This window comes from Xiphophorus maculatus, chromosome 6 (assembly GCF_002775205.1).
Source record: "Xiphophorus maculatus strain JP 163 A chromosome 6, X_maculatus-5.0-male, whole genome shotgun sequence".
NCBI lineage: Eukaryota > Metazoa > Chordata > Actinopteri > Cyprinodontiformes > Poeciliidae > Xiphophorus > Xiphophorus maculatus.
Genome location: NC_036448.1, coordinates 15,879,277 through 16,023,455, shown reverse-complemented (window position 1 = coordinate 16,023,455; position 144,179 = coordinate 15,879,277). Strand labels below are relative to the sequence as shown.

The 144,179-nt window shown below is 37.3% G+C and overlaps 1 protein-coding gene across 1 annotated transcript; it reads left to right on the top strand.

The window, feature by feature from the left end:
- Nucleotides 1-55,048: 55,048 nt before the first annotated feature.
- cdh2 (cadherin 2) lies at nt 55,049-132,506 on the top strand. The gene is made up of 16 exons (XM_005796028.3): nt 55,049-55,351; nt 57,575-57,683; nt 100,236-100,444; nt 105,687-105,854; nt 108,516-108,671; nt 109,863-110,007; nt 110,299-110,471; nt 111,478-111,615; nt 112,060-112,245; nt 113,547-113,800; nt 115,743-115,885; nt 116,868-117,101; nt 118,011-118,244; nt 118,483-118,622; nt 126,690-126,854; nt 130,967-132,506. Exons 1-16 carry the CDS (start codon nt 55,292-55,294, stop codon nt 131,171-131,173), a joined length of 2,721 nt encoding a protein of 906 aa, XP_005796085.1. The 5' UTR covers nt 55,049-55,291; the 3' UTR covers nt 131,174-132,506.
- Nucleotides 132,507-144,179: the final 11,673 nt, after the last annotated feature.

Below are 144,179 nucleotides of genomic sequence, written 5' to 3'. Positions count from 1 at the left end.
TCCCAAGAAAAGTTTCTTTATTATTATTATAATTCTTTATTTTTCTTCCGTAACCGTTAATGCGGCTCGTACCGCTGGGTGCACACCTACAAATGAGGTATCAAAACGTGCAGAAAATTCACGCCATTGGAGCTATTATTTTTGGTGGGATTTGGGCTTAACGTGGCGACATAATTCGCAAAAAACTGCGAAAAAAACCCCATTATAACTCAATGGGAAAAATCCTAGAAATACCCTATTTTTGAGGATTTGCTGTGTCGTCACAAATTCACCTAGAAATGCCATTCAAATTTCATTTTGTAGATACGTCTGTGATCTCTTCGAAAGTGAAGACGGCTCGTCGATACCAGTTACGGTTTGTCCACAATTTGCCTCTAAGCGACCCAAAGTTTCTCATTTTTGCTCAAGTTAGAGTGCGTTTCTGGCTGCTTAGAGTGAGAGATGAAGACAACTTTTTCAACCCAAATCATTTTTGAAATCGCCATCACGCCCACAAATATCGCACGATTAGTATCAAAATCGGTCCTGACATTGATACGCCTGTCTGCTCCGGTAAAATGTTTTCGAAATTTATCTAGACCGTACGGTTTTCTGTCACGGTGCTTCAGAGCAAAGTCATGCGACAGGATTTTCTGAGGCTGTCTGAGGCTCTCTCCCATGTATTTGAATAGAATTTCAGATCTGGGCACAACATTTCTTTCTCTCATCGCTGTAAATGTTCTGAGTGAGGTACAGATATGAATCTCGGGACTATCGCAGAAGACACATTGAACTGTCATACGCTGCAAACGCTTTTCGAATATGTATTACGGTTCCCGAACAAGAAGGATTTGTTTCCAATGCTTTTTTGTCAGTAAAATGTGTTTGCTCAAACACACAATTGTGTGTTTGAGAGCTCAGCGCTCAGAGCTCACACCTGCTGAGACCATTATTTACCATAGCAACGGAACTCAAGAGGCTATTGGCTGCTGATTTGGACTACAGATACGCATCGCTGTAGTTCTATCTATCCTCAGTTGAAACAGATCAGGACTGAGAACTGGCCTTTAGAACTACCTGCTGCTATGGGCTGTATATAACTGATTGAACTCAGTAACTGTTACACATGGGATTAGTTTGGAACTTTAAAATTAAGCATACTGAAAATTTCAAAATAAAAGCCTTGAATATTTTACATGACGTAATTGCTCTTTTTGGCCGTATATGACTTTTTCATCCAAAGCAATGTTACACATGGGATTAGTTTGGAACTTTAAAATGGAGCATAATAATAATTTCAAAATAAAAGCCTTGAATATTTTACATGACGTAATTGCTCTTATTGGCCGTATATGACTTTTTCATCCAAAGCAATGTTACACATGGGATTAGTTCGGAACTTTAAAATGGAGCATAATAATAATTTCAAAATAAAAGCCTTGAATATTTTTACATCAGGTAATTGCGCTTTTTGGCTTTATGTGACTTTTTTATCCAAAGCACTGTTACACAATGGAATAGTTTGGCCCTCTGAAATGAAGCATACTGAAAATTTCAAAATAAAAGCCTTGAATATTTTTACGTCATGTAATTGCTCTTTTTGGCCGTATATGACTTTTTCATCCAAAGCACTGTTACACATGGGATTTGTTCGGAACTTTAAAATGGAGCATAATAATAATTTCAAAATAAAAGCCTTGAATATTTTTACATCAGGTAATTGCGCTTTTTGGCTTTATGTGACTTTTTCATCCAAAGCACTGTTACACATGGGATTAGTTCGGAACTTTAAAATGGAGCATAATAATAATTTCAAAATAAAAGCCTTGCATATTTTTACATCAGGTAATTGCGCTTTTTGGCTTTATGTGACTTTTTTATCCAAAGCACTGTTACACATGGGATTCGTTCAGAACTTTAAAATGGAGCATACTGAAAATTTCAAAATAAAAGCCTTGAATATTTTTACATCATGCAATTGCTGTTTTTGGCTTTGTATGACTTTTTCATCCAAAGCACTGTTACACATGGGATTAGTTCGGAACTTTAAAATGAAGTTTAACAAAACTTCCAAAATAAAAGCCTTGACAAAAATTTTAAATCGTACTGAATGGTGCACGTCCGCCTCGCTTAACGTTCTTGCGGTTCTCCGCGTGCCATTGATTACGTCGCGGCGTTCTTTAGCGTCGATGCCGATTTGTGGCGTGACGACGCCGGGCCCGAACCCCACGGGCGCGCCTTGGCAGGCCCCGGCTAAATTTCTTCCGAAATTTTCTAGTTATTCTTTATTTTTCATCCGTAACCGTTAATGCGGCTCATACCGCTGCGTGCACACCTACAAAAGAGGTATCAAAACGTGCAGAAAATTCACGCCATTCCAGCTATTACTTTTGGTGGGATTCGGGATTAACATGGCGACATAATTCGCAAAAAACTACGAAAAAAACCCCATTATAACTCAATGGGAAAAATCCTAGAAATACCCTATTTTTGAGGATTTGCTGTGTCGTCACAAATTCACCTAGAAATGCCATTCAAATTTCATTTTGTAGATACGTCTGTGATCTCTTCGAAAGTGAAGACGGCTCGTCGATACCAGTTATGGTTTGTCCACAATTTGCCTCTAAGCGACCCAAAGTTTCTCATTTTTGCTCATATTAGAGTGACAGCCGACCTCGGTTCATATCTGGGCACAACATTTCTTTCTCTCATCGCTGTAAATGCTCTGAGTGAGGTACAGATATGAATCTCGGGACTATCGCAGAAGACACATTGAACTGTCATACGCTTAAAACGCTTTTCGAATATGTATTACGGTTCCCGAACAAGAAGGATTTGTTTCCAATGCTTTTTTTCAGTAAAGTGTGTTTGCTCAAACACACTTGTGTGTTTGAGAGCTCACAGCTCAGAGCTCACACCTGCTGAGACCATTATTTGCCATAGCAACGGAACTCAAGAGGCTATTGGCTGCTGGTTAGGACTACGAATACGCATCGTTGTAGTTCTATCTATCCTCAGTTGAAACAGATCAGGACTGAGAACTGGCCTTTACAACTACTTGCTGCTTTGGGCTGTATATAACTGATTTAACTCAGTAACTGTTACACATGGGATTAGTTTTACACTTTAAAATTAAGCATATTGAAAATTTCACAATAAAAGCCCTGAATATTTTTACATGACGTAATTGCTCTTTTTTGGCTTTATTTGACTTTTTCATCCAAAGCACTGTTACACATGGTATTAGTTTGGCCCTTTAAAATGAAGCTTAACAAAAATTTCAAAATAAAAGCCTTGAATATTTTTACATCAGCTACTTGTGTTTTGAGCATTATATAACTATTTTAACCGAAGGACTATTACGCATGGGATTAGTTTGGCCCTTTGAAATGAAGCATCCTGCAAATTTCAAAATAAAAGCCTTGAATATTTTTACATGACGTAATTGCTCTTTTTGGCTTTATTTGACTTTTTCATCCAAAGCACTGTTACACATGGTATTAGTTTGGCCCTTTGAAATGAATATTAACAAAAATTTCAAAATTAAAGCCTTGAATATTTTTACATCATGTAATTGCTCTTTTTGGCTTTATTTGACTTTTTCATCCAAAGCACTGTTACACGTGGTATTAGTTTGGCCCTTTGAAATGAAGCTTAACAAAAGTTTCAAAATAAAAGCCTTGAATATTTTTACATGACGTAATTGCTCTTTTTGGCTTTATTTGACTTTTTCATCCAAAGCACTCTTACACGTGGTATTAGTTCAGAACTTTAAAATGAAGCATACTGAAAATTTCAAAATAAAAGCCTTGAATATTTTACATGAAGTAATTGCTCTTTTTGGCCGTATATGACTTTTTCATCCAAAGCAATGTTACACATGGGATTAGTTCGGAACTTTAAAATGGAGCATAATAATAATTTCAAAATAAAAGCCTTGAATATTTTTACATCAGGTAATTGCTGTTTTTGGCTTTATTTGACGTTTTCATCCAAAGCACTGTTACACATGGGATTACTTTGGAACTTTGAAATGAAGCATACTGAAAATTTCAAAATAAAAGCCTTGAATATTTTTACATCAGGTAATTGCTGTTTTTGGCTTTATATGACTTTTTCATCCAAAGCACTGTTACACATGGGATTAGTTTGGAACTTTAAAATGGAGCATAATAATAATTTCAAAATAAAAGCCTTGAATATTTTTACATCAGGTAATTGCTCTTTTTGGCTTTATTTGACTTTTTCATCCAAAGCACTGTTACACGTGGTATTAGTTTGGCCCTTTGAAATGAAACATTCTGAAAATTTCAAAATAAAAGCCTTGAATAATTTTACATGACGTAATTGCTCTTTTTGGCTTTATTTGACTTTTTCATCCAAAGCACTGTTACACGTGGTATTAGTTTGGCCCTTTGAAATGAAGCATACTGAAAATTTCAAAATAAAAGCCTTGAATATTTTTACATCAGCTACTTGTGTTTTGAGCATTATATAACTATTTTAACCCAAGGACTATTACGCATGGGATTAGTTTGGCCCTTTGAAATGAAGGTTAACAAAACTTCCAAAATAAAAGCCTTGACAACATTTTAAATCGTACCGAACGGTGCACGTCCGCCTCGCTTAACGTTCTTGCGGTTCTCCGCGTGCCACTGATCACGTCGCGGCGTCCTTTGGCGTCGACGCCGATTTGTGGCGCGACGACGCCGGGCCCATGCCCGACGGGCGCGCCTTGGCAGGCCCCGGCTAAATTTCTTCCGAAATTTTCTAGTTATTATTATTCTTTATTTTTCATCCGTAACCGTTAATGCGGCTCATACCGCTGCGTGCACACCTACAAAAGAGGTATCAAAACGTGCAGAAAATTCACGCCATTCCAGCTATTACTTTTGGTGGGATTCGGGATTAACATGGCGACATAATTCGCAAAAAACTACGAAAAAAACCCCATTATAACTCAATGGGAAAAATCCTAGAAATACCCTATTTTTGAGGATTTGCTGTGTCGTCACAAATTCACCTAGAAATGCCATTCAAATTTCATTTTGTAGATACGTCTGTGATCTCTTCGAAAGTGAAGACGGCTCGTCGATACCAGTTATGGTTTGTCCACAATTTGCCTCTAAGCGACCCAAAGTTTCTCATTTTTGCTCATATTAGAGTGACAGCCGACCTCGGTTCATATCTGGGCACAACATTTCTTTCTCTCATCGCTGTAAATGCTCTGAGTGAGGTACAGATATGAATCTCGGGACTATCGCAGAAGACACATTGAACTGTCATACGCTTAAAACGCTTTTCGAATATGTATTACGGTTCCCGAACAAGAAGGATTTGTTTCCAATGCTTTTTTTCAGTAAAGTGTGTTTGCTCAAACACACTTGTGTGTTTGAGAGCTCACAGCTCAGAGCTCACACCTGCTGAGACCATTATTTGCCATAGCAACGGAACTCAAGAGGCTATTGGCTGCTGGTTAGGACTACGAATACGCATCGTTGTAGTTCTATCTATCCTCAGTTGAAACAGATCAGGACTGAGAACTGGCCTTTACAACTACTTGCTGCTTTGGGCTGTATATAACTGATTTAACTCAGTAACTGTTACACATGGGATTAGTTTTACACTTTAAAATTAAGCATATTGAAAATTTCACAATAAAAGCCCTGAATATTTTTACATGACGTAATTGCTCTTTTTTGGCTTTATTTGACTTTTTCATCCAAAGCACTGTTACACATGGTATTAGTTTGGCCCTTTAAAATGAAGCTTAACAAAAATTTCAAAATAAAAGCCTTGAATATTTTTACATCAGCTACTTGTGTTTTGAGCATTATATAACTATTTTAACCGAAGGACTATTACGCATGGGATTAGTTTGGCCCTTTGAAATGAAGCATCCTGCAAATTTCAAAATAAAAGCCTTGAATATTTTTACATGACGTAATTGCTCTTTTTGGCTTTATTTGACTTTTTCATCCAAAGCACTGTTACACATGGTATTAGTTTGGCCCTTTGAAATGAATATTAACAAAAATTTCAAAATTAAAGCCTTGAATATTTTTACATCATGTAATTGCTCTTTTTGGCTTTATTTGACTTTTTCATCCAAAGCACTGTTACACGTGGTATTAGTTTGGCCCTTTGAAATGAAGCTTAACAAAAGTTTCAAAATAAAAGCCTTGAATATTTTTACATGACGTAATTGCTCTTTTTGGCTTTATTTGACTTTTTCATCCAAAGCACTCTTACACGTGGTATTAGTTCAGAACTTTAAAATGAAGCATACTGAAAATTTCAAAATAAAAGCCTTGAATATTTTACATGAAGTAATTGCTCTTTTTGGCCGTATATGACTTTTTCATCCAAAGCAATGTTACACATGGGATTAGTTCGGAACTTTAAAATGGAGCATAATAATAATTTCAAAATAAAAGCCTTGAATATTTTTACATCAGGTAATTGCTGTTTTTGGCTTTATTTGACGTTTTCATCCAAAGCACTGTTACACATGGGATTACTTTGGAACTTTGAAATGAAGCATACTGAAAATTTCAAAATAAAAGCCTTGAATATTTTTACATCAGGTAATTGCTGTTTTTGGCTTTATATGACTTTTTCATCCAAAGCACTGTTACACATGGGATTAGTTTGGAACTTTAAAATGGAGCATAATAATAATTTCAAAATAAAAGCCTTGAATATTTTTACATCAGGTAATTGCTCTTTTTGGCTTTATTTGACTTTTTCATCCAAAGCACTGTTACACGTGGTATTAGTTTGGCCCTTTGAAATGAAGCATTCTGAAAATTTCAAAATAAAAGCCTTGAATAATTTTACATGACGTAATTGCTCTTTTTGGCTTTATTTGACTTTTTCATCCAAAGCACTGTTACACGTGGTATTAGTTTGGCCCTTTGAAATGAAGCATACTGAAAATTTCAAAATAAAAGCCTTGAATATTTTTACATCAGCTACTTGTGTTTTGAGCATTATATAACTATTTTAACCCAAGGACTATTACGCATGGGATTAGTTTGGCCCTTTGAAATGAAGGTTAACAAAACTTCCAAAATAAAAGCCTTGACAACATTTTAAATCGTACCGAACGGTGCACGTCCGCCTCGCTTAACGTTCTTGCGGTTCTCCGCGTGCCACTGATCACGTCGCGGCGTCCTTTGGCGTCGACGCCGATTTGTGGCGCGACGACGCCGGGCCCATGCCCGACGGGCGCGCCTTGGCAGGCCCCGGCTAAATTTCTTCCGAAATTTTCTAGTTGGGGCCTGCCATGCAAAGCAATGGCAGGAACCTATTACTATTGTCGGAGAGAAGCGTCTCTTTAATATTATTATTATTATTGGGGCCTGCCATGCAAAGCAATGGCAGGAACCTATTACTATTGTCGGAGAGAAGCGTCTCTTTAATCTTTATTTTTCTTCCGTAACCGTTAATGCGGCTCGTACCGCTGGGTGCACACCTACAAATGAGGTATCAAAACGTGCAGAAAATTCACGCCATTGGAGCTATTACTTCTGGTGGGATTTGGGCTTAACGTGGCGACATAATTCGCAAAAAACTACGAAAAAAACCCCATTATAACTCAATGGGAAAAATCCTAGAAATACCCTATTTTTGAGGATTTGCTGTGTCGTCACAAATTCACCTAGAAATGCCATTCAAATTTCATTTTGTAGATACGTCTGTGATCTCTTCGAAAGTGAAGACGGCTCGTCGATACCAGTTACGGTTTGTCCACAATTTGCCTCTAAGCGACCCAAACTTTCTCATTTTTGCTCAAATTAGAGTGACAGCCGATGTAGGTTCAGATATGGGCACAACATTTCTTTCTCTCATCGCTGTAAATGTTCTGAGTGAGGTACAGATATGAATCTCGGGACTATCGCAGAAGACACATTGAACTGTCATACGCTGCAAACGCTTTTCGAATATGTATTACGGTTCCCGAACAAGAAGGATTTGTTTCCAATGCTTTTTTGTCAGTAAAACGTGTTTGCTCAAACACACAATTGTGTGTTTGAGAGCTCAGAGTTCAGAGCTCACACCTGCTGAGACCATTATTTGCCATAGCAACGGATCTCAAGAGGCTATTGGCTGCTGATTTGGACTACAAATACGCATCGCTGTAGTTCTATATATAGTGGAATACTCAGTTGAAACAGAGGTTGACTGAACTGGCCTTTAGAACTAATTGCTGCTATGGGCTGTATATAACTGATTTAACTCAGTAACTGTTACACATGGGATTAGTTTTGAACTTTAAAATTAAGCATATTGAAAATTTCACAATAAAAGCCCTGAATATTTTTACATGACGTAATTGCTCTTTTTTGGCTTTATTTGACTTTTTCATCCAAAGCACTGTTACACATGGTATTAGTTTGGCCCTTTAAAATGAAGCTTAACAAAAATTTCAAAATAAAAGCCTTGAATATTTTACATGAAGTAATTGCTCTTTTTGGCCGTATATGACTTTTTCATCCAAAGCCATGTTACACATGGGATTAGTTCGGAACTTTAAAATGGAGCATAATAATAATTTCAAAATAAAAGCCTTGAATATTTTTACATCAGGTAATTGCTGTTTTTGGCTTTATGTGACTTTTTCATCCAAAGCACTGTTACACGTGGTATTAGTTTGGCCCTCTGAAATGAAGCATACTGAAAATTTCAAAATAAAAGCCTTGAATATTTTTACATCAGGTAATTGCTCTTTTTGGCTTTATTTGACTTTTTCATCCAAAGCACTGTTACACGTGGTATTAGTTTGGCCCTCTGAAATGAAGCATACTGAAAATTTCAAAATAAAAGCCTTGAATATTTTTACATCATGTAATTGCTTTTTTTTGGCCATATATGACTTTTTCATCCACAGCACTGTTACACATGGGATTAGTTTGGAACTTTAAAATGGAGCATAATAATAATTTCAAAATAAAAGCCTTGAATATTTTTACATGACGTAATTGCTCTTTTTGGCTTTATTTGACTTTTTCATCCAAAGCACTGTTACACATGGTATTAGTTTGGCCCTTTTGAAATGAAGCATACTGAAAATTCCAAAATAAAAGCCTTGAATATTTTTACATCAGCTACTTGTGTTTTGAGCATTATACAACTATTTTAACCCAAGGACTATTACGCATGGGATTAGTTTGGCCCTTTGAAATGAAGCATACTGAAACTTCCAAAATAAAAGCCTTGACAACATTTTAAATCGTACCGAATGGTGCACGTCCGCCTCGCTTAACGTTCTTGCGGTTCTCCGCGTGCCACTGGTCACGTCGCGGCGTTCTTTGGCGTCGACGCCGATTTGTGGCGCGACGACGCCGGGCCCGAACCCCACGGGCGCGCCTTGGCAGGCCCCGGCTAAATTTCTTCCGAAATTTTCTAGTTATAGAACTTTATTTTTCTTCCGTAACCGTTAATGCGGCTCATACCGCTGGGTGCACACCTACAAATGAGGTATCAAAACGTGCAGAAAATTCACGCCATTGGAGCTATTACTTCTGGTGGGATTTGGGCTTAACGTGGCGACATAATTCGCAAAAAACTACGAAAAAAACCCCATTATAACTCAATGGGAAAAATCCTAGAAATACCCTATTTTTGAGGATTTGCTGTGTCGTCACAAATTCACCTAGAAATGCCATTCAAATTTCATTTTGTAGATACGTCTGTGATCTCTTCGAAAGTGAAGACGGCTCGTCGATACCAGTTACGGTTTGTCCACAATTTGCCTCTAAGCGACCCAAAGTTTCTCATTTTTCTTCAAATTAGAGTGACAGCCCATCTCGGTTCATATCTGGGCACAACATTTCTTTCTCTCATCACTGTAAATGCTCTGAGTGAGGTACAGATATGAATCTCGGGACTATCGCAGAAGACACATTGAACTGTCATACGCTTAAAACGCTTTTCGAATATGTATTACGGTTCCCGAACAAGAAGGATTTGTTTCCAATGCTTTTTTTCAGTAAAGTGTGTTTGCTCAAACACACTTGTGTGTTTGACAGCTCAGAGCTCAGAGCTCACACCTGCTGAGACCATTATTTGCCATAGCAACGGAACTCAAGAGGCTATTGGCTGCTGGTTAGGACTACGAATACGCATCACTGTAGTTCTATCTATCCTCAGTTGAAACAGATCAGGACTGAGAACTGGCCTTTAGAACTACCTGCTGCTTTGGGCTGTATATAACTGATTTAACTCAGTAACTGTTACACATGGGATTAGTTTGGAACTTTAAAATTAAGCATAACGAAAATTTCAAAATAAAAGCCTTGAATATTTTACATGACGTAATTGCTCTTTTTGGCCGTATATGACTTTTTCATCCAAAGCAATGTTACACATGGGATTAGTTCGGAACTTTAAAATGGAGCATAATAATAATTTCAAAATAAAAGCCTTGAATATTTTTACATCAGGTAATTGCTGTTTTTGGCTTTATGTGACTTTTTCATCCAAAGCAATGTTACACATGGGATTAGTTTGGAACTTTAAAATTAAGCATACTGAAAATTTCAAAATAAAAGCCTTGAATATTTTACATGACGTAATTGCTCTTTTTGGCCGTATATGACTTTTTCATCCAAAGCACTGTTACACGTGGTATTAGTTTGGCCCTCTGAAATGAAGCATACTGAAAATTTCAAAATAAAAGCCTTGAATATTTTTACATCATGTAATTGCTTTTTTTGGCCGTATATGACTTTTTCATCCAAAGCACTGTTACACATGGTATTAGTTTGGCCCTTTAAAATGAAGCTTAACAAAAATTTCAAAATAAAAGCCTTGAATATTTTTACATGACATAATTGCTCTTTTTGGCTTTATTTGACTTTTTCATCCAAAGCACTGTTACACATGGTATTAGTTCGGAACTTTAAAATGAAGCTTAACAAATATTTCAAAATAAAAGCCTTGAATATTTTTACATGACATAATTGCTCATTTTGGCTTTATTTGACTTTTTCATCCAAAGCACTGTTACACATGGTATTAGTTTGGCCCTTTGAAATGAAGCTTAACAAAAGTTTCAAAATAAAAGCCTTGAATATTTTTACATGACGTAATTGCTCTTTTTGGCTTTATTTGACTTTTTCATCCAAAGCACTCTTACACGTGGTATTAGTTCGGAACGTTAAAATGAAGCATACTGAAAATTTCAAAATAAAAGCCTTGAATATTTTTACATCAGGTAATTGCTGTTTTTGGCCGTATATGACTTTTTCATCCAAAGCACTGTTACACATGGGATTAGTTTGGAACTTTAAAATGGAGCATAATAATAATTTCAAAATAAAAGCCCTGAATATTTTTACATCACGTAATTGCTCTTTTTGGCTTTATCTGACTTTTCCATCCAAAGCACTGTTACACATGGGATTAGTTTGGAACTTTAAAATTAAGCATACTGAAAATTTCAAAATAAAAGCCTTGAATATTTTACATGACGTAATTGCTCTTTTTGGCCGTATATGACTTTTTCATCCAAAGCACTGTTACACATGGTATTAGTTTGGCCCTTTAAAATGAAGCTTAACAAAAATTTCAAAATAAAAGCCTTGAATATTTTTACATGACATAATTGCTCTTTTTGGCTTTATTTGACTTTTTCATCCAAAGCACTGTTACACATGGTATTAGTTTGGCCCTTTGAAATGAAGCTTAACAAAAGTTTCAAAATAAAAGCCTTGAATATTTTTACATGACGTAATTGCTCTTTTTGGCTTTATTTGACTTTTTCATCCAAAGCACTCTTACACGTGGTATTAGTTCAGAACTTTAAAATGAAGCTTAACAAATATTTCAAAATAAAAGCCTTGAATATTTTTACATGACATAATTGCTCTTTTTGGCTTTATTTGACTTTTTCATCCAAAGCACTGTTACACATGGTATTAGTTTGGCCCTTTGAAATGAAGCTTAACAAAAGTTTCAAAATAAAAGCCTTGAATATTTTTACATGACGTAATTGCTCTTTTTGGCTTTATTTGACTTTTTCATCCAAAGCACTCTTACACGTGGTATTAGTTCGGAACGTTAAAATGAAGCATACTGAAAATTTCAAAGTAAAAGCCTTGAATATTTTTACATCAGCTACTTGTGTTTTGAGCATTATATAACTATTTTAACCCAAGGACTATTACGCTTGGGATTAGTTTGGCCCTTTGAAATGAAGTTTAACAAAACTTCCAAAATAAAAGCCTCGACAACATTTTAAATCGTACCGAACGGTGCACGTCCGCCTCACTTAACGTTCTTGCGGTTCTCCGCGTGCCACTGATTACGTCGCGGCGTTCTTTAGCGTCGACGACGATTTGTGGCGTGACGACGCCGGGCCCGAACCCCACGGCCGCGCCTTGGCAGGCCCCGGCTAAATTTCTTCCGAAATTTTCTAGTTTTTAAGGTAAGATACCTATATTGTAAAGCCAAGATGACAATAATTTGTTCGAAAGTTGTTGGGTTTTTTGTCTTTTTTTTTTTTATTATTGTCGGTTTTTCATTTGTCTGTGGGCATTTCAGTCCTTAATGAACTCTTTGTAACCAATTTTCTAAAGAGAAGCAAAGGTAAAATAGATGTCATGAGCAATGTCAGATGATAATCAAGTAACCTTTATAATTAACTAGAATGGAAAATGTATTCTTTATATATGAAGTAAACTTTGGCCAGTTGTATATGCTTTAATAAGCCACTGCATAGCATGAGAGGGTGCAGCACAGCAGCTTAAGGTTCCAGACTGGTCAATTGCGTGCTTTTGGACTGTAAGTGATAAGAAAAAAAATGAACTCAATTGCTAAAATCTTTTACACTGTTTTAAAATTTCAACTTTCATCGTTGTCATTATTTTTCATTCTTAGACTTAGATTTATCTAGGTCAGTTCAGTTGTAGAAGTCCTAAATAAATCAAAGTCTGTTTAAAAAGGAACTGTGTTTGGAAATGATTCTACTTCCAATCAAAGAAATGGAATCAATGGAAGAAAATGCTTGCTTTTTTTTTTTTTTTTTCTTTTGGCTTGTTTTACTCAATTATATTGCTATGCACGTACAAGTAATAGCTAAGACCTCCCTAGCACAGATTCAGGGGTAATTGCTCAGTATACATAGTATTTGCCACCTGTGGTTTAATATAAAATCATCATGAATGAATAATGAGCTTTCCTCAGCTGCAATAGAAATACAGACTTTGCCCACTATTTTTTTTTTTTTAATTAACCCTACTGGAGAGCTTTCTCAGATGTCATCATGATTAACTCTGGGTAATAGAATGAAAAGACTTCACATGGGCTGATTTTGAAATCATTTTAGAAAGTGAATGTCTTTGGCCAGATGAGAGCAGTTTGTAAGACTTATCAAGTGATTAAGGCAGTCTCTTTATTCTATTCCAGTTTCCATGGAGACGTGACTCGACTTGGTAAGCACAATGTGTATATGCAAGTGTGTACATGAGAGGCTGGGTTTCGTGAATGTAGTGTAAGTCTGGAGAATTGAGTTACAGTTGAATGCAAACCCTTAATTTTGTGGGGGTAAAAATTTAATTCTTTATAAAAAGTATTATACTTGATTGAAACTATGTTTGGATCAACTTGCACTGTGTAACTGGACTAGATCAGCACTTAAAAAGAGAGGTTATAAAGAATAGAGATTTTTTTTTTCCTATTGTACATACAAACAAACATTTCTTGGAAAACTGGAGGGTGCAGGATTTTGCCATAGGCATGTCTTGACTGATGAATAATGCAACAAAGTATAAAAAAAAAATGACAGAAATCTTTACAGCACACACATCTGCATATATATTTCTTATGCACGGAATAAATATGCACAAGCTTTCAGAGAGCAAAATGTTTACGGACATTTTCCAGACATAGGAAAACAAAACATCAAAAAAGTATCAGTTCAACACAGAATGCCCTGCAGAGTGAGAGGGGAGAGAGATGAGGCAATATTATTGCATGTTGAGGCAAACTTGAGTGTTTCGGTGCGATTAGCTCGTCATCAGAGGTCCCGCAGTTTAAATTAGTTATTTATTACTTTTCTTCAGTCAAAAACTAAATAACTAAATTTAAAAATGTTATGCAACACCAAAGCAGTTGTAAATCATGAATGATCCAAACTTTTTGAATGATTACCTCTCTGCTATGATGCAGTGGAAGAAACTATTTTGGTTTTGCTTTGAGCAAGAAACTTTTAGTATTTTATGAATCAGTCTTAGGGTTAAGAAGAGTTACTTTTCTCACAAGCTAATGTCTTATTAAAATTTTTTACATTTAAGATAGAAAGAATCCTGTCTATATACAGTGAACCCTCGTTTTTCGCGGGGGTTACGTTCCAAAAAGAACCCGCAATAGGCGAAATCCGCGAAGTAGAAACCTTTATTTTTTTACAATTATTATACAATAAAATACTCCATAATACATTGAAACCAAACAACAAAACCGTTTTACAGGCCCAAACATTTGTTTAACAAATAAAAAGTACTGTATAAACTTTTTTTTTTTTACAAATAACTACTGTACTGTAAAATAATGATTTTAATACGAACTGAAGGCAGATTCCCGTGCCCGAATTGCGGAGATCATTGGATTAGAACGGGAGAAAATGAAAAATGATTCTGAAAAAAAACAAAAAACAAAGTACACTAGGACAAATAGTGACTCACATGTATTTCACTGCTCTTCTGACTGAGCCGCTGCATCCTGACTCCGCTCTATAGCGTTTTGTTCTTCTAAAGCCCGCGGTGCAGGTGTGTTTTTTCGAGAGAAGAACATAGTTATCGGTAGCTGTTGTCGCTCTTTTTTCTTCTGGGCAAAAAGATTCTTATAAACCGACATGCCACCATCGATTATGTTAAATTTGGCAAGCTGTTTTACGGCCGTGTACATATTATCGGCAAAGTTATTGACACACAGGTAGAGAAGAAGCGCCGAGACTGTTTAGCCAATCAGAATGTAGAACGCAATGCACGGTGAAAATCCGTGAAGCAGCGAGACCGCGAAAGGTGAACCGCGAAATAGCGAGGGTTCACTGTATAGGAGAGTGCAAAACTAGTTAACATTTCTAAATTTTGCCAACCACAAATGTCAATATGTTTTCTTATCCTTGACTAACACAAAGTAGATAAAAATAGGGGATGGGTCTTGAATTTTTCTTTAGAATCAAAAATCTGAAAAGTGACATTTATATTTACCCTCCTGTGTTGATACCATGCTGTAATTAGCTACAAATCTGTTGTATGTCATATTTCTCTACCAAGTATGCACATTTAGAGATGGAAATTTTTGCCCATTCTTCTTCTTATTTGATTTTCAACTACGAGATCTATTAGCATACTAGCTAGTATGGTAGCTAGTATGCTAGTAGCATGCTTGCTAGAAAACTACATACCTAGTATGGTATATATTTGGTCTTTGTTTAGCTCCATCTAGTTTCCCATCAACTTTCATCATTTTCCCAGCTACAAAAATCATTCCCACTGCATGATGCTGCCAGTACCATGCTTTACCATTTGGATGCTGCCTTCAGGGTAATACAGAATGTTGATGTTCTGATCTAACCAATTTATATAAAGATCAAAAGTCAAATTTTACATAGCAAGGTTAGGTACGCCACATTTTATTTTGGGGACATCAGAGTAAAGGGACCAAGTACAAATGCATAGTTTTTGTTTGATTTTTTAATATTTTTTTTTCAAAATGATGGTTCATTTTCCTACCACTGTACAATTATCCACTGTGTGTTGGTGTATCACATAAAATTCCAAATAAAGTCATTCAGATGTGTATTTAAGGGGAATGAATACACTTGGCAGGCATTGAATGTTTTGTAATAAAGTAAGCTCTTTCTTTTAGTACCGCACTAAGACACCCCCCACACACCCTCTTACATTTATCTTAAATGACCTAAAATACCTAATCCTCATCCTCATACTCATCCCAACATCAAAGTCCTAACCCCTAAATAGACATTCAGATTTACATGTTTTAGTTCTCAAAAAATTGTTACACACTATTTAAATGTATTACAATCTGGCCTGTGACTGAAGTACAAAATCTGCTTGCCTAAAGCACAGCCAGATAAGGAGAGTTTGTGAACTGCCTGAGGAGAAACTGAACTCCCTTGATTCTAACTGCACTGTCCTGCTGGGGGAAAAATGTACATCAATACAGCCATTAGTTATAATCATAGCCGATTAAGGCCAGCACGTGTGGGAACATGTGCCAGCTTGTATCAACCACAAAAGACTTGTACACTTGGAGTTGTAGCGATTCAGCTGATGCACAGAGCAGCAGCTGGTCATCCACTTTGGCTGCTTTGATTTTGCGTGCTTCCTTCTCGTTTTTGATCCAGTGTGGCATTTCACTGTGAGGTTTGCAGGATTGTTTAATAAGACAGAGTGATTGATGACCAAAGACAAGTACTACATGGCTGCCGTGTGTCACAGGTTAATGACCACATGTGATGGATGGCAGCAAAGCTAAGTCAAATTTCCAGATCTCAGAAATCTTTTGAGGAACAACGCATAGTGGTGTTGAAATAACTCCAATAAATTCATCTTTGAAGTATGCAAAGTAAAAAAAATAATAATAATAAAATAAAAAATTGTTTTGGTCTGGCATTGTCTTCAAGAATCTCATACCAGCTTAGGTTGCATCAAGAGAGGGCAAGCTAATCCTCTGAGAACGTCCTGTGTGGCATAACAGCAATGCTCTTTCTCGGGGCGTGAGCGACTCATCCGAGGCCATGTGCAGTTCACTCTGCAATTAACTCCACACAGTTAATTGCAGATTTCAAGAGGTCACATTGTTCTGAAAAAAAGGCACTTTGAAATTTTGAAGGCCATGCTTTGATTGGCTTTCATGGAGACTTAGCTTGACACGGCTGTTTTAAAATGGCTAACACTGTGAATTAGGCTTCCATTACGTTCCCTCCTCTTTGTATATATGGAACCAGTACGCATTTTGTAGAAATATATTATAAAATAGGCCTCGTGTATTTAAATTACTGAGGCCTATAGGGCTCTTATTGTGTTCTCTCCATGCTGTCCATTAGTTATGCTTGAATTTCATACAAATTAATTTAGCATTCAGTGCCTAGAGGAAGATTTGGTTATTCACCGTGCATTTCCTTCTGGATTATAAATGTGAGGTTTGTGTAGGTGCAGGTCAATTAAAGACTGCAGCGGTTGAACTTCAGAAGCCCTCGAGGTAGTAAGGTTTGATCTTAGGAGACACAAGGAAGGCAGAGAAAGGTAGAAACTGTTTGGGGTCATGATCCAAACAAAAGAATTCAGACTTTATGTCCATTTGGAGGGAAGAGAGACGCAAACAGAGTCACTCTTCTATTAGAATCAGCTAAAAGTCACATATTTTTGGTCTCTTCCTTTTGAAAAATGACAGAAAAGGAGGCACTGTTGATTAATTAAAAAAGAGAGAGAGAAGGTTTCCGGTCTATACACCATTGTAAAAGTGACATGAAAAAAACTATTCTCTGAAAAGCCAGCAAGCTCAAAGATGAGAAAATGGAGATGACAGCGTAATTAGTTTGAATGCAGCCTGGTTCTGGAAGAGAATGTACTGATGCTGTGCAGTGAACCAGGGTGTAATGATGAGAGAGCTGGAGTGTGATTGCCAGTGTGCCCCTGAGACCCAGAAGTTTGCAGAAGGCGTGGGAGGAGAGACAGCTAAGTTCTCCCCCCATGACGTGACAGTGTTTCTTTCACTTTCTGATATTTGACATAATGAGCAAAAAAATATGTCCGCGAATATATGTGTGTATGTGTGTAAAGTGTTCATTTGTACTTGTGTGTGGTGGGGCTACAGTTAAGTGCAGATTGGGGTGGTGGTAATAAATGGGGGGAAAGAAACAGAGCGCACCATCTGGCGCTTGGCACTAACACATCTACTGTCAACAATCCCTAATCACTGCAGACAGGCCCTATTAAAGGACACAGACTGAGATGTCCGGCCCTCACCGGAGCACCCTCTGAGTGCGAATCATTACTCTCCGTGTATATCTGTCTCTTGTCAGCCCAGGTCATTAGTCAGTGTAAATATGTAATGCCCTGACATTGAGGGTAGGGGAGAGGACAAGGTGTACAAGCAAACTTAGATTTACCTAATTAGAAAAATCAGAAATACTAAAAACATTAAAGAACAAGATCAAAGAAACTCATTACTTCCTGTTCAATAGGCAGAAAGGAACCAAACCTAATTTAGAAGTGACCTTTAACAGTAACAAAATTGTGCTAAGGAGCCCCTTTGTGTAATTAGATTCACATATTGTCAAATAGAATTTGTGGTGTGTAATTTCTCTCCATAATGGAACTGTGGTCATTTCTTACGACATACTGCACATTCTTTTTGTTATTTCTCACATCTTTCTGTATAGTTTAATCATTAAAGCTGATGGTTCACTTGGAAAGGGATGTTTGTGTGCGGCCCCTGGTAAATTAGTGTGGAGCTTGCTCATGTTCCTTACAACACACACACCCTCTCTATATAATGAAAGGTTGCAATGTAAAAAAAGAGATTTAAATGAAAATGTCTAAAATTTTTCCAAACATAATGTGGCACTTATCCTGTACAATTCAAGTGAAATCCCTCGTCCTTAAATGAAAAGACACAATAACCTGGTTGCATGAATTTCCACACTCAAACTACTACTCTGTTAATTCAGAGCAGTAGTTTAAGATTTGGTTTTAGTATTCATTCATTTATATCTGATAACCCTAAAATTACATCCTACTGATCTACTGATCTAGTAACATTTTTCTAAGATTTTCTTATTTGCATCATTTATCTAAAGCTAGAGTTTGCTAAGGCATTATAATTATTAAAATTATGTATTAGTCAAAAACTGGGGTACACATACTCTGATTCACTTCTCAGAGAATGCATACAAACCTTGGAAGGGTCATCTGCAGTCCGAGGCTCAATGGTTAGGGAAACTGTCCCGATCAGGTCAGGCAAAGGAGACAGAACAGATCCAGAATCTGTGAGGCAATAATCAAAGTGCAGGTAGATAAAGCAAGGTTTAGGGCAATAATCAGAGTCCTTTACTATACAGACGAGGACCAGGCAGAGGCGAAGGTCGGGAGGCAGAAAAAAGGTCAGAGACATGATCATAAACAAGGACCTATTAGAGGACCCCTCAAAGGCTGTGACCAGGAGGATGACAGACAATCTCACACTGAGTTGGTACAGAGGAGCAGAGCAGCAATGGCAGAGACAAGGAAACTTTAACAGCATTCTGATTAAACTAAACTTAAAGTTTTGGGAAAGAGTTCCATAAGATATATTTGGCACAAAAACAACACATTACCTGACGAAAAGAATTCCATAGTCACCATGAAAGATGGTGCAAGCATTCAGTCAAAAAATGATAGATTCATGTTAGGAGCAATAAAGTTATTAAATGTGTCTAGAGCATAATCTGACAGGAGATCTATGGGGTTACCTCAAGAGGTATGTGACAAGAGATGTACCCAGAATTTGATAGGTTTAGAGAACTTCTCAAAGGTACATTGAGTCAAGATGTGGGATGCTGATAGACTAATACTACTAAAGAAGTGCTGAAATTCAATTAAAAGAGTATTTTTCAGATAAAGCTGCTACTTTTTTTCCACGTTTTGAACCATGCGGAATGTAGCCCGCTGTGGCTTTTCAGTGGATTTTTCTTCAACCACCAGGGGGCTCTTTAGCAGGAAGTGAATCATTGGAAGTCAAAATTGGAAATCAATGAAGAAAGTGCTGATTTTCGTTTAGAACAAGCACATGCTAGCAGCAGGTACGACAGAGAAATGTTTTCAAACTCATACCCCCTCATCATGGAAACAACACGAAGAAGTTCATATGATGCCGCTTTTAAGTTTAGGTCTATCGATCTGGCAGTACAGATCGATAGCCGCTCCACGTAAGCTCGGCGTGAACAAATCCATGGTTCAGCATTAGAGATGCATTGCTGCGTCCTTAATAGCAGAGGGCTGCGTCCTTGTGGAAAACCAAGAGCGGCGGAGATATCAGCAACTAATAGCCAGGTGCGGCTTATATACTGTATGTACATTTCCAGTTTTAAAAAAAAAACTTTGTAGGTGCGGCTTATAGTGAGGTGCGCTCTATAGTCCGGAAAGTACGGTAGTTTATCGGTGTGTGTACCAATGCAACCAAGTTATGTAAAAAAAAACAAAAAAAAGTAATTCATTTTCTTATACTATATGAATTACTGTAAGGCCTCGTACATTGGGTTAGATAAATAATCTCTACATCCCCTACAAACCATCCAAGATGCAGCAACTTTTTGATGAATACTGTACTGAGAAATGTGAACATACTGTACATCTCCAGTTTTAGATTTTCTTCTTGATTGTTTTAGGATTGATCTCAAGATTTTATTGCTTACTTTAAAAATTTTGAAAGGCTTAGACCCATCATTTCTCAGTGATCTTCTTAACCATGTTACATAAAAACCCAGCAAAGCACATTGAGATTTGTGGCTGTTGCATGTAAAATATTGAAAAGTTCAGTGGCTGTGAATACACTTAAGGACACTGTTGCTATGACCATGTTTAAAGTGCACTTAATACTGGAATGGGTTAAGAACTGAGAAATCAGATATTCAGACTTACTAATGCATGTCTTTTATTATGTTAAGGCAATTTTGAAAATGTCATTCAGCACTTCAAGAAGAAATGTTAAAAGCAAGGTGGTTTATTTATCAACCAATTATACAGAGTTCACTCCCTGCTGGCAATGCCACAGCAGGATCAGAAATTCAGTATGTTTTATGTAAAGGTAAATATAATTCATGGTAGAAGATTAACTCTGTGTTGTTGGTTTTTTGTAGATTGTTATATTTCTGTGTGCATGTATTTTGTTTTCAGAGTCAAAGGAGAGTCACTCTCATACTGTACTTCAGAAACAGATTATAAGCTGTATGAAATTTACCTATATTACATATGACATGCTATAAGCTCTGATACATTCAGAGAGAGAAAAACTGTGATCAGACAATATCTACTCTGCTCTCAGAACTGTCAGTTGACAGATATGTTTAACTTTCTCTATTCCCTTTACTTCGGATCATGCCAGGCCTCTGTTTTGTTATCCTGTTATGCATTACTTAGTATGAAAATTTTGGTCTCATTTCTACAAATGTGTACCATGTAACGTTATACACAGTGCTAACTAGTTAATTTTCAGTTATGACTAAGTAGCTTACCAATTGTTTGTTTGTATGAATGGGAAAATGGCCATCGCAAAATTTCCATCTGGATCAATAAAATAACTATCTGTCTGTGTGTGGCGTGTGGGGGTGTGTGGAGTCTATGATATTATTTCAACAAAAAACGAATGATCTCCTGCAAATGTTTTTGATGTAAGGTCGTGTAAGGTTATGATGCATAAGTGTTCCCTTGTTGATGGCAGAAAGTAGTTAAACCCTTCCGGTGTTAGCGGATTGTCTGCAACTTAGAATAATTGAAACATTTGTTATGCAATAGTAAAATATATTTCCCTTCTACATTTTTTCAACTGACCATTGTCAAGTTTGTTGCTGTTTTTAGATATTTTGGTATGATCTTAAAACAGACTGTTTATGGTCCAAAACCTCCACTGAGGCCGAATTAAAACAATTCTATAAAGTAGAGTTGGTCAGAATTTATCTGCGCAGATGCCAGTTGTTGCTGGCATGGATACCACAACCAATTATTTTGATTTATGGGGACAGTTACTTTTTCACATAGGAATAGTTTGTTTTATATGGCTGTCTTCCTTTGATAATAAAAATCTTTATTTGAAAACATTTGTATTCACTCAGACTGTCTTTGTATGGTCTGTTATTAAAATGTGACAAAAAAGCTAAATCAGAAGAGATCTGTCACTGAAATTTGTCATTGAACACAATATGACCTCTATAATTTGAATTTACAGAATTGTAAATAATAATTTATGTGTCTGATATGGAAGATATTTCTGTTAATTAAAGTCAAAACCTAAACACTGTTAAGTGGTCTCTGGTCTTTAAAATCAAACACCAATACAAAAAATGAAATATTTATATATTTGAGTCAGTATACTCAGTTAAAAAAAACAACTGCATTTTCAGAGGATCAAGATGGATTTGTGTTTGTCAATACCTCATAGAGTCAGTTTTCTCCTTTCTCAGCTAAGCCTTCTAATCTAAAGGACTTTTACTTCAGGTTAATATCTGTTGTTGAATGTGAGGGCTTACAGAGGTCTGTTTAAGTAGCTTTACCTGAGATGATGACCAAAGCTCAGCTCCACAGACCTGTAGGACGACTTCTTTAAAACATGAGAATGCCAGCTCTGACCACCTGTCAACTAAACCCATTAAAACAAACAGCACAGCGAGAGATGGAGGAGGAATATTGACTGGTGCTTTACCCAGGAGAAGGCAGAGCTGGAGGAAATAAAGAAATGTCAAAGAAGCCTAAACAGTGAAGGAAGGGTATGTTTTTCTACCTTCTTTGGGCTAGGCTTTTGAGGAGAAAAAATGTGATGATGATCTTTTTTTTATTATTTATTTCTGAGAAAAGTGCCAGTAAAAAGGAGGGTTTCTTCTTATTGCAGCTTATGGAAACAAAGGCTTTCATGAATTACATTGTAGCTCAGGGGGTAAAGTCTACTTCACAGCTGAAACTCAGTCACGTCACACATGATATTTGATCTAGTCACCCACTCCATCCATCTTATCATTCCAGTTGGCTCTGCAGCATAAAAAGTTTTCAAGGTCAAAAAGGGGCAGTGTGTTTTAAATTTATAAAGTCCAAAAATGTCCAATTAGGGTATGCAAGAAAACAACCAAAATTTCAACTAAGGATTGTAAAACAATAAGAGGGTAATCATTACAACCATAAAACTAATTATCAGTGTCTGACAGAAGATAGTTTGAGGGTGGGAAGGTATTTTCTCATCAGAAGATAAAAATGTTTTCCATAAAGAAAAGTCGATTCCAAGCGGAGCCTTATTTGTCAATATCCCGGTCCAGTGACTTTATCAAAGCAGGAATTAGTTTGGAGAGAAATAAAAGGGAAATGAATGACAGTTTTTTATTGGACTGAATTAAAAAGTGATGTGCAGTAGCTTCAGATAAGAAAGCTTAGTCCTATTATTTTGATAAGAGAGGCACGGAGCTGACGGGACTCCCCCCACAAACTTCAGATTGTCAGGGAACATTTATAATCATTTAAGATGCTCTGAAACTGCCAGCAATGAGGGTTCAGGAGGAGGCAAAGAGTTCAAAAAGGTCATCTTATCTGTTGTTTAAAAAAGGACGTAATCAGGCTGAGCTGCATAACAAACATCCTGGGAGTGTTTTAGAGCTGACATAAAACAGTCTCATGTTTAAGTACAGTGTGTCAAACCGCTGGACCCCGTCCTAGAGATGCATGTGGCCCCTCTTTAATGGAGAAACATGTCAGTGTATGTCAGACTAACAGAACACTTAAAACCAATTTTAAAAAGCTTGTGTTGCATGCAACTCTGCTATTCAGACTTTATCCATCTGTCTTCTTTTTTTTTATTTTTAACACAGCCATGTGTAGCCTGTCGGGGGTACTACTTATTGAATCTCAGGAGTTATCTCTCAGGCTCATTTAAAAGGCTCAACCTGGAACATGTTGAGGACACCACTTTATATTTTTGAAAGCATCATGGCTGTATTCCAAAAGCGGCAGAATAAATGCAATTAACAATTACAGTCTGCCCCGTTTGACATCTCATTATTTGCGTTTTTGTGATGTCCTTGCCTTCTGTACTCATCTTTCCTTCTATGGCTGTCTCTCAGTCACGGAAGTGTTTTAGCCACTCAAAAAAGCAGTGACAGCTCTGGCGTGGGGGGTAGGGGAGGTGACGGGAGTCTAAGGGAATGCTTGTGTTTAAGTACATTTTTGGCTTTGGCTTCAAAACCCAGGCTTGAAAGAAGTTCCAGGAAACAACTGGATTAGGAAATCCATTTGCGAACCCTGACACTGTGCTGCTTGCTGATATTCTGACATAAAAAAAGAGTAGGTGGGCATGTGGTATGTGCACATCAAACACACAGGCAAACATGACTTGTCTGCAGTGAGCCATTAGACACAGGTGAAGTGGCTGATGGATGCTATCTCTGTCTGCCTTGAAGAGTGTGACCGGATGAGGTCTTGTAAAACCTCTCAAAGTCATATGGGGTGCTGGCTGTCTCAACTGCCTGTGCATGGGGGACAGCAGAGAACCTTTTCTCTGCCTGGTGCTGAACATGTTTCAGGTTTCTGCCCGACATAATAATAAGATATTTCATGAGGAATGGGAAAAGTATGTATTTAACACGTCACAACTTTCCTCTGTAAATTTATTTCTAACGAGGATCTTGACATAAAATTTACAACAGAGGTTTGTGAAAAAATAGCTAATTGAGAAGTGTAAATAAGTTAAGACTAAAAGTCAATTTACTGACTTAGATATAAAAATACAGAAAGTCGCAGGGAATGAGCACTGATCACATGAAAAAAAGGAACTTCAAAAAGGCAACCCTGCCCTGCTTCAGTACAAATTAATATACTTTGTTCTTTTCCTAATTGATAACTTCTAGAAAGGTCATTACCAAATTATTACACAAGCAACCCAAATCACTGCCCAAGAAGCAGATTCAAAAGATCCAATAGATCTTTTGAATCTTATTGTAACAAAGCATACTCATGACAATGGTTACAAACCCATTTCCAAACTTCTAAAAAAATAAACAAGTGAAAAGAATATTATTTCAAAAATAAACCTGCCACTCCGGGCCGCCTATCATCTTTCTATCAAGATTTCTGACAGAAGAGTCAAAAGAATAACATATTTGTATAGCAACTCAAATACAAAAGGGCCACTTAGTTTTGTTTTTGAGTCAAAGGTCAATTGTCGGTCTAACCAAATGCCGTAATACAACTATTAAGTAACTTGCATATCTCAGAAATGAAGAAAAAACAACATATGACCTAAAATAATAAAATGTGACTTTCAGTTTAGCATAAAGAATCAGCCTTTCCAAAGAATTATCTTATGAATATAGATATCAAGATCTAAGTATTGAAAGAGCAATCTAAATATATTTTACAATCTATTGTTTTTTGTTGTGTCATAGATGTAACAAAAATCCTGCTTGCAGTTTAAAAAGATGATTTTAGCACATTTAGTTTTGGTGTTTTTATCTTAAAATATTTGTGAAATGTCATATCAACATGCCAATGCTTGTTCTCATAAAGTTGTTTCAAATTGGAAACCTCTCATAGCTGTAGTCTCTTAGCAAATTAAGCACATCAATCTTGCGATGTCCAGAGGAACAGCGAATGCAAATTGTTCTGTGAATCCATCTTTAAATTGTTGATTTTCACTGTCTACTTTTCCTTTTGCTGCAAATTCATAGCACACCTTTTTCACAAACTAAGTTCCTATTGCTGAGGAACATTATTTGTAAACCAGCTCCAAAAAAAAAAAAAAAGTAAAAACATGCCATTTGCGTTGCAGTAGTCTGAGTGACACTGTTTTAGTCTGATGTCACTCATGGTTGGCTTGGAGATCACAGTCCACGGTCTATGATGTAGCTAACATATGGGAATCTGGCAATCTTCCCATTATTGTGGAAACATAGCGTATAGAATACCGTGCCGCTCCAGTATGGGAACATGGATATCTACAGCATTACAATTCATGGCAACAGATATGCAGCTTGCTTATTAAGGGCCACTGACCTATTTGAATTCACTGTTAATTATTATTTTTCAAGAAAAGTAATCATTAAAGCACTTAACTCGAATGGCCGAAAAACTCACTCTTTAATTTAATTTTATTTTTCTTTTTTTGAGGGGAAGACATGCATGGGCTTTACAGAGCATTTAATGGAAGTAGAAATTGCTCTCCACTTACAACTCGTGATGGTTTGAGATGAGTTGGTTAAAAAAAACTGCCACAAGCCATGTGCCAGATTTAGATCAATTAAATCTGGCACATCTACACAATGAGCCATGCCTATAAATGTGAATTGTCTCCTCTTCAATAGACATAAATACTCGTGGCATTCCTTTGTATACTTAGATTTGATAAACAGGGGTTTAATCAGGGTTTTAACTGTCAGTAAATTTTACCCAAACCTACATGGCACCAACACAATGGCTTGCTGCATGCAGAGAATTTTCTGGACAAAGATTTGTTTTCCAATGTTATTAGCTAAAATGAACATGTTTGTGGGATTAGTGCTGACACATTAATACTTACATATTTGTGCCAGGTGCTCAACAAAAATATAAAATATTAAAAGGCGTTCCACTTTTTCACAGGGGCTGTAAATTGACCTTTGTATTTAATCTGATTTCAGATTCACCAGCGTCCCTACAACCATTATTTTGTGAAATTAACAAAATTATGGTTTCAGGGAATTTTGTGCACACTTGATTGGAAGACTCTGGGGCGGGGGAGGCAGGGTGATAATGACACAGATTAGGAGGAATATTAAACAGCTGTGAAAATGGCCTGGATTCAGAATTTTCAGTTCACCCAGTTTATGAAAGGAAACTGGGTGAGGAGGCTTAGAAACAGTCAGTTGATGACTTATTGTGTTTCAAGGGACACAAAAGGTTACAGCAAAGGTCTTGGATGCCTCTACACTAAAACATGATTTGTTTTGGAGGGACTTCACCTTATATTCAGCAATGACCAGTGCACAAGGATGTTGAAGAACAGCACTAAAACAGGACAAAATAGAGGAAGACTGTCACAAATTCTATAAGAACACTGACATAGTGAAGGTAATATAAGTCCATCAAATGAAGACCAATCAGAAAATTAAACAGCTTGATCCTTTTAGACAGCAAGGCTGCAAAATATCAGAATGAACAAAGAAAAGACTCATCAGAACACACCAAACAATATAAAACCTTTTTGTACATACAAAAAGGTTTGTGTGTACAAAAAGGTATTGTAAACTTGATACCACATGTAAACCTCATCTGTGATCTGCGACTAGGCCAGCTGGTTACACAGATCATCAACAAGTGTTAGTGGGGGTGTGCAAGTGGTGGGTGTGTATGTGCGGTTGTCCCAGAGTGAGTAGGTTAACTTTTACCTCCCCATCCCGTTAAGGCCCATTTAAAAAAAAATAATTCATGGATTTAAGTGTTTATCAACAAGAAAAGGTCTGACTTTCCAATGTGTTGATTTGTAAATGTTAATGATTAGTTTGTATGTAAATAATATAATGATAGTTATGTCTTTGTATTTTGAGTATAATAACACACAAACAAAAAAGAATGTTAAATTGATCTACTGTTTTTACTTTTTTTTAAATATTCCATACTGGACAAAGTGTGAGCAGCTCATGTTGATCCTAACGTAAGTAAACTCTTGGCACTGATTTGCACACAGTATGAATGTGTCTCCAGATCCTCATCACTGCTGTGGAGATGTTGTTTTTATGCCCTCAGGTTAGTATTCTCCCTACGCATTCAATGTTCTGCAGATATTCACTATATCATTTCGGTACAACTCCACCAACTTGAAACTTTGGCAGTGTGCAAACTTGAAGTTTCTGTTCTATCTAAACAAGGCCAGCAATTGGTCAGGAAATTTCATCTGCAACTCGCCTATAGACTGTAGGGAGAACTATGGACTGGAAATAACTTCTCAAATCTAAGTAGTCAAAACTAAGCTGGGCTTACATACAGTATCACTTTATGATCAAGCATTTTCATACTTTCCTTATGCATCTGGTACCCATTTGTACCAGAAGATGCATAAGGTCTTCTGGTACAATGGGTACCAGAACAGATGTTCTTTTTGATCAACAGTTTTTTAAACTTTATTTAACCAGAAGAAAAAAACAATCTTTGAAATAAAGTGTCCAGGTGAAGACTGACATTAGGTCAAGTGAAGGACAAATCTCAACAATCAGAGCACTTGCTTGTTTTTTATTTGAACTGTACATTATATGTGGAAAAATGTTGAAATTGTTTATCAAGGTCTTATTTCTTAACTAAAATCTCTTGTACATTTGAGGATCTCGTCTTGTGCATTTGTGAATCTTGATCTGTGCATTTGTGAATTATGAGACTATTTCAGCTCCATGTATGTGACACTTCATTGACATTGCTTGACGTCCATATGTGTAATTTTAACCTGATAATTGCAACAGTAGCTGCAAGTGTTGAAAAGACTAAAGGCCATTCTATGCATTTCTCTCAGGTTATCTTAGTTTGACAATGTGCAAAATTGCATTTCTGTTCATAGATTCACCTTTTGAAGTGATTTATCAAGCAAAACTATAAATTTTTTCTAATGAAACATTTTATAATGTATATTTTGTCTGTTTTGGCAGCAATAAAAAGATCAACATTGTTTTCCATTTGCATTCCAATTGCATCAATAGTACTTAAATTACAGTCTGCATTTTAAACAATGAGCTATTTTGTAATAACTGGTGCTTTCTAATATTTTTTACAGTTTCAAACTAAAATGTTACCACAATTTATTTGCAAATGTTGATGTCATTTCACTGTGACTTAAATTTACTTGCAGATCATTGACATTTTGTCACTCTGCAGCACCACAGCAGTACGTTTGTGGCTTTTCTGGATTTAAAGCGGTGTGGTGAGAGTACTGTGGATAATAAAGAGAAGAGTATTTTCTCACACTGCCACAGAAAACCCGGCTAAGAGAGAAAAAGAAGCAACACTTAGGAAAGATCAATACAGGCTCTGACCAAAGTAAAATGGATGGCACGTCTGACCTGCTGAACTTGTTGGAACAAAAAGTCATCAGGCCATTATCAGTGCATCCGTGCAAGACTCCTACAACAGCACAGTGAACAAGGGCGGCTTGTTCCAGGCACAGTGTTTGAACCCAGTGAAGGACATAAAGCTTTTCTCATCAACAGCAGCAATCGTCATGCAAGTCATTGAATTAGAAGGCAGTTGTATTGAAAAAGTGATGATAATAACATTGACAATCGAGGTGAATTATGCAAATCTGCAAAACTCTGGAGAGAATATCTGCAGTCATATGTTATTATGTCCTAATTGATTTGACTGGGGCTCTTCGTGTAGCTTTTATTAAACATCCACATTGTATTGATCAGATGAAAATATGCAATTGCCCTAGAGTGCTCAGTGGAAACTATGCCATAATTAAGAACCTGCCAAAAACCATTAAACTTCTAAGGAGCTCAGGCCTCTTTGGTTCGGCGTGCAAAGCCTCCACTACTCCATTACTTTGATCTACAGGTCAGGGTGGAAAAAAACTCAATACTGAGATGCTGTTATGAGTAACCTCTAGTTCACTCCAGTTTTAGTTGAAATCCATGGCTTTTTCCCTACAGTTCATCAGCTGTAATTTCCCAATGTTTTGGGGAAAGGAGATAAAGATAGCTTAATACTGTCACAGAGCATTACTTCAGTAAAAAAGCCGAGCAGCTGGGTGGTGACAAAAAGAAAAAAAAAACAAAAAAACAAATGAATTGAAAGCCCTAACTCTAAAAAGCCCTATTTATATCCTCATGAAAAGATAACTGCATTTCACCACATTTGAATTTCTCCAAGCTATCTGCTGATGGCTTAGCAAGCTTCAAACATTTAACGCCGGTCCTTGAAAACATTGGTGTTAAAGCAGAGCTCTCCTCGCAGCATAAAAATTTCATCACAGGCTTTGATTGTACAGTAAACATTTCAGCATTCACTGCTGAGCACAGATCTGATTTCAGGTTTTAAGTGAATAAAATATGAACAAATAGCTACAATGGTGATGTCACATATTCTAATCAAAAACCAAGCAACAGAAAGTTTGGGGAACACTTTCTGCTGCTCTGTTTTTTTTTATCTACAGGTCAGGGAGGAACAAGGCAGTACACATGTTGATGAATTCCACGTCACATCTACATTTCAAGTTTGTCAAAGTCAAGCAAGAATAATTGAAATGCTTCGTTCTCCCTTGCTATTATTTTTCTTCTTAATTAAAACTTTTCCTGACCGTGTTATCTAGTTGTCGTAGTGTTGACAATTAGCAGAAAACCACTGCATCCCTTTTTATTTCATATATCAGACGTACATTTAAGATTTAGTGCATTATATTGACAATTTAATAGCTAAAACCAATAGTTGTCATTGCTGGAGAGCAGCTTTTTGTTCTCCAGCAGGGAGATGAGGGTGGGATCTTGAACAAGTGACGTTACATTGCAAGGGGTCCATAATCAAAGCTAAAGGTGGTCTTACAAACCAGGAGTGCTGAATACATATGCACATGATACTTTTCTGATATTTGTAAAGCATGTTGAAAAGCAGGCACCCTTTTGTCTTTTGCTTCACAGTTTTAAGTTGATCTATCATATAAAATCTTGATAAAGTACTGCAAAAGTCAAGGTTGTTATGTGACCAAATTTGAAAAGTACAAGGAATAATAATTATTTTGCAAGGTATCTTATCCTCATTTTTAGAGTACATTAGAACTTTCTTTTCACATTCTGTGAAGACAAAAATGCTGAGCTGCCATATTTTTGTGTAAATTTTGTATAAATCCTCCAAAGAAGAGAAAAAGTCAAAGCTCTGTAACCTAATTTTTACCTTGCAGCTTGCTAATATTATGTCTGTAGTGCCTTGCTTTGTAAGCACTTTTACTAATGTGTTGAACCTGCACCATGCAACAAAACTGACATATACGTTTGCCAAGCATTGCAACTTTCCTGTCTGCTAAATTTGTTTGTCAGTAAAATTTATATCCCTGTGGTAACATATCTGAGATACAGCCATAATTGACTTTTGGTAAATATGTGCTATGAGAGTCCACATCCGCTTAACATAGACTGAAATCCATAACTGGGAAATTGAGGGCAGAGAACTTTCTCCAAAATTGTGTCAGAATTACTTTAGCATCAAATGCCAACAGAGACAGCGATAGAAACATATGGCTCTGTGCCATGTCCCCTTTTTTCAATTCGCTGCTTCAATACTCTCAGTTCTGTTGTTGGCTGTTAGTGAATTCAGCCACAAGGCTTTGGACTTGACTGACAGAGCGAGGAGTCAGGTTGAGCAGAAGCTCTGCAGTCTTGGGAACTCAACTTGGCTGTAAATGGGTCACAAACTTTTATAAATGTGATTGCTCCGTTTGGTTCAGCCCTTCGCACTCTAACTGCAGAGTTTAACAGCAAAAAAGTCAGGAAAAGTAAAGATGAATTAGACACCACAAGATGAGAAAACTGCCACAGGACAACTGTGAAAAACTATATGCATGTATTTTTTAAAATTCTGAACAGCAAAACATTTCACATCATAGAGTTTGCCACCATGTTAGGAGCCTGCTACTGTGCTAACACCGCATTAGTGTCCCATAGAATATTGTTTGCTTAAAAAGCCATTTTAAAAACAACCCTTTCAGTGCACTCTATGCCATTCAGTCGCTTTAGACTTGCCTATTTTTGAATGTGTGTGAAACAAAGAGAACTGATATAGTAAAACAAAGTGTTGCCACATGGGGTTACCTACTTCAGGCCCAGCAAATTAGATAATTACACCATAAACGCTGACTTTAAATGTCATCCTAAGCTGCATAACGTACATAAACTCATTGTTTTTTTATGTTAAGAAATCAGTTGTAAAGAACAAATACTAATATGCATTGAAGTGTGTACTTAAAGACATGTTGAATGTTTATTGTTTCCTATTTATGGTCTTAGATGTCGATCAACGTGTTTTCTACATCTGACTTGTCAGGGTCACACAAAGGCTGAATATTATCATATTTGTCAGCCTGCAAAAGATGGGGTGAAGCCAGTTTCTCACCCGGTCAGTGCAGACACACACAACTATTCCCAGTCAGCAAACGTTTTTCCTTGTATGACCTCACAATTTGCTGCTGACCCACATGAATTACTCATTTGTGAAACAAGCAAATAATTCTATTCTTTTCTATTCTTGAATAGATTGAAATATAATTTTCCTACTGAACTGTAGATATCCTATTTTAATGTTGTTTATACTTGTGTTTTATAAGGCTATTTGTGAAACACTTTGCTATTCTGAATATATATAAATATATATACATATTATTTAGATTTTTTTATCTGGAACTGAAGTCCTTTTGTTGAGTTTGAATAATTATCTTGCTTTCTTTTATTTTATTCATTGTTCATTATGCAACCATTGTTTTTTTTTTTTCCTGACAAGTTTTAAACTATAAAGACTTTCCAAAACAAAACTTACAACTGTTTAGTATTATGTTTATTTCTAAGAAAATTTTACCAAAGCATGCTGGCTGTGTTGTGTTTCATGGTTTATTGATCAGTTCCTCATGTCTTTTTGCTGTTTGTCATTATTTTTTTGCTTTTAAACTAATGCAAAAAAATTAGGTTTTTTTTTTTTTTTTTGCATTATTTGCTGAACGAAGACCTGAGCTGATGAGCTAAAGGGTTGAAGGTGTGAGAGGAGAAAGCAAAAGGCAGGCTGAGGAGTGAGGAAAAAAAATAAAATAAAAAAGCATAACTAGAATCACTAAGACGGAACTGATGTAAAAATAAAAACAAGGCAGAACTAATGGAAAGTAGCAAGGAACACAAATAATGACAAAAACCAAAACATACTCAAACAACTCAAGATCTTGACAAAAATATTTTTATCAAATAATTCCATGTAGCTCTACTTCAGTTTGTTTTTTTTCTTAACATTTCTTAACCAAATGCTGCTTCATGAAGGAACATTTGTAATGACATTAAAAACAGAAAGAAAGAAAAAATATATATTTTGGATGTAATGTTTTTTCAGAGAACCCAACTTTTAACAAACAGTGGCATCTGATGTGATCAAGTAAACATTTGAAAGTATACTCAAAACATTACAACATTCAACAACAATGACTGAAAGGGATTCAGAAATTGGGAACATGCTCAAAGTTGCACATTCGTGAAAAAGAAAAATTTAATAATTGAACATTCCAAGCACGTCATTGAGTGTGCGTTGTTTCCAGATGTACAGGAATTAAAATCAAAGAACTTACACTTAAAACAGTCTGTCCTTGGTGAATGATATGGGAAAAGATTTAGAAGAAAATACAGACTGAATTCATAGACTTTGTAAATCTATAACCCTACCAGGTGACAAATGGTAAGTACTCTGTGATACAGTTTGTACAAATGCTCTTTCAATTGTTTGAGAGGAATGTGGTATCGATGCAGGATACCAAGAATCTTTTGTGCAGACAGCTCCTGGTTCATGCTGACCTGCTTTGTGATTACAGTTGATTTTAGTGTTTTCACAGGAAATTTACCATGAACGGTGTAATCAAGCAACTAGCGCTAAACCCAACATTGTCTGCATTTTTGCATGCCAATGAGAATGATGTAATGTTCTACTAAGCTCTGAGCACTTCCTTTCTGTCGATAAACGTGTTGACTGTCAAAGCTGTGCTTTGAACTTCAGCTTGAGAAAGATGTCCATGCTAATAAAGCTGTAGTGAAAAAAGACTACAAAATTAAATCTGATAGAAATCTACTGACATTTAGATATCATCATGCAACATGTATATTTCACCTTCTCTTATATGTTTAGAATTTAGTTAATCTTGTTTCCTACATTTTGAATGAGTTCAAAGGGCTTGGATTGTAATTACCACTCTAGTTCTGTACATCCATCTGAACAAGACTCTTTGATTTTCTTCAAAGCTGGGCCATTATGCCATCTGGTTTCACATCTCTTGACACAGGTTCAGTAGGTGGAACATGATTTAGATTTAGCTTTCCATTCCAAGAGGAAAGCCTTCAGTAAAGCTTTGAGCTTTGCTAAAACAAAAAGCCAAGTGAGATAATAATGTTATAGTTTAGCTTGCATAGATCAAATCCATCAGCACAAGGCAATAATTTGTAATTGATGCTTTTGTTTTCTGTTCTATTAAAAAAAAACTATATCTGTCATTCTTTTAGTATGATTTCATTTTATGTGCAGAGTAATGCTAATTTATCTGTCTAAATGTTAAGTATCTTGAAAATGCAACCTTTTTTACAAGCTGTAACTCTGTTTGTTCTCTTGTAGAGGTGGGGAACTTTTATTTTCAGAATATGCATCATCTGATTGCATGTACCTTGGAAAAACTGGTAAGTACATTCTCTATGTGAGGTGAGAAACAATATTGTTTTATTTTGTTACTTTCATCTGAATCACACTGTCAGTTGTGTGTCAGCATCTGCATTTTAATTTAGAAATATTTCCTTAGAACTTAATCATGTTGTTCGGTGACAGTTTGACACCAAAAGAAGCTTTGTTTCTCTTATCAAAAAGTAATTTTCTACAGTCGGCCTGTTGTTTTTGTTTCCATTACTAGAACAGCTTTGATGATAATCTAGCTCTAAATTTAGGCTTCAGAATGGTTTACCATGCTTTTGAAAAGGACCACATAGAGTATACTACACAAAACAAAGACAGTGTATCACATCGTTTATACACACAGAGAATGCTAAGCTGGTCATTGTGCATATAACTGTGTGCTGTTGTTCTATTGAATTGAGAGGGTTGTTTTTAGTAAGAAATATTAAACTTAATCTTTACTCTGAGAAATTATAGATCTCGATATCCATCACAACATAACAATTCCCAGTGAGGATCAGATGAGTAACCAGTTTAACATGTTGTTATGGTCAAATTATTTTCAATCTTTTCTAGAGGTGTCATCATTTTTGTCCAGGCCTGTGTAAGGCTACATCAATCAGAACTTATTGAGGGACTTCAAATGAAGTAAATCAGGCCTTTAGTATGAGCAACCTTAGTATGACCATTCCTTGCTGGTGCATGGCATAGATGGTCTGTGTTGCTGTTACCAAGCTCCTCAATGTGACACCCAGGACACAAATGGTCTACCACCATGATTATGAACCACTATCATCAAAGCAATGATAGAACCTTTGCAGTACATCATCTGACAATAGAGCCCGTGCTCTATATGGATTCCAAAAAACCTTGCAAAGATCCTGCAAAGATTTGTAATCCTCTGGCTATTTGTTTAATGCTGACGTGTAGTCTTAGACTGGCATGAGGAGGGCAATTATTTTAGGTTATAGTATTGGGCACTTGACTAAACAAGTTAGGTTTAAAACCCCATACTGTAAATAGTCAAGAGTTGAACAGTTGATCTAATTTTGGCTTGCTTTTTTTCTAAACCCATCAGGTTAGCGTAAGTAATAGTAAAACAAAAGCTGACAATATGTAAAAAGTACATGGTCTTTGACTTAAATCTTTTCCCCCTAAAACTTTTAATATTATTTACTGAGATTGAATGCTTCACTAACTAAGAGTGAAGTGGCACTACTGCAATTCAGTGTGACAATGCTGAAAATACTCAGCATTATAGTCTATAGTGTGCTAGAGCAAAGTAGACTGCATTTTCTCTCAAATGACAGTGAGTAAGAGCCTTTTATGAGATGTGGAGGTTTAATGATGTGATGCCTAGCCCTATTAGGATGACATACAGAACCAATGCTGTTCAAGTATTGTCTATGCTGCTCCCATGCACAAGCTAGCACATTTTGTTAGTGCACAAATAGCAAAGTTAACAGGTTTGCCTCAGAGTAACATGATGATTTCCTGGCACATTATATATTTAAGTTAAAGCTACTGATGATGGGAAAACAGTGAATGCATTACAAGCTAGTACGTCTGGTCATGACAAATTTGCTGTATCATTAAGATTATAGTTAAGGGCAACTTGATTTACATTTAGACAAGTTACTTTCATAACCATAACAAGTGCCTTGCCTAGAACTACTACTGTATCTCCTAGTTTTGTCTCATTTTAAGCAAATTTATGAAAGAACACTAATGAATGTTACAGTGGGAGAAAATAGTTTATATAACAACTCAATGTAGAGGCACTGTTACAGATTACTTAAAGTTGCAGAATTTAACTTTTTATTATTTTGTTGTTTTTTTTATATTTTTTTTACCAATTTTGTTAAAACTGTCACGGTGACCTCCTCCACCTTTTCCCTGTGCTACTATTGCTGCCTGAAGAAATGCACTGCTCCCAGTCAAAAACAGCCAATCAGACTTGTATGTGGACTGCTCAATGTCCTAATGGCTGAAACACAACTTAGCAAGAAAACTGATTGTTCTCAGTGACTATGCTAACTAGCCTGAGCATTCCTGGCAGACTCTGCTATTATTAAGAAGCTATAGCGACACAGAGAGCGAGGGAAAAGGGGTGATGGGTGCTGCGTACTCAAGCATGATTGGCGGTGCTACTACCTTCCTCCTGGCTCTGATTGGTTGTCATGCCGTACTGTCACAACATAGTGACAGTTTCAACAAATGTGTAAAAATATATATATATTTTTTTTATAAAAGTTACATACTGCAGCTGTAAAGTGCATGCAGATATTGAAATAAAAATTGTTTCCAATACAAATAATGATACTGTATATTCAAGTATATTCTTCAGTTTAGTAAAAGCATCAGCAAAGTTCAATAAGAGAAATCCTGTAATCATGAGCAGTACACCAGTCACTAATGATGTGTGGCAAGAAAACCACACTTTTTTACATAGGCACTCCATAGCCTATGAATTCAAATGTTTACTTTTTGAATGACAGCTATCAGAGTCACCTCCCAGTGTTCATTAAATCTCTTAGGGCCATGACCCACCACGCTATCGCTGCAGCAACAAACAAGTATGCAGATGTTTCAGAATACTTTGTGCAGCAAGTAAAAACACCTCCACATCATTGCTATTAGTTAGACTTGCTACTCATCTAAAGTCTGGTCAGACCTTTTAGGTACACTACAAAATCATTGTATGCATGGTAATGTGTCCTACTTGACACATTCCCATAAGAAATGTACACTGAGAGGAATTAAATATTTATACCATGACTTCACTACTCCTCAGTATGGAAATAGTATTTTTAGAAATTTATAATTATAATTATAAAAGTCAACTGAACAGGAACCTTGGGCCTTGTTTACTTGTAGCTGGCTATACAATGGCTGAGTCATTAAAACACATGTACATATAATAAAATCTTAAAATCAAATTCTTGTTCTAGCAAAGGAGTACTAGACATATAACAGGTATTATACAGAAAATATGCACATCCAAATGTGACCTAAACCAATGTAAAAAGAACGTTCATCTTGCAGTAGCTCCGTTTCCATTACAAATGTGTGCAAATCTTGGTTAATACTATGCTACATGATAAAAAAAAAGAAGGCTTGTTCATTTAATTTTGTAAAATTCTCATTGTAAAAATCTTGTTTTATGTATACACATTTCTTTAAATACATTTCAACAGCAGTGTCCCATAAGCCTGATATTCTGGAGCTGAGTTTTAACATAAGAAAATGTGCATTTCTATGTTTCTTGAAAAGAAAGCTGTAACTGGCAGCATGTTGTGTGTGTGTGTGCGGGTGAGGGGGTGCGTGTACGTGTGTGTGTGTTTGGTTTTTTTTTCTTCTTCTCTGTTGCTCTTATTGTCAGTTATGTCCAAACGTATACACGTTCAAATTAGGTCTGAAAAAATGACAGCATTGCACTGCTGTATCTTTTTGTACAGTTCTCCTGCATGAAAAGACCTGGAGCGGGCAGCAATTTACACAGTTAGTTTTCTTTGTTTCTGTTGTTGTCAGAAGAAACGAAGAATCACCTCTCTCCAAGAAACAACAGTGTGTCACACAAACTTCACAAACAGCACAACAAAGACAGTGTTCGTTAACAAGGTGGAGGCGTGTGGAGCACTGGCAGGCCTGCATCCTTCCAAAATAACTGCCATTTTAAGCTAAAATTAAAGCCTCAACATTACATCAAATATTAACCAAAAGTCCCAATTACTTTGGAGGATTTGTTTTGCACTTTGAGTGACTACTTTTTGCCAGATTTTAGACCTATATAAGGCATAAATTTCTGTAGACTTTATAGTTTAAGGTATTTTTATATTTTGTCTTTTTTTGTGATTGTAATGTTTTACAATTGTTTTATTGACCGTTTATAATACTTACAATTCTAGATTTAAAATACAATATTCAAATATTCATATGCATGAATGTCATACCAATTTGGGCTGTTAATGGATTATTTGATAGGTTGCTTAAGGGTGAAATGATGACCCAAGCTACTATTTTAATGACACAGAAAACCAGTTTACAAAGGGTCAAAATAATACATTCAAGCTCAAGAGAAATGCTGCATTCCTCTTGGACAATCATTCTGCAGCCATTCGGGGTTGCCTAAACGCAGCTATTCCCGATTAATGACAGCAGCAATTAGCAAACACCTGGTGGAACTGCACATCTGTAGAGCTTATTAAATTAAATATTTCTCAGTCCAGTGCTCCAAAGAACATTTGTAAATGCTTTAGCTGAAAAATGTTGTCGTGATAACGGAATATCAGACAGAGAAGGAGTTTTTTAAAGAAGATTTCAGTAAAGGCCTGTAAGAGATACTCATGAGTGAAACTGAAGGATTTACACATAACTTGTCTGTACTACCTGCATCTGAAAAGGTGCAATACTTCTAGGAAACACATAACTAAAACTAGCATCATATCAGCTCTTGATAGTTGTTGAAACTAGAAGATAAAAAATATACTACGCAAACCAACCTGGCTCTGTGAAACCTGTGTGGAAAATGTACTTTCTCCCCTGGTCAAATCCTGAATACACTGTGTTTAACCCAATTTTTAGGTTGAATTTCCCTTGGCACACCTAGCCCAGATTAATTATACATTATATTTGCTGTAGAATTAGCAAATCAATTAATTTGAACCTGTCTGATAATTTGAAGTAAGCATTACATTGTGAGTCAATCTAAAGAAATTTAATTAAGGTGTAAAATAAAATCATTAACATCTATGAGTCTGGCAAAGAGTTAGAAAGCTTTTTCCAAAGTTTTGGGACTACTATGAAATGCATTATCCACAAAAAAACAAAAAAAAAAAACAAAGCAGTGGTGAACCTTCCCAGGGATGGCTTGTCAGTCAAAATAACAGCAAGAGCAAATCCAGTAGGTCATGAAAAAAAAAACAATATCTAAAGCTCTGCAGTATTCACTTGGACCATTTCAGGCCAGTGTTAATTTTACTACAGGAAATAAATTGGACACAAATAGCATACATAGGAGAGTCCTATGACTAAAATGATAGCTGTCCTAAAAAAAACATAAAGACCTGCCTTGCATTTTCCCAAAAAGCATTTTGATGACTACCAAGTATTTGGAAAAATATTCTGTGTACTGAAAAAAACAAAAGGGTAACATTTTGGAAAGTATGCTGAAAGTTGTTTTTTTTTTTTTTCATTAATTTCATTTGAAATTAATGAAAAAAAATCATTTGAAAATCATTTGAAAATCACTTTTTCTATTGATTCTAGTTTTGGTCAGCTCTTGACATTTATTTGAAGATCAAAAACATTTAAGTGTAAAAAATAATAATAAAAAATAGAAGAAATCTATAAGGGGGCAAATACTTTTTCAGTGCATTTTGTGATAAAAGGAAATGTGCTTACAGTTTCTGTTTCTAAATTCCCCTACTCCTACTCCTTTGCAATGCCAATAATCATTGATGTTTTCCATTTAAAAAAAGTAATAGTGAATGCAGGAACACACTCTATTGATTCAGTGTTGAAATCTTTGATTTAATCGGCCTGTAGTCTGACTCTAGCAGTTATTATTCTAAAGCTCTGAAATAATAACCTGGAGGGTAGCTGTGCAGTTAATAGCAGTGCTTTATCTTGGGGCAGTCATATGGGCTAAAACAAGACCAGCATTAGCCTTTTTCTTTCTCTTTCAGATATATTCTACTGAGAGTTTCCAGAAACTCCCCAGCATGCCCAGCTTCACCCCACTGAGATCAAACACATTTGAAGAACTATAGAAGTATGTTCTATACTGAACCTGTCTGATAACTAAAACCAGCAACATAGTTAATCATAGTTTATCATAACTATGATTAACTCAAAGCTACCAAATTGTCATAGCATATATAGAGGTGTGAAAAAAGTATATCTCCCCTTAAAATGGATCCATGATTAAACGTGATTAATAGGACATGTTGAGCACATTAATATGTTTCAATTTTCCTATTAACTAAAAATGTTCTTTGTGATATGTAAGAATTCATAATTACTTCAAAAATCTTACATCTTTCATTATAGTTTTCACCCATGGAGGTCACATTTTTTTACCTGCTCAATTAATGCTGTGTTGATGACACGGTAAGGTCCATTCTGTACTGGAATCTACAGAGTAAACACAGGAAGGCCAACTTTATCCAAGTTGTTGTTTATTGCATTTGACTGGTAGACACAAGAAAAAAAAAACAGAAGAGTACAGTGGGAAGGAGCTGACCAAACCCATGGCCAACCAGGATCTCATTATCAACAAACAAAATTAATGTCTAAAATAAGCTTTGTTGTCATTTTAGGGGTATATGGAACTTACAACTTTGATGAGTCCCTCGTTTCCATAGAGAGAAAGAACTGACTCCTTAATCGTAAGTATTTCAGAAAATCCATTGATACTGGTGGAGGTTGCTGAAGCACTCATCTATAAGGGTTCCGCAAACTGACTTTCCCCACTGATGTGGGTACAGTTCTGGAAAAAAAAATGAACCACACTTCGGAAGCTCTTATGCCAGAGGATTATGAAAGAAACCCTGTGGTTTAATACACCTTAGCACTGAACATTTTGACTTGTCTGCTTGAAACTTCAGCATAACAGAACTTGGACTACAAAATCACTGCAAGAAACAAAAATGGCGGATTCACAAAACGTATTAGTCGGAAATGCATTACCTTGTATAACAGTTCCACAGCAAATGCAGTGATGTAATGGACAAAAAATGTAGTAGGGAATAGATTAAAATTAGCAGACTGAAAATTCTTACCCAAAAAGAATTTAAAGATATCTATAAAGCACCAGGAGAGAATGATTTTTTTTTCCAATCCTCAAAGAACACCAAATATATATATTCAAGGACTAAAAAAGTGGATTTAGCATGAAATGTCCCCTATATGGCCCACTGACGTAAAAAAGCATGTATACAAAACATTACTCGAATAAATTACAAACCACCAAATGGTCAAATTGATGAAGTCATTAATAGGGTCAGCATGATGTTGATCACATTCCAGCTAGATTTCTGCTAACAAGGACACATTGATTTCTTTGTAAGAGTGTGGAAGCCCAGTTATTCTAGCTGTATCTTGCTTCAGAACATTCCAGTTGTAAATTAAGAGGAAATGCATTCCAGAGTTGAGCATGGGTCGATGATTTCAAAGTTGTTGACAAATCAATACTGCTGACAACTAATTTTTCAACTTCTCATCATGCACTTCCTATCATCTTGTGGCCAATGTGCCACTGCCGAAGTTATGGGTTTATTGTTTTGGTGACATGTTTGTTACTTTACAACAATAATACAGTATTTATTTCTGTATTTGTTCTTCGTCCTTAATAAAGAAAGTTGTTTAATTACTGGTAAAGAAGAAAACAAGGTAGGACAGCCTACTCTGTAATACTTAGTGTTACTCTCTTTATTTGTTCTTAAAGAAAGACTTCTCTAATAAAGTCATATTCTATTTTAAAATAATAAAATACAATTTATTTCAAAAATCCTTGTTAGAGTGTCTGACATTTGATCATGTACAAAATATGTTCTTTAATAATCTTGTCAATTTAGGAGGCAAGATTTTTTTCCTTGCTCAAAGTGAAGTTAGCATCAAAAGGTTAACACAGCAAATTATTTTTCTGTGAAAGTTGATCTATTACAATACACAAACAACAAGTTGTTTCCACTCTGCTAGCAGGATTAATGGTAATCATAAACATTAGTTTGTCCCATGAAGGACACTGGTAGAGGAAGCCTGTTTAAGATGTCAGTGTTCGCATAAGAAATCTAATTAGCGCATATAAGATAACACATTTTTTCCCCTACTTGGCATTCAAGGAGATGCCTCATTGTCCTTTCAAACTGTAAATTGTGAATACAAATTAAATTATCATGATAATATTGCAAGGGCAATTTTCAGCATTCCATTCATAGCATTCATTACCAGCAGCATCAGCAGCAAGGATGAGCAGATCTCAGTCGTCTTTTGTGTCTGCGAAACAGGAAATAGAGATGCTGAGGCGTGACTTGGCACAGAGACAGTTTATACAACAGATTTAGCAAATCTGAAGTTACCGTTTTGTCATTTTTTTTCCCCCTTTGCAGGAAACGCTGTATTAAAGTGTTTGGGTTTTTAACACATGGTTTTCATAAGAAGTCAGATAAAAAGAAATGAGAGGTGTGAGAGGATTAGACCAACACGACGAGGACCCGACGAGGAACAAAGAACACAGGTGGGGTTAAATACACAGAGGGTAGTCAAGGAGACAAGAAACACCTGGGAACAATCAAGGGGAGACAGGACAACATGGAGACTCAGAGACACAGAAACTCAAAACAAACACAGAGAAGGAACAGGTCCTGACAGAAACCTTCTTCACTCATGCAACATACTTTAATATTCAAATATGACAATGCACAGAAGAGATGTTATACTTGTTCAGACTTTTTGACTTTGAATAGGAGGTTTGATAAATACAAGAACTTTTAAATTTCACCTCACTGTCACTCCATGACATATTTCGTATTTCTCTTTCTGTTTTTTTTCCCGAAACCATATACCTTTTTCTGTGTTTTCGTCTCCACAACTAAAAGAGATCGAACTAAAAATGGCACTGTTGAATCTTGTAGTTCAGAGTCAGAAGCGAAACAGGCAAAAACTTAAGAAAAAAAACCTCGGCTCCACAGGCTCTTCCAGAGCGTGAGCAGCGTAAGCTTGTCAGGAGTGAAGCGACTCATCTGCTGACTGCCTCTCTCCACCTCACTGCCACCTTGTTTAGCCTGATCCGCCAATCTTCAGCAAACTAATGCAAGATGACACTTTGTCACCAGAATCCTAAACTCTACCCACAATACAATTTGTCATCACATTCAGGGGTCCATGACATTCATGAGAGCCTCCCTGTCAGTATCAATTTCAGTCTTACTTTAAGGGGTCTGAGACCTGGCATTCTCACTAACAGATGCTTAAATAGTATCCCTAAGGTTCATTGTCAATGTAAGCCAAAACTCCATATTGCTCTGTCTTAGAGATTATTTACATAACGTCTACATTGTACTGCAATTTTTGTTTTCACTAGTAAAATGAAAAGTATAATCATAAGCAAAATAAAAATTAAATATTGATGCAATTTATAACTGAACTATACAACTAAAATTTTAAACAGAAACTACCACTTAATGGGATGCCTGGTTCTGTTTGGCCCTAAAGGCACAAGTGAAAAAACAGGCATAATGACGTGTATCTGGGAAATAATTTCTGACCCTTAAGAAGATGGTGTAAATTGAATACAATGACATACCCAGTTCAGATTTTGACCTTGTAGCTATGGTGCAAACATTTACACACCTTGCTCACTGTATAATTAAAAAAAAAAATCAAGAGAGTTTAAGCTGAAGGTTGATGTAACCTTTTCATGTGCAAGAATTGGCAATCAGTCTTAATCTATGGGGGTGTAATGCTAAGTTAACCTACTCAGATTGCATCACATTTAATACTGCTATATCTACTGTTTGCAATCTAGCTGCACTTCAAGGCAAAGTAATGAAATGAACATGAACCTTAATTTAAAGTTGACTGGGACTCTGCATGTCGAAAGGCCAGCAGTCTGTATGAGTGTACTTTGGGCCTTGCTAAATTAACCTTGTCAACTTGGATTAGGGTAATTATATCTGGGACAAATATGGGGACACCAACTCATTGAAATCAATATTACTTAAAAGGTGAAGCCCAAAAAATCCCCTTGTGTAAGTTACCGCTTTTCACTGCAAGACAAAATGCAATACTTTTATTTTTAGAAAGTTTCTCAACTTATTTATATTCTCGTTTTTTTTATAACAGTCAGAAAGCAGCTCTGCCAAAAGAAATACTTTGTCAGCAACCTGATTGCAGTTATATGCAAGAGTGACACCAAAGCTGGAGCAAATTAGTGAGCTCAGCCATGAGCTATCCTGAAATAATAAGCACTCTATAAAAAACACCATGTGGAAAATGAACGCTTCAGGAATGACAGATTTTCTACACATTTATTAAAATTTCTTTGCTTGCATATTTCATTCAGTGTCTCTCAGATGGCCTCTCCTTTGATTCGTTCATTTGTTCACAATTGTATTTTAAAAGAAAGAAACGCTGAGAAAAAAGCCAAACCATTACAATTATATCTGAATAGAGCAGCTGATGGTCATTATTGTCATATTTGACTTCAAGGGACATTTCACAGTTTCATATATATCACTTCCAAAAATATAAATAAACTAAATCAAAATGAAACTGTTCAGAGTATCTCAGAAGAGCTTGTTAATTTCAGTCAAATGACCAGCCATCCAATTATAACTTGGTCATCAAAGCAGTTAGGCTTTAAAAGAACCTGTCCTTGCTTGAAGATTTAAAAGTGTTTATATTTGTTAAGTCTCTGATGTTTTCAGTGAAGGGGTTCTTCAGCTGTAGATTTCCTCCACTGGCAGTTCTGGAAAAAAAAAATCTCAAGGTGACTTCACTGCACATAGTTTATAGCTGGGCCATTTTGTAGCAATAATACATCACCAGGCAACAGACCTAGAAAAGCATTGTACAGTCTGAAGCCAGGGATGGTTGGGCTATGTGGAAAAAAGTTCTTTATTTAATTGAAAATAAGTAATATGCTGCAACCACCACCCCTACACCCTCTCTCCCTCTGCACATCTCCAAAAAATGGTTCCTTCAAGCATAATTGCAACCATTGTTGCTAAAAGCAACCTGATTTGTATTACTTTGCTTATTGTCATGGGTTGCATATAGACCACTCCAGTGCTGGAGTTTACCACAAAAGACTAGTTTATTGGTGGAAATGAGTGTGCTGTGTTTTGTTTGTAACAGAAATGTTAAGGCTACCACAAAATAGGACACAAATATGAACTCTAAAAACTAAAAGAAAATGGTTAGGACATTCTAGGCCTGACTGCTCTCATTGCAAATGGCCACCCAACAAACTGGTTCACAGTTTGTGATTCAGACTCTGCCCCAGCAATGTATAATAAAACCTTTCATTTTATCCTTTGTTCATTTACAGTTGTTTCCCCAAACATACAGTGTCTCGGCTACATATAGAGGAGCTGAATATGAGAATTCAAATATCTCTATCGCTGCACACAACATGATGAGATTTTTAATGCTTCAGTTCCCTAGTGTTCTGTCTGTGCAGTGTTGGAGTTAAGTCCATCTATAACTATAGTCAGCAAACGCCCAGATAATGTGTAGTAGGCGGTCTCCAGTAACACTTCCAAAATGAAACCAATCCAAGCTCAAACCAAGGCTATGAGATTTTTCGAAAACAAGTAAATAATACAAGCTCAGTTTAAATTGTGAGTTTGGATCAAAGCATCGTGGATGCAAGTTGTATACGACTGATTCATGTAATATCCCCTATCTCTGGTTCCAGAATCCCGCTGACACAGCAGCTGTGAGCAATACGTTGTTCTTGGGTGTTTGTGTGTGTTTGTGCGTCTGTGCAGGTGGTAAGAGAGAGGGGGATAGGAATGCCTGTGAGCTGAATAACAAATCTAGCATACTGCACACCTGAGGAGCTGTCATGGTCATAATCAACCGTTTATAATGCATGGCAAAAAGAGGACAGGACTTCAAGGGAGGAAATGAGGACATAGTTGGTTTCAAAGCTCTGTCTGTATTATATCCTTTTCTTCCTAAGCTTTCCATTGCCGCATACAGAATTGGGAAGGCAAATTCTATTTAATATTTCCTCTCTTTTTAAATTCTCTTTATTATTGCTTTGCTTTTTCAAACCCAGATGTCGCATGCAGAAAACTGGATGCTGAGTTTCTGCCTCTAAACCTTCAGCCTGTCTCCTTTTTCGCACTCCGTCTGGCCCAGCAGGTTTGTGTCCGGACACCTCCTCTAGAGTGCCCAAGGTGACACATGGCTACTCAAACTCAGAAGATTTCCTGCATCCCTGGACCTGTGTCAACTGGAAGTGAATCCCATTTTTTTTTTTTCAGATCTCACTTGAGCCCCTGTGTAATGGGTACAAACACTCTCTTGTACCTCCTTCACAGCCTGTACGTTGTTTCAGTGTGGCGCTAATCTACAGTTCTGCTGTGAGGGCCACAGCAGCAGCAGATTGACTGACTCCCAGCTCACTGACATAATCATTCATTGCTTGTATTGGGAGTTCTGTGTGTGTGTGTGTGTGGGTGTGTGTGTGTGTGTGCGTGCACGCAGGGGTGTTTGTCTGTGTGGGGGTGCGTGCGTATGGGTGTATAGCCGGAACAGTGGCTGTTAGTCAGCCTGGCTGATATTTTTCTGCAGGATCAGCAGAGACATGGCCAAGCTAGCATCATTGGGGAATAAATCAATGAAGCCCAATTAGACACCATGGAATGTGGGCGAGGAACTGTGCTGCTGAAAAATAATACACATTATACAAAATATTACTATTTTTATATTTTTCTATGTAAATACTTAAAGGGCATGCATGATAACATTAACTGCTTTTCGTTTTCTGTGTTGTGCAGGTTTGTAGCTCACAATAGCTATAATTACTTTCATGAATAAAATGAAAATATACAATAAAGTATAACAGAAAAAAGTTGAGAAAGCCAAAACTGAAAACAAAAAATAGATATGACAAAGCTACAAATTAAATATAAGTTCATGATGTGAGTATTTAAGGTAATGTATCCAGTGAGGTGAAATCCCATCAACTGTTTGAGGTGCATAATCACCATTCAGTGATTATGCAAGTCTCCATCTTCTCCACATAAGTAGTCAGTGTTTTATTCAAGTGTGCTTATGTCACTGTCACAATGTTATTTTGAGGACTTAGTCTTTTGTGCTGCTCAAAAAAAAAAAAAACTCCAGACAAAAGCAAATGGCTTCTAATGACATAGGACATATAAAGTTCACCTGACAGACTTTTTGCTCACAAACAGTGGTTGCAGTTCCATTGTTAGTCTGGATGTTCTTTGTTTTTTCCACAAGTGGCAACATTCAATGTACTCCCACAAAAAAGATATTTTTAATGGAAAAAAAATATCTGCCCTATTAATTGTCCATTCTCTTTGTGAGTCCATGCGACATGTCATTATCCAAGCTACTCATGACTTGTTATATTACTTATCTGCTAAATTTAATTAAATATAAGTTGATCGTAAGGCTCTACAATATGACTTAAATTGCTTTTTAAGGGTGCACCGTGTATCTTTGCTTATTAGATATGCAGTCATATTCAATAAATAAGACTATTATCAAGAATTTCATTTAATTCAGAAACTCAATTCCACTAGGTCAAACACATTAAAAAATACATTTCAGAATTATGTTTTCAAGCATTTATTTCTATTAATTATGATGGTTTTCTAATCAGCTAAGGAAAACAATGTTTTTGATTAGAATAATACATCAGAACAATAAAGACAACTTGTTTTAAAAGCAGAAACGTGGAGTTAATGAAAAGTATTTTGGATACGTATTTAAAGGTTGCTATTTTAAAAAGGTACTTTTAATCTGACAAATGAGCCTCATTGGAATAAATATGCTGATTTATATATGAGTGTCCAAAAACATGCTATATGCTTAATATAACCCAAATTTAGCTTAAAAGAAGCATAGAAAAAAAAATCTTTAACTGAGTCACACTAATCAATCATTCCTCTCCTCTGACTGAGAAAACCGTTTTGGCAGTACATTTTCCATGAAGTAGCACTGTCTGTGAATGCCTCAGCATCAAACTCACCCTTGTCCATTCCCTATGATGGTGAGGAGAGCAGTCACATGTCTGTATTGAGGGCAGGAATAAAGGCAATATGTCTCATGATCACCTCCTGAGTGAGCCAAATGAAGCTCTCTTTGCTCTGAGCAACCTGCCACTAACATCTGCTGCTTTGGCCACAAATGCCACATTTTATACATCACCATTTTCTTGCTGCTTTGAACTCTTGCACTTTAGTCTATGAAAACTAAAGAGCAATGAATGTTATTTTCAAATAATCTTTTTTTGTTTTTAATTATTTCAATCATTTGTACTCAAAAGGTATGATCTTAGTTTATGGCACATAAAAGCAACAGCAGAGGCCACAGTGCTGGCAGACAGGAGCAACAGCAATGAATGGTGTCTGTATAATTGGTAGTCATGAGTTTCCATTTTTCATCTTTTTTCAGACTCGTGTGAAAACAATAGTAATTTTTTTCTAAGTTAATAAAAGAGAAAAAAAAACATAATGATTTGTGTAGGTAGCTGAGCATACCAGGTAATAATCTCTTTCCACTAGGATGTAATATGAAAGTCATACTGTACTGATAAGAGTGTGGGAGAAAGTATTATTAATTTCCAGAATTTACAATTGTCTATTTTACGTCTCATTAAAAGGCTGCATTGCATGTCTAATCAATAATACTATCAATTCATAATAAAATGAATTATGAACGTAAAATTCATAATGACCTTCATTTAGCTTATGTCACAGCTAAAATCTGCATTCTTACTATCAGCATTTTTTAGATTTCTTGCATATGAGAGACACACATTATAAAGGATCCTAATCTTCCATGTGTCATTTGCTCCTAGATCACTGTACAGTCATGGCTTTCTTACCATGCTTTTCATCATGAGCTTAATCATTTTTATGAACAGACTGTGCCTCTTTAAACAGCGTGGCATACTTGGAGACCTTGTGAGCCTTTTGCCACCCTCCTAAGCCCACAGCAATTACTGACACATTCTCGTAATCAGGCTACTTCGCTAATGGCATTAAAACAATGTGGCAAATGTGAAAACTAAATTTTCTCAACTAAAGACAATAAGATGAGAAAAAAAACTAATATGCTGAGGTAACCTCCAATCTCCTCACTCTTGTCATTACAAACTATGCTGCATTCCCTGACTGCTTGCAAAATTAAACCTTTTATACAAATGCCTGATGTTATTAAAAAAATGACCTTAAGTTTTACCAGCAGCAAAATCAGTCCACATATAGACGCTTCCAAGCTCTCAGCTACAGGAAGCTGTTTGGTCTTTCAGATCTAAAATCCAACAAGCTGTTCTATCAAAAATCATAGTTCTTCTCTTTTCACCTGTAAATTGCTAATGAGAAAGTGAAAATGTTGATGACTCAAATTGAGCTTAATCAAATTTCAAAGAGCCTCAAATACTGTACTGTAGGGATGGATCACACTACAATCTGGGGTGTTTGGGGTGATCTGTGCTGTAAAATATTTGTCTAAATTTACACCAGTCAAATGCAATATAAACAACTCAAGTAAAGTTAATCTTCCTGCATTTACTCTGTATATTCCAGTGAAGAACAGACCCAACTGCATCATCAACCCAGCATCTATTGTGCAGGTGAAAAAATGGCAACATTCATTGATGAAAAAAGTAACAAAAGATTTAGAATTTTGAAGTAATTATGGGTTTTTACATATAACATTTTTTATTTTTAGTGAACAGGAAAATTACAACATATTTAGGCCAACATTTTCAACTAATTGTGGATCCCTTTAAAACCAAGCCCTCTAATTTTACATTGTAGCCTCAGATAGCTAAAAACATGAAAAACATGTGACAAGAAACCGCCCATAAAATATAAATGGACACATTGAACAGCATAAGAGAAACACACTATAAATGTTGTCAAGTCATATTCTAAAGGTGTCAAACTGTATCTATGGTAAGCATAGTTTTACAGGAAATTTTACAGAAAGTACGTTGTTAGCTTTAAATGAAGGGCGTTATTGTGAAAGTATAAGATTAACATTATCCTGCATTGCAAATCTACCATAGGTAACAGGGGTTGTGATCTCTTGTATTTCTTACGTCAGCAACTTTGCATAGCCAGTTAGTTTTGAGTTTCTTGTCTGACGACCTGTGAACTCCCCCGAGAGAAAGTTAACCAGACACTGAAACTGGACTTTAGCAGCTTTCTGGCAAAGTTAAGACACAGCTGAGCGCGTCTCTCTGCTAGAGTGCACAATCCAAGAGTGCAGAGAGCCTCTGGGCACTCTGAGCAGCTCTGGCCAAGTATGATTTTATAAGCCTCTGACTGCGGTGCTTTCCAACCTTTTAGCCTAGTCTGCTCATGAAGAACTTGTGCCAGATGGAGAAAGCATTCTCCAGTCATGGGACGCATGTGGACTGTGAGGATGAAGACCGTTTCCTCATCCTCACAGTGCTAAAATTTGTTCTCAAATCTGCATCCAAACAAATAATGTATGGTCTACATTTTATTGACAGAACAATAATTATTCGGTTTGTTATACAATTTGAACACAAAAATAGTTATTTCCATCTAGATTAGTTTCATTTTTGGTGGTATAAAGAGGTTTAATCCATGTATGAACTGGTGGAGAGTGCATGGTAGAACCCTTGAAGTTCTAACCAGAATTATCACAGCTGGAACATATTAACAAGACTTTCCATTCAAGGACTCACCATTAATCATTGCAATGAAGATCATGGGACTTAGTACATTTTCATCTGCTAATTCACATGCAAAGTATTTCCAGTCAGAGAAAGGTTCCCGGTAGAAATCTAAATTGGAAATACTTCCTGGTGGGCAAAATAACATGGCTCCGTGCAGCCTTCTGATTGTCCAGGCCATTAGCATGGTCCCTACTTAAATATTAGTTACATCTAAAACATTTAACTCAACAGCTACTTTTTTTTCTGAAAAGCATTGTTTCTTTTTTTTTTCCTTTAACTTTCTGACAAATCGATTCAGACTGAACATGTACGGTTTTAGGTCAGTTAAGATTACCAAAGGAAAAATAAATAGCCGTGAAAGAGAACACTACTCGCTGAAAGAATTTTCAGCGAGTAGTGCTACCAACAAGGGATTAGAATAGAATAGTGGAGACAACTGTCTGTTTTCACACAAGCATCTCTGCAAATCAATAACCACACTTTTATTGGGGCAATAATTAAATATATTTTCTTCTCTTCTTGAGTTGCTTGGGAGTTCAACACAATTTCCTTTAATCAGGCAATCAATCACTATTAGATCTGTGAGCCACACCAGTGCACAGCAGGCAGATGTGGCCCCCAGCAAAAGCTACAGTCTACAAATTGGGGCAGACACACACATGTTAAAGCCCCGTGACTCAGTAGACATTGCCAGAGCTGCTTGCAAAGCAGTATTTTGCCTTCATTTGTCGACAAAGGGGCGGCACCAAGCTGTTTTACTGACATGTCTTTTCAGAAGAAATTATAGAGAAACACTCAGCAGAAATATTTTCTCTTTTCAGTTTTTTATTTTACTTTTTTTGCATTCTCCGACATTGTTTGGCACATCATTTTTAGAACAATACAATCAGAAATTCCCTGAAATTTCCAGCAAGAATGCCATCACCCCCCACCCCCTACATGGCTTGGACTGTATTCGGTGAGTGTAAGACGGCACGAAGTAACCTTTTAAATTCTTATGAAAGATGAAAGGTAATAAGGAAATAAACCATGGATTTACAAATACCTGCTCCCTCATACACATCGCAATTCTGTTTGGCCTCATTGTTTAGATGGCACAGAAGGCAGAATGAGCCGATTTGGCTTGAGAGGAGAATAATCAGAGCAACACAGTGGTCCTCTGAGATCTTTTATTGAATGCATAACAATGAAGCTTGATTGAAATTGATAAAGGCTTTGAAGACTGGGTTGCTCCTTTCCACGCACTAATTTGTTCCAAAGCGACCTTTGACTTGGATGGGATTGTCTATGACAAGGTAATTAGCCAGCTTTCGAAGAGGGTTAAAATTTGTGTAGTTATATAAAAAGAAAAACACAGTCTTCCTTTTTTTTTGAGAGAGATTTCAAAATACTGCATCTAGGTCTCAATAGACTCAAAAAAAGAAGGCACATGCAGGAATTTCACTGCATATTGTCTAGCTTTGAAAAGAAATGACTGAGCACTACTTTGGAGAAGTGTGTGGGAGCCAAGGGTGTTCTGTGTCATATTCCTGTATCAACACAAAGTCAGCAGATGTGAAAGTGCTGCTGACCTCGTCCATTTTTCTTCCAGTGCCATCAAGGCCACCGTGCCGCAGCGCTTCACACCACATCCAATTGTGCAGACTAAAAGGTTTGCAATCGAGGGCTCCCGTGCAGGCCACAAGCTTTCGGACACCTGTGCTTATGGGAGTCAAGTGCAGTGTCAGCATGCCAACCAGCATGCATCATGCAGTGGCCTCACACATGCCTGCAGAACAACATTATCTGTCTGTGCACAGACAGCCCAGAGAATATATTATCCTCAGTCTGCATAGCGACCTTGATGGTAAATACTCCCTCTCCCCTCCCCCCCCCCGATTGCACAATGCCAAATTAAGGTACATGCTGCATGCAAGGTTGTACAGGGGTCTCTGATTGGTATTATGAATCATGCAGCATGATATTGTTTGACTGAATGCACCCATTCCAAATTGGATTCCCACATACGCCTCCACCCCACCCTGCCTAGACAAGTACTGATGAAAGATAACCGCCTCTGCATTAATCAAAGAGATGGAGCATTTTGATCTCACTCTCAATTAGATTAGATTATATTAATTTAACAATTTGTACAAAATGCTATATCAATTATCATCAGGTCAGTCATCTTGATCTCTTGCCCAAATCTGTGTCAGCAAACAAAAGAGGTGTACACTGGATATGACTGCCTTGGGATAGAGAAAAAATAAATAAATTAAAAAAAACAGGATTTTGTCAAGTTTCAATATGCAATGGAATCAACATCAATCTGAGAACTGTCTTGATTTAAGTAAATTGTTTTTTCTTTCTTTTTGTATTTGCATTCATTTCCATATAAAAGTTCGGTTACACTAAAACATGAAATGAGGGAAATGTTTCTACTTGAATGGGAAATTAGTCACTCCTTTGCATATATGCAGTGGCAGCCTGAGCCTTAAGCAAACTTTGTATATCTTGGGTAGTAGACCTAATTTCAACACTACATGCAGACCCAGTTTAGACATTAGTCAATCTCAGGCCTATAGAAGTCACTTGATTTTAGACCACATGTAGACACAGCAGTTTGACCATTATAAATTAGATCAATGTCAATCTAAACAATTAATTCCATAAAGAAGACAAAACAAAATTTGTAAATAATTGTGACGAAGGAGCCGTCACTTAGCTATGAGTCCGTCTCAGCATACGAGCACGCCCGCTCACCCCTACACATATACACAATCGCTAACTTACTTTTTGTTGCAGCTTAAACTGACGTGACGGTTCATCGTGGGGCAAACTGTTCCTGCTTCAGTTAACATATTCCTCCTAACCTGTTATTTTCAGCTTTAAACATTTTCCCGGTTCTATTTTCAAGCAGGGTTGTTTCCGGATTGTGGCGCGCTGGGAGGGAGTCACATGATGACGTAGTGATGTCTTCAGAACGTACTGAGTGTTTTCTATTAAATTGATTGAGTATTGTATTTTTGATTACAATTTTATTTATTTATTTATTTATTTATTTATTTATTTATTTATTTTTTAATCTTGGGCTGGCTCAGTGAGTACACATGTGGATAGTTGCTGCAAATTTAAGAGGGATGCCTTACAGTGTGCTTGGTGTTAGAAGAGGGATTCAGGGGTGGAAAGTTTGATTTGTTGCAGGAGTGGGGCAGCACTGCTCTCATCACATTTGCTTGCACCTCAAAACGCCAAGAATTGAAAACAATGGATTTACCCAGGAGGCGAGGCGAACATGAGCTTTTGGTTATGTGTTTGTCTATTTGCCTAAAATAATTATTTTTGTGTCACAGATGCAATTTATTCCATAGAGTCATCTCATAATGGGTAGGTGTCAGAAGTACAGGCCTGGTAATTTAACCTTCGTTAAGCTGCATCACATTACAAGACAATATTAGGGAAGTATTCATTAAATATTTTTAGCTAAACATGACAAAGGAGGTTTTACTTACAAATTCTGAGCTTAAGTAAACAGAAATCAATACAATGCAAATTTCAAAACTCCAGTGATTGATTTGTTTCTTAAACAGACAGCTTGCTAGGCAGAACACTGTGCCTGTAGCAGGACACAGACAAAAAAAGAAGGGTTAGCACACGATAGGATAAGCTGCAAATCATTGATAATTAATAATCCTTGAGATCAAACATGCAGTAAACAGCAATTACCTAAGGGAGGTTGTGATCAGAATCGTATACTTGATGATCAATAGGGTCTGGGCTGCTCTTTATGCAGGTTGGCAGACAACTGACTGAATCCTGAATTACTGATGCTTGTGACATTCAAAACACATTTTTCCTCAGAGGAGCCTGGAGCTGATGGATGGAATCTTAATGAAAAATAATTTAGGCTAAAATGTAACACAATTGGAAGCAATAATTTCAAAATGTGTTTAAAATGTGGATATATCAAATGCAGGAGAGAGAGAAAAACGAATCACAGATAAGCGTTGTAAAGAGATTTTTTTTGTTTGTTTGTTTGTTTTGGTCTTTTCTATGTATCTCTACATGAGTCTGGCACTCTTATTAAAAAATAATGCATGTTAAATAAAATATGCAAAAAGAGGCCAGCCCTCAGACTGACACTAAAATAAAGACGGAATGTTGATTATGTGATGTTCTGTGCGAGTCAGTCGCAGACATTTAATTTCTACCTCAAAGATGATATAATAATTGGTTTCAATTGATAGAATAGGGGCGCTAGATTCTTAGCAGCAGGTTTGCTCTTATTTACCCTTTATCTTGACTTATTTACAAAGAATGAAAAAGCTCAGAAAAAATAAGTAAATAAAACAACAAAAACAAAACAAAAAAAAATTGTTGAGAAGACTCCCCTCTCAATCTATCCCATACAAATCCCCTCTCTATAGAAATTGTCTGTGTCACCAGCAGAGAGAGACAGTGAGATGGACGTCTTAAAAGCCTAGTGGCCGGGACTCGTTTTGTTTTTGTGTCGGTCGAACTGGATGGGAGAGAGGGAGGGATCAGCAGCAGCAGCAGCTTCAGTACCAGGCAGTGCTCTGCCTCAGTACGGACCGGGTAGACAGATAGAGGAGGAGGCTCCTACATGCTGCCGACACCGTTTCTCCTCCTGCTGCTGCCTTTCTTTCACGGGGAGCGTTTCCGAGGCCACTCTTGAACCGAAAGGATATTCTTTTATTTTTTATTTATCCACATCTGTTTTTCAATATTTTTCCACGGATTCCGAAGAGGGGAAATAACAGGAGCGTCGGGCGTACAAATGTTCTCGTTACACGAGGGTAGCGGGCTGCTTCTGCTCTTGCTCTTAGCAGGACTGCAGGTAATGTAATTGCAGAGTGGCTTTCGAGCGGAGTTATATACCGGACAGTTTAGTCGCTCTTATTTTCCCCTCTGTACCTTTCCATTGCTGCTTCTTGAGTTATAGGAACCGGGACGGGTTTGTAGCTCCTCGGAAGCCACTTTATATTGCTTGTAGTTGGAAAGCACCGCGGGGTCGGGCACCGAAATTGACAATAAAGTCGCCGGAGTCTAGCTTGGGCGGCAATTACTCGCTAGCGGCTTCGGTTTTATTGATTGCTCACAAGAAGCCGAAACGAGGACTACGTTTGAATTAATTATTTCAGCTAAACGACTTAAAATTTACAGCCTATTTTCGAAGTTTCTCTGGTTGAATCTCGTCTTGGAAGTTGATGACACCGACCCACGATAACCTAGATATTGTTCGATTTTATTTGGTTTAGATTTGATGTCTGTTTAGTTTGATACATTGTAAGCACGCTCCTCCCTCTGGTGTGAAAGTCCTTATTAACAACGTAAAGCTGAACAATTCAGCGGATGTACAACCTGGCAACTTGTATGGTTTGTGAAAGTGACTGATTTTCGACTCCAATTGGGTTAAGCGTTTATGTACCTTGAATAAAACGAGAACGGCTCAGTTAATTTCTGCCATCATTGTAACCTAAATTGCCTTCTCTCAAAGGTCTGACTATTGTATTAACATTTAGATCCAGAAATATGCAACCTGCTGCCATGGCTTTTGGATAGGGAGCCAGGCTCTGCTCCCCCGCCCTTTCTTTAGGCTTTTTTTCCATTTAAATTCCTTTGATTAAGAATGGCAAGTGGCACAATGCCCTTTTTTAATTTCTTTCAAAGCTCTTTAAATTTCACATTCTTTTGAAAGTTCATTTCAAAACGAGAGGAAACTGGCAAGACCTGTGTGTCAAAGAGCTGGATTTAATGCTATGGTTGCACTGATCTTTAGGCCAGAGATCTGAATTGGCTAATTTTCCCCTGACGATGCTTATGAATCAAATAAGTAACAACATAAAGCCCATTGCTCTCTCTAGTGTATTTCATTTGTCTGCATAAATACATTTTTTGTTGTTGAAATCTTTGCATTACAGTTTTGGTGAAATTTTACTTTGAGTGTTTGAAGGACATCTAAACTGGTTTCCCAATGTACTAATTTTTACACAGCAAATGTGCTTTAAAATCGGTGCGAGTAGACCAAATTTTCCTTTTATTGTCATTTACTGGCTAATGAAATTCTGAACACTTTGGTTTTCTTTTCCTCTGCCCCTTTATATTACATGTATCAAAATTAAGAACTCCCAGTATTTTGGCCGGTCGACATATCAACCAACATTATGTTTCGAAGTTTTCTTACAGTCAGATAAGGTTTGTGATATTTGCTTTTATACATAAATGCATCCTTCATTTTCTGTTGGATTTGATACTGCTAATGCTAATTAGAACCTGCAACCACTTTTACCATTTTTCACGTGTTCTATTTGCTCGGGAAAAATATAAGGAGCCACAGTTTGATTCAAATATAAAATCGTAAAAGGGTAACAACCGGAAAAAACCTGATCATTCCTTCTCTAATGTTGAAGTTACGTAAACATCAAAGCATGTTCCTCAGTCATGCTCTGTTAGCTTGTGCTGAATTTTTGCTTCACAAAATATGTACTTTGACTATTTCTGTGCTTTAATTTCCAGCTGCAGTGCTAAATATTTTGTAAAAACGATGTGAAGACAAAGTAAAAAGAAAAACACAAAGGAGTATATTGATCAGCCATTATCTGGTAGTTTCTTTGAAATGAAAAATACTGTGATTTTCTTGTGCTTGCTCAGACATTCGCACATAGATGTTTATTCCTCCACTCTGTGTATTGCTGCTGTTTGCTTTTATTCCTCCGTTCCTGTACTTCAAAGCAAAGAGTGTTTGTCCAGAGGTAGTGTGTTGATCACAGGGGCTGACGGACCACTACCCTGTTTCTGGGCCCCTGTACTATGGGACAAATGGGGCTTGTTCTTGCCTAGCCATGCTCTTTGGCTAATGCTTAACCCTTTTGGCCTCATTATCCTAATTGCGGCCCCTGCTATAAAAACAACAGATGCTTTTGTACAAGCATGAGAAGTTCAGAATGTGACCAGGAGGTTTTTTTTCCAGACAGAGTGCATTTTTGTTGTTGTTCGTAAAGGTTGATTTATGACTCATTTTTGCACCCACTTTACCCCTCTGTCTTTTCCCACATTGCAGGGTGCAGCAGAGGCCAGGGGTGCCCCACCATGCAGTCCGGGCTTCTCTGAAGATCTGTACACGGTTGTGGTGCCAGATATCACGGAGAAAGGATGGCCTCTTTTCAACGGTGAGTGGTGAAATATTCCTAGTTTTGTTTCACGTTGGATGCCTATTACGTCTGCGCTTGAGCGTGTATTTGTCTTGGCATACTCGTCAACGGTGCCTGCCTCTATGTGTTACATTTCAGGGGGAGGATCTGAACAAGACTGACATATTTAAACAATTAGCCTCAGTGTAGTGGTGTGGTGCTGCAAGTCATGTTGTTTGCCTTGTAAAGCAGCTCGATTGGGACTCAACTTCACAACATGCCGACCCTTTTTGCTTGCTTCCCTTTGCTTCACAGCGGGGTGAAACATATGCAGACTGTTAAGTGTTAAGCTAAACTTTATGGTTGCTCCCTTTTTTTTATTTTTTCTTTGCACCATTGTGAGCATTTTGGTATTAACCTCTGGCTTTGATTAAAAGGGGCAAACTTTCCTGATTGCTTTGGGGAGATGTATCTTTTTCCAAAGAATGAAAATAAGCAATTTCTGTGATTTTAATTAAGCAAATACTCTAGCTAAGCATTTCATAGCTTGTGCTGGCACACGGGTTTAGTTTTATCAAGTTATACAATTGCTTAGCAATTTTCCTGTCCTAATTACAGGTAGTCTTTTTGCAGATTTTAAATATCAAGCATCACTTTTTGTACTTTTTCCCAAATGTTGACACTGTTTTGCCTTAAGGGTCTGTTTGAACCATTTGGTGCCCAATTGCATTTTACACTGCTAAGTGTAACAGTAAAATTGTGTTCAGAATGTATGTTGCAATAAAACTGTTAGCTAAACAGCAAAATTATCTCTTTTTTTCTTCTGTTATAAGCATTTGGATAAATGAAATGCAACAAAGCAGATATGACCTTCTTCTTCTTGGTCTAATATTTGCCATATAGGGATGCAGCTGCGTAAAATGGCATGCAGGTCTCTGGACGGTAATAAAAACTAGAATATATCACCCGTGTGCTATTAGAGTGGTTAGGGCCTTGAGGTCATTTGGACCAGAAAGTATTCCCGCTTGTGTTGGATTTCACAGTGTGAGCCTAAAACTTGCATGCTGCCGTCATTGTGAGTCAGAGAGGTGGGGGGTGGATGTGACACAGACTAGAGAATAAAGGAGAGAGAGGATAGATTGATAGATTGTGGTTTGAATGGGTGGATACTGCTTTCACTGAGCTCTACTTAGTGCATAAGTTTGTGTTTGATGCTTCAGGTGATGGATTTCCCTGTGTTGGCTCGTGGATGAGCCGTGACCAGAGGTAATCAGGTTCTCTTTTGTTTGCCACCCCTTCACTCGTTTTCTCTCCCTGCCCTTCCCCCAGCGAGTTGTTGCTGTGTGGAGATTTCCTTGACAGTGAGGGGCACTCCTGTATCATTGTAATGCAGCAGGGTAAAGCAGCGTGGGTTGATGTTAATGAAACTCTATTCTCTAATGAGGCTCTCCTGTAGCATGTATTGAAAGACATAAGACCCCACAGTGTGCGGAGTATTCTTAAACTTTCCTCACTTTGTTTCCACCATGCTGTTTTTTGGTATTGTTTTTGACGAGCTGCTGGAGGCTTTTTTTTTTTTTGTTGATTTTAATAATTAATTTATTTTTTAAAACACAGCTTCTTTAGCAACACACAGCCGCATTTGGTCAGTTTTTCATTACCTTTGCCATTTCTTAAATAGTAAATGATGAGTCAACTACAAAATAAAAGACGTCTTCAAGTCTAAATATATCTGAGTAAAACATTGAGCTTTTATCATGCTATAAATAACACTCCCAGCTAATTTCAGCATGCATACATGTCTTCTTGAGTTATTGATGAGAAGCCATCAATTGCCTGCTGGTTCAGTTGGCTTCTTTTGAAATGGGATCCACCCACGCATCTGTGTAATACTATCACAAGGTTGTGTAAGATGTCAGAAACATAATTTCTGGCTCATATTATATTGCATTTCATCCCAAGAATACGGTAGATGTGGTGGTGGTAAAATGTTAGAAATCTTCCCTTCAACTAATGGTAGCCATTCTTTTTCCAGCTGATTAAGGGAATACACATCCTGTGGCCTGCAAGGCCTGGAAATTGTTGCAGTTAGCATGTAAACAGAAGACATTGTATGTGCTAAATTGAAGACATCCTGTAGATTAGATAATGGTAATTGTGGGCAGTCAGTTAGTGGAGGTAATCAAATTCTGGTGGTTGGAGACTAAATTTTTACTTTTGGCTGGGCACATGGTGGCCTTCCTGGTTTTTATTTAGTAGTTTTAAAGTTTTTAGACCAAGAAAACCCAAATACTGCAGCTATTATGCCTTTAAAAAAATTACTACCACTGAATAGTGAATTAAAATTTTAAGTTTATTTTGCCCATCCATGGTAAGAAGAATCGCCTTTGTTTTTCTTTTTATTACAAAAAAGGACTTTTCACGTTTTTATTTGATCATTTGATTTATTTAGTTGCATTGAAAGAAGCTAAACTGTTCACACATCAGCATATTTTCTTTGATCGAGTCTAGCTGTTTGAAAGTGACTTGTTTTACTAGATTTCATTTAATATAAGGTATGCTATAGCTGCGGGTGGTTTGCCCCTGGGTGTCTAATGAAATTTTTGGTGGCTTTAGAGAGCTGACACACAGTGTGCCTCTTTCTTTTTTTTTGGTCTTGATGAAGCTCACAAAGCAGAGCAAGTCAGAGTCGGCACATTATTCAGCAGGGGTTTCCCCCTCCCTAAATCTAGGTTAATGAAAAGCCCCAAAGCTTAATTGAGCCTAATACGCTCTCTTATTCTGCCGTTCTGCCATCTCTACCTCCAATCTTCTATTCTGATTTCATTTTTCCCTCCCTCCACCCCTCATAACCTGGCTTTTACTTGTATCACTGACAATTACACAAGCTCTTACCATGACAGAAGTATGCTTGTAGACAGCTTTGGCCTAGATTCAAGTGTTTTAAAAGTGACAGTGGCAAGAGAGTCCAGCTACGTAGCTCCTAAAATTAGTGTTATTTGGGGTGGTGCTGTGGGGGAATGTAGAGTTGACCAATTCAGTAATGTGATTCAAACAATAACTGTCAAAGTCAGCAGTGCAAACATCAACTGGAGAGATCTGTACAGCTAAATATATCCAGCAATTGTCCTTATTTAGAATATATTTTGTTGTGTAAACATTTTCTATAATCCAAATTGATCTGCTTTTACAAGACAATCGTTGGTGATTCATAAATATGGTTAAGTGAATTAATATTTTTCACTTTTCCAGTTCTTTTTATCTGTTCTGTCAAGATTTCAGTGATCCTGACCGAAACTGCCCCCCCCCCCCCCCCCCCCCCCCACACCCCCACCCCACTACCCTCACGTGTTTTATTTATTTTTTGTAAGAGGCCCCAGTATTTGGTGAGACATGACCTGGTTTGACCCAATCTTGTAAACTGAGACAAGTTCTGGTGAAGTATGGATGGATGAATGAGAGGCCATTAATGGAGGTTCTGACACATGAACAGACAGGCCACATAAGCATGACCTTATGTCACCTGAAGTTATTGTGACCTACAGGCTAGACCATATATCACCTACAGGAAGAAAGGGAGGCCAGAAATAAAAGGAGAGTAGAGAAGGTTTCAGATGTGGTATAGCAAGTTTATTCTAATTTGGACCTTAAGATTTTATTTTATTTTATTTTTTGTAGCAGATTTGAGGAAAAAACATGTCTTGCTTTCAATACCTTGTTTTGGAATTGCACTGATGCACCAGGGTTAAATAATTTAAATTCAAACTGACCTTTGTATGGTTCAAATTCCTTTTTAGAGGATATCCTTGAATCACTGGTGCTACACATGAAAAAGATTTACGGGGGATGCGAGTCACCCTGATACTCATGCAGCTGCTGCATGTCTCACATATTTCCTTTGTCACCATGGGACATTTTGAGCAACCCCTGTGGTCATTCTTATTTTCTTTGTTTTATTGTACTTCATACTAAAGCTATTATTGTTTTTTTTAGGCAGCACTTTGAGTAAAAGTTTGTTTCTAAGAGCAGCCCAGCACCCTCATCCTTCTTTTTACCCCCCCTTTTTTCTTGAAAGGGGATCAATGAATCCAGGGTCTTTGTTTGCTCAGATCAATATGTTGTAATGAAGGCTGTGAACCAATTCCCAGCTAAGGCATCACTGCATGGTGGGATAGTATTTGTTTTATATTTTACTGTAACCAGATTACATAAATTAGATTTTTATCTCACCGTCACTCTGCCTTTTAGCTCTTCTTTGAAACACAGTGGCCTGGATAAGTAGCACATATCGTGATGACAAATTGAATCTTGGCACTGTCCAAACTCTGAAGTAACCTTGTATATGTTTCCTACAGTATCCCAAGAAAGCAGAGATGCTTCACAGGTTAAATTTTTTTTTTTTTTTGGTTGTTTCCATTGCTTTCCCATAATGCAAGCATGTTTGCATAATAAAGGCATTGATCTTTGGCTAGCGTGTGTATCCTTTGTAAACCCCTTTCAGGAGCTTAACCTGTGTACTGTAATTATCTGACATTTGGCAGCCTGTTCCTTGGTCTAGCAATTATCATTTCATATTTGGAGGCAGGAAAGTGTTGGTAGAATGCCCAAGTGTCAATAATAAAGTATTTTGTGGTGGGCAGATATTAGCGTTGCAGCTTGTCATCACTTCTGCTTATATCACTCTTATTACCTCCAGGCCATGGCCTTTGCCATTGGCAGCTGACCATATGCCACTGACATTGCACTTTAGTTGAGGTGTCCCTCTCTTGTGTGTTGTGCATTTGTCCTTGAAATATAATTAGCTTGCTCTGTTCAGAAAGCTCTTGATGCTGCAGACAAATATTTTGGTAACAGATTTTCTGCAGCTGTGTACCTCTGTTAACTCTAGGTTTAACTAAAAAAATGTTTTATTGTGTTTAGAGATCTCACCAATTAAAATTACATAATGTGTCTGGTCAAAATGATATCACTCTTGTATATTATTGACAGTTGCTAAGTGGATGTGAGTTCAGCTGATGAACAATATGAAAGGTTTCTTTTAAGGTTGGCAGCATTGGTCTTTTTAAGAATTTTCTTTTGAAAACAGAAGGATGCAGTTGTTGATCACATAAAAATTAGAAAGCTCCTTTTCTGGCTTGTTGAAGGTGCAGCAGAGCACAGTGCTCAGTTGATCAGTCATTTTCTTTGTTCCATTGTAACAATACTAAAAGAAAATTAATGCATTGTCAGTAAAATACATTTTCAGATTTCCAGTTTCTGCTTTCAGATGATAAACTATTTTTTGTGGTTTTGAATTATTGTCCTTTATGTAAGAATTGGAAATGGCACTCATTATAACCTTTGACAAAACATGGCTAAAACTCTTTCTGGAAAGAATTAGTTTAAACTGTTCTGCATCCATTATCTAACTTGCTTATCCTTGCATTGTTACGAGGGGGGCTGGTGCCTGTCTCCAGCAGTCAACTATGCTTCAGTGTAATGAATATGATATTGGTTCACTGTGTTAACTGGTCCAACATTCAGACTGTAGATTTCACGTTTTATAGTTGTGGACTGAATCCTATTTTTTTTTTAATGTTGAGAGATCGGCGGTCAACCAGTACTTGCATGGAAGACTGTTTTTATTCACCAATCTTTTCTACCACCACAAAGATCTGAAAGCCTGTTTCTGTCCCCCTTTTGCTCTGCTCTAATGTTTTATATAGTTTGACAAATTCAAGGAAGTAACCTGAATGTATAAATGCAGATTCTGTATGTAGAAGACCGTTTTGGCCAGTTGGATAGATTTTCACTTCCCTCAATGCCTGCACTTAATGTATATAGTTATTGGTTGGAGGATGACCCTTCATTAGAAAACTTTAACCGTCCATTTAAGCTATGTTTGTTGTAATTGTCTAGATTTCCATGTTGCAAACATAGTTCAACTTGGTTGTGAAACAAATCTATACAACCAGTTGCACCCCCACCATTATGAAGAAATGGCTGAAAGCCCTGTTAAATCAGTACTGAAAAAGTCTCCAAAACTGTTTATTCTGTGACCTTTAGTAGAAAAAAAAATCCTAAATGAAAGATAACTGTTAACAATGCTAATATTAGCTTGTGCTACTTTGTAAAGTGAAGGTCTATGCAGCATGTGCAAAATCTAAAATGCTAACCAAAATCTAGTGGATCTGTATTTATTTATTTTTTTTTAAAGTATTGTAAAATTCATGAAATGTTTAGTTAAAAATTGACATTGAAGGCAAATGTCTACTCTTTGCAAAAATATTGCTCAAGCCTTAGACTCTTGTTTCAGGTTGGGTGTATAAATATAATTTGACTTTTAACTTATGGGTCAAAAGTCAAGTTGGCTTTGGGCCCTACCCAAAGTCTGAATATCATTTTGAAAATAACATATATTTTATTGTTCAAAGGCGTTTAGGCTATAGGTTATCTGCATCTTTGTCCCACCTGGATTATGACACTTGTCTAGAAACTCTTCAAAACTAACTGGTTTTCCCATGTGCTTAAATAAGCTTCCAATGTAATACTTGGTGACTGATTTTTTTTTTATTTTTTATTATTATTATTATTATATATTTTTTTTCTTTTTAATTTGAGGGACACAGAGTGCATAATGACCCCACTATATAACGAGGTCATTTATAAATAACTTCGTTGACCTAACTTTCTGTATGTGCCTTCATGTGTCTAGGAATAGTGTTTCACACAAGTGAAATGCTCCAACCGATGTTGAAAAGAAAATGCACAACTTGGACCTAAATGACAATAAATCATCACTAGCGAGTAAATAATTTACTTTTTTTCATTGCAGATTTGTGGATTGTTTAGTTTTGTGTGGGCAGCCCTTTTTTTTTAGCTTGTAAAGTGAATGGTTCCTCTTCTCTCTTGCAGATTTTTGTCCTTACCAAGTAAGATTAGACTGTCTTTTACTGTTTGGTGCAGTAACACTTCGATTTTTGCCCACTGTTTTCTCTCTTAGTGGTACTTGTTTTGCTCATTATGTTAAGCCAAGGGTGTGAACAGAGCTGTATCCTCAAGTGTTAAATTGGCAGCCACTTTAAAAACGCAGCCACTCCCATTCCCCCCCACTGATTTTCTTTCATTTACATGTTGTGTTCATATGGCAGGGCATTCAACATCTAAACAGACAAGCAAGCATTTTTTTAACCTGACAGTTGTAGATTGAACAGCAGTACCTATCCCATAGCTGTGTACAACAGTTAGCAGGCAGACAACAGTGTCTTTGTGTCCTGTGTCAGACAAGCTAATACTCCAATGAACATATTAATGAGGGTTTCTGTGCCAATGGAGAAAATGGAGACAGCACTGGCCTTGTGTGTTTAACCTTTTTCTGTATGCAAGTGACAAACATAGTTGCAATTTTCTAAACGCTATTCTGTGTTCAAAAGTCCGCATAAATTTGAACGGCATTATTCTGCTGACTATAAAAGGGAAATTTGATGCAGGGACATGTTAATTGACCCAGATACTGTAGTGATGTTCACAAAGGCCAATATCCTGCCTGGGAAGCGACGTCTGCCTCCTGCGGGCCACACCAACTATTGTGTTCTAGCACAGGCTTCAATTTCAGTGCTACAGCATTTTTCCTCTTTTCTTTCTCTGGACAGTAACCTCTGATGTCACTAGTCTTTAGCCATTCTCAACCCACCCTGTCTTTGATTCACTCCTCTATCACCTCCTCTACTTATTTCCTTGTTGTCCCTTTTCTCTCTCTCTTTTTTTCACGTGAGCTTGCAGATGGGGGGTGAAGGGGAGTGCTCCCCCTTGGCGCTATACAAAGATTGATGTGGTGTAATTGGGTAATTCAAGGACAATACTGTAGCATTTTGCCTTTTTTTCCCACAACTGAATTTGTTTCCTGTAGTCACCTTGGTTGCTTCATGACTTCAGTCATGCATGCAATGTTAAATTTTACTTGTGTGGGTAATTTTTTCTGATGCATGGCTGACTTTGAAGAACTCGTGGATTTTGATGGCCCTTGGCAAAGCAAGTTTATTTGTAAAGCAGCCTCCATACGTAATGTATCCATCCAATGTATTTTATTGGAAACGAACAAAAGTAAAGGGAAAAAAATTAAATCGAAAAATATAAGAATTGCATATAAAGGGAGCAACAGGGAAATGCTAATTTATTCAGAGTTAATAGTTAAGGCATGAGAAAATTGATAAAATATTTACCTTTCATTGGTAGACTGTGATAAATAGTATTCTTTTTTATTTTTATTTTTTCAGACCTGATTTAAAGAAGCCAAGAGTTGCAGCTGTCTATTTTATTAAAATCTATTCTAGGTCTGATCACTAAAAGAAATACTGCCCCCTCTTTCTTAGATCAAGTCTTGGGAACTCTGAGTGACAATGTCTCTGATCTTGGGGACCTAAATTCTCAATCCCTGATTTTCTTTTTCTTTTTTTTTTCCTTTTTATTACAGAACATGGTTGTCTTTTTTGTATTATTATTTGAGGGGGTGGAGAGGGCAAAGACATCATTGCAATGATGTAGCCATCTTTTTTGTGAACGACATCAGTTGGACTGTGTCGTAACTCCATTACATTCTTTGGGGGAAAGGAACTTGCCGTTTTTGCAGCAATCATTGATATTGTAGATACAATATGTCAGCAATGGATTATATATTGCACATATACGTATATAAAGCTTTATTATGGGTGTGTAATATTGTAATACTTCATAATCAGAAGGACAGTCATATAGATATTGAATAAAAGTGAATCGAGAGTAGAGCATTGTGAAACTCGACATTAGATCGTATTTTTTCACAATTTATGATTGCCAGAGAACACAAAGTAGTCTTTTAAAACTAGAAAATTAAATGGCCTTTTCTGTTTAGTAATTATTGAAAGCTCTAAGATGCCAAGTAAGGAGAATTTCATTGATTTCAATTTACTACAAACTAATCAAGGTTCAGTCTTGATGTAGATTGGTTGCTGGTAACAATGATTTCTTGTTCCTTTTAATCTGATAGCTCTTCAAATAAGCTTATGTAGCCTTCCTGATTGCTTGTCTCAAGTGATCTACAGCTACCAGGTTGTGCTGACACTGTTGTATGCCATCACTAGATATTGTGGTTGACCTGAAGCAGTTTCAATTCTCCATTTTCTTCTGCACTTTATGGGAGGAAGCTACATATCGCCTTGTGTTCAGCATCGTCTGCGTTTACATTAGCTCTTCTGTCGATATTTAGTGGAACATTAAAGGCCGTGCAGCAAATCGGCAATTTATTTCCCAGAGCAAAGCTACCTAAGCAGGACAGTGACTGGAGGGGAGACATTTCAACTGAAGGATCTGCCTGCTGCAGACTGGTGATCTACTGATTTCCAAAACATCTTTATTTTATACACCAAAACATCCATGAGTAAGGTGAATAAATATAGGGGAAGGTGGCTGGAGTTTCTCTTGTGACTGCAGTCGAATTGTTCTACTTCCTGATGAGTGACTGAGAGCTTAGAGCTTAAATTAATACTCAATTCCTTATGATATTTAGATTTTCATAAATTAAATATCTCTATAGTGACTTTTTTCTGATATTTTAATAAATGAAGGACTTATAAAAAGTTGTTGTATTTTAAATACAATAATTTCTCATTGAAACTAAAATTAAAGCCTTTTAATTAATTGGAACACTGACTGTGATAAAGAAGCAGTGTCGATAATCCTTATATTTAATGTAGACCTAACTTAATACTTTAACAATACTGTGTTGTGCTTTTGATATTTTTTTAAGTTGTTTGTCAAAAAATCTAAACTCTAAGGCAAAACTGTGGAAGCAATGAAATTTGATCTTAAACTCTGCATTATTTTTTAAGTTAATTTATTTGACTGGAGAAATATTTAATCTTTTTTATCGCATTTTTTTTTTTTTAGCATTACATATTCTGAACATTACTTCTGTTTATAAAACAAACAAAATCTCAATCCAGAATTAGTCTAACCTTTCAGAGCTTTACCAGTCAACAGAGAGCTATATCACAGTTTCTGTCCACTTCGTTGACACGGTGGCAAAGTCATAGTGTCTTTCTGTTAATGGGGGATTCTTTCACATACTTTATTCTTTTCATCTTTTGTTTTTCTATTCAGCAAACTAATAGGTTATTGTTTTGCTATATTTTATATACATTCTTAAGTTTAGTAATATGTGAAAAAATTCAGCATAGAAAAAAATTGGTATTTCAGATATTTAAAACACTAAACCAACTGTCGACTAATGAAACCCTTATATTGTGATACATTTTACAACCATATTACCCATCCTCACTTTTACTGTTTGTAACAAGAACAAATGCAGTGGTTATCCTATCCATAGTTTAGGTTTATTCATTTTTACTCCAATGTAATACTCTACAAAATTACATGTTTAGCTCATTGAATTGTCAATGTACTGTCAGTTGATCTTTGTATTTCATTTGATTAGACAATTCACAGCTTTATACCCACAATTTGTAGCTGCTTACCAGCATCCTCATCCTCCCCCACACACTGTGTTTGATTACTCACAATAATAATTCTCTCAATCTTGTATATGTCCTATGTCAGCTCTTCACTTTTACACTAAGTGATCTAAGCACTGTGACCTTTGCAGACGATAAGATTCCTTCAGCTGACTTGAAGACTTTGGAATAACTGCCTGAACCAGTAATTCATGGCATTGCTAACCATATGAGGGCTACGAGGAAAGGTTATTGACCTTTCACGCCTGCCACTAGTGATGGAGAGAGCCAGACCCTGGAGGAAAATGAATTGTGCTTATTAAGGAACTGGACTTTTTGAATCAAATCCAGGGGGCAACTTTACTCTTGGCATCTCTTCTTTATTTAAGTAATTACTTTTTAGCAGTGTTTGACCAGCTTTCTGAGAGCACAGACTCTTAAGATAGAGTTGCATTCAGTCATAAAGTTTTTTGGGAGAAATTATAGTATAAATTGCAGAATGCCTGAAGGAGGAATATAGATATTAAGGTGAGGTTTCATTCAAAGTGCTGAGAGGAATAAACCAACTTAAAATGCATATGGACACACAATTTGCATGGTCAGCTTAACAACAGAGCAAAAAATTTGGGGGATGCAATGAAGTGGTGACTGTAGAGATTAATTTAAGAAGTGAGTGCAAGTGTCACAGTTGATGAAAACGTCCCGTTTTTGTTGGGGAAAATTCTTTGAAGTGGAATATGATTGAACGCTGCGGAAAAACATTTTTGTCCTTCGCCACAATGAATAGAGAAGCTGCACTGGAGAAGTTATTCAGTACTGTCATGTTATTGATCCAGATGACATACATTCATTAACATTCAGCTGTGGTACCAGCTTCAAAAGCACTGTACCTAATACTGTCTTTAAATTTTATTGTTCAAACAGCTTTTAATATTATCTGGTGAAAAGAAAACAAAATGCCTCAAAATGAATTGATAAAGAATGAGAAAAGGCTTAACTAGTCAACACCAAGCAGTGGTGCCCAAAGTTGGTCCTCGAGGGCCAGCATTCTGCATGTTTAAGTTCTCTCCCTAGTGGTTGTAGCAACCTCCTCAGCAAGTCAATGTTCTCCTTAGGCCTTCTAATGAGCTATCATTTGATGCAGGTGTGTTAAACCAGGGAGAGAACTAAAACATGCAGGATGCCCTTGAGGACCGACTCTGGGCACCCCTGACCAAAGGGGAAAAAGAGAGGAAATGAAAGGTCTTGTCTAATATACAAACTGCAGATCAGTAGGGGTAGGTCCTCATTTTTACAATACATGAACTGTGGTTTAAGGTATTTTTTTAACTGTTGTGCTGAAACTAACACCTATGATATTTATAAAATGTGAGCTCATATGTTTGATTTTCAAAAGACTGCCAGTGTTTCCAGCCCAACACTGAAAAAACAATAAAACGGAAAACATTTTCTTTGTAAAGCCTTCCTGTTACCCACTTTATATCTTGTTTTCACTTGGTCTTTCCCAGCCTGAATGAATCTCTGAAATGTCTTGACATGTTGGCAATAAAAAGAACTCTTGTTCCTGAGAGCTGAATTGCCCACCTCCTCTTTAGACATTAACTGGTGATGGACTGACAAAATCCTTTGAACATTTAAAACGTTTGTTCCCATCAGTCCTCTGCAAAGCAAGCAAGTTGGGTTCCACTAAACAACTGTTTCAGGTCAAAGGAATAAGAAATGTCGGAAACTCAACAGTGTGTGTTTACGTCAATTTAAAAGATATTGCTTAGTACTGCCTATTGTGTATGTCATCAATTACAGAACTACAGCTGACGGAAGTTGGAGGTAATTGTAAGTTGTCGCCGTTGGCCAAGATGTGCTCTTTTCTTAGCTTCCATGGTGCAAATAAGGTTGCAGGTGTTTTAAGGTGCTGACTCTTTATTTCCTCTTAAACACTCCATAAAAATATTTTCAATTCCTCCTGTCGGAATCGACAGGAGGAATCAACAAACCGATTCATTGCCACAATTTGTGACTGCTGTGATTTCTGGTGAATATTTAAATAGTTACTGCAACTGTCTACTGGCTTTTATAGTAATGTAAAGTTTCTATTGGGTTTTTGAAATGTTGACAAAATGGATGTAGTTCTTGTTTTACACCTTTTGGCCTGCTTGTTTTCATAAACCCAGTAAACCTCTTTAAAACATTTTCTTCAAGAAGATTGCCAGAATTTGTTCTTATTACATAGAAGGGGTCTGCAACCTCAGGCACAGATGACTCTTTAGTCTTCCCAAAGTGGTTCTTCATAACTCAGGATAATAGGCAAGGTTTCTTTAGATTAGTTTCAGAAGTTGCTCAATTTCAGTTTGTGTTATATTTATGTATGTATATGTGTATATATAATCTCCTGTAGTTAAACCTTTAGAATTATCAATTAACATGCTTGAAATAACATTTGTTTTAATCACATGTAGTTGGGTAAATGTTGGTTTTTGAGGTGTATTTGTACTTTTACTTGGAAGCTAGGAAAATTAATGGGCAGGGGTGCATTTGAATTAAACAAAGCATGTAAAGAATGTGGTGAGGACTGCGGAGAAATGGAGTCATAGACAGAGAAGATTGAGCACCATGTTATTTCAGCTCTGTCCTCCCCCAGAGCTCCAAGCCTGTAAATCCTGGTGGGAGGCATGCGTTTATATTGGATCAACATACTATGATGATATTTTTCCTGCTGTCTTGTTTTTTATAATCATACCCGGTCCCTTATGGGATGCAACTAAAACCATTTTTATTGACTCTGGAGAAGGTTATCTCTAGCTCATGTAGTGGGAACAAAAATTTTGGTTCTACATTTGTACACAGTATCATTGTCCCCTCTCAATGGGAATAAGCAATAGATGAAAACTAAAAGCTTCCAACATAATAACATAATTATAATGCCCCTTTTCCATTTTGGTTGAGCATGAGTATTATGCTCTTTTTCTTTCTTGTTAATACATGCACCTCATATTGGAAGTAGTTTCTTTCAATACTTTGGAGAGCAGAAAAAGAATTACTAAATCCTTCAGCTGCTCGTTAGTAATATTTCAAAAGAGCAATTAGAATTTGTTTTGAAGTGTTCATTTGTGGCAAGAAAAAGTTTCAAAATCATTATGCAATTTTTGTCCATCCTACCTTTTAGACTATTGAACTTGATTTTAATGGCAGAGACGTTGAGGAGTTTGACTCCAGTATGTATGGAACAGAGCAACATGGTGCTCACCACTCCACATGTTGCTGGGCACTGCCGTTCAGGTGTCTTAAATCAGGCTGCTATACTTTTCTCTTTTCAACCAAGACAAGCTTAGGTGTTTTTAGAAATATTTTTACTCACAAATAATCTTATGGTTTGGAATAAAAAGTGGTGCTGTTTTAAAACAGTTTTTGAGCTTAAGAGTGTCTGTAATGTATGCAAGGTCAGCAAAATGGTAAAACTTAATATAGTGTGTCGTTTTTGAGTTTATCTAAATACAACAAACATGTTAGCAAAATACTAATTCTGACTAAGTATCAATACATTGGCCATAATTGCAATAATCTCTGAATTATTATAAGTATGTTGATTTTTAATTTTTGTCTTTAGCTTAAATTCTATGACACCAAGAAAATGATGTTTTGCTTTTTGTTTTTACTCAGTTATCATACCATGGGGGTCTCAAACAGAGCTGTGTAGTTTTTCTTTTTAAAATTTTTTTTTTTTTTAATGTTTTGCCCTATGGTCAAAAAGGCAGCAGTGAAAATAAGTCCTACATTTTCTATCCAGGCACCAACTTTCCTCTTGTGCTCTTTACAGTGGGGTCATTTTATGATCTGAAATCAAATGCTGCACTTCACGTGGCAGCACTTCTCTTGAAGGTCCAACATTTGTTAGAAGTGAAAAAGGACAGGAAATCACTTGGAGAAACTCATATTTCGGTTGTTTGCAAAAAAAAAAAAAATTTATATAAAACACAGCTTCAGGCTTTTTTTTCCCTAGCCAACAGTAATGTGGTTATGGGTGTTAGTAATGGATTGAGACATTAGTTCCATTAACCTGTTCACTCTCCAAATGCTCTGCTTGATGTAGTATGTAATTTAAAATGTCTGTCAGTGGCTGATAGAACTGTCAATCAACAATGTGCAGTGAGCACTCTGGTCGGCCACCTTAATCCATTAGTCATTAGGATTTCAGGAAAGTGAAGAGATTTTGGTCTCTTTATGCAAAATTAATCTTTCTAACCCAAGAAATTAATGTATTCCTTTTAAAAAGAGGGATGCTTATGTAACATTTAAAGTAATTGTATACCAAAAGTCTGATGGTATAAGTTTTAGTATTTGTTCAAACAATCCCTCCACATACGGATGCATCATGTCTTCTAAAGTAGATGTTATTTGATAAATAGGCAGAAAGAGAAGAAACTAAACCGGTTAGCCTGTTTGAATGTTTCCCCTCTGTCCTACGAAGAATGTGTTGTCAAGGAAAACTGAGGTCAAAAGACACAAATGCTGTTTTGTTCCGCCAATACCAGGCTTTATTTTGTGCACAGTGATTGTAATGGGGCAACAGTGGCACCCATTGTTCTGCTCCACATCTGTTGAGAGATTGGCGATTTGATTGAGGGAGAACATTTATTCATGAGCTGTCATGCTGTGTATTAGCTTTATTTAATTTTGACTGCCAAGACACTTGCGCACATCCTCATAATTAGAATATATTGCAGTTCTGCATCTGGAAGTTTTTTTTTTATTTTATTTTTTTTAACAGCCATAAACACAATCTAAGTGGAGCAGATCCTTGAAGCACACTAGAGATTTATGGCTTCTTAGTGGTGGATATTTAATGAAATAAGCAGAAGAACAATAAAACCTACTTTTGTTTCTTTTAGGATCTGTTCTGATTATGCATACAGTCCAAACAAGCATTCAACACTGTCACAGTTTTGCTGTTTGTACCAATTATTTATAGCATTGACTTATGCAGCTATGAAGTACAATTATGTAAATGAATTTCCTGAGTCAACTATGTCCTCAAGTCAAGTAAGTGTGTTATGAGGATTATTCATCAACATTTTGTGCCTCTTACAACTTTAACAAGTTCTGTCTCACAATTTATATTGTTGATATTGTATGTTTTTATTGTTAAAAGATTGAGGAAGTGAGGCCCTGCATATGTAGGGATTATAATTTTTTTCGCTATTTTGAAATACCAAATTTTTATCCAAATCTTTAAGGCATTGCACATTTTAGGTTCAAATGTACTTACTTCCTGCTACAAGTAGTGTGAGAAAATATGTGTGTGAGAGAGGGTTATTTCAATGGATTAAATTAACCAAAGTTATTATTGGAGATTTGAAATGTATAAATGTATAAAGGATATTCTTCAAACCGCAACACCAGGATGTGTTGTGGTTTGGGCAACCTGGTAGCTCTCGGGCTTGTTTTGTTTGTATTGATGGATCAAATTTTTAAGTTTCTGATCAACGGAATATTCACCTGTTTTGGTCACCAGCCTGTTTCACTATGCATCTTTAGACATGTGTGTCTACATACTTGTACAGCAGCAGGTGTTCAGCTGTAACAGTTGGAAATAAATTTTATACAAAAAAAGAAAACAACCCTTCCACGAACGCTGCAGTGCGTATCCTCTCCTCGGCTTATCCCGTGATCTCTGACTTTTATTTATTGTTCTGTCCACAGAGTGCTCGGAAAATGCAATTCCACAACCATTGATTCATGTCTGTTTGAAATAAGGAGGTTCAGACTCGGGGCATGAATAAACACTGCTTGTGTTTTTTTACTTTTGACCTCTCATTCTCACTCCCATCCACTTCTCGCAATCCCATTTTCAACATGCCTCTTAGCCACAGTGATGCTTTCTCAGTTGCTTATTATGCCTTCCACCAAACCACCAAGGGGGTATAAGCATGTGTACACAGGCAGCTGTGTGCCACTGTATAACTCCGCTCGGTGTGGGATAAGTGGGGATTGGCATGTCCTGTGCCCGTTTCATCTGTTTAAAAAATGTGACAGCTGGGCAACACTTTTTCCACTCCCCCTATATGAGGATGACGCATCCAAATGAGACGTAGCGAAACAGTCGGAGGAGTGACAAAGATAGTGGAAGCCACCAACTGGCATGGCGCAAAGCAAATGTTGGCACATGTGTTATGAGTTAGTGTTGACATAACTATTTTATGGCTGCCCTAACACATTAAGGTTGTTTGCCTAATTCCTATTTTTCTTTCCTTCTCTCTTTATGCTGTAAACACTGTGCAGTAATGGTAGGAAGGGCATAAGAAGTGTAATTTATGTGTGGGGGAGAAGCCTGGGATGAGGCCTCCCTCTGGGATTAATGGGAGTCTCTGTGTCTGTTCACAGGAAATATGAAAGGCCCTTTGTTGGTAAAGGACTTGCTGCTGCCAGCAAATAACTACCCCCTGTCATATCAAAAATCCCCAACCTCTAAATTCATTGCCTCCTCTGCCGCTCATCCTTCAGCCCCCTTTCTTTACGCCCCCCCCCCCCCTCTATAAGCCTGTGTGTTTTCTGTCAGGGTCGCTCATTTATGATTCCACACTGCGCCGGCAGATCCAGAGCCCAGGAGACACAAGCTCGTATTGTTAGTATTCACTGTCACTTCTGGAGTCTAGGCCGCTGGACGCAAAAGCGGAAGAGTGGGAGAAATAGTGCTGTTCAGGTGGTGATTCATATTTTTACCTGTGATGCTATGTGCGCTGCCTTCTCCGGTTTCCTTCCTGTGTTCAGTTTGGAGACTTGCTATCACGTCAGGTGGGGGAAAAACTGGTTTTCTGTGGTTAATGTGTGACCAATGGACTGTGCTGGTGGTCTGGTTTATTTTTGGGGTGCCTGTGGGTGTGTGTGTGTGCGTTTGCACAGTGGTTGAGCATACCTCCTTAGGCTACGCTAAATAAAGAAAGGCCTATCAGTGTGGGGAAATGACTGTTAGGCAGTGCAATGGCAGTGTGTCTTTCATCAGGTCACACGTTGGTCTCTTCACACCTGCAGCTCAGAACAGGGGAGTGAGAGGCTGTTGGCAAGTGTTAATTGCTATAATAAAAAAAGACTGGAAAAGCCAGAGAAGATGAGGTAGGTGTGTGTGTACTTGGCAGCATCGTTTTCTATCTACTTAAAATGTTCTCTTTTAGTTCAGAAGTGAATGAATTTGTAAAAAAAGTTAGAGGGGTCTGATCAAGTATTTGCATATCATGTTTATGCCACTAGTACAGATAACTGTAGGTCATGTATAATTTAATTTGGATTTTTTTATTTCAGACAAAAACCTTTGCACACAAATATATGCATATGATCTCCTAAATTGTAAATCAAAAAGCATATATGTTTTTTTTTTCTTTGTTCTGTATATTTAGTAGATTACCGTACTTGAAGTTACAGAAGCCTGCTCTCAGTGAAGTGGGCTGCTGTAGAGTGAGCACTTTGCCGTTCAGCATCACCATCTTCAGAGATTTCTGGGAGTTGAAAATGAGAAAACACAAAATAAATATTTGTGCTTTATGCAGACTTGGAGCACTGGAAGTTGTATCAAACTTTTAAAGTAGTAACTCAAGAGAATACATAGGAGCAGTAAGCAGTTTCAGCAGGAGAGCTAACTGGAATACAAACGTTTATTTATTTTGGTTTTTATTTAACTAGAGCTGAACAGTCATTCATAACAGTCATTGCAAGTTCAGTTTGTGTAATATTCCAGTTGGAATGGACAGCTTGGATGCAGCATTTAGTTGGTTAAAATATCTCAAGGTCTTTGCCAGTTGGACGCACTTTAGCTTTCTTTCAAGCTTAGACCTGATGAAAATAACCAAGTTCTAAAGCTCAAAAAGAGCAGGAAGGAAAATGTAGCCTAATTGATAACAATACTACAGTATAGTGTAATCTAACATCAATCATCCTCTTTCTGTCATGGAGCATAAATATTTAAGAAACTCTTCATAGCCTGTTGGAAGGTTTTGATTTGTGATTGGAATATTTTCAATCTTGTAATTATATGGAGCAGCTCTTGTTAGCCAACAAGGCTAATAGTCCTAAGTTTCTTTTTTCCTAATAGGTTTATGTGTTCCTAATAAAAATTTTTTTTATGCATTTAGTTTTTTTTTTTTTTGTTTTTTTTATCTAAAATTGGACACTCCTGTCCTGAGTTGTTTGATGGGTGCTCTGTGTGGGGTGGGAGCTTGACTGAGAACTGAAGCTCCAAGGCGGAGCTTTGGGTGAAAAGGCGGCGCATTGTTTGAGCAACTGTTAATGTTATTCTCCCCCCACCCCCGAACCTCTTTAAGATACTGTTCAAAAATTACTGCCCCCACCTCCCTCCAGGTCTCTGTATACAGATTTAGCAGCTGTGTAGCATAATGTTAATATTGGCATAAAAGAGCCATTCTTAAGGTTTTATGCAATTATCAATCTTTAAAAATAGGAATACAACTAAAGGTAGGGGTGGGGTTGCATTATACATATTATTTTTATGTAATATATTTTTCTTATTTCTTTCAACACCAAGACTCTTCAGTAAAAGTGCTCTAGATCCAAAAATGAAAGTATCAACAAATATTTTCTATGTAAAAATTGACTCAGAATCCAAAAATCTCATATTCTCACATTGAATCTCACACAGAAAAAAGTGTTTTTTCTGCAAAAAACAATTTTATTTTACTAAGTTTTAATACAGGCTGAAAACATTTGATTTTATTTGTATGAGCAACCCTTTTTTGCCTTTTCTCTTATATTTCCCCTTCATTCTTCGATTGTTCAAGCCATTTCTGCCTGTGAACTCTGCAGAAGAAGTGGAGGATCTAATGGCTCCATATTGACTCCCTCAGGCTGTCGCCAATGGATTTGACATAGATAACATGGTTGTGTTTGAAACCCAAGGGGGAGGGGAGTACGTAAAAGAATAAAATCCAGGACCCCCAACTGCAAACAAAAGAGAGGGGAGAGTGAAATGAACTTAAATAAAATGAGTTCAACTTGACGAAAGGTTTAGGTTGTCTGGGGCAACTCAAATAGCCCTGTCAAACAAAGAAAGCTGCTTCATACCGTCAGACTGTACTTATGGCTTTCGTTTTGAAAGGATGAAACAAAACAGACGCATTAGATGTTTGCCTTATAAATCATTTATAATTCAGTTTTCCATTGCCGAGGGAGTTTAGCTTTAACGAGCTTGAGTATTCATGTTATTCTAAGCTTTAATTGTAATACTGAGGATGACAGTCATTTGTTTAATTTCCTAGACTGGGAGCTGATGGCTAGGCTTGCATGGAAGGAGGAAGTGTAATGGCCATTTTCTACAAAGGATAAGGCTTATTAGGTCTGAGTGGCCTCCTGTCTCATATAACCTAATGTGCCTTTGATAGACAGGGGATTCCTGGTTCTGATACATTGGAACTATAAATCCAAGCATATCCCTTGTCTCTGGACTTTGTAATTGCCTATTAAGAGCCATGTTTGTAGATGGAGGGGCCAGATGTGCCTAATGTGGCTGAGGGTCCAATGTGTGCACTAAGTCAGCATGCAGTAAAAGATGAGGAGGAGCAAGGGCTGGACATTGCCTCTCATTAAACTGACCTGCTCTGCCTGCGGAGCCATAAAAAACTTTAATGTTCTTACCAGAGAAGCTCGACAATTTTTTCCACCATTCTGCTGCCATAAAAAGGGAACTGAATTCCATACGAGTTTGCTGCTGTCACACCTCAAGAGGCCAACTGTCTGTCCTTGTTTTAAATCCAGACCTTGGGCACCGCCATTTCTCAATTTGGTGTTTTCCATATGTTACATTAATGTAAAATACTCAGGTCTCACTGGGCCACTTTAACAGGAAAATGAGCATAATTGGGTTTGATATAAGTAATGACAGCAAAACGTTTCAGCAGCTGACATGAAGTAATGATTCAGCTGGTGAAGCAAAGTCATTCTTTTGTGTTGGTGTTCACTGTATTTTTCATCCAGACTGATAAATATGGGCACGAAATTCTAGTAACTTTTTGTTCTCAAAACTCACATTTAGGAATAGTGGGTTGGTGTGTAGACTTATTTCACAAAACCAATCCACTATGTTTGAGTGGTGTTTTCAGTATAGCAGTTTTATGGTTTGGAAAAGGAAGGATGCTGGGTTTATGTAAAATCTAGATGAACTTGCATTTCTAAGCACTGAGAATTCCTCTGGTTACTAATACTAAAGTTGGCATCTACATCTTCCTATCATAAAAATGAAGGATTTTAGTTGTTCTAATGACTCTGAATTAAAATATATCCAAAATATATAGACTGGTCAGTCATAAACTGGATAACTTTTCACTAACAGAGATTTTAAGAAAGAAGAAGTACATTAAATTTTAAACAGATATTATTGATTTTCTAATAATAAATGGAAATCTTTTTCTGCATTAGAACCACCTGTCTGATTTGTGAAACATGTTCTCATTTTGAATCAAAATAAATAGAACTTTTAGGTTTCCTCAAAATCTTGTTATTCCTATTGAGCTTCATTCATTAATCTCAGGTGAGGTTCTTTTTTTTTCCCCTCGTCATATTTAGTTATTATTAAACCTTTGTTTGAGCTTAAAGGTCTCTGAGATGCAGTTCATATAGTTAACAGTTAATAAGAAATGTAGTATTTTCCACACCTACGTGCGTCTGCATGTTGTTGAAAGCACAAATGCCGCCATCACTGCTTCCAGCTGATGAGGTTTAAGCAGTCTGCAGGGACCTTTTATTATGAATGGATAAATATTTTTGCAGTTTCCAACTGAACAGTGGGATACTGTGCAAAGTTTTCTCTTCCGTTCAGCTTGATTTGTGACCAGCATGAGAGATGCCACACATTTATAAGTTTTATAACACCCAATTCATGTTTGGTTTCGTATTTTTCCCCCCCATGGTTGTGTGCTGTATGACTGAGATTCCAAGCAGACTGTAGCACACTGAATTAGTTGCACTGAATAACTTCAAATGTGGTCATAATTAGAGTTTTAAATTATGAGTTCCTTTTCTTTCTTTTTTATTAAAGTTAAAATGAGAATAACACATTTGTTACATTTTTCACATTGAATATAATGAGAAATTTTCAAAAGAGACTGAAAAAGAAGGAAAAAGTATATATTTTTCTATGTTTGTTCCATACTCGACACTACCCACAGGTGTTCTCGGTATCCATGGTTTCAGCAGCTGACATTTCACTCCCTTCCTGCACATAACACAAAGTAGAAGCATCACCATTAGATCATCCTGCTGGTTTTCCATCTGCATAAGCCATGCATATCTATTCCATTTCAACAAAAAACTAAAAACCACCATATTGAACATTTGAGGGATGACTGGAGTTTCTGGCCTCAGACTTTCATGCTTAGCTAACAATTAACCCGAATGCTTGTGTTGGTCAACACTCTTTAAACAAGTCAAAGCAAAATGTTCCTTCTTTACAACTTTGCAAGAACAGGACATAGATTGTTTTTTTTAAATGGATGAGCTTTTTCAGTGTGACACCTGAAAAGAGCCCACAGTTTCCACCATAGACCAGAACGCAATAAAGCGACTACAAGCCAAGCTCAGCTTTTATCCCTTTGTCTTTGTTTCAGAACGGTTTTTTTCCCCTCCTTCTCTTTCGATTTCTCCATCTCTCCTTATGCGGTGAAAACCTGATACGCGGCAGACCGCTTCAGGTTACAGTGCACACTGTGAGATTCTTTTCAAGTGGTAACCACTGTGAATAACAGGATGTTGTGGAGGTGCAGGGAATTGGGATGGAGTAACGCCACTCTCCCCTTTGCCGCTAGGCTAAAAGCATCCAGCTCTTGCCCATTGTGAGCTTGAACTCAAAGGGATTTGCGATGTGGATGATCTTTGACCTCTTTACACCCACATCATGTAAATTAGTGCACAAAAAACAGACATGATTTATTTATTTATTTTTTTTTCCATACTAAGACTGCAGGATTTTGCTTTTTGGTTTCTGTTAAAAATAGTTTTGTTTTGTTTTTTATTCCTGATATGGTAAAGTGGAATTTTATACTTTGACTTTTGTGTATGTTTTTCTACTTGCATCTAAGCTGGCAGTAGGTTGAGGTATTTATGTAACTGAGACAACAGGTCAGGTGTAAGAAAATAAACCTGTTTGCATGCCACTATAAGTTGCTACAGCAGAGGTTGAGAAGGTAACCAGATCCATCCATTCAGGCATGCAGACCCCCCTGAAATCTCCAGATGATGTTATTGTCCCTGTGCACAAAGGGTGGGGGATGTGTGTTGTAAGATACGGCAACACACTGAGGTTCATGGACAACACCCATTCCCGTATTTTATCCAACTGTATAAATTAACATTTTCTGGTTTTATACACTTTATATTTTCCATGAGAACTTTAATGTATGTGGTCACATTTGGACAACTACTCTATAGTTTTAAATGGTATGAAGACTACTTTACGTAGTAGTTTAGTTAACTGCAGTCCCATTCATCATTTAAGACAGGGAATGGTTAGCATTATTTGTATAATAGCCCGCTAGCTGCATTACCTTGACTGCTGGCATCTAGAAAATAATGAAAATGGTCACAAGTTGCCTACTATGTGCTTAGTTTATAAATTTTTTGTGTATTTTAAGGTTAAAGTAGTTCAACACTGATTCTAACATGGCCTATATTAAGGTTTTAGAGCAAACGTATTTGCAAATGTGTAAGGGAAACCAGGATTCCTTCCTCTCAAATACCAACAAAAAGACTTTGAAGTATGAGATTTATTTGCTTTAATCAGCTGACCTCCTGTCTTTTTATGTGTAGTGTTAATGAACATAACAAAACCCTCTGTGACACTTCAGTAATGGAGGTTGGACAGCTGAACATAATGGCTTTCACCTTTTGAGTAGTTCAACACTTCTCTTTCCTGCTCACATGTTGCTTTTTGCTCTGTGCAAAGCATTAACAGAATAATGCTCTTTAAAGTAAGAATGGCCTTTATGCTCAATAAGTGAAGCTTTTACCTCTTCATGATTGGCAGCTGCTGGGTTAATGTTTTAGCTTGTTGGCTGATGTTGTAAATTTATACACAGAATAATTTTTTATGCTAATCTGTGGCTGTTGTTTAAATGATGTGTGCATATACAGAGAAATGTTTCACTCTTGTATAAGCACCCTGTAAAATTTGAGTCTCTGCAAGAAGTTTTGAAGTGTTGCTCTTGTACCCATCAATATATCTACTCTAGATATGGAAAAAGTGTTTTTGCACGTAAAAACTGGGTCGGATGACACAGTTTGTCATCCGAATCTAAAGGTGACTGGATGCTTTGTTCTCCTGGTACTTGTTTCAGATATTTTAGATAGATGGATATCCGAAAGCTGCTGTTGTACTTTTCTGGCATCTTGTGAAAGCAATTTAAGCCACAAGAATGATGCACAAGTTGTAAAATGAAGCAAACAACTCAATATTCATAGGACTATACAGCTAGTGACACTCATTGTAATATTTTGCTTATTTTCTTTTTTTAGGTCAAAACAGTTGCTTGGTTTCATGACATCTTTTCTTTATTCCACTAACTAAAACTATGTGGTTGCACAAGTAAATCAGCTTTTTTTTCCCCCCCACGTCAAAGTAGATTTCAAGATGGATTTTTCACTCTTTTAATGAACAGAGTATTTGCAAATACATGAAACTTTTGTTTTCTAAACTCAGAAAGTCTCAGATTTGCTTGATTCAAACCATATGATGAATAGGCTTGAGCAGTTCACCCCCCACATCAACAGACACAGCTGGCCAGCAGCCTGTGATCTCATAGCATGACATATTTGCCATATTTTGCTGCTTTCATCACCCTTGTCAAAACCTCAACTCTTCTGACAATTATTATTGCTGATGAATAACCTTCAAAATTGGTTACAGTCATGCTTTGCTTTAAAAAAAAAAAGAATTTGTGGGAAGGATTTGAGATTTGCGAATTCTGTGCTGGCATTGTGGCAATGAGCATAGTTGTAAAAGTGTCAACTGAATCTTATTTATTGTTGCTGTGTCAGCCTGTTTTAGACCCTCATGTAAAGTTAGCATGAGAATTACAGCGCACAACCACAGAGAGATAGACAGTGAGTTATGACCTTAAATGCTCTAGGTTCTCATCCTTAGCAGTTCTAACAACTGGGATATTAAAGTTTGTTTTACTCCCCTCATCTACAACAAAGCAGCCCAATAGACGCATGTTATTGAATTCATACAACCTGTGATATTAGGTAATACATCTTGATTGTCTGTTTATATTGGCACATAAGTCCTCTTTGGTCCAAGAGAAAATGAAGTTGAAGCTAGGATAATATCAGTTCATCGGCACCTGTGTCCTCACCATTGAAGATATGAAACAGAGGAATAAATGAATGCTTATATTATCACCCCTGGTCAGCTTGCCTAATTTGCTAGATTCATATGAGCATGCTCGCACATCTGCTGTACACACACATACCTGTTGAAGACAATAGATGACAACCTTCCTGTCTATATAGAGTTTTCTCAACCAATGAAAATAATGAGATTAAGTTGATGGGGAATGGACTGGTAAGATAACTTAATTCATGCACTGACTCCAGTGAGTCAAAGGAAGGTGGATAAGTGAAGAGAAAAGCCTCACATAAGAAGCAATGTACATCATAAAAATAATAATATTAATTTAAAAAAACTGCAGACCAGGAGATGCAGGCACCGTAACTCCTCTTGTGCTGTTCATCCTCTTGAAAAAAAATAGGATCAATTTCAAGTCTTGAGAATTGTTATACTTGTATCTGTAGGCTGAGCGATGTAGTTTTACAGAATGCAAGAACTCACCTGGAAAAATGTAATTATTTCCAACAAAGAACTTGTAAAATATCATTCCTGTTTTGTTGAGTGCCTTGCAAAAAATATTCACCCCTTGAATGTTTTCATTTTGACACATTCCAACCATGAACCTGAATCTACTCTATTGGAATTTGGTATGAAAGACTAACACAATGTAGCTTATGAAATGGGTAAAAAAGAAAAAACACCTACATACGGTTTTAAAAACAAACAAAAAATCAGAATAATTTTCTATGTTTGTGTTGAGTCTGTTTTACCCTGATGCCCCTAAATAAAATCCAGTGTAACCAAATGCCTTCAACAATAGACTATGGCACAACTGCCAATATCCAGACCATTGAACACACCAGAATATAAGCAGCACTCACTAATCTTGAAAATATTAGAAATTAAAATTGAAATTAAAAAAATATTACTTTTTAATAATAAAAAATAAAACTGTACATGCAGACTATGCTGGTCTATAAGCTGCAGGTGTCAATGCAATATATTTGCAGATTTTTATTTTATATTTTAAACTTTGAAATGCACACCTGTAACATGGGTGCTTTAAAAAAAATCCAATAGCCCACCAAGTAAAGTTAATGACTGCATCTCCCTCCTGCTCACTAAAACCACTGAAGGAATCTTCTTCAGTATTGGAATTCACACACTTCCTCAGTCTCTTTTGTTGTCAGTCTCAGTGTCACTTTTGTTTCGCTCTTGAGTTTGTACAGTGCTCTTCCTCATGCAGCCAGCTTTTCAAAACCCTTTGGTAAAAAGCTGTGTATTAGCCGCATCGCAGTCGCAGCTTATTGACCGGAAATTACAGCACCAAGAAGGCTGTCCACAGTTAAGATGGAGGCAACATAATTATGTAGAGATGTTTTTCTTGAGTAGGGGCATAAAAATTGATGGGATGCTGGATACTGCTTCAAAAGATTCATAATTGGTTGTAGTAATAGACTTTGAGAAACATTTTTGATGTAAACATACTGTAGGCTGCATGAAATTTATAAAACTAAACATCCATGTGACAAATTGTCACATGGATGACAGATCCATGTGACAAATTGTGACGGCCTTTGCTAGATGCTACAGTGCTAGCTCCGTCCAACCAGAACAGATTATTTTACACAGCGATGTTCAACCCTCTTAATTTGAACTGAATCACGTTGAAATAAGTCAAAGTAGAAATGAGAATGAGGAGGAACAAACTGATGAAGAGGAGAAAGTCGGCTGAAAAAGCTGGTGTTTGTGCAGCTGCTGCTTGGAAATGGAAATCCAAAAGGAGTATGTATATTCCAAGGAGCTCCAGAGTCCAAGATCAGAAGATTTTCTCAAATGTATTAGAACGTGTTTGTCACTTTAGACATTCACTCATTGTTCAGTTTACTTTGATTTTGTATTAGCTCCTGCTAATGGTGTTAGCACTAGATAATATAGTAAGATAGATAAGAGATGAGATAAATCTTTATTGTCATTGTCACAAGAACAACGGAATTTAAAAAGTGTAGGGCATAAGCGGTCACAAATTGCCTCAATATATTGAGGCAATGTGCCTCAATACAGATATTTTATGGAATGCTCTTGTCAACTACCACATCAAAGTGTTGGTCCACTGCATCATTGACCCAGCATACTTTGCACATGAGAAAAAAATGGTCACTTCTCTAGGTGAAAATATGATGTACAAGTTTTTATGCATCACAAACAAGTTTTATGTTAATAGATAACACATGTGGGCCAATATGTTCAACTAAATGTGGATTCCTGTTGGACACCTGAGACTAGAACAGAGGTTAATCTTCCAGCAGATTAAGGACCCTAAATGTAAAATGTGATGGAATCAAAGTCCAGAGTTAAAGCTACTTGAAGACTTTAAATTTGATGTTTATAAAAGCGCTCATTCTAGTTGGACTGTGTTTGATCTATTTTTCAAAGCAAGCAGATAGAAACATTTCAATCTCCAGATTTACAGAAATAATTCACCAAAGTCCTTGCAGCGATAATTGCAGCAAAATAAGCTTTTCCATAAAATTGTCTTGGCAGGGCTGAAAAAATGTGCATCTCACGCTTTTCAGATTTATTCAAAAAAGGTGGGAACACTTGAAACCAACACCCTTTAGAAAATCTGAAGGGTGTTAAGACAAAGATGAGACACCATATCCAACAATAAAGATGGCCTAAAGGCAAGTATCAAAGCAGCCTAGGCTTCCATTATACCTCAGAAGAACCACAGGTTGATTGCCTCCACACCACATCGCATTGATACATTAAGGGATTCTCAACCAATTATTGAATGCATAGAAATGAATATTCTTTTTGGGAAAATAAGACTGCCCAAAGAACTGGTTGGATTTGGGTGATTGAGTGTGTTTTACTGTTTAATCACTTAAATTATGTGGGAATCCTTTGAATGACTCCCAGCAATTGTAGGATGTCTTCCTCGTGAATCTCTGCTCTGTTTGCATAACACTCTGTGAACCTGCATGTTGTTTGTTAGCCTGAAAGGTTTCAGTGAAGCAGAATGATGGGATGCCACACAGCAAACCTAACACCTCCCTTCCCTCCAGATAGTCTCCTATTATCTTTGAATTGGTTGGTAAGGATGACAAGTGGAGGCAACATGATCACTTGCACATTGAAAGTTCGAAAACCCAATTCACAACCCGAAACGCATACAAAAGGGAAGATTTCAAAGAGAGCTGCATATTTGGACAAGAATATTCTTGCTCTGTAATGAATCGCTGGGTTGTTTTGACATTCTAAGCCATTAAAACTGGATGTCACCGCATATTTCTGTTGCATTTTACAACACTGAATTTGTTGTAAAATGGGAAGCTGCCTCCCTTGATTCACATGTTGCGCCACCTGCTTCTTTGTGCCACCACTGTCAATGTTAGTGTGACCCTGACTAACAGTGCTATCACTGAGAGGCGACAGAGTATTCCCACGAGCCCTCATGTTAAAAAGCCACAGTCTGGAAACATTTCTGCAGGCGGCCTTTCCAAGCAGAGACAGATTTGTACATGGGCCTACTTGTGGTTTTGTTATAGCTGCATACAAACTGAGGACAGATGTGCTTGGATTCTCCTCCCCTCACCACCACCAACTCCTTCCATCCCTGTGATCGTTTATTCTCTTCCTCTCTACTTCCAGTTTCCTTAATCTGGGAGTCATTGTGTCTAGAATAAAGCACAGCTGCACAGATCCCCTCTCTAAAGCCATTCAGTTCAGCTGATTACATCGAAGTAAGAGGTCTCTCAGCTCACATAGTCCACTCGCACAGCCTCACTCCACACATGGTAATGCTCAAGCAACACAACATGCATGCGAGACAGACTATTCTTGTGCTGGACTGATTCCAAGATTAATCGTTGCCATCTGATGTTTTCAGTCTGAGAAGCGTCATGATGCAAAGACTGCAAATATCAGTTGTTTACAGATTTTCAAAAATCCTGCTTGTTCTTTAACACATGAAAGTGCTACTGAAGCACAGAGGTTGTGTTTCAGCTAGATATTTGAAACATTCAAAAATTTCTTTTTTACCTTTATTATTTAAAAATGCTAAATATATTAATGTTGCTTAAACCAAATTATAAGAGTGTGAGAATTCTTTGCAGGTATGAATAGGCTAGTATGTTCTAATGGGGAATTTCACAGTATATAAACATTTAAATGAAGAAATATCACCACAGATGTTAAAATCTATTTCAATTTAATCAATTCTTAAAAAATCTATTTTAAAGTCAATTATGCCAAAACCCATTAAGTGATATGTTTTCACCTTCCTGAACTAGCACACAACTTTTCGGCAGCATTGCCGATGCTTCTCTCCGCCCTGGTGGTGGCTTAGTTGAACAGTGAAAGCTGATCAGAAAAGTGGTTAAACATTAGTTGGTGCTGGATGTTACTGTGCATCTGGAGAGAACGCTCTAGATGAAAAACAAAAACATTGTTTGGACGAAGCAGATGTGTAGAAAAGTACCAGCACACATCCACAAGCCCTTATGCAAGCTGTCCTACAGACTGAGAGCTGAAAAGTCAGGCAGTGCACTGCAAACTTACTGAAGCATCTGAAGCTATCATTCTGTTTGAGGAATTTCAAAAGGTCAAGTAAGTTGCAGATTCTACAGAAGTGTAGTATTAAATCCCCCTGACAGAACAATTTTGTCTGTTTAAATATGAGCCACTTACTGATGACTCCCATGCTTGTGGTAGAGCAGTTAGGGTGTTATTCTTTTATAAAAGGACTGTACCTTTAAAGATTGTTTGGAAGATGATCATTTTTAATCATTTAGGGCTGTGGGCCAAGTTCTGAACGTAGTACAGAGACAACCCCATACCCAAGTATTGGCAGATCTCATTTTAAAACCTTTTTTTTTTTTCTCTGTTTTTGTGGTTTCATGTTCAGCCTTGGAACACAGATTATTTGCTTTGCCAAAGATCAATATCACTCTTGCAGTCAGTTAAAGAATAAACCATGTTTTTAGTCTACTTAGCTTATCTATTTAAGCACAAACTACATGTGGGGGGAGGGTCACTCAGGTCAAAGTGAGTTAGCGGTCAGAAGCATCAAAGTACTGGCTTTATCTTTTCAGTAATGAACTAAGTACAAAGATGGGAGAAAAAAATCAGCTTGCTTAACATATTAAGACAATTAATATGAATATACAAACAGTTGAATACTCCTCTGTTTGCTTACTTCCTTTAGTAACAAGCTGTCACATTTTTGAAAACCCATGCGGGTGCTGATATGAAAGTTTCTGCTTGAAGTGTTGGACCCAGCCTTAGTCTTCCTTCTGTTATTTTTTTCATTTTTTTCTTTAAGTATTGGATGATTGCATGCCAAACTGAATCTGGCACATATTGATTCAAAAGTGAAATTACAGATGTAGATTCTTTGTATATTCGCCGCTAGCCTAACACTTCTATGTAATTTTTTTCCTTCTCATCAATGTTCCGATGATGATTTTTTTCTTGACTTTTTTCACAACTCCTTTCAATTCCAAAAAAAAGAAAAGTGATCCATAGTTTGCTTTTATAAAGGTGCTTCTGAGAGATTGATGTGCTTTGTGATGAGTGGTGTAGGGCATGTGAGTAAAAAGAAAAATATAGGTAAGCAGTTGTCACACTGTTTGGTTCACACCTCCAGAAAATACACTGAGATGTATTAATGTTTTGTCTTTTAAATTTAGAAGGTAAACCAGTTTCCAAATCATTATACATCTGAACAATTCAGTTCTGTGTAAAGGGGAAGAAAAAAAACAGAATTCAGTATGTTTTCTTTGTTGTGTGCAACTCGAATCATTTTTCTTTAGCTTGAGACACAAAAGCAGCATAGATCTTGCATTATAGTCTTCTCCAGAGACTGCCAGCCTCATCTTCCTTTGTCTGCCGCTTTTGTTTCCTGGCCAAGCAGGATTCACATTCCTCCCCTTTGTTTTCTTTCCATACCCTGACTTCTTGAAAGCAGAAGGCAGAGAATGAATTCTGTGGGCTATCCATAGTAAATGCAGCAATGCAGTATGTTAGCTGGCTGCATGAATGAATTATAAATATATGTTCAAATCCATATTTATTTTTAAGAAAAAAGTAGAAATTAAAGCTGGCAAGATGTTTGTGTGTGTGGTTACATTTGTAATTGGATGCAGTGAACTGTGTCAGTCTTTACCTGAGCTTGTAATTTGCATTTGTGCTTGATTGACAGAGCTATGCAAAACAGGCAGACTTCTTTTTCTTATTAAGGCAGAGAGCATACATCAGGTCTTTTTCATCAGCAGTCGCTTGCATGTACTTTAGTATTGAGTCATCATTGACTGGAATATGGTTGCAATTTATTTTGCCTAAGGACATGTTAATCATATTCATCCGGTGTGCATATGGTAAAGTGCGGAAGTTTTTGTTTGTAGCAGATCTCAGCTGTTGAATGAGTGAACTTCTAAATTTGTCTTAATACATTTTCTGAATGCCATACAAGATGGACTAAAAATGACAATGGCAACATCAAACAGCTCATTAAAAACCAGAATGTCTTTAAGATGTTTTTTTTTTTTTTTGGAAGATGCTATTTTATAATTTTAGAAATTAGAATACAAATTATGGAAATTGGGTGTAATAGAACTCCATCAAGAAATTTTATACAAAGATTTAACTGCATAATTTCTGTAAAAAAGCTAACTATTTTACAAATTAACAAATTTGGAGTACAAAATGATTTAACAGACATGACATGTAAGCAGGTGAAGATGAACAATCAAGATATCTAAAATGGTAGGTTATCTGCCAAGTAGGTCATTCTTCTGCTTTTGAGACCCAAAATGACAACTGAAAAATAGTCCTATGGTTTTTGAGGTTAACTGGCAAAAATTAACACAAACGATAATACTATGACAAGGTAAGCAAATACATTTTGTCGGGCGAGCTGAAGTCAAACACTTTTAATTGGTTGCATGGATGGCATTAATTCTCAGTTATGTAATGGTGCAGATTTCATCTTAAGAACTGAAGAAACTTGGAGAGAACTTCAAGAAAATTGAGACAAACAATTAAACGGCAATGACAACCCCCACAACCAGCCTGACATTTTAAGTATAGAGATATAAATAAAAACCTGCTCATCCTTATATATATATATATATATGGAGTGAATCAAAAGTATAAAGTTTGTATGCAGTGTTGAAAAGTCAGGTATTGAAAAAGGTATTGAATTTGATTTTTAACACTTTTCAAGTCTAGACCGAAAAATGAGCGTCGATGAGCTTCTAAGACTTAAGATTTATAGAAAATATTTTTTATGAACATGTTCACTTGATGAAATGTACATTTAGGTACATTTTTATTTATTACATGCTTGCTTGGGGCCATGACCTGCATGTGGAACAGTATGGAATCTTAAAATAGAGATCGTGTCAGTATTAAAATTCAAATTTAACAGCAACCACCCGTTTTATTGTTGCTGTGGCTACTTTCTTTTTTCATGACATCTGTAAGAGGCTAGAGTTTTGTGTGACTTGGTCTTAAGCCATTGCGGGTACATTAGAAAGTGGTTTGTAACGGTGAATGACTGCTTCCCAGTGTGTCCTGTTGTCCAGAGGTATTCTAGCATGAATCTCTCCATCAAAAGTTAACATTGCAAATGGTCAAATGAAAATGGAGACTTTGGAATAGAAAACCTTTTGTACTCTCTATATAAACAAAATTCAACTTCCTCTTATGCCTAGTTGTTCTAGTTTCTGTACGTCTAGCTGGATTCCTTTATGTTTTTGTGCCTACTTATGCAGGCCATCTTAACTTCCACTCACGTGTGAATGTGTAAACACAACTCATTAAAGAGGCTGCGGGAAGTGGTGCATATAAAACCGAATATTATTCTTGTCCTGTTACACCGCATTGACTTTTACCTATCTCCACCATCATGTTTATTCTGGCTGGTTACTCTTGTTGTTGTAATGAATGTGTAAAGGTGTGGTGGCAGAGTGACATGGTACGGGGGGCATGTCTCATTCGAAAAGAGGCCATCGGCACCCATCATGCCCTGTGGTCATTATTCACATTGGTTGAATCCGTTCCCTTTCAGCATTAAATGAACTCCTTGTCAAGTGCTGACACAATAGGTTAGGCAATTTGTCAGAATTTAATCACATTCTAATAAACAACTGTGCTAATCTTATCAAAACTGATAACGTACAAATGGGTTGCTCTGTGGTCAATCTCCTGGGAAATAGCTTTGTCTTCTTGAACGTTCATTTGTGGAAACCTTTGTCCAGCGCAAATCAAAGTTTTAATTAAGTGTGTGGCTTGTTGTCTCCCAGTAAAGGTCTTGTCTGTCTGTTAATTGTCTTGGAATGTGTTCGGCGTATTTTATTTAATATGTGCATATACAGAGATACAACACAGTCTGACTTTATTCAATGTCTGACTGAATAAAGTCCTAAATAAGACTAACCAATATGTTAGTCTTATTTAGGACTTTTTTTGTCTCTCTCTCTCATGGACAAACGGTTCAGACTGATTTACTTTGAGGTGATGGAATTGACTCCCCACCCTCAAACATTTTAATAGCTTTACTTTTCGTTTGGAAATTTTGCATCTTTACAGCCACAGTTACAACAGCTTGGTAAGCTGCTTCTTCACATATAATAGTGGTATGAGGTTTTCCATGTTCTATTAAGCCACTCCTGTAGAATAATTTATCATCAGCTGTTCATTCTGCCTAATCCCAAAATGAGGCCATTTGTTAATTCTTTGCTGCATGCACAGCCAATATGTTAGTGGTCAGGATTTGATTGATACAATATGTTCCAAGCTTTAGCTAAACCCCGTAATGCTTTTGCACACACATCTGTCTTGCAACCCACCACATTCTGACCACACACTTGCTTTTCTTGTGTTTTAAAAGTGTGTGTGTGTATATATATTCTTTGTAAGCAGTAAATGCAGCATCATGCACTTATTGTGTTTTTGCTTTCTGAGAAACAATAATTGGTACAGTTCTAAGCACAAACATGCAGCCCATCCCTACATTTCCACTCCATAACAACTCGGCATCTGAAAAACATCTTCTACTGCCATTAAAAAGTCTTGCAAGACACAGTCAAAATGCCAGTAGAGGTTATCTCATCCCTGGTCACCGAATGTTTTTCTGCCTCTTTGATTTTCGTGATGGTATTTTGACACAAATGATCAAGGGGAGGCACTAAATGGCTTTGATTCCATGGTTTGGAGATCAAAAGAGCCCAATAATGTGACATTACAGGTTGCATTGAGGTACTTTTAGAGCCTGGCCCTCATGATCAGCCTCCTCTGAAGACATCAGCTCCGCTTGAAACCACAGGCATGGGGGCTCATGGTGACAAGCTAATAAACCAGCTGGCTGCTTTCCTTGAAGACTTGTCTTTAGCCTTTTTAGTATTAACCTCCAAATAAAAGATCAAGTAATGTAACACCTGCTTTGTCATCTAATTTAGGCAAAGCATTTATTTAAATGTCTTCCACACTTCACCCTATCAAAATGGAACTGCCTGTGCTCTTACAGATTATTTTAAGATTCTGAATAATTTGAAAGTAAAGGCTTTTCCTCTTATTTAAACAGCTCTAAGTTTTTGTTAGAGGAAAGAGAATGATTTATGGTTGCATATTCCTCCCCTCAGGACTTCAGGAATGAGGTTTAACTTTTCGTCCTGCTGAAAATGCCTGAGATGGCACCGTGACAACCCCATGGCACTGCAGTGATGGATGTACAGAGCACAGGAGCATTTTCTAAAATTAGCATTATCACCTCTGTTGGACTTTGGCCAGAGCCTTGAGGTTTTAGGGGCCTTCAAATTTTTTTACTTATTTTATATAAGCTGCTGTGGAGTCAATTTTCATTTATTCCTGAGATTATAATGCTGACTTGGAATAGTTAACATTACACTTTGTGTCATGTTTTTGTATTTTTGTCTGAATAAGAAAATTTGTAGATCTTCTTGGATAAAGATTTAATTCAGAAAATTAAATCTTCAATGTTGATTGAAATAATATAATTTAGATGAGTGAAAGGAAATTGTTTAAGGCACACGTTATTGGCCTAGAGTTGTGACTTACTAGTTCGAAACTAACGGCCCTGTTGCACTGCTGATCCAAGCTCGGATTCAAATCCGGTCAAGCATTTTTGCTTTAGTTCTTAGTCTTATCCCACCCAGCAGATAACATACATCCTGAAACTGTTTGTGATGCTAGTTGCATGAATGACATATTTAACATACTAAAGATTTCTTATAGGACCCTATGATTTCGGTGATGCAGACAACGCAGATGGAATGGTACAATTTAAACAAAATGCACAATGGCGCATCGTGCATCATGACTCAATGGAGTTCACAATAAAATGTGGAATTTCACAGATTTTGCTAATATTTCAGAACAGGAAAAGCTTTACAGCATTTACCGGTTGTTACTTACTTAGGGGAGGTTTGGGTCTAGGCCTGTTGCGATAAATCAGTTAACCGCACGATAAATTAAAACTATTAACCTAATTTTAATTATTGGCTTTATCGTTTCTTCCGGCCTTTTTCTCTTTCTGTTGATGACACTGAATGAAAAAAGGCTCAACTCCAGTGATCTCCACTAACCTCTCCCTTCCTCATTTCCTTAGTGTAATGCCCAGCGCACACTACACGATCTTAGAGTTGCCGGCCTATTGTCGGCCCATTTTCAAAACCTGAGAGACCACACATTAGCCAACAGAAATTCTAGGTATAACAGTTCGATCGTGCCGTGTGGTGTCCTACAATGGGCACAAAATAATGGCTACAAATCCAGTTAACTAATTTTAAAACCAGGCATCAATCAGTGCTTTACTACAATCTACCTGCAATGCATGTGGCTAGTGTCAGCAAGTCCTGACTGAATGAAAATCATTATAACTTATTTATGTCACGTCAACGAAGAACAGCAATTTATCAACTGCTACTGCAGTTGATAAACTGCTACCTCACATCTCGCTCGCTCGTAGTTGGAGCGACATTGCTACTGCAATTTCGCTCCAACTACTTCCCTTGTCATTTCTATTTTATTTGCATGAAATGTTGAATAAACATTATTGTTGTTTCCACATACATCTCCAATGTCCACTGGACTTCAGGTTGCGCTGTGTCAGCTGCTTGGGATTCCTTCCGTAATTTCCCCTCAGAAAGCGCTAAGGGTGAATCCGCGCTTCCTATTGGCTGCCCGTCACATTCAACAGGCTGTGTTAATGCTCCCAGTCAGGGAACCCTGATTTAGATCGGAGCAGCCACGACTATCTACCGTAACACATCACGCATTACAGGATGATCGGTTACGAAATCGGCAATCTTAGAACACCCAACGTTCTAAGATTGTCGTAAGGGGAAAATCGGGGCAAAAAATCGTGTAGTGTGAACTATTGCATCAGGGTAGTCAGATGTACCCATCTTCTCTATTTAAAGCTAATGATTACTGAAGGGCAATATAGAATACAGACTTCATAATCTGCACTCTTTTGGTTGAATGCAGTATTTATTTCCACTTTATCTTTATATTGTTCAGTTTTTATTCAAGTGCATTTTTTGTTGATGGAGACTGAGAATGCATTTTATTTTTGGTTGTTTTGTTTTGTTTATCAGCTCCAGTGTTAAGTGTTCTTTTGAAAATAAAATGTATCTATCTTTGGCAGGAAATCGCATGCATTATTACGTCATTTCCATTAAATCAGTGTAAAAAGGTCTTCAAACAATATTATCATTTATCGCAATAATTTTTGTGGCAATTAATCGCTCAGCAAAATTTGTTATTGTGACAGGTCTATTTGGGTCTACTTAGCTCTCCTCTCCACACAGACAAAAAAAAGGTCAGCCATGGCAAAAGAAAAAGAAAACTCACTGAAACACCGCCATCCTTGCAGCTGCAGGAACATGAGCTTTACACCGAAAGACTGACAGTGATTACTTCAATGGAGATGTCTGTGACCGATGTAAGAAATAGAAATGAACAAGGTCCTGATTAATATGGAAGTGTACAGTTTACAGTTTGCAGGATTTTTTTGTATGACATACATTTGTGTCTTAAGTTCAACTGTTTAAAAATGTTAAGCTTCAGATTCTTAGTTTTGCTCATGATTAAAACAGTGACAGTCAAATGATTGTGAACAACTTGTAAAACCATTTAAAGTTTCTCCTGATTCATAGCGAATTGTTATACTTGTAAAACTTGAATAATGGAAAACATAGACCTCTGCCTATTGATTTGTTGAACTGCTTTTATTCATGCCAATAAATGTGGTTAGAATGGGGTGGGGAAAAAGTGAAATTCAGAAAAATAAAAATGGAGAAAGAGGGAAGTGGGGGGCGGAATAAAACAGATTTCATACGGATCGAAGTATAGGAGACTTTAACAGGCACTAGGCCAGGAGCCCACATCTTCCAGAATCCCACCATGGGTGTGACCGTGAACACTAGTCTGCAGACACTAACCTGGAAATACAGAAATAATTTAAAATGTATGCATTTATTATATCTTATAAGTTCTAGTTTTTTAAAAAAAATCCTAAATCATCTCTGGCCATTGACCTCTCATATTAGTCTTGTTTGTACCATCCATTTTACATTGACAAATTCAAATTTAAAACCTAGAAGTATTTTTGGTTGAAGAAATAGACAAGGTTGAAATGTTAAAAAGCATAACAGATTGTGGAGATAAAATAGAACCATGTGAATTTTGATTGTGCTGTGTATTACTATATTATAAGGCTATTCTAAAATTGTATGTTGTATAATAGATTTTTACCTAGTTAGTGCAGTCAGGTAACAGTATAAATATGTATGCACATATGCATACATGACTTGAAGTAAAAATGACTATCATAGTTGATAAGCGGTTGACATCTTGGCATTGTGATCATTATGTTTCTCTCTAAAGCCTCTCTATCAAGTTGCTGGTCTCAATAACCCGCAGAACAAATTCCTGGTAGCTATGCACTGATAACTGCAGAAGGATGTAGCTTAGCCTTATCAGTTCTTGGCTCCAGTGGCATGTTAATCCACACAATACCCGACTGTCAGCGTGATGGAAAACACAGAATCATTTTGTTTACTCAACAAAGCCCTTAAATAATTGTTTCCCCTGGTGTTCATATAGACTATAAACCCAAAGAGGCTGCTAATTTTCAAATGACAAATGCTGCTTATTAAAAAACAAACAAAAAAACCCAACTAAAACACATTTTCCGTTAAGTGAGCCCTGTTTTACAACAGGAAGGAAATGTACTTGGAAACTACTTGTATGGGAAGATTATAGTGGTCAAATTTTAAAGGATAGCTTTTTCTAGCATTTAGAATGGCCTAATAAAGATGTGGAGCAAATCTAAGGAACGATTTAAGGAAAAAAAGGCATTTGTTAAAATTAGATGATTTTAACCTAGAGAACAACTGTGTACATTTTTAGATGTCATTTGAAAAAGTATCAGTCAATCCAATTAGGAATGTTTATTTATCCTCAGAGCCAGTTTGTTGTACCCTTAAGGCATAAAAATCAGCATTTGGTATAAAACATACATTTCTTACTTATGGCCTAATTCTCCCCGGTTTGGATAATCGTGTGTTTTGTGATAAAGCAGTACAGTGTCAATATGTTTCTGAAAGCCTTTCCAGAATTGAGGATTGGTCACTACAATCAAGCTAGAAAAATGAGCTGGCTGCTTGTTATATTTTTCTAAGCACTGCTATTCTTCTTCAGCTATCTTAATTGGTAGCAGCATTGCACAAAGACCAGTTTTTTTGTTTTGTTTTTTTTCATGCAAATCCCCCTGCATATTGAATGTCAATCTATAAATGCATGCACTTGAAGGGCCCTTCAAGTGTTTAGACTGGCAAAATTAACTATCATCATTCTCATAGTAAAGCTTGGACTACAAACTGTTTACTGGCTCTGAAGAATGTTATTTATGGAAAACGCGACTATACCTTCATCACAGCTTTTCATACTGCAGTATTTCATAACAGAGGCATATTCAGTCATAAGTCAGTCCAGTATTTTTCTGATGGACTGATCTTCTTACAAACAAAGCATACTTGAAACGCCTTTAGAAAAACGTCTCTAATTAAGAGGAATAGGAAAAATTATGTTACACAATGGTTTTATTTACCAAGCCTAAAGCTGTAAAATATGCTTTCATAATGATAGCCTAAAAAACACCATACTAAAAAAGAACATATGCATGAGCAATTACGCAAAGCAAGCAGCAATCTTACTTTGTGTTCCATTAGCACATTGTGCTTTTAGCAGTTCAAGCAATAATTGGCCGATTACAGAATATGCTGTTAGGGATATTTTTTTTAGTGGTTTGCACTAAAAGTCTGTCCATAGCTAGAGAATGCTGACCTTAATTTGCTGTGTTCTCCCCAGTTTAGAACCAGCTTAGAATTTCATATCACAGCAGTTTGAAATGAGGTAGCACAGAGCAAGCTCCATTGGGGCTCAACAGGATTGAATAAACGGTGGTGCTGGCTTGGATGTCATTCAGTGTGAGCCTTTGATTCATATTCTGTTGTATCACTGCCAGGTTCAGACCGGCTCTACTAACCCTGGTCAAATTCATTTGTGAATTATGCATTCGGTCCAGGAGTGTAGAGCGATTTGTTAGGGTTAGGTCAGGAGATTGACACCGGAGTATTTGCACTAGTACACGTATATCTGCAGCTGCTGATGAAACACCTATGCTGGGTATTTCTCAACTGTCAGTGACCTCACTTCTCAGATGAAATGATGGCATACTGGGATGATCTCACATGAGAGGTTTCAGTCTTGTCGCATTAACAGCACATTAGTGGAAGTTAGGTATGCTGGCTTCCAGCGAGTGCAGTTGGCAGGCAGGAATTAAAGATGAGATTCTGGAACATTTTCTTTGCCTCTGTGGAGCCAAAGAGTTCACATTCTGTGCCCCAAATTAAATGTCTTGCCCTCTCCTTTTCTCTGCAAACTATTTGTGTCTGTCTGAGTTAGAGTTATCACGTGATGTACAGACAATAGAGAGGCACTCTTGGACCATGGAGAGGTTACAGGGGGTTTTTGTGTTGTCCAGCAAGGGAGGGCTTTGGAGGGGGGTGCGTCCAAGCTGTGAATGGGATCATTGAGTTGGAGGTAATTTTGGGCTCTGGTTCAGGGCATTAGTTGGACAGTCCTTTCTGCTGACATGCCTGTTTCCCCCTCTTGCTCACCCCCCCCCCCTTTTTTTTTTTTTTTTTACTCCCAGCTCTTCTCTGTGCTGCATCGGCATTTCTGCCCAAATCGAGCCTTTATCGTCCTGCCCATGATATGTGTAACAGGGTGTGGCAACCAAGATCTCTTCTCACACTTTACCTTAGGGAGCCTATTCATCTGGAGATGGATATCCTGCAACTGAATCACTTATTTGGCATTTGTGTGGTTTTTTTAGGCCACTAGAGCCCGAAGAATGAATAAATGCATGTGGGACATTCCTATACATTATCAGTGTAACTTTTGCTGTTAACACTGGCTATAGAACAGCCTCTTAAAAGCAAGTAAACTGAACACAGTTTAGTTAAAACTGCAAGAACAGAATGAGGCCATTTTTTGGTTGACCTATTTAAGACCGATGAAAATATGTTGTTGTTTAAATATTTAGCTATTGATCACCCTGGCAACAGAAAACTAAAATGGATATTTTTCTTTATAGAAATGCATTCTGATATTGACTGATGACTGAAATCAGCTAATTTGGCCTATGGCTGGTAAGCCGGAAAACTAAAGAGTTTTATTTTCCAATCAGTTAATGCACAGTACTTAAAATAGTACTTTTTTACAGTAACAGCAACACTCCTCAGTGGAAGGTGGTGGTGAGAGAACATGGAGTGTTGGCAGTGTTGGAAATCTTTGAGTTTAATTATCTATATTTCCATTGGAAGATGCATGAATACTGTTTTCAGAATGCTACCTATGCAGATTTCTTTCCGTTTTGTTTTAGAAAAACTGCTTTCACACAGTGATTTTTTTTCTTTGCTCCTCTTATAAATAATTAATTACCAGTCAAAGTAAGTAGGCTAGAACAAACAAGTTAAATTCTGTTCTGTATTTTCTTGTATTAAAATGAATCAATTAAAATCCAAGCAGGCAGTTTTTTTTTTTGTTTTTTTTTTTAAAGTCACTATTAATGCCTTTTGTAACTACTTGATTTCGATGCGTTTCATTATTTTTGGGGGATGTTAATGTCATATAATTGCCAGACTCACTTTTTTTTGGGATAAACTCTTTTCTTAAGGATGCAGTCAAAATTGTCTAAGACTATGCCCACTTTGAGAATTGTGAAGTTTCCTAAATTTTCTGACAGCCTTCTGCTGCATTGTGAGTTATTTTGACAGTCCCTTACTCTGTATTCTACCTCCGTCTGAGTATCTGCTGCTGACTTGAGATGGTTGGTGATTGCCTGAGGGCTTTGAGCTTACAGGCACCTGGTTTAAAAGCCAAACCATCAGAAAGAGAGAGTCATTTATCTGATGTCAGCATTGCCAAGTTCAAAGGGTGGAGGAAAAAAAAGCTAATTGGTCAAGGGTAATTGAACTGAAATAGGCAGTAAGGAGCTGGCCGGTATTGTAGCCTAAAATAAAAACGCTGCCACCCTGCATTTCCATTGTCGAAAGTTTAGCTTTATAAAATTTATTCTGTGTGCTGTAAGGCAACGTTTTGGCTGAATGGCAGTTTTGTGTAACCTGCAGGTTGTTATTCAGCAAATACTTTAACGTTACCCACATCATTGAAAAATTTAATACTTCCAGGATGTGGTGTACTTGTGGTTTTCTTCTGACCCCAAACTGGTCGGCTGTATCTTTTCCTTGAGCTCAGAGAAATTTTATGCTCTCAAAGCACGGATGATACTCTGTAGACATCACTGGGTCCCGAAGGTATTAGCCCTAAGAAGATGATGTGCCCACATTCACTGCTTTTTTTGTTTTTGTTTTGTTAAGTAGTTTCACATCTGTTTAATAATTCATGACAGCTTCAGTGTAGTCTTGATATAAATGATATATGGTCATGTTATAATCTTTCTAAGCAACACAACAAAACATTTCCGTACATGTAAATGAAGCTTTTTGCTGCTGAGGTGTTTGTGTGTTGGACGCTGTGTGTATATATGTGGCGTGTGTTGCACTGTCACTCAGTCGTAACATGAAACAATGTTGTACCCCTGTTGCTTTGGCACCTGTGGGACACGAGCCCCCCGTGAGCCACCTGTCTTCTGTGACTGGATGTGTACTCCCCAAGTTTTGGATTTCCGTGTGCTCTTTATGAAATAAACATCAAACTCCAATCTTGTATCTCGTAGAGTCGAGGATCGTAGTCATCCCTGTATGTCACAGGGGACAAAACTAGCATGCGATGGCCTTTGCTGAAGCAAAAAACTTGAAACCTTTCCAGCATTTCATATGTTAAAATATTCAAACTTTGTTCTTTTTTACAAAGCTTAAGACTGCAAGGCATTCAGTGTTGTCCACATCATGTTTTAAATATATTGTTTTGAGGGGGTTTCATACATTTAATAGACCTTAAACAGCACACTCCCTGTTTTACCTTAACTTTGTTCTCCTCTGTTTTTTCCTCCACTTCACCTGTTTGGATCTGTACCTTTGGGCAACAGCTTGAAGTGAATAATGTATAAGCAAGAAGTATCAGAAAACCTTTGTGGGCTTTCTGTCTCACTGAGTCTTTTTCAGTCCTTTTGTCTATATTCCCAGCTTCTCCCTCTGTTTGTCTAATTTTAAACCAAAATCCTTGTGCTGCTTTCTCTTGCAGTGAAGTTTGTCAGCTGTGGCAGAGGTGGTCTGGTGCGGTTTGAATGCAGCAATCCATCTGACTTTCGGATAGAGGACAACGGAGTAGTTTACGCTGCAAGGACTCTTCAGCGCACTCCAGCCCCTGCTTCGCCCTTGCTGATCAAGGCTGTAGACACCACCACTCAGCAACAATGGGTGACACAAGTCAAAATGATGCCTCCCACACAGGTGAATAATCTTGGCTTCTCTGTAATGCTCTGTCACTTGTTTTTTGTGCCTGATATTAATGCTCTGGAAATGCAAAACGATCATTCCTGCTCTTACAGCAAATAAATAATGCATTTTATGCCTGCTGTACATTCACAGATGACTGCTTCCCTGAATTGCAGCAGGTGTTCCATGAGACAGGATGGATGCTTGCTTAATTAGAACTGAATGTGTCAATTTACCAGAAGCACAAATGTTATATCAGCATGGTCAGTGAAGGGTAAGATCAGATGCAGAATAGCTTTAAGTAAAGTTTAACTCTGAGGTCACAGCTTTGTATTCCAGAGGAGGGCACGCCTATTTTTAAGCAGGGCAATATGGGAAGCATCTGTGTGAGCTGGAGAAAGCTGCTCATCTGTTAGTTTTTGTTCCGCATGTCAGCATTGTATTTGGCAGAGGATGAGTGAAATTTGACCAAAAAAAAAGCCCAGCACATGTCATGTCTGTCTGCGCTGATGCTTGGAAAGAAAGCTGCAGCTAAAGGCCGGCTCTGTTCCTGCTCCAGACATTTAACCTCTCTTAAAGATGGTGGATATCTGAATATGCCTATTTAACAATCTCTGCTGCTCATAGAAGTAATGATACACATAAAAGTACAGCCATAATGTTTTCATTTGTGTGTTACTGGATTCTTACTCCCTATAAGGAAAAAGTTACCATTAAGTTGCATAAGTAAGTAATTATTGCTGTAAGATTTTGGACTGCACCAATTACAGTTTTCTGGCCGACCGCCGATTACCAATCTTTTAAAAAGCCTGACCTGCCAATTCTGATTTTGGTTGCTAAATATAGCAAGAAAGTCGCTGAGTTGGTAACAGTGGAGTTATTATTAATTGCAAACATGCAGACACGACCTAGTGGGCAGGTTTGTCAGTCAAATCTCTAGGGGAGAGCAGAAGAGGACAGTGGCTGATTTTAAACCTTTGTTGAGGTAGATAAGATCCGGGGGTTAATATGTAAGTATTAGTTGATCATTGATCTCCCAAAATTAAGAAAATCTGTGCCAATAAATCATCTGGACGATAAATCAGTGCACCCCTAATAAGATTCTAAAATATTGGCCATGTGGTGTCTTAATTAACAAGTACAAATGCAATCTTGCTTGCTTTTACAACTTTCAATGTGCTTTTCCTTAAAGCACATCAAACGTTGTGCTTAAAGGAACAACTTGTACACATTTCTATAAGCTACAATGCTTATAGAAATGTGTATGTTTGAACTGTAATAAAATCATCTCAAAAAATGGGTGCCAAATTTACATTGATGTAAAAATAAAAGGAACACTGATAGTTTGTATTAGTGCTGTAGACCACAAATCTGCTGGACGAAAAATGAAACCGGTTCAGGTTGGGATTTTATCCCAAGAGTTATGAAAAGGATTTACTTTATGCATTCCTATTGGTAAGTGTCATGTTAGTGAAATGTGAATTTCTGCCTCAGTCGAGCTATCTCTGGCTGATGCAAATTTCTGGTTTTCTTTGAAGTCCAAATCTGCTGATGCCGATTTCAGACAGTTTTGATTTGTATATAGACTTTTTTTTCTAATGACTGTGAAAAAGGAAAATATGTTCCATGTTCTTTTAATAGAGGTTGTATGTAGCTTTGAGTCAAACCTGAAATTATGGAACTCTAAGATAATTTAAAATGTTCTATCTGAATTCATTTAACTCATAAAAGGCATGGTGGTATGAGCTTTTAGCTGGTGAATTTTTCAGAGTTCTTAGTTTTTAATACATTAAATGAAAAGGAAATTCTGATGTTTCATTATTTCACCCACCAGACTCCAACTGGGACCAATTAAGGGAAATTTGACCATTTCTGATTTGCATCTTGTCCCGTCTCTACATTTATTGACCGTTTTATGCCAGAGACAATTTCTGAATTTTGCCTACAATTTAAAATATCACAGTTGTTGCCTGTGGCAACTGACTTTGTGGTAGTCTGTATCTTTGAATGTGCCCTGATTCATAATGAAATTGGGGTCTAACTTTTCCCTCTGCTCCATTTTTGAGGTCATAAGCAGTTATTCTCCTCAATAACCACCCCACACACCTCCAAACTCTTATTATTGTCATAAATCATCACATCTTTTAATCATATCGGCAATTGCATGTTTTAATAACGCAATTAATGTGCCAGCCTTAGGAAACATTTTAATCAATGGCAACCAAACAATATCCTCATTAATTTGAGTGCATACCTCCTTGCCCTCTATCTCATCACTATTTAAACTTTAGTTCTACCACACTGAGAATACAAGCTGGGTTAGGAAATGGAAGACAGATTTTTTTCTTCTCCCTTTTCTAAAAGGGCAAATACACATACACACACGCATAATCCTTCCTACACACTCACAAACATTCAGGCCATCACTCAGCCCAACACTCTGTGGGAGTCTGAAGTAGACTTTTAATCTGAAGATGGAGAATGCGGGCTAAGTGTGGATGGGTGCAGACCTCCAGTGCACCAGAGATGGATCTGTTCTGCGTTGGGCTGAACACATCCTCCATGCCATTCATCATTCCAGATGCAAGTTCCAAATAATTACTGGTCTCACTTGCAGCCATTTTAATAGGGTAATAGATATTTCGGAGGCATGCTCCTTCGCTATCTGTCCGCTTGCCTTCTCTGCATTTTCAGTGTGTGAAAGCAGCATAATCGGATTTCAAACATGATTAGTGGAAGCTCTGTGACATCTCCCCAGATGTTAGAGGAGGGGGAGTGTGGAACGTGACTCATGTTATAAGGTGAAAAAATGGTAATTAATTTCCGTGTTTGCACCAGGCGCTTCGTTGGAGTTTGGAATACTTGACTACCTAACAAGCTGTCAGTGTTCAGATATTAAGATGATGCTGAGGAAGGTTGCTCAAAGGGAGCGACAGTTTGTCAATGTTAATAGATGGTATGATGTTCTTTTTCAGACTTTATATATACTTTGTTTTTTGTTTTCTTTCCCATCTTATTCAATTCAAGTGTATTAAAACTTTTTTTTTTTCTTCTGGCAATCTTAGTCCCTGGAGCAGCATAGGCAATTTGAGCTATGTGCGTGCATAGTGTCTGGCTTTCAGGTACCACCCTCCTTTGTTTCAAATCTTTTTCATTACTGCTGAGGGAGGATGGCAGATCCATTATGGAAGCTGGTATATCTGTGTGGGTGTGTTTTATCAGCACATAAGAGATCTGCCATTTAAAACAATCCAGTGTGAGGCTACAGAAGCAATTTCAATGCATACCCTCACATATGTGCTGTTTTGAATTTAAGACTTCAAAGAAAACCAGAACAGATGGTCTTGTTTGATTAAATGAGGATTAATAATAACTATCGAATAACTCTTAAAACAAGCCTATTTGTTGCCAACATGCTTTCTTTAGTTATTAACTTTTCCAGAACATGTCAATATCATTGTGATGAGGTCAAGATGTTTTTCACACAATTAGAAGTTGTAGTTTTAATCTTCAAGTGGCATGTTGACATTTGTAATGTTTTTTTTTTGTTGTTGTTTTTTACTTATTGGCATTTAAGTTTTGCTATCAACCTAAAACACCAAAGCAAACTGGACAGTAAATGTTAAAATAGCACCATTAGCTGTATTAATCAGGGTTTTGTGGTCAAGAGAGGAGGCTGGCAAAACGCCATGTGTGGAAGAAAGCAGTTGGAAAGTACGGAGAGATGCATTTGAAACTGTTGTGCATCTTATATTTCTAACTGTAAATATGTGTATTTCCAATTGTGGTACATTGGGCTACATATGAGAGTACCCAAAAAACATTTTGCTACAGTTTTTGCAAGGTGATCTTATTTGGAAGGATTTGGAGCTAATACATATCTAGAGCCATGACTTATTCAGCCACACTGAGATTAGCTTTATCTGCAACGTCTCAAGACGGAGAAGGAAAGGAAATTCCCAGTGAAAACAAAAGTGGACTAGAGTAAACCAGCTGCCAGGATAGTGACTATCTGATCCATTTACCTCTAAGGTCAAAATGAGAAATGGCTTTGTAGCCTTCTTAATCCTTTTCCAAGTTTGAAAGGTAGTGTGATTTGATTACAAGTTTGCCAATAATAGTTAAGCCAACTACTATTAGAATATATAAGCTAACGATTTTTTTTTTGCATTTTATGTTCAAACACAACATTCAAAATGATTGTATGTGAAAGATTTAAAAAGATCACAATTATCAAAACTGCTAATGTAATGGTTTTACTGTGTTTTTTACAGTAAAACCACAGGAATCACTTCTCCTGAAGTGATTCCAACTTCAGGGGACATTTCTATGAATTGTACCATCATTATTAAAAACTCAGCTTTCAAATAAAATGAGATCCATGTCTTCCAACCACTCATCCAGGGCTTGTGAATAAGAACATTTTGTATCTTTTTTTTTTTTTACAACTAACACTACACCATGAAAACATTATGTTGTGCTACAGTTTTAAAATGTCTGGTGTTAGGTGGAACTTAAATTGCATTGCAATTCTAGTTTGAGAACAACGGCTCCCTTAAATCACTTCTAAGATTTCAAAAGACTGGTAACTATTCCAGATCCAGCATGTTCTACACTCCAAAAAGCCAATACAGATGGTTCTTTCTAGTATCTGCTGTCTCACTCCTGTTTAGAAGTGGCAATCCAGATGAGCAGACAGCACGCCCTCTACAAAGTAATGTCCTTAATCAGCTTCTTACTTTTTGTTCTGCTTCTAACTTTATTTAAACGCCTCGCTCATTGTGAAAGTGGTTGACTTTCTCCAATAACACTGAAAGGTGTGTTCACTGCTCTTCAAAAAGAATACAGGATGTTTGAGCTTGTATGTGGAAAGTTTAAGTTGTATGTGAAATAGCTGAAAACCTATTACATTTTCCAACTGATTCCTTGGTGCATTAATTTTCTTTTGCCAGCTTTTGCTCACATCTAAAGCATAGAAATTACTGTACATTGTGATTGGAACATGAATGTGTATATCTTATAATGTTTTATCAGACCACAAATGTCATATTGGTATTAGAAGTGGCATTAGTCACTGGATTACCAAAGTCTTTAGGAATTCCTTGGTCAGCTGTGAAAATGTTGTTGAACTATTTTTGTCTGTTGCCACAACCCACAGATCGGCACTGCCAGCCTCATAGTTATTCCTTCTGCCTGTTTAAAATGTCTGTACACTCCACTGCATATGTATGATCACTAAATCATTTCCTTTTGACAGGTCCAGGAACTCGCCGTCCCTCCAGTCATGTCCAAAAATTTCAAGGAAATAGTTTTTCCATCACAAAATGCGGACAGCACTCTGAAACGCATAAAGAGAGACTGGGTCATCCCTCCAATCAATGTTCCTGAGAACTCCAGAGGCGGATTCCCACAGGAGCTTGTCCGGGTAATGTATTTGACTCAACCACATGCATGCACACAGACATCGGTCTCTCAGCTGTAAATGTGCACTTTTTTTTTTTTTTTGATATGTCAACTTTGCAGATTGCATAGACTGTTGCTTACAGGACATTTTTGAAGTTTGTCATCTTTCTGATTGTATTAACCTTTGGTGCACAGAGCAGTCTTCACTAGTGAAGTGTTTCATTATTTAAAAGCATTTATAATCCGAAGAGCTCAAAATGATAATTGTTGTTGGTTGACTGTTATGATCCTGATGTTGGTTGACTGTTATGATCCTGAAGTCCTCTTTTCCACATCTCAAGGACAGGTTCAGCCCAATTTCTTATCAACCATTCAGTCCTCTGTGTTAGCTGTTGCACAAACTCTGACAGCTTAGGAGCAGAGTCCTTTTTCTAGCAGTTTACTTTGTACACAGTGCAAAAATCCTGAGATTGCCATATGTAAGTTTTTATTTTTAATCCGGCTATATGTGAAGGAGGTTTCTGGGCTGGAGTTGCTGATAACAGGAGGAAAGGGCCCGTTTGCTCAGCTCGGCTCAAGAGGGTGGGCACACAAGGTCTCTGCTTACATGGAAAACAGGGTAGAAAGTCCAATTATGACAGAACTTCAATACTATGTAGGAACTCATTACAGAGAAATAAAAATATAAATTTCCTTTATTGTCCCAAAGTGGGAAGAGTCTGATGCAAGAACAGCAAAGTGACAGCTGTGTAGAATTTTTTTTTTAAATTGACAAAATGTGTATTTGTGCATTTAAAAAAAGACTATTTACAGTATGTATTTGAAAAATAAAAATATGCAAATACCAGCAGGGATGCAAACACTTGAGTTTTTTTATTTTATTTTTTATTTGGGGGAGCAGTTAGTCCAACAGCTGCTGGGAAGAATGATCTCCAGTAACCCCTCTCTTGTGCACTTAGGATTCAGCAGTCCATTATTGGAGGAACTCTCCAGTTCATGCACGCTTATTCTCAAACAGCAGTTAGCTTTAAACTGACCTAGTATGGAAACTATTTCTCTAAAAGGGATTTTATTTGGGATTTAATGCAGTGTTAACAAGGGTTGTAATGCATCCCAGATAATTCTGTAATTATCAGTTTCCAGGTCTGAGAAAGTATGGGGGGGAAAAAGTGTAGAAAAATATTGGCTTTAAAGATTTTTTTGTTTTTTTCCCTTAGCTTTTATTTATTTTTTTAACTTGGCACAATTTGTTGATGCTCAACAAATTCAGCTGATTTTGGTTTATATTGAAATAACATGGTTCATTTTGATTTGCTACATCACAACTATTTGACCCATTTTAATGTATTTTTTTTACTTGCTGGCTAAATTCAGTCACACACACACAAAAAAAAAAAATCAAATGAGGATTATTTCTCAAGTTTTTAATTGTGCTTTATGCTATTCAACTTGGAGTAAGATTGAACCTGAGATTTTAAAATGGGTCTGGTTCAAATACAGTTACTACCCTAAAGCAAAAGGCGCTTTTCCACTGGCTCATCGTGCACTAACCGGTTGGTGTGCTCTTTAGTTTCACCCCACATAACGAGCTTTTCCATTATAATGTCTGTTCCTCATTATTGTGGGCGGGACATGAGCAGTAGCAGCTACAGTCAGCAATTGAGAATCTCGAGATTGTGGTTCTGATTAACTCAAATGAACCCAGATACTTCATTTTGTCTTAGAAATTTATCGCTGGTTCAAGCATATTGATAAAGACTCAGATCAGCAGATTATTTTGCTACACATATAAATACAATTACATTCTTGTATTTTATTTTATTTTTTTTAAATATGCAACATTTTGGATCTTCACAATGCATTCAACAGATGTAAACCAGTAGCCATGCCTGAACTGTATTCATTTTTTTTTTTAAATCCAAAGGAAAAATAAAATTAACATCACATCATATCATCATATATAAGCTAATATTATGTAGTTTTGGTGTTTCACATTGTTGGCGGAAAGGCTGCCCACTGCTGCACAGTTTCTCTCTTCTTCATTACTGTTCATTCTTCAAAGCAAAGCGCTATTAGCAGCGCTGCTAAATCATGGTCATTCTGCTGCAAAACGTACCGCACGTGTTCCTGCTGCTGTTCCTTATTAAACTCATAATTACTCCTCCGTACTGGGCAGCTCTCTGTTAGCAGACAGCATGGCCCCGGTTCACAGCTAAATGCTGTTTGCAGTTTTCAGTGACGTAAATCATGAGTCAATCAATAAATGTGGTCAGCTGTCAATCATATCACTTCGATGCTGAAAATCCAAGAACAGCCATCCAGGATTTGCTAATGGAAGATGAATCTGACCGGGGCGTACCGGGATTGAACCAGTTTGAGGTGGTCTAGTCAAAAAGTGCCTAAACTGTGCTTTGAAGGCATTGTGTGGGATACTCTGTTATATAAAGCCAGTTAGTTTGAATCCATTTTTTGTTTGCTTTTGAGAAGAAAAAAATGTGTTAAATGAGTCAGTTGAAAGTTAAGCTGCTCTGAAACATCAAGAACCAAATTAAAGAAACTGAGTTTGGAAAAGTATGGAATTTGGAAACTTAAAATGTCAGAACAATATGTTAAAGAGTTTGAATGTAGTTATGTTGAATGGTTCTCAAGTAATGAATCTCAAATTGTATCCTTGTGCCAACAGATTCGCTCAGATCATGATAAAAACCGGTCCCTAAGATACAGTGTGACGGGTCCAGGTGCTGACCAGCCCCCAACTGGAATCTTTACCATCAATCCCATTTCTGGAGAGTTATCTGTCAACAAGCCACTGGATCGAGAACACATCCCTAGCTTTCATGTAAGTCAGATGAGATATTTAAAAAAAAAAAAAAAAAAAACATAGAGAATTTCAATGTAATTTACCAAGGTTTTTTTGCAGACTGCTTTATCAAGAGAAATGTGAGCTCTCTGTCTTTGTCTTGCTCTCTCTCCTTAGCATGCTGTACATTCCAGCCAGTTGGCATGTGCTCAAGGGTCATGTGTAACCTAAACAATCTCCTCAGACTCAATATAAACCAGATTCTCTCAGGAAAATCTTTCTTATCCGTCTGAGAATTTTAAGGATTTTGAAGGAACAAAAAGTTAGTCAGATACTTGAACATGACCTGTAATTCTCAAGCTGCTTTTTTATTGGGATTTTTGTTGTCACAATGTTCAAAAATTGCCCTTCAGTACAAAGTGGTGGACATGATTCTCGGTTTTGATTTAACTGAATCTATAGTTATTGGCATGTTCATCCATCTTGCAGTAAACTGGTGTATTGAATGTTCATGTTTTTCATTACATTGTTCACTGCTAGCTTATGAGAAAGTGTATAATTTAGTGAGGTTTGGCTTTATACTAGGGATTTTAATGGTCGGCCAAAACCTGTTCTAAATTACCTTCAAGATATTAAAGATAGATAAATGTAGGTATAATAGCTCTGTATTTAATAGCGGAAATCTAAAAACAGCAACTAAAATGACAATTGCATTTATGGCTTAAGTCATATGGCAAGTTAAAAATCAAAGTGGCTTACACAGCTCAAGCAGTTGTATTTGGATTATATTGTGCTCCACTGCTCGCCCAGTGGAAACCAGGATATATGAATGCTGCACACAAAATGGGTCACATGACAGAATGGGAGCTGCAGCACCTAATTCAGTCTCTTTTACTGTAAATTGTTCTGAAAGGAATTATTTGGGAAAGCCTGTTTTATCAACAATTTTAAAATAATCTGCATGTCCTGAATTACAACTTTGCAAGCTGTGCACAGTGAAATTGTATAGCTTTTAAAAAGGTTGACTGTGAAAAGCACTGTAGGTGACACCAAAACAATACGTTGCAACACAACAGGATTTGCGAATTGATAAGATTCAAATACTTGTATTGTTTTTGTAAAACTACTATAATGTAGTTTTTTTTTCTTCTCCCAATCAGTAGATTTACAACTTTAAAATGCTTGTTTAAACCATTCTACAATCCACATGTTTTTCTTATTCTCCTTCAGCTGAGAGCTCATGCAGTAGACCTGAATGGCAACCAGGTGGAAAACCCCATAGATATTGTGATCAACGTAATTGACATGAATGACAACCGACCAGAGTTCACTCACCAAATCTGGAACGGAACTGTTCCAGAGGGCTCCAAACCAGGTAAGGCTTTTGCATGTCTTTTTTTTCTTCCCCCATGCATGTGCCTCCAGCTCTAATGTTGCTGCAGTATTAGCAGAGCAACTATTATTCATTTGGTACTTTAAAGTTTGAAAGATGAACACTGGGCTTTCATTATCCCAGTATTCTCAAATTCATTAACAATTAATACATTAGAAGGTCACATGGAGAATATATATATATATATATATATATATATATATATATATATATATATATATATATATTTATTTATTTATTTATTTATTTTTTTTTTTTTTTTCTGTCTTTAAGGAACATTTGTTATGACTGTGACATCTATCGACAAAGACGACCCCAAATCAACGAACGGCATTCTTCGATACAAGATCTTGTCTCAGAATCCAGAGAGTCCGTCTCCTAATATGTTCACTATCAACAACAAAACTGGAGGCATCATTACAGTGGCTGCAGGCCTGGACAGAGAGGTATTTAACACTTTTTTTTTTTTTTTTTTTTCATTTAATGATAAAATCCATATCTTTTATAATGCCGACAGTGATCATGGGTAGTATCTTCAATTGCTTCTGGCTCTTTATCACTGAAACGTGTGCATATGTCTGCATGAATGGGCTGCGTTTTTAAACAGGCGGTTAGTTTAGCTGTTAATATTCAAACTGCCTAGAAACTAATGAACCACAGCAAATTTTGCTTATTACCACCGAAATGAGAAGTAGAAGTTGGCTTGGCTGTTTCACACTTATTACTCTTACAAGGAACCACTATGCATCACTAAGCAACTAACAGTTTTTCTATCCACCCATTTTGTTTTAGTTGTATTTTCTTTTTTTCCCAAAAACATTTTATTTTTGCATTTTATTCTCTCCATTACCCCTGTTGCAAAGGTTACTGCTCTCTATAAATTGGGGTTGCATGACTGTTTGAGGAAAATAAATAAAATGATGTATACAGCTGGAGCTTCGTAGCCGCAGCCTTGTGAGGGCAATCTGGCTGAGGTGGCTGCTCAATCACTCCCACCCTGGGGCCACCCTTTTATGTCCGCAAGTCGCCACCATGAAAGTAATTTGCCTGGCTCTCATTACCTAGCAACTGGTCCATCACCTGAGTGGTTTTTAATGTGAAGAGAGTCATTTGTCCCCTTTACGGTACTGTTCAGTGTGCGTCTCACGCGCACGCACACAAACGCTCATTAGCCCCAGAGGATGAAATCAAATTCATGTGAAAAACTTGTCATTTATCATCATAATTAAGATGTTGGACTAGTCACATTTGCTTCATCTTTGTAGAAATAATTTAACACGGTGCGAATGTACATTGCTAGTACTATCTTATTAGGGATAGTTGTGAAGTAGAATAAAATATAGTGAAGTAATATGGAAATTATGTCTTTGTAAAGTTATAATACAGTTTAATTTGAAATCGTTTTGTGCCAACTGTCCAATTATCTCCTTTTATTCTCTTCTTCTCTTCTAGAAAGTGCCTCAGTATACATTGATCATCCAGGCAACTGACATGGAGGGTAACCCCATGTATGGCCTGTCCAACACAGCCACTGCTGTCATCAGAGTCACTGACATCAATGACAATCCGCCAGAGTTTACTGCTGAGACGGTAAGAAACAAGCTCTTATCTGAGATTCCACTAGAATAGACTTAAGATCCCCCATTTTATCCGAGCGTTGGGTGAATGCACTCAACCGTCAGTTCTGCTCACTTACCTAGTTTTGCTTGCCTTGCACTTCTGCAACCATACACATACACAAGTCACCAGCCATGTGTAAAGTGTTATATCCTACTCCAAATGTTGACACGTACAACTGCGGGGATGTCTGCCTCAGTGAAAAAGGCACTTACCGGGCTCACAAATCACAGAAATTTGTAATGCTGCTGTTATGCTATCAGGGAAGCACAGGGAATGAGAACACCGTGACCAGATGATAAGTTACCTTAGATGTCTGTTTACCCTTGATTGGTCCTGCTGTGCTTCGTGAGCCAGGGCACAGCATAGTATCGCTAACAGCTCTCTCTTCCTTACATTTATGGTTTATTCATGCAGTTTTATGGGGAGGTGCCTGAGAATGCCGTGAATGTTATAGTGGCCAACCTGACGGTGACTGACAAGGACCAGCCCAACACACCTGCCTGGAATGCGGTGTATAAAATCACCGGGGGCGACCCCACCGGCAGGTTCTCAGTGCCCACCGATCCAAATACTAATGTGGGTCTGGTAACAGTTGTTAAGGTGAGGGACATCTTCATATTTCTACCCTTTCAGCCTATCAATGCATTGAATATTTTGCTACAAGAATTAATGCTTTACTGCAATTTATTAATTGCAGTAAAGCATCTTTTCATGTGTGTGTTTTACTTATGTGGAGGGATTTCCAGTTAATGCTAAAAGTGTTCTTTTTTTAATTTTAAATTTAATTTAATTGGACCCAGATGTATGTTTTATGGTTGGACATAAGACATGCTTGAATAATAAAAAATATGAATATGAATTGAGAAAAGAATGTGTTTTACGCTTTTCCTGTCAAATTATTTACAATCAGTGGAGAAACCTCTGACGTTACAGGAACCACTCTCTCTTATACTGCTAATCACCTTTTTTGCACGTGTCCACTGGTATTTTGAGGATTTCTGTTTAGAAATAAGTTATGTGTCTTTGTTGTTGAAAGATCTCCTTGCCAATACCCTAATGTATAGCTCCCCCTACAGATTCTCCATCAGATTCAATTCACAATTTGGCTAGGTCTCTCCAAAACGTTGTGTCCAGTTAGAAGAAACATGCTGGTATAATTAAAAGATTGAAAAAAATCCAGACCTCTTTAAGGGTATGAATAGTTTTGGGCTTAACTGTAAATACATAAAATCTAACTCTTAATGGTTTATCCTTGTTTTTTGTTTACATTTTTCAGTCAGCTCTAATTGCCAGTTTCAAGGCAAAGAAATAATTAAAACTTTACAGTTTTAAAACCTTAAACATGTATAATGTAAAGCACTTTGAATAGCTCTGTTGCAACGATGTGAAATACAAACAAACTACATTTGACTTACCATAATTATGGTTTAGTCAGTTTTTTTATTTATTTATTTTTTCAATAATATGCTCCAAGTAAATCTACAGTTGACTGAGCAGCATGTCTGTGAAGCAGCAGACTGCAGACTCTGTGTCTGAACCGATTACCTGACTATACTTGTGTTACTCGATAATCAGAAATGCAGCAAATGTTTAATGTTTTTCTTAAACTCTGTGTATCAAGATTTTCATTATTATTATTTACACTTTTACATCTTTAGCTCATTTTTGAAGGCCAGGTCACATTTCAAGCTAACATGGTTGAACTCATATCAGCTTTGTTTCTTTGAACTGATTGTAACAGGATATAGCATCTCTTTTCACATTTCTTGGCTATCCTAATATTTTTCAGGCTTGATGAAAATGTTCTTTTGTAGGTTGCTTCATATCACACAAACACAATTCTAATGTGATAACTTTTCTCTTCAGTCCAAGTCTTTATTCTCGTCCTCACTGTTTTCCAGCCCATTGACTATGAAATCAACAGACAGTATGTGCTGACAGTGGAAGCGAGAAATGAGGTTTCCCTGGCCAGAGGTATTCACCCTCCCAAACAGTCCACTGCCACCGTCTCCATCAAAGTAATGGATGTCAATGAGAGTCCTTACTTTGATCCCAACCCCAAGCTGATCAGGCTGGAAGAGGGAATGTTGCCCGAATCGACGCTGACCATGTTCACTGCACAAGATCCAGATCGACACATGCTGCAAACCATTAGGTAGGCAGTATGCAGATATAATAAAGTCTGCATTATTAAAATGTCATTAAAAGACTCCACAGACGTTGAATTCCCAAAAAAATCAGTTTTAAATGCTTAAGACCACTTTTTATATTATTAACAGGGCTTCTCAAAGGTTCTTGTGTTTGGGCTTCTGTATAATTCAGGAGCTAAATTGACTTAAATGCTGCTTTAACCAACTTTGCACCATTTATGATAAATTAATATTTTCTTCTGAGAAAAGGAGACTTTAGAAAGTAAATCTAGTTCTTTCTCCTAATTCAACCTTTAAAATACAACTCTTTTGTTCTGTACTAAGCATTAATCAGTTATGCAATTAAAATGGAATTAATATTGGCTTTTTCTGGCTTATGTTGGAATCCCATTTTTTCTTATAAAATCTGCTGTGCAATTAAAGTTCTGCCTTTTTCTAAGCTTTTTTAATGCTAAGCAGTGGAGTTAAAGTCTCAGCCTTTAATTGATGTAGAACTGGAAGTTCATTGGTGGAAAACAAGCTTATTACATATTGCATATTTTGTTTAGATTGATTACAATTCTTTTTCCCAGTTAAAACCATTAATTAAATTATTCAAGTTTAAAAAAACAAAACAAAAAAAAGCATGGTTGGATGTACTAAAATGATTTAATAATTCCTCCCTTAGAACTATGGCTTCATGTGTCACTGAAATGTCAGCTCTGAGCAAGATTGACATTGAGCTGACATAATTTTCTAATGCTGTTACAGTGAAATTGGTTGAAATCTGCACAAAGTTATCATGCATTTAGTGATTTTTGTCCCAATTTTAAACTGAGATGCACTGTTACGACCACTTTATTTTTGTGATGGCAAAGAATAATGCTTCATAAAAAGGCTGTGCATGAAGGAAGCAGACCATATGCGTACCCTCACACGGTCTGCTTAAGCAAAGTTCATTTATATGATTAAAATAAATTGACAATTTATTTTGTTTTAAGTTAAAAAAAACAATAGGAAATACATTTTCAGTTATTGTAGAGTACATAAAATACATTTTATGTCATCTGGTTTTCTGCCTAACATTTATTTACTCCTAATGTATATTTTTGATTTGTGCAATATGTTTACTTTGCTTAGTTTCTTTGTCTAAACCATTCCACAAAGCCATTCCACAAATTGATGTGCACATGTTTTTAAGAATGCTGCTAACATATAGTTGCTTTAAATTGCATATCCTTCTCATTTCATACCTACTGTCTCTATTTTTAAATAATTTTGAACATCGCTTGGGGAAAAATATTGTTTCTTGCTTTGACGATCAGTGTGTGGTTTAAAATAGTTAGATCTATATATTTTATAAGTTGTAATTTGGAAAAAAAAATTAATGGTAGATTTGTGTTCTTGGTACCAGATATTATGTTTTACTCTTTACTTGCTCCATTTTTTGTATTGGTCATATTTTTTGTAAAAAATAAATATTCCTCACCACAGGCTAGGACACCGTAATCAAAGTATGTGTCGGTAATAGTGTTTAGTAAAGTGTTTTTAATTTTTAGTGTCTCTGGTTAAAAAGACACTGAACAGCCAGCTTTTCTTGTTCTTCAATAAACCTTTTCTTTTTTGCAATTGTTTATAGCTACTCAGCTTGTTTTTTTTTTTTTTTTTCTTTTATCAACTTAAAAGTAGTCCACCAGAAATGAAGTTTTTCTTGCAATAAAATTTGAGGCATTGATGTAAAAAAAACAAACAAAAAAAACCCAGCTTGTTTTGTTTGGGTGCTGCAAGTTGCTGAAAGAGTTATGTGAAATATGTCTGAAGTATTCGGCTTAAACAAAACAATTTTTTTTAACTGTTTTAACATTCTACAAGATAAATTGTGGCACCTGTATCTCTACAACACTAAGAGATGAGAGCTGACAGCTAAACTGAAATGAAACATCTGTGTATTTCCTGTTCTTGCTTCAGATATTCTAAGCTCTCAGATCTGGCCAACTGGCTGAGGATTGACCCCGGCACTGGTCGGATTTCAACAATTGCCATTTTGGACAGAGAGTCGCCCTATGTGAAGAACAGTTTATACAATGCAACATTCCTGGCCACAGACAACGGTATGTAAGCATTCAAGTGCTTCTGCAGTTGCCAAAAATACCTTGTTGAGCTTATGTGATGCACAGGTTTTATGGTCTGGATGTTTTACTCAGACTGTTACACAAGCACCTTTTTTAAGGCCATTACTGCTAGTGTGTTCAAGGGAAGCTAATGGCTCCTTTTTTCAGACAGAAGCCCAGTGGATGTCTAATGTAGCCCAGCTCTCAAGGGTCAGTCTTCCACCCAGCATTCCTTTGACTGCTTTTGTAATGCTTTTCACCTGAAGCAGCTGCCTTGTTTACAAGCTCCAAAGATGTTCTCCAAGCTAGAAGCACTATCATGAACGTGGCACTTGGTATATCAGCAGCACTGACCGCTTTAGCTGGAGGTTAATATGTTAGCAATCCCCAGAATCATCCACCATGTGGATGTTTTCACCTTCTATTTGCACTGGCAGGATTTACCTCTGTTCAGGTTTACCCTGTTCTATGGGGCATAGCTTAGGCCAATAGGCTTAAAACTCTACCAATAAAGAGGTTTCTCAGCATTAATGGGTCAGGATTGGATGACTAGCTCCTTTGAGCGTGGCCTGAATGGCAAAAAAGCCTCTTAGCTGGGTGAATACATAGAGGAGCCTGAGAGGAGCGACAGTGGGCTCTGTTTGAATGCTTTAGTATTCCTATCCGAGTCCTTCGTTAGGAAGACGTTCTTCAGGAACACAAACGGACACAGCAATATTCTGATATCCACCTCTGTCTCTGCACCTCCTCACTTGAGATTAAACTCTGAGATCAGTACGCAGCTTGTATGGGGCTACAAAAGTAAATTGTGATTTAATGTGCTAATGAAGAAACTCTACACTTTATTTTCCGTTGCTGTCTCTGTAATGATAGCGAAACGAGAGATATCAGTTTGTTTACATATATATCTGAAAATGGGCAAAGTTTTAGGTATTTTTCAGAAATCCTTCCTGTATTTGATTAAAGATATTTGTCTATCCAGGAAAAATCCCAGCAAGCGGCACAGGCACCCTTCAGATCTACCTGGTGGATATCAACGACAATGCGCCAAAGGTGTACCCACATGAGGCAGAGATATGTGAAAAACCTGAGCCAAATGCCATCAACATCACCGCGCTGGATGGCGACCTGAACCCCAATGCGGGCCCTTTTGCGTTCGAGTTGCCCCACAGGCCCCAGGACGTCAAGAGGAACTGGACCCTAACGAGACTAAACGGTGAGATATGGGACAATCTCAAATCCTGGCCAGATTCATACAGGGGCCATTTGTGCTAGTTTAAACCCCCCTGGGATAATGAGATTAAATTAATCTTCAAATTGCAATTCCCAGAATGTCAGACATGATGAGTCAGCGTTTTTTCATTTGCTCTTTGAAGTTGTTACAATAAAGCAGAAAAGAATGTGGTGGGTTTTTTTGTTTTTTGTTTTTCCAGTAAGTGGTATGTGAGTCATAAAAGTTTAAAACAAAAAAACAAGGTTGATCACTCAGCAGTTTCAGTCATTAAAGCTTTAAGATTTTAATCTTCAATTAGCCTGATCGAGACTTGGGAAACATGTTTAACCGTTTGTAAAAGCATACCTTGGAGGTGTCAGACCTATTTAGTAATTTATTAATCTTACCAAATAGGCTTTAATTATTTATGCTAATTTAAAACAAAACCATGAGCAGACAAACTCATTTGTATGTGTTCAGCTATTAGATAGTGGGAGATGAAATGCAGTGAATAAATCTTAATAGGATAATGGCATTTGGATTATCGCAGTTGGGAATTTAGCCTAAGCAGCATTATCAAAAGGTATTCAGAAGATTTATAAGCTTCAAATCCAAATCCTGACCATGTTTTGGATTAGATATGCTGATGCAACTTCCAGGTAGGAATTTATGCTGCATATTTATGATAAAAGGAGTGTAATCATGGTGTGAAGAGCATCTAGACAAACGACTTCTGAGTTTAGGAGTAAATCCCCTGTGAAAAACCTGATCTCCGAAACAAATATATTAGTTTATATGAAAACGCACCGAGCTGCTTAATCTTGGATGTCACCTTTCCAAATGTTTTTCCTTTAAGGATACATTTAGAATCATATAACAGTCATTTTTTTTTCTCTGTTCCTCCTTTTTTAGGTGACTATGCTCAGATGAGCCTTAAGATTGGCTTCCTGGAAAGTGGGATCTATGAGGTCCCCATCATAATCACAGACTCGGGCAACCTGCCCATGTCTAATACCTCCTACCTGCGGATTAAAGTGTGTCAGTGCGACATGAACGGAGACTGCACTGACCAGCAGCACATCATGGCCACTGGTCTGGGCACGGGAGCCATTATATCCATCCTCCTCTGCATCATCATCCTTCTCAGTGAGTGTCCCTGCATCTTCCTCCCAAACTGCACATCACATCAGCGAACACAGGGATTATGAAGGAAGATATCCACAATATCTCTAGATTACTGTCGGATTACTAAATAGATAGCCTTGATCAGGCCCACATCCAAGGTCCTAAAATATCAGATCCGATTTAAATGTTGACAATAATTTGCAAATTGTTTATTTCCTTACTGTAACATGAGACCTCTCTCTGTTGCTGTATCATTCAGTTCTCGTGTTAATGTTTGTGGTGTGGATGAAGCGTCGTGACAAAGAGCGTCAGGCCAAACAGCTGCTCATCGACCCCGAAGATGACGTGAGGGACAATATTCTCAAATATGATGAAGAAGGTGGTGGAGAAGAGGATCAAGTAAGGACTACTATTCTATTTTATTCTTAGTCTCTTAGTGGTTGATTCTCAGATCAGTTTTATTTAACTCTGTAGAAAACAAGAAATAAAATTCATTATTGATACAGAAACATTTGCTGCATGGTCTATTATCTTTCTTCAGTCAGTAAGTTAAAGAAAAAAATAACTTTTAGCAAGAACTGAATAAAAGTTGAGTCTGCTTATGGTGAAACTTTTATTAACTTGTCTGATTTATTCTATTCTCTCCATAAAATATATGGCCAAACATGCTGCGGTTATTAATAAAAGCTTGTGATTTGTTTCCAAGGACCTTTTCCAACGCATTTTATCTACATAATTTACTTGAAAATTACAGAAAGGCACCAACACATATTGTATCCAACTTAAATTTTAAGAAACAGTGACAAAATTTATTGGCAACACTGACAAAGATGTTTTTAAAGGAGCTTAGACTAAATGTTGTCTTGTGACTAAAAAATTTTGCATTTTCCAGACTACACACCTTTACATGTTGTCGCATCAGTCAAAAAATGAAGAGGAGATGCATATACTTTGACTTTGAAGTTTGCTGCCAGTGTCTGGTGAAATCATTGGGTAAAAATGTTGTCAAAGGGTTAATAGAGAAACACTTTTGACACTCCTCTTAAGTGTCAGAGCAGGAGCTTCTTAAAAAAAAATGACACTTTGAAATTGGCCTGTTTAAGTCATTTTTGGTATATATGGCATTTTTGTAACAAGTGAAGGCAACACAGTTGCTTGCATTGTGCCATTTTATAGCAATGCCCCTTTAAGATGAAGGTCTGGGGACTAAGATGGCCATGGAAGAATGATGATCAGTGTTGATGTGACTAAAGACTTTGTATACCTATCTTCCTACCTATTGACAGTGGTGGAGAAAGTACTCAAAAAATGTACTTAAGTAAAAGTTACAAATACACAGACAAAAATGTACTCTAGTAAAAGTACCACATTAACATTTTTACTTGAGTAAAAGTAAAAAAAGTACTGGCTTTTAAAAATCGTTTAGTATTAAAACTTAAAGTAGTTGCTGAATGCATTACCTAATTGCTAATACAATACCATTAAGTGTACATATCGTATTTAATTTTAATACATCAGAACTGTGCCATTTTAATGAACAATGCCACAGATAAAGCATGTTTTCATTGTGTTTAGTCTCTGTGACAGTTTAGACTTAAATATGTGATTCTATGCATCATAATTTCAGGGATGGAAACATCTTGTCTCCTGTCCTAACAGCATGAACTTCACTTTCTTTGCCACCAATGGCATTTATTTTGAAAGAAATCCAATGTAGAAATGTAGTGAAGTAGAAAGTACAGATACTTACTGTAAAATGTAGTGGAGTAAAAGTCGAAAGTATCCATTATTAAATCTACTTAAGCAAAGTACAGATACACAAAAATTGTACTTAAGTACAGTAACGAAGTACTTGTACTTCCCACCACTCCCTATTGATGACTCGTTTTCAATTTAGTGGCAGAGTCCAGCAGGTCATTTAAAATATCACGGTAATTTAATTTATGATGTCATGCACGTTTGACATCATCACTTGTTTGTTACTAAAATGCTAAATCTAAGTCTTATGTGAGAAAAGCACACACTTCCTCTTAAAATTTCAGTACAACTAAGTTATTCTGGAGTCGCCCCTAAACAAGACTAAAGATTAACATATATCCATGATAGTCCTAGTTGTAAGATTGATTTTAATCTGAAATTGGCATAAGAAAGCTTTTAAGATTATTTTTGCAGTCTTATTGCAATGTTTTCTTGGAACATATCATTCCAAGCAAAGCTTCAAACCACTATTGAAAAGATAATACAAGGCAAATGTTCTCTTGTTGTTGAGGAGAATTATTCAAGTTCCATCTCTGACGCACACGTGCAGTCAGGCTGAATCGACATGGGAACAAAAAGCACCTCTTAGAAACTTTCTGCAAGCACATTTACGTTCACTGTTTCTTTCTTGTAATATTTCAGCTTTTTTGATGCTCCAAGATACACTTCTGAATCACTCACATTGAAGAACATTTTTCTATTGTACAGTATTTCTTTATTGAAAATGGAAGACTTTTTTTCTCCCCTCTCAAAGGAAGCTGGGAATCAAAGGCTGGAATCAATAAGGCAAATACATTTTGATCCAATTGGTTCTGGAAGTATTGGAAATGTTTTGTCAACTGGAACAGCTTCCCGCTTCACAGCCCTAATGCGCACACAAACAATAGAAATGCAGTGCCACAGGCATCAATAATGTCCCATCTCTGTAGTCTCCTGCACTGATCGGACACGCACAGAATTCAATTGTCCTAATAACCCCTTGTTAGCAGAATGGAATCATTTCATAAAAAAGGCAGGATTTTACCAAATGGGCTATTTTCCTGCTGCTGGCTGAAGTGCTTTGGTGGCTTAGGTATAACAGAAATGTGCGGGAGACCCCAGCCTGACCCATTGCAGTGCCAAATTAGCCTCAGAGACGTGTAATTGGTGAGCTGATGTCATTTAGAGACAGACATCTGCTGGGGTGCAATAATGAAGCCCTGTCTAAGGTAACAATATGACTGGAAAGCCATTACACATCTGCCGGTGATTAGGCAGGAGGGAGAACACCCATTTGTCTATTAACATTCTCAGTCTCACTCATAAAATGCACAAACCTGTGGACCAGAACATGTTGAAAAGGGAAACTGTGGCACATAACACCCCTCAAAGGCAAATGAGTGGGTGCAGCGATTTATTGAGGGAAAACAAGCTTCCCGTTTGGCAGAGAGGGGCCAGGGCGTCAGGAGAAAATGGTCTTGTCTGTGGAATGGGAAGCGGAGTCAGTGTTGGGTAAAAAATGGGTCCGACTTTCCCAGCGATGTAGTCTTTATAATGCCCACCTCTGTTCTCCCTATCTCCCACTGGGGAGGAAATTGAAGTGTCAGACCATTGGGTGCTCTCACAGAATGTGATTTTAGTTGCCGCTGTCATCGTCCTGGTTTGTACGGCTTTGTATAGACCTCATTTCATCAAAGGGAGACAGGTGATCAGCCTTCGCTCCCAGGAAATGGTAAAAAAGAATAAATAAATGAAAAAAAAAGAAATCATAGCAAAATGAGAAGTGCACAGCTTCCTTTTAGAGAAAGGAGAAAGGGGGAGAAAAAACAGGTGATTCATCTCCTTAAAATGACCTCAGATTGATTTGATTCATATTTACCTTTGATAGGGTTCAGGGAGACATGCTGTGAAAAAAGGCAGGGTTTTCTTCCTCCCCCTTTTTTGTTGCAACAAGTGAATCAAATCAAAATCTTCTCTGAAAGTGTTTTCTCCCTTCAAAGAAAAGAAGGCCTTGTCATTGCATTTATAATATTTTAAAAGAAATTGTGCTTACTTTGATTTAACACAAGATTTTCTTTTTGCAGTCGTCGTGACTTAATTCTGATAGCACTGAACCAAAGGAAGTAATTGCCTCGTCCACATCCGAGTGTTATTACTGAAACTTAAATGAGAAATTTGGTACTGTGTATTTAAGCTACTTAACCCCAGAATGAGAAGGGGGGGCAGTTTGCCAAAAGACACACTATCTGGTGACCAGCACATATGTTTCATTTGTCATTTTAAGCAACAAGTATGCCTGCTGGATGATCAAAATGTGTAACAGAAAAAATCTATTTTATCTAAACATGCAAATACTCTGAATATTATTATGATGAAATGGTTTAATGTAGATAGTTGGCAGAGGCAACTATGATTTTCCTTATTTTTGGATTTCTTCAGCTTTTGAAGGCATAAGCAGCATTCAAGTGCATTTGCAATGTTGGTAAAGTAATGAAATGACTTGGCTGACAGATTAAACAGGATATGAATCCACAGTTTTCTGGTGAAAGATAGTCCTTGCAGTTTGTTTTTGTACCGATAACGGTGTCCTTTTAGCCTCTCCATTGTCCTACACGCTCACAGCTGTTTCCTCACAGGCTTCTTTCTATTGCCAGGCAAACGACAACATATAGCTCCAGTAATTTTGATAAAACTGTAAAAGACAAAAGTATGTTCAAAACATTTCTGAAATGAACTTATTTATTGACTCGCTTAAGTATCAGTTAATTAATTTTAATGATGCTATTCACAACAATACTATCACTATTTTTGCATATAGTGATAGTATTGTTGTTTTTGGATATCACTGCCTAACACTGGAATAACTTATCAATGTTCTAATTAATTTCATTTCTAAACAATGAACAATTATTCTTACTCTTGGTAAGAATATTACAAGAGTAATATGTATGAATTTATTTTATTTTACATAAATGTAGGCAAAAATCTTAAAAAAAATAAAAATACCCATGATATAAAGTAGTTTTGAAGTGGTTATAACTTTTGGTGGATTTGTTCTTTCCAGAGAAATAAAATGGTGTTGGTGGGATTTTTTTTCAGGTTGCTTGCCCACAATGGGTTGGATAACACTCATTGTGTATTAATTGGAAATTTTTCCTAACAGCCAAAATAGCTTATGTAAAAAAACAAGGGAAATGTTTAGCATTGTTCATTCAGCAAACCTTAGTGCATATAGGTAGTAAGAAGAAATCTTTTGGTCATTACTACGTGCTTCATACATCAGGAGATGGCTTTGGTCACACCAGTTCTTCCTTTGGCCTCTTTTTCTTAAAACTGTAGAAATGGTGGTGCTTGTTGAGGTTTTGATGACATAGCTGAGTTGTAGCTTTAAACAGTGCATGTTTAATGAATGAATAAAAGGTTGTGCTTGCCACACAGTAATCTGCAGTAATGTATCAAATTCTATTCTTGGTCATTCTTAACAAGTACATGACCAGCAACTGCTTTGCTTCTCCTCAAATTGTGATATAATATTACCACTACAAATAACATCCAAAGTAGGATATATCCAAAATTATTTTGTAAGGTTTATCTGAAAGTGCAGTTTGGCCTCCTCTATTGGCATAAAAGTTGGTTTCCTCTCATAATGATCACTAAGCATTTTATATGCACTTAATCTGAGATGACAGTAATCAATATGGCTAATTGCTCATAAATGCTGTATTTTTGGGCACACATTGAAATTAAACCAACAAATGCTAACTTCTTTCTGCAGCCTGCTTTAATTGCATTTCAGTAAACTTTATTGAAATTAACCTCATGCTTCTATAACAGCCCATCACACTTAACTTGATCCCATTTTTAAATGTGTCTCGCCACAAATGATGTTTATGGAATGTTGCTGTTTAGATGCTTATGTTTCAGTGTGGTTTATGAGTGCCATGGGCAACCATTTCAGCAGAACAGAATGTTTGAGACGCCACTTCCCCACAGAGAGTTGCTATGTCATTATGTCATTTTTGGTTTGGTGGATTGAGCACCACTGACAACCAGCTTTTTACTGCGGTTTAGACAAATGGATTTCCCAACTTATGCAACTATTAAAAACATGATTATGAAATAAAATTACATTATAACTGGACAGTCACTGTTTTGTACTAAAACAAGTTTACTCAGTTTTCCATCATAATTACATAGACGCATGTTTATGATTGATGTAAGAAATACGATATAGATTTTATGTACAATTTTTTAATTGCTTTTCTTTGTAGACTTATTGAAGGTCTATGTTTTTTATTATAAACCAGAGCAGTAAGCATTTTTATCATATTTAAAAAAATGGAATCAGCACTTCAGTTCAGACGATGATTTCTGAACCACATTCCAAATTTGGTGTTAGCAACTAATTGTCGGTCAGTCACTGTTTCTTGTCAGCTTGGACTGTGTGACATTGATCTATCCACACAACAGGGGCAAAGCTGTAACTACTCTCTCTTACTTTGAAATAATTTGAGCTCATGATAATCACTTACTTAATTCACCAGAGGAAGTTACATGCTGACACCAAGTAAATAGAGCTTTGCAATAAAACCCATGTCATATTGTGAGATCTTGTGCCAAAAGATCTCGTCACACCCATAGTAACTGCCTAATTTCTGTCTGCGGGGCATTACTCACCACTCATCAATAGTATTGGGGTTGTTTTTGCAAGCAGGGAATTATAATTTGAACACATTTGACAACTGCCCTATATTAAATGTCACAGAGCAATTACATTAATTCTGTTTTTATGAGTGAATAAAATGCTGAAGCTACGGTACTTTAGATTTAACATAGGCATGCTTCTTATAGAGCAGCATTAATGCTGTGCAGCAAAGGAACAAGTCTAGTTATTAGAAAGTAATCATGTCTATTGGCCTGTGTGTGACATTCTGAACAGACCTGACATCTATATGTAGATTAATTGAGGTTTGAATTCAAGGACTTTTTAAAAATAGACAACACGGCAGGGATATACATGTTATAACTACTTCTTTATAAAGCAGAATAGAATGTAGAGCAACAAAGACTTACTACATTTTCTTTTACAAGATGCACACAAATGATCAGCTCAGTGAGAATCTGTGGGGGCATAAAGGTGTGTGTGAAACAGCATTTTCCAAATGGCTGTCATTTCCATGTGACCACCCTAGTTTTCTCACAACATGGCAGCTGAAACAAAAGAATGTATTACAAGATGGCGGAGAGGGTATGTCATGTTGCACCTGAGATCATGTGTTTTTTATTCGTAGGCGTTTAACCTATGGGGAATAACGGGCTTTTGAAAGATCATGATAATTCAATCTCTGAGGTCTAGTGTTCGTTCACAAGAAATGTCCATTTCATGTTCCAGGTTAAAAGAGTAGACATACAAGACCCCATCTTGACAGAACTATTACATCATTCAATAAGACAACTCACCAGACATTAAAATATATCCGAGCAGAAATGTGCAGCACTTCAGTAAATTTAACGCTAAAACTGTACCATTCCTGATTAGTTTGCCATCATACTCATGAGGATATGTCGCTACAGGTTCTATTTCAATTTTTCGTAAAAGAGAACCGTTTATATGCTTTAGGTTCTTAAGAGGGTTGACCCTGTTTATCTACCAAACTGATAGTTCTGAATAAACAGACACCTATTAAAATGCTTTAGGCATAAATCCCAGTTTTATTTTGGCTGTCCTGCTGAGTATATGCTAACCTTTGGCTACAAGTTAAGTAGTCCACAAATCTGTCAAGCTTGTCTCTTGGATGGTAACACATCCAAGAGACAAACCAAACAGTATTAACAGTCACATTATTTTTTATATATAAAGGGAATAGCTTTTCGTCCAATAATTTAGTGAACCTCATGTCATATAACAGTCAATGTGCATACTTACTTTGCAATGTTTGAGTTTCCGCTGCATAAGGTTTATCGGCACTCATGTTTATTTTAACATCCCTGTTTCCGTTGGGAGTGACTGTGAGACTGTACATCTGCAGCTGAGCAAAGATAATTTTGAAGTGGGATATTAGAGATGGATGGATTACTGAAAATCTCTTAAAGAGGGACAATCCATCATGCACGCCTATTAGGCACACACTGCCTCTCAAATGGTATTATCTTTATCATATCTGCCGTCACCCTCATACCATCCAGCCGTCATTCAACTCAGTTGCTCTGCTCTCCATCACAGCTTCTTTCTCCAACTTTTTTTCCCCACCTCCCTCTGTTCTCATCCTGTCTTCCTGCCCATGACTTTGCACAAACTGCGAGCCATTCAGGTTGCCTTGGTAATGTTAATAGGATTAGCAGTGGCTTATGCATATCCACCATCCCGTGTCTGGGCATTGATTAGAGCGAAATAGTTGCCTGCACATCCTTCCTGCTGCACTGTGCACGAGTACAGAGAGTTTGCAGCGTATGATGTGCTCCTCAGCTTGAACCCCTTCAGTGCTGGCTGCTCTTATGTGTCAAGTCGTTCCTTGGCGTGTTCCTTTACAGAAAAGAAGATTAAAGTACCCCCTCATGTTCTCTCAACTCTCCATGCTGCAATTTAACTTTAAAATCTTTCGTCCCCCGAGTTGAACTTCTTCACGCTCTTTGCAGCACAGGATGTTTTTATCTGTTTAAATAATCTCACTCTGTTCAGAGTCTTGTCGCACAGCTCAGCTAAGCTCCATCTGTTTACGTGTTCCCCAGGATTATGACCTGAGTCAGCTCCAGCAGCCAGACACGTTAGAGCCCGATGCCATCAAGCCAGTGGGAATCCGCCGTCTAGACGAGAGACCCCTCCACCCTGAGCCGCAGTATCCAATGAGGTCAGCAGCACCCCATCCAGGAGACATCGGAGACTTCATCAATGAGGTAAAAACACATTAGCTGAATACAGTTACTAACAACTGACGCCGGGTCTCTCTGAGGTGGAATTAAATCCGAGGAGGAGACCAAAGATGGCAATGCAGTCGAAAAGCTTGAATTTCATTTTCGAGTTGAATGAGTTTCCTGTGACATTTCTTCCTAGGTAAACAGTCAGACTTTTTTATGAGTGAGCATCAAGGGCTGCCTTTTAGCAGGAAAACATACATTTTGAATTTGGTTATTAGAGCTGTTTTTTTTGTTTGTTTTGTTTTCCCAGCAGAGACCAAGAAACCTTTCTAATTTTGTCACTGCTGCGATGCTTATAAACCCCAAAATGTATATGATACTAACACATTTGGATATAATTGTTTTCCTCTTTCTGAAAAGTGGAGATAGAGATGTGTCAGCATAGTAATAGAAGATGAGAGCAGTTATGCATCGGCTTTCTATCAGCGTGCACAGCTCAGAGTGCCCTCGTTTGCCTGAGGCCATCATTGACTCCGGCATGAAGGGAGAATGTAAAATGAAAAGAGGAGTCATATATTTTTCACAAGCTCCAACAGACAAGAGTTTCACTGCATTACAAATGAAGTTCGCTCCTAGTTTCTGGATGGCGCCCATGTTTTTAGATTAGAGCTCGTTCTTTTCGGCTCTGCTGCCTAACCATTTATCTCTTGGTTCCCTTTAACTGGGTGCCATTCGCCTCCCCCTCCCTCCATCCGGTTGTGAGTCATGAAAACAAGCTATAATATTGTCCTAACAGCTCATATAAGGAGAAAAGCAATTTTTATGTAGCCCAAAGATTTAATTTATCAACAAGAAACTTTGAGGTATTGTATAAGGCTAGTATGTGATGGGTCAACACAAAGTAGTGTATCATTGTGAAGGGAGAGTTAAATGTTAGTTTCCATTTTTTACTAATAAAAATCAGAAGTGCAGAAAGCTTATATATTCTGCCCCTTATTTCCTCGAAATCCAAAATGACTTTTTTTTTATTCACCCAATTAGTAAATACTGTAGAGTTCACCCTTAGATAACTTTAAACCAGGCTTAGATTATGAAACCACATCCTACACTTTGAGTGTCTCACAGATCAGTGTTTTATTCATCACCTGAAAATAGAAAGTGTATGGCACAGCTGCAAAACTACAAGTCTGATCAGAACATGTTGACTCTGGAGGAGCTGTAAAGATCTCCTGCGAAGATAATCTCTTTATAGGTCAAGTATTATTTGTGACCCTTTATGAAAACTGTTGATGCCAAAATACAGTGCCCATCATAATGTATGGTAGTAGCAACATCATACTGTGGAGTTGTAGTTCTTTAGCAGGGAAAGGAAAGGTGATTGGAGCTGATGCAAGATGATTGATGGCACTAAATACATATCAATGCTGGAAAAGTCCGAGACTGGTGAATGTTTACCTCCTGGGTGGACAGCAGCCCGAACCACACAGCCAGAGCGATAATGAGCTGGTTTAGATCAGAGCATATTCAGGTGTAAAAAGTGTTCACTTGAACCAGCCCATGTTGGTCGGTCTAGAGTCTCAAAATTGACAGCTCCTAAAGCTAAGTCATGGTAGCTGCAGCACACTCATTGAGCTGGAATGACCTAACTGATAGGGCTGCCTGCCAAGAGAGAGGGGAGAAGAAGAGGAGGTGGGAAGAGAGGGGGAGAGTGTCTCATCTCAATCCTGAATCGTGCACATTCCCTCAGAGCTCAGGCCTCTTAATTAAATTAGGACAGAAAAAAATCAAACATATGTTTACCATAAAGAAGTTAACTCCTTAGTTGGACAAACAGTACTCCATTAGTCAACTTTTGGCCTGGTCTCAGAGGAGAACAAAATTAAAAACATTAGCGCAAACTTGCTCACATCTCTGTAGTTCACAGGTATACACAGGCAGAGAAGTTGAAGTGATTGCACTCAGTTTTTTTACACAGTGCCTCATTTCAGCTCTCACAAGGTTTTCTGTGGCAGAAGTGGTTTTGATTACACTTCTCTTTATCTGCAGGACGGAGCTGCTCCAAAATGTGAGGGCAGTTCATGATTTCACACTTACGGGCTGTGATTGTTTCTACAACGGGGAATAACTCTGTTATAATGAAATCTTTTATTAGAATGCCGAGTTCAGTTATTGACTAACTTTATGAAACTGCCACTTTTAGATGGAGAGGGCTATATCCTGCAGAGCTATTATGGTTGTAATTGAAATGAACTATCCATCTGTCATATTTTTCACAAAATGATAAGCATCACAGCCCTGAGCAAATACTTAACCAAAGCTAACAAGTGGAAAATAATGGCTAAGTGCCCAGGCACTTTAATACACTCCATCTTTTATTTGAGGGCATTTCAGCACTATAGTGGCTGTATAGCGGAAACCATAAATCTTTGACAAGGCCCAATGAGCTGAGGCCTCATTTCTGTTATGTTCATGTACTTCTTTTAATTCACATATTATTTGTCAAGTGTCCTCAGTTCCAGTGGTAAGAGGGAGAAACCAGGCTTGCATCCAAAAGTGATTCATGGCCAAAGCACACCTCAACTCCTAGATTAGCAATCCATCAAGACTCCAGAGTCCTGTTAGTGAATGAGGCTGGAAATCAATAACAATCCATAAGGACCTCTGGTGCTGCTATGAGGATTTCTGGGAATGTCAAGTACAATCTTCAAAACAGAACCACTCCCAACTATCACCGCGAGCCTCAAGATGACACTGGATATGCGCATGTGTGTGCAAACAACCCACTTGCCCTCATCTTTGCTTGGGTCTATGGTTTACAGAGCTGGATATCTATAAAATATTAAAGATGTTTTGAGCTAGATGGCAGATGACATCCTATCAGAGCTATACTGACATGGCAGAGGAGGGCAAGGGGCTCAGTCACAAGGGCTATTGAGAGAGAGAAAAATTCTACCAGGCATCTGAAGCTGCCAGTCATGCTTTTGATCAAGAAACAGATTTTTCTACATCCTAGAAACATCAGGATGATCTGAGTAAAAGCAGAGGGCTCTCAAAGGAGCAGGCGAGTCTGATGAATCTTGGCAAGAACCTCATTTCTTAAACAAGTGGAGGGAGACCCGCTGAAAGGTTTTACGGTAAATTGGCTTGTGAGAAGTAGCACTTGAGAGAGAGCAATGTTTATGTGGCCTCAATCCTTGGTGCAGGCGGTTCTGTGGTCTTATCTTCACATCCAGCAGCTGAGATGTCCACAAGTCCAGTTTAAGGCTCATGTGAAGAATGCTTATTTTTTTTTATTTTCAAAAATAAGCACTTGAAGTCCAAGCTATCTAGTCTGCCTCTAAAATTGTATTACTGTATGTAAATTAGGAGTTAAAATGCACTACTATCGGAATTTAACAAATGCCTAATTTCCAGATGCCTAAAGATGCCACAGTTTTATGCAAAACTAAAAACCCTGGGGGAATTCTCAAGCCATTACAGTGCTGGGACGAATGGTTTAGTGTTGCACAGATTAACTAGCTTTTGTCAAAAAAGCAAGTTTTGACAAAAGCTGTATAGCAAGAACAGCGTTGTCATCTGCAGTGATTTCCACACCAATATGAGTTTCAAGGACACTAAGAGGGAGAATTCATTAATTGAACTAAATGAGACATGTCTTGTGGTATGACAAAAGGAAATTGGAAGTGTTGGATTGTAATGATTTTCATGACATTTGGAAGAAAATTTTGACGAGTTTGAAGCCTGAGAACAGCACAATAATTGATGTATTTACATTATGTTGCTTGTGTGTGTTTGTGCTTTATGGACCAGTGCTGTGATAATAGATGGTATCATGAGGAAAGGTTGTGTGGAAATATTTAAGAAACATTTAAGAAATTGCTTTTGGAGACAAACAATTTAACCCAAGTCATACAGTTTTAAAGCAGTTCAAATATTAAGGAAATGTACATAAGCTTGTGAGTGTATTGGAATAAAATACCTTAACGATTTTGTCTTGGTATTTAGCAAATAAAAAACATTTTGGCTATGTCAACTGGGGTAAAACAGGAGTTATTTAGTTGATATATCAAGCAGTGATAAGGAGAGTCTTTTTCATACATTGTATGCTAAATATAAATCTTGATGTTTTTTTGTTTTTTTTTTCTGCAAAGGGACTGAAGGCAGCTGACAATGACCCCACTGCTCCTCCCTACGACTCCCTGCTAGTGTTCGATTACGAGGGCAGCGGCTCCACGGCTGGCTCCCTAAGCTCGCTCAACTCCTCCAGCAGCGGGGGCGACCAGGACTACGATTATCTGAACGACTGGGGCCCTCGCTTCAGAAAACTGGCAGACATGTATGGCGGAAGCGACGATTAGGAGACGCAGGCTCACCTTGACGGATAAAAAGTTACGATTTTTTTAAAAAAACGAAGGAAAGATTTCCCGTTGAAGGACACATAACAGCTTCTGATATTCCCATGAGAGTGATAGAACTGTGACTGAAAAGATACAAATAATTAACATTGATTTCAGAATTTTTTTCTAAAAACGAAACACAAAAAAACAAAAAAAACCAACCAACCTAGGCTTATTGTTGTAGTATACGCATACATACGCTTGTCGAAAGCTTAGGCATAGCCTGTGCTCCAAGTATGAAGGATGTGGGGAGATAACGCTTGGTGGACTGTCACCACTCAGATTGTCGGTATTGAATGCGCTCAGTTAAACTTGAATTTCACAGTACAGAAGCACTGGGATATAATGTGCCTTTTTGTACATTTTTTTGGATCTAAATGATTAGTTTTATGTTCAAGGCTTTAATGGTACTGACTTTTGGAGTGATTTCAAACAAAGTATGTTACACTCTGGTATGCTTCTACGTGCTTTTTTTCTTTTCTTTTTTGTTTTGATTACCCAATGCTCCTGTTTTGAAGAAGGAAAATGATTAAGAGCAGCACTGTACAGTATGCTAGACCTTTAGCGTTTCTCACTAAAAAATTAAAATCCTGCAGCTGATTGCAAATAAAGGGAGTTATAAATCACACTTTTGTAGCATTTTTTTGTTTTCCTTTTCAATTTATTTTCTTTTTGAGGTGATGTAGTATTTTACAAATGCAACAAAAACTGTTTTGATCTGATCTATGTACACTTAATTTGCCTTAGTCATGATCTGATATTTTCAACATTTACTTCACTGTAAAAAGATGTGTGTGTGTGTGTGTGTACATACTGTTTTGTTTTACTTTCTCTTTTTTTTTCTTTGGATGTAGTATTATGAAGCAGTACAAAAGTTCCAAACTTGTAAATGTATAATTTGGATAAGAAATAAAAATTTTTTGCATGTTTTTATCTTTTCATGACAACAAAAATTTGAGAAAAAAAAAAAACTGTTTCCCAAATTTATTTAAAAGTGAAAAAACGCGATTCTGGGTGACATTACATGTGTAGAAGTTAAAGTTTTTTTGTTGTTTTTTTTTTTTGTATAAAAAAAGAAATAAAAAAAATAAAATGACAAAAAAAATATCAAAGTAGTGATCTTGTCAGCACAACATTTGAATTTGTACCAAAAAAGGGAGAGTGGGCTGGGTAACATGCTAATGGGCACTGACTAATGATTCAGCTTTAAGACTGGAAAAGGTTTTGGTGTGTACTGGAACACAAATTATACATCTCTGATCCCCAATCATCCAAATAAAATGCTGATTTTGGAGCTAAGAGCCCCTGTTTCTTTATTTCTTGTACACAGCGTTCAGAGGCTTAATTACTTTTTGAGTTGTGTAGTCTGAGAAGCAGAGAACAATATCCTTTCCATAAAAATGACTCTCCGCAGGACATTTTGCCAAAGGTGCCGATAATCATTTATACCGTTTTCTTGTTTGCAGAGATTATAGGAAACGAAACAAAATATTTAAACCTTTGCATGGAAGTTTTGTTGCTTTGGAGCTATAAACTAAGCGGTAAATTGAAGATGTAACATTATGTCCCCAGTCAAGGGCAGAAACTTGAGGAAAACAAACTCATCCCAGACCTGTCTGCTATATGGGATTTGTTCAGTTGGGCACGGTCAGATTAGACTTGACCTCAAGATGAAGATTGTCTGCTAATCCCAACGCTGCCTCTTAAGACTTCCATTTGTATTTTCTTAGGGTAGAAAACAAGAATCACTTGGAGAAATCGTTTCAGTTGTTGGATGATGAAAATCCCCTGCTTCCTCTTTCCTTTTCAGGCTTTTAGGTTCTCTTGCATTTAGTCATGTTCAATTGTGAAAGACTAAATAAAATGAGACTGAGCAAATTCTGGTTAGCTGGTGTTTTTGTTAAAAATCCTCATCCAACTCCTTCAAGAGCCACTGAACATTTGTTTTGAAGTGACCTTGTGGTGTGCAGAGCTTATCTCAGAGTGCGTGCAGCTCTGCACTCCATTTCCTATAGTTGACACAAAATGTTACACTGCAGAGTGAGACTTAATGTTGGAAAAAACAAACTGTCTGACCTCCAGGTTCTGTTTCTTCTGCAGCTGATTCACATTTGCTCAATCAAGCCACTTCCATTTTACCTTGAGGTTTTCAAACAGAAGCAATTCCCTTTGTCTTTCCTTTTGTCTCCACTCACTTAATGGAAGGGGTTAACTTTTGACTAACCGCTTTTGCTGGCTTTGATCTTGAGCCAGCAGACATGTGTTTAGTGATTCAACATTTTAATGAAGTTTCCAATGTGTGCACTGAAGCAGCACATACTTTGAGTAGATTGTGCACCATTAAAGAAGTAGTTTGACATTTTTAGACATCTGCTTGTTTGCTTTGTGAGGCCTAGATGAGTGAATGGGGGCTATTAAATTACACACATCTGTCCATTGTAGAACAATAGGCAGCAGCTGGGGAACACACAAAAAGTGAAAATGGAAAATAAAATATATGTGGATCACATTTCCAACACCCTGAAGTCATAGCTAAAAATATTTAACCTGGAGTTATTAGTTTACCAGTATCTCCTCATGGTACATTCTTGTTCACAGCATTTTCTATTGCTCCAGAAAAAAAGTGTTACATTGCATTTTTAAAGGGCATTTATTCTATCTTGAAGTGGAGGTTAGGAGGACCTTTACTGATATGTGGAAGATGATACAGGATGATATCAAGAAGAAACTTCTGAGATAATGCCCAGCTGACTTCGGGAGGATACCGGATGTAGACAGTTTTCAATGCTAATGTTAGTTCCTTGGTTAATAAAATTGATTATTTACACATCCGACACATAGTATGTCAAGATAGACATTGTTTTTGACTGTGTTCACTGCAGCTTTTTCTGAATACAGGTGGACATACTAGCAGTATTAGCAATTACCATCCTTCCTTGCAGGTAAAAAGACACAGTGGCTATGAATCTATGGCAAAGTTCTGAGCCAAGATGTAAGGGGATAATGGGTGTGGTAGGACCTATCTCCATGGACTAGCCAGTACAGCTGTCCACTATCACTAAGATTGATAGAGACAATGCTGACCAAGGAGTCAATTTCATAGCGAATCTACTCCTTGGGCATCAAGGCAGTGGCAGGTACTTCTACTTTCTAACCCTTTGCACATGACATCACACTCTTCCGAACTCTGCCTACTTTGCCATGACATACATCAAAACAACATATGCACTCCTGTAAAGCCTGTCAAAAGACAGACATATGGTGGCCTAATGTCACTTTTTTAAAATGGTCACATCGTGTTGTGCCATTGGCTGTTCAAACTGATAAGGATGCAAACCAAACTTGTCATTTTGTTGTATAACTTTTAATGAGGAGAGATATGGCGGTGATAGATAGCAGCAGTCACTCATAATGGCTGACAGCCCTAAGTGTAATCAAGGGTTTGCAGCGTACACTTTACAAGGTATGAAGATTAATGTTCATATACTTTATAAGTAAGTGTAGAACAATATCAAATATTGCTTCTCAAATATATGAGAAGGCACATACCTAACCATTAGTGACCATGGAGAAAATGTCCTTCCTGCACAAAACAAACAAAGTTAGCATGTCGTTTTAACACTGTTTATGACATAGTGACATAAATCACGGTGTGAATTCAGGCAAAGTCGGCAATTTGATCAACATATCAGGAGGGAGGTATGAGTCCATTTTTAAGCTAGCTATTTCAAACTTTTGTAAATACCGCCATCTATGGGCCCTAGCTAGGTGTGTTACGTTCACAGACAAATTAGCTTTACTTAGACACAATGGCTATACCGGAGAAAAACTTGGGGAAAACAATCTCAGTTGTTCTGTTCAATACTCACTTCCAATGATGCCTCGAGTGATTAACTGATATAATTGCAAAGGGTCAATACTTTGATCCCCTAACATATACTTAATATCCTCCAGAGAAGAGACATACCATTATATTTTAATACGCAGTCACCTTCCTCTTGTTTAATTGCATGATAACCCAAATAGCAGATCAGTCTATCGAATGCAGCAACCTAATGCACTTCCGAATCCAGGTCTGGAAAAGAAAACTTGCTGAAGTTTAAAGCAACTCTCGGACATGGGGCACAATGACTTTTAACAATAAGTGGTTGTTGCTGCCAGACAGGCTTTCTTGAGTATTTCAGAAACTGCTGACCTTCTGCAATATTCATGAACAGGAGATGAGCAACAGCAGCAGAACATTGAAGTACAGCTAAGAGCGGGAAACTGGGCCTTTGATTCACACAGGCTGACCAAAACTGCAATATATTTGAGTAAAAAGGTATTGCCTGACTCGAATGCTCACCACGTCAACTATGACATTCAGATTGTATGGTTAGAATTTGATGTAAACATAATGATGCATCAGTATTGATCCATCCTGCCTTATATCAGGTAGAATGGATTAGGTTGTAACTAGAGTTTCAGTGCAGTAGGGATATTTTCTTGCCACATGTTGGGGCCCCTCAGTACTGATCTAACATCTATAAATGCACAGCCTACCTTGGTATTGAGGCTTGCCAGTTCCATATTTTATGGCATCAGCATATCCGTTTTCTGGTGGTTGCCTGCAGAAGGATAATGCATCTGGTCACAAAGCTCATCTGGAACATAATTTGGTTAATTCTATCTAAGCTAAAGCCAGAAACATTTGATGTGATTTAACTTCAGACTGAGAAAAAATTTGTTTGTCTTTTTTTTTTCAGTGTACGTAAACATCTGGTTTCAACTGTACATAAACTATCACTATCTACCTGCGTCACCTTTCCCGCAGAGAACATTATCCAGTGACTTTCTACAACAGAATGGCGGTAAAGATACTGTATGTCCCTCTTTTACAGGCCAATTACTTGTATCACCCACATGCCCCAAATGTATGTGTTTACGCAAATGATGTCAACACTGCTGTCGATGGATATAATGTGGCACCAAACTCACTGTTTCTAAATTCCCTGTTCGCTTACAGTGGGAGCTACCTTCAGCTCTACATGCAGCCTTGGTCTTTGTGTAAATTGGAGCAGGACTAGAAAAAGTTCAGGCCTGTGTTGAAAAGGACTTGCTACGTAGGCTTCAGTTTCTAAAGAAAACATTTGTCAAATTGCTGCTCATTTTAAAATTGCATTGAGCTTGTGCAGTCTGCTTTGTGACTGTTCATATCACTGTCACTTTCTTCAGGTTACAGAGAGGTTTGTGATTACTATTCAGCAGTCCCATACCAAATAGGTTCAGTGTGAAATGTGTTGCAACCCAGAACATAATTGAAAAGATAATCTCACAAAAGATGTTTTACTGGCTGAAAAATCAGATTCCACCTTAAAACATGGAAACACTCCCTTTAAACGCTGACCAATGAGATGGTTTTATGAAGAAACGTTGCATGTGAGAATCTTTTATTGTTGATGTCAGTGTTAAATGCTAAACTTTTTCTTGGAAATGCAAAGAAATTCAGCATCAGAATAATGCATGGTTAAAACTCCATCTGCTGTAACTCGCCTATGAGATCTCCTGCCCTGCTGTATTGTCATCATGATGTTGAGATTGCCCCAACTGGTTCAAATCCGCCAGGCAGTCAGGTCTTGTTTCTTTCTTCTTCTTTTTCTCCGCCTGCTGAGGGTGGAGAGAAAGAATTGATATTCCTGGACCCCACTTCAATTTCACAACATGGATTATCCCCGAAGGTATGCCGGCAATCTAAGAGAGTCCACGACATAAAGGCGAATACTGCACACCTCCCTCAATATCCGCACTGAAAACATACAGCTCTCTGCCTTTTATAGATATGTGCTGGGAGAGTCTGTAATAATGCAAGAGTGGAAACTGCTTCAGTCAGGAGTGCTGCTTAAAAGCATTACATAGGAAATTAAGGAACAATGTGGAATGTTTTGAGGATAATAATCATTGAAATTGACAGCCTGAGCCGTAATTAATGACCATTGTGTGAGAGGCATGTTTTCGTTGTGTATTTGCAAGATGGTGCGGTGAGGTCGGGTGATATAATTGCACAAAACGGTGTCTCATTTACACATTTCAGCTCGCTGAAGAATGGATAAAAATAGTAAACGGCAAGCATGTTTAAATAGGCAGAAAATTATTTGCCAAGCTAATTAAGTCGGGTAGGAATGACACCATTTTGCTCTGCCAATATCTGTGAATACCTTCTACATACAAACTGCACAATAATAAAAAGAGGAAAAAAAAAGAAGAAAGCGAACACCTCAGTAATACAAAACGATGAATAAATAATAAATGTGTTATCAGCTGCTGGCTCTCTCTGTGCTTTGTTGCCTCTCCTAGAGTGAAACTTGGCTCTGATGCTCACTCCTCTATCTTTTCATTAGATGCTGCAATATGTGCTGGTAGATATTCTTTTTTTTATTATTATTTTCCCAGGTTTTATTCAAAATATTAACTTCAAATGTGAGGAAAAAGTCGGTTCGTAATGCTCGGAGCACTCCAGGGATGTTCTCCAGGGGAAAATGGCTGCAGATTGCCTGTTCTTACAAGCACCCCAGGGCTACTTTTATTGACTGTGAAACAATGCTTCCACCGGCGACTCCTCACCGCCGCAGATTTACAAGACAGCCATCCTCGGCTCCCCAGCCTGTGTGTCTGTGAGAAAGTGTGAGTGCGTAGAAGGCTGAACAAGTACAACAGAGAGAGCCACCCAGCCTCGGTGGGTGAGGGTGGGGGTGTCGGTAAACATGCAGAATACAAACCAGAATCCAATGCAAACCAGCTTCTGAGTTATGCTGCCTGTGACCTTTGGTGGACTTTGAAAAGATGGATGCCGCCCAGGCCATCGATAGAAATTTCTGGCCCTGAGCAGCAAGAACATATTTCATATGAATTCTCAACCCCTGCATGCTACCTTTGAATGAATAAGTAAGTAGTCTGGATGACAGCGAGTGCTTACCAGGGCACATGCACTCTTTAATGCATTTGTGCATGGACCCAGTCACTTGTGTAAAATCAATCAATTTGATTTCTACACAGCTGTCCTCCAAGTGTAATATTAGATCAGTGTGTTTGCATTTCCTCTACACAAGGAGTGAAAGGAGGCTTGTTCTTCAAATCAAGCTTTTCTTCCATCCAGCCTTGATCGACTGTGCTTTGAATATGATCGACTGTGCTTTGAATAAGCATTTTGGCCCTTAAAGATTTTTTTTATTTTTTTGTCACACTAAAAATGTTTCAGTTTTAATATCACACAAAAATTGTCTGAGTTCAAATGAGGATTTTACTTATTGAGGAAAAAAACAATGTAAAGTAGCTTGTCTGCAGCTGAAAACATAATTGCAACCACTTTTGAAGTCTTAAATGTATCTAAAAATTCAGGCACCGAGATTATCAGTGTAGAAGGCCATTTTTAAAGGGGCCATATTATTATGCATTTTTCATGCACATAGTGCCATTTATTGCACAATAAAGTAACCATGTTAAACTTCAGTTGTTATAAAATGATATCAGAAGTGAATTAAAAGAATTTTGACTTTGAAATTTGACGCCTTGAAATTTTGCCTTTATCTCTTTAAGAAGTGCCAACTCCTCGAGACACTCCACCTTCAGCGTGTCATCACAGCAATGCTTCTCTTTATGCCTTTAAAACTGTTTTTAGAAGCATTGGACTGAGAAGTAGTTTGTATGCTGAGCTCAGCAAACACAGTTCCACCAGGTGTTTGTCAATTGCTGCTGCCACTAATGGATCTGAGTGCATATCGGGAGAGTGGTGTCGCGTGGAGTGGAAGCTCGACTGGAGGCTGCAGCTCCAAGGAGGAGCTTTGGTGGCACTTTGTATGAGCAAGTGTTTAGGCACCTCTGAATGTCTGCCATGGGGGACTCAAGTATTCTTCAAACATGCATGACAGAATCAAAGCAACAATTCAGGTATGCTTTTGATGAGGGATTGATGAGTCCAGAAGACTTTGGGGTCCTCTGGACTTGATAAAAAAAAAATGTTGCAAGTACAGAGAACTACAGAGCGAGACATTGTCCACAAATGTAGAAAACACAGAACAGATGAGAAGCTTTTAAGGAATGGCTGGTCTACAAACAACTGTATATCAGAAACTCGTCCAGGAAGTCAGTGGAATCCATGGACTGTCGAAACAAAAGCTGAACATTTTTGGAAGAAATGCTTCTTTTTACATCGGTCACTAAACTAAGATAGATAAGATAGATCACAAGATGATGGTGGTATGATGGTTTGAAGCTGTATTTCTATGTCAGAACCTGAGCGAAATGTTAGAATTGATGAAACCATGAAATCTGATCTCTGCATAAAAATCCCACCAGAAAGCATCCAGCAATTTTATGGCATAACCAGATATATGGTGTACGGGTAAATAATTTTTCTTGCAGACCAAGAAGGCTTGGGTGGTTGTATTTACTGTGTAAATGAAATCATCATTTGAAAACTACTTTGTGGATTTAATCCTATTATCTTTGTTTGATCATCTGGAACATTTAAGAGTAACTAAAAAAGGAAAAACATAAATCCTTCTAGGACAAATGCTTTCTCATGGCATTGTGCTGCCTCCCGTTGCTTTGTTTTATTGTAGATTTCAGCCGTATATCTCTCCAGCAGCTCACCCTCCGTTCCAGCTGATATTGTTCTCTCTCTGATTCATCAGCTCTCATTTATCAGGGCCCACCCATTCCTGCTATTAGTCTCCGTGCATACACAGCCCCTGACAGTGTGGTCACAGCTAGCAGAGAGGGCACAGGTTGATGGTGCGAGAAACTCTGAGACAAAAAAATAAAATAAAATGATGATCGCCTTTCCTCTCAAAAGATGCATATCAGCGAAGCGGGGGATTTTCAGCTTGTACGCCAATGTTCAATGTCATTTTCTGCCGCCTGTGAGTGCTCACAAGGCATTTCTCATCTTGCTGTGGTTTCTCTTGCATGAATGGCTGAGCTGCTCCACAAAAGGATGTGTAATCATAAACCATGGAAACGCATTAAAAGACACCCAGACCATCTATTTTCCTCATTTAATTTTACTCACACACAAACTCACTAACTTTCCTTTATCACAGCTGAAAACGGCTAAGCAAAGCATTCACATTTAGCAGCTGCTCACTCCTAAGAAATACTTTTGATATGTCTATTTTCCTGTGAAATTGAATATGCAAAAAAGCAAGTCAAAGCAGGGAGGGCATTGTGAGAAACAAGTGAAAGCCTCGAGATTTATTCATGCTTTTAAACACTTGACATCCCATCACCCTGCTGTCGTTATGGTTTTCAGTCCCTCCTGGCCAAATTCCCACAATAGCCGGATCATTCTTTGCAACCAGTAACAAATTGGCTATGGTGTCTTGTGCCTACTGCAGCGCAGGACTTCCGTGATCAGTGATTTATAAATGCGCTGATGGGGAGATGGCTCTCAGATCAATGTGCAGCTGATTACACAGGGTGTTGGCGACATATCTGTCTGTATGGAGGAGAAAAGAGGGCACTAGGTTGTCTTGACTTTCCCGTCTGCTGACTCCATTGTAGTCAGCCATTTATGCGGATGGCTCAGAGCCAGAGTGATGAGCCATCAGCCAAGTGGGGGGAACAAAACTCCAAAGCTTAGTCACTTCAAAGAACATCAGTTTTCACTCACACATTGTCAAAAAAACTACAGGGTAAACATTAATTTTACTGAGCATTAATCACCCTATTATTAGTTTGACATCTGTAAAATGTCATTGAGTGAATAACAGCTCTTTACTGTAAAGCAGAACTACTAATCATCAGTCAGCTCTGACAAATGTCAGCTGGTAACAGTAAGCAGTCATAAACTGGAAATTATAAGATTCCCTTTGTCTGCTTGACTTTAAAATTTAATTTGACAAATTCCCATAATTTAATAAATAGCTTTAACTGTTTTTTTTCCCCACTCTGCTGAAGTTGACTCCTCGGCTCTCAGAAGGTGTAAAGCAGATTTGCACCGTGACTGGATGATGTTAAATTAGTTTTTACCCTGTATGGGCTAATTCCTCCTCAGATCAACGTTTTCACAAATGCCTGCTGCTTTTTGATTTCACTCTTTGCCCTCAGTGCTGAATAGAGACAAGCTTCAAAAGCAGGGCGGCTTACAGTGGGGATAGCTTTACTCCTGGTTTAGTGTCCTTTTGAACTCCTTAATCAAAGCACGCGAACATACGGAGATTCACAGTAGCCCCTGACTGCTGACCTGACTGCATTTGTATTAAGGACCCTTTTAATCTGATACTTCCAAATAAAATTCAGTGCACCATATTATTTCAAGTATAGTTGTTCCACGAAAGGCCTCTGAGGATTGTAAAAGAAAATTAGTGATCAAACACTAACACATTACAAGCAGAACAAAGAGCTCAGCAGACAGGTCAGACTTAGGATTGTGGAGAAGTTTAAATCCCTCCAAAAAAATTTAACTGCAAAACAACAAAGATATAGCCATTGACTAAACCTGACCAAAAGGGCATTAGTAAAGCTGGAGGATCTGCAGAGAACTACAACTTTGGTGGGAAAATCTGTTGACAGGGCATGAGTAAAGAACCAGAGCTACCTTTGGAATGGCTTAGATTAAACAATATTCACGTGTTAGAGTAGACTAGACAAACATTGGACCTACACAGACACTCTTCACCAAATCTGTCTAAACTTGAAGTATTTTGTAAAGGTCACAACAATTCAGACTCTAAATGTGAAAAGACATACCTCTACACTAAACAAGATGCTTATACAGTACTGATTTCTAGCTTTGTAAGAAATGTTACCGGAAGCTTATACTTAAAAAGCTTTTAAAGTTATAAGTCAAATACACTTTTTGTTCTTTTTAAAGCTATAAGAAATCTTCAATAACTTTTCCATACAACATTCATCTCTTTTACCAGAATAATTTTAATTCCTGTTTTTTTTTTCCTTCCCTGTTTTTGTCCAAGTGAGTATTTTTAGCACAAAGAACAAAGAGTAAAAGTGGCTTGCAGCACAAAGGAGAATGTTCTCCTGAAACAGTGAGAGGACTCCCTGCTCAACTTGTTTATTCCATGGAAAAATTTTATTGTGAGCAAACAAATACCCACAGAGAGACACAGAGACCAGCTGGTGCTCCGTGCAACAGGGCTGATGTAGTTCTGCTGCATGTTGCTGCAGCTGAATTTATGCAAACCCCCCAAAAATGCATGACATTAAAGAAATTCGTAGGAAAAAATAAAAACAATATACACTGGCAATGGAAATTACAGGACACATTTTATAGTTGGATCCTTTCTATTAATTGAAGCAATTTGGTGTCTTATGGTATCTTAAACAGATCAAGCTTGTAGTTAGTCAAAAAAAACAAACAAAAAAACCCCCAATATTCTGCTTAATGTATTGGACATGCTGCAAAGCAGTGAATAACAATTTACCAACTGAAGTTTAGGTTTCTGGATGACTTAAGGTTTTTGACAAACCTACGTCCAACATACATTTGCTGGAAGAGAAAACTTAACAAAGAAAAAAAAATCAATAACAGATCTGAAGTACTGTACAGCAGACAATAGAATAACTTCAGCTTTCAATAAGAAGAAAAAAGGTAAAAACTTGAAAAACATGTTGGATTATTATTTTCCAATTCATCTCCATTGTACCGTGAAAGTTAGCTGGACCAGAAAGTTTCTGTAACTGTAAATGGAATAAAGTGAAACAGGAGAAGTTTACCTTACATTTCTTTTAGGAACATTATGAATAACCAAATAAAGCAGAATTGGTTAAAGAAACATAAGCTCAGAGAGCAGGTAATTTAAATGTAGTTTCAGCATTTCAAAATTGCAGCTAAGCTGCTATTTAAATTGTCAACATACCTGCCCTTGAAGGAACTCCAGGAATGACGCTGCTTGCTCATCGGCAACAAAAATACATTTCAAATAGCTGCCATTTCACAAAGCTGGGAGACAGGACTGCTGCTCAGCATTGACTAGTATGAATACCAACCCTAAAAAACAGTCTTTCAGAGATAATGAGTGTTGTAAACACATAACCATATTTAATATTGTAAACATGTTTTACTACATTTGCAATAAATAAAGTTCTTTGTGAAGATTGGAATGTGTGTGTAACTGAATTGAAATTCCACGTTTGTAAAGTGCATTGTAACAGGATCTGGTGTAAATTGGCACTAAGTGAATTTAATTGAATTATATGAAAAAGTAATTTCGTCTAAACCTAACAATTACTTGTGCCACCTTTGTGGCATGAAATGCCATCAAGCGTATGCAGTACCCAACACTGTGGAGAAATTCTGACCCATTCTTCTTTGCAAAACTGATTTAGGTCCTTTTCCAGATTTTCAGACTCAAAATGAGTCTCCTTAAGGTCATATCATAGCAAACTCAATTGGATTCAAGTGCAAACTTTGAATAGGCCAATCCAAAAGCTTAATCATCATCATTCAGAGGGTGTTTCCAAAAATTACTACACTACATCAGTGTGCTTGAGCTTAAGGTCACAAACTGATGACTGGGCATTCTCTGACAGAATTTTGTGGAAGACAGCAGCATTCACTGTTACATTCCCATACAGTACACAAGTCCTAAATTGTCTTAACCAGTACAAAGAAGTCCAAACTAGTAGATACATCTAAATGTATTAATACTCCACTTATTCTATTTAGCTGTAAAATTAAAACAACCAGACTTGCTGCATAGGTTTAGACTATGAAACTTGATTTATAAACAATAAAATTCTATTAATTTAGTAAAAACTGTGACACGATGACATAATACAAATATTGAATTAAGTTCCTATGTATCTTGATGTCTAGAATGGAAAAAAATAAAGTACAAGAATGAAAAACAAATTTTTGCTAACCCAGATGTGGATGAGACATTTGGGTCAGTATTCCAACATCATCTTTGCTGGGTCAATTCTTTCAGCCAGAATGGATGCAGGACATCTTCACTCTCAGGTCCTTTTCTCA

What these genes read in the sequence shown, in the direction of transcription:
- cdh2 (XM_005796028.3), top strand. Translation starts at nt 55,292, where the DNA reads ATGTTCTCGTTACACGAGGGTAGCGGGCTGCTTCTGCTCTTGCTCTTA. An exon ending in CTGCAGGCCTGGACAGAGAG is followed by an intron (nt 110,472 to 111,477) that starts GTATTTAACACT and finishes CTTCTCTTCTAG; the next exon opens with AAAGTGCCTCAGTATACATT. An exon ending in CTGCATCATCATCCTTCTCA is followed by an intron (nt 118,245 to 118,482) that starts GTGAGTGTCCCT and finishes TGTATCATTCAG; the next exon opens with TTCTCGTGTTAATGTTTGTG.